This window comes from Rhodnius prolixus, unplaced genomic scaffold (genome assembly GCF_049639745.1).
Source record: "Rhodnius prolixus isolate KJV_2025 unplaced genomic scaffold, Rpr scaffold_1, whole genome shotgun sequence".
In the NCBI taxonomy this organism is placed as follows: domain Eukaryota; kingdom Metazoa; phylum Arthropoda; class Insecta; order Hemiptera; family Reduviidae; genus Rhodnius; species Rhodnius prolixus.
In genome coordinates, this window is record NW_027411581.1 from 7,804,864 (window position 1) to 7,947,121 (window position 142,258).

The 142,258-nt window shown below is 31.6% G+C and overlaps 9 protein-coding genes and 2 long non-coding RNA genes across 39 annotated transcripts in view; 8 read left to right on the forward strand and 3 right to left on the reverse strand.

Moving 5' to 3' along the window:
* Nucleotides 1-21,877: 21,877 nt before the first annotated feature.
* LOC141453687 (transmembrane protein 242) lies at nucleotides 21,878-23,687 on the reverse strand. 2 transcript variants are annotated; one of them, XM_074127190.1, is made up of 3 exons: nucleotides 23,450-23,687; nucleotides 23,144-23,319; nucleotides 21,878-23,021 (listed from the first exon to the last, which is right to left on the reverse strand). In XM_074127190.1, the coding sequence occupies exons 1-3, from the start codon at nucleotides 23,538-23,540 to the stop codon at nucleotides 22,866-22,868; spliced, it is 423 nt and encodes a 140-aa protein (XP_073983291.1). In that variant the 5' UTR covers nucleotides 23,541-23,687; the 3' UTR covers nucleotides 21,878-22,865. The 2 variants fall into 2 exon arrangements, with proteins under 2 accessions (XP_073983291.1, XP_073983279.1); XM_074127178.1 differs by having other exon boundaries at nucleotides 23,144-23,382.
* Nucleotides 23,688-23,856: 169 nt separating this feature from the next.
* Nucleotides 23,857-40,176, forward strand: app (Palmitoyltransferase app). 3 transcript variants are annotated; one of them, XM_074127158.1, is made up of 10 exons: nucleotides 23,857-24,361; nucleotides 24,488-24,648; nucleotides 26,183-26,341; nucleotides 26,458-26,595; nucleotides 26,703-26,857; nucleotides 26,946-27,063; nucleotides 27,763-27,890; nucleotides 30,339-30,507; nucleotides 35,705-36,018; nucleotides 36,126-40,176. In XM_074127158.1, the coding sequence occupies exons 1-9, from the start codon at nucleotides 24,132-24,134 to the stop codon at nucleotides 36,004-36,006; spliced, it is 1,560 nt and encodes a 519-aa protein (XP_073983259.1). In that variant the 5' UTR covers nucleotides 23,857-24,131; the 3' UTR covers nucleotides 36,007-36,018; nucleotides 36,126-40,176. The 3 variants fall into 3 exon arrangements, with proteins under 3 accessions (XP_073983259.1, XP_073983254.1, XP_073983267.1); XM_074127153.1 differs by having other exon boundaries at nucleotides 35,705-40,176; XM_074127166.1 differs by lacking the exons at nucleotides 35,705-36,018; nucleotides 36,126-40,176 and adding an exon at nucleotides 33,937-35,653.
* Nucleotides 40,177-41,804: 1,628 nt separating this feature from the next.
* LOC141453692 (uncharacterized) lies at nucleotides 41,805-51,130 on the forward strand. Of its 5 annotated transcripts, none has more exons than XM_074127228.1 (14): nucleotides 41,805-41,946; nucleotides 42,885-43,060; nucleotides 43,831-44,010; nucleotides 44,154-45,881; nucleotides 46,092-46,199; nucleotides 46,767-46,891; nucleotides 47,482-47,670; nucleotides 47,839-48,032; nucleotides 48,120-48,265; nucleotides 48,523-48,588; nucleotides 49,211-49,297; nucleotides 49,473-49,656; nucleotides 50,570-50,721; nucleotides 50,834-51,130. In XM_074127228.1, the coding sequence occupies exons 3-14, from the start codon at nucleotides 43,926-43,928 to the stop codon at nucleotides 50,899-50,901; spliced, it is 3,132 nt and encodes a 1,043-aa protein (XP_073983329.1). In that variant the 5' UTR covers nucleotides 41,805-41,946; nucleotides 42,885-43,060; nucleotides 43,831-43,925; the 3' UTR covers nucleotides 50,902-51,130. The 5 variants fall into 5 exon arrangements, with proteins under 5 accessions (XP_073983329.1, XP_073983320.1, XP_073983311.1 ...); XM_074127219.1 differs by having other exon boundaries at nucleotides 42,885-43,039; XM_074127237.1 differs by lacking the exons at nucleotides 41,805-41,946; nucleotides 42,885-43,060 and adding an exon at nucleotides 43,232-43,358.
* A 315-nt stretch (nucleotides 51,131-51,445) lies between these two features.
* Sms (spermine synthase) lies at nucleotides 51,446-63,403 on the reverse strand. 4 transcript variants are annotated; one of them, XM_074127289.1, is made up of 8 exons: nucleotides 63,267-63,403; nucleotides 62,627-62,904; nucleotides 57,443-57,554; nucleotides 54,206-54,328; nucleotides 53,195-53,349; nucleotides 52,184-52,273; nucleotides 51,898-52,089; nucleotides 51,446-51,669 (listed from the first exon to the last, which is right to left on the reverse strand). In XM_074127289.1, the coding sequence occupies exons 2-8, from the start codon at nucleotides 62,897-62,899 to the stop codon at nucleotides 51,511-51,513; spliced, it is 1,104 nt and encodes a 367-aa protein (XP_073983390.1). In that variant the 5' UTR covers nucleotides 62,900-62,904; nucleotides 63,267-63,403; the 3' UTR covers nucleotides 51,446-51,510. The 4 variants fall into 4 exon arrangements, with proteins under 4 accessions (XP_073983390.1, XP_073983381.1, XP_073983372.1 ...); XM_074127280.1 differs by lacking the exon at nucleotides 63,267-63,403 and adding an exon at nucleotides 62,979-63,225 and having other exon boundaries at nucleotides 62,627-62,901; XM_074127271.1 differs by lacking the exon at nucleotides 63,267-63,403 and adding an exon at nucleotides 62,979-63,225.
* Nucleotides 63,404-63,501: 98 nt separating this feature from the next.
* Nucleotides 63,502-74,576, forward strand: LOC141453710 (uncharacterized). 3 transcript variants are annotated; one of them, XM_074127259.1, is made up of 12 exons: nucleotides 63,502-63,637; nucleotides 64,980-65,035; nucleotides 65,118-65,185; nucleotides 65,657-65,750; nucleotides 66,480-67,147; nucleotides 68,345-68,461; nucleotides 68,623-68,754; nucleotides 68,900-69,037; nucleotides 69,743-69,867; nucleotides 70,628-70,687; nucleotides 71,679-71,765; nucleotides 73,387-74,576. In XM_074127259.1, the coding sequence occupies exons 1-12, from the start codon at nucleotides 63,536-63,538 to the stop codon at nucleotides 73,543-73,545; spliced, it is 1,806 nt and encodes a 601-aa protein (XP_073983360.1). In that variant the 5' UTR covers nucleotides 63,502-63,535; the 3' UTR covers nucleotides 73,546-74,576. The 3 variants fall into 3 exon arrangements, with proteins under 3 accessions (XP_073983360.1, XP_073983351.1, XP_073983358.1); XM_074127250.1 differs by lacking the exon at nucleotides 71,679-71,765 and adding an exon at nucleotides 71,991-72,401; XM_074127257.1 differs by lacking the exons at nucleotides 63,502-63,637; nucleotides 71,679-71,765 and adding exons at nucleotides 63,906-63,986; nucleotides 71,991-72,401.
* A 1,407-nt stretch (nucleotides 74,577-75,983) lies between these two features.
* On the forward strand, nucleotides 75,984-86,235 carry LOC141453743 (uncharacterized). 2 transcript variants are annotated; one of them, XM_074127305.1, is made up of 8 exons: nucleotides 75,984-76,132; nucleotides 77,174-77,320; nucleotides 77,948-78,067; nucleotides 78,355-78,716; nucleotides 84,181-84,341; nucleotides 84,445-84,602; nucleotides 85,444-85,615; nucleotides 85,690-86,235. In XM_074127305.1, the coding sequence occupies exons 4-8, from the start codon at nucleotides 78,693-78,695 to the stop codon at nucleotides 85,862-85,864; spliced, it is 690 nt and encodes a 229-aa protein (XP_073983406.1). In that variant the 5' UTR covers nucleotides 75,984-76,132; nucleotides 77,174-77,320; nucleotides 77,948-78,067; nucleotides 78,355-78,692; the 3' UTR covers nucleotides 85,865-86,235. The 2 variants fall into 2 exon arrangements, with proteins under 2 accessions (XP_073983406.1, XP_073983416.1); XM_074127315.1 differs by having other exon boundaries at nucleotides 78,628-78,716.
* A 3,802-nt stretch (nucleotides 86,236-90,037) lies between these two features.
* On the forward strand, nucleotides 90,038-119,785 carry LOC141453762 (sentrin-specific protease 6-like). 2 transcript variants are annotated; one of them, XM_074127352.1, is made up of 22 exons: nucleotides 90,038-90,193; nucleotides 100,769-100,860; nucleotides 105,391-105,494; nucleotides 106,560-106,633; nucleotides 107,033-107,143; nucleotides 107,235-107,367; nucleotides 107,488-107,582; nucleotides 107,969-108,023; nucleotides 108,902-109,057; nucleotides 110,667-110,742; nucleotides 111,247-111,417; nucleotides 111,879-112,040; nucleotides 112,132-112,305; nucleotides 113,341-113,492; nucleotides 114,070-114,143; nucleotides 115,089-115,205; nucleotides 115,295-115,525; nucleotides 116,112-116,215; nucleotides 116,298-116,470; nucleotides 116,955-117,055; nucleotides 117,266-117,488; nucleotides 117,725-119,785. In XM_074127352.1, the coding sequence occupies exons 3-22, from the start codon at nucleotides 105,486-105,488 to the stop codon at nucleotides 118,340-118,342; spliced, it is 3,009 nt and encodes a 1,002-aa protein (XP_073983453.1). In that variant the 5' UTR covers nucleotides 90,038-90,193; nucleotides 100,769-100,860; nucleotides 105,391-105,485; the 3' UTR covers nucleotides 118,343-119,785. The 2 variants fall into 2 exon arrangements, with proteins under 2 accessions (XP_073983453.1, XP_073983445.1); XM_074127344.1 differs by lacking the exon at nucleotides 90,038-90,193 and adding an exon at nucleotides 95,955-96,109.
* A 2,073-nt stretch (nucleotides 119,786-121,858) lies between these two features.
* On the forward strand, nucleotides 121,859-124,302 carry LOC141453774 (rab-like protein 3). 2 transcript variants are annotated; one of them, XM_074127362.1, is made up of 5 exons: nucleotides 121,859-122,129; nucleotides 122,204-122,413; nucleotides 123,331-123,476; nucleotides 123,856-123,996; nucleotides 124,080-124,302. In XM_074127362.1, the coding sequence occupies exons 1-5, from the start codon at nucleotides 122,084-122,086 to the stop codon at nucleotides 124,263-124,265; spliced, it is 729 nt and encodes a 242-aa protein (XP_073983463.1). In that variant the 5' UTR covers nucleotides 121,859-122,083; the 3' UTR covers nucleotides 124,266-124,302. The 2 variants fall into 2 exon arrangements, with proteins under 2 accessions (XP_073983463.1, XP_073983466.1); XM_074127365.1 differs by having other exon boundaries at nucleotides 121,860-122,129; nucleotides 123,886-123,996.
* Nucleotides 124,303-128,743: 4,441 nt separating this feature from the next.
* LOC141453786 (dual specificity protein phosphatase 14-like) lies at nucleotides 128,744-132,921 on the reverse strand. Of its 7 annotated transcripts, XM_074127389.1 has the most exons (5): nucleotides 132,555-132,914; nucleotides 131,542-131,700; nucleotides 131,382-131,473; nucleotides 131,082-131,310; nucleotides 128,744-130,073 (listed from the first exon to the last, which is right to left on the reverse strand). In XM_074127389.1, the coding sequence occupies exons 3-5, from the start codon at nucleotides 131,459-131,461 to the stop codon at nucleotides 129,753-129,755; spliced, it is 630 nt and encodes a 209-aa protein (XP_073983490.1). In that variant the 5' UTR covers nucleotides 131,462-131,473; nucleotides 131,542-131,700; nucleotides 132,555-132,914; the 3' UTR covers nucleotides 128,744-129,752. The 7 variants fall into 7 exon arrangements, with proteins under 7 accessions (XP_073983490.1, XP_073983499.1, XP_073983511.1 ...); XM_074127398.1 differs by lacking the exon at nucleotides 131,382-131,473 and having other exon boundaries at nucleotides 131,082-131,296; nucleotides 132,555-132,921; XM_074127410.1 differs by lacking the exon at nucleotides 131,382-131,473 and having other exon boundaries at nucleotides 131,082-131,296; nucleotides 131,542-131,732; nucleotides 132,555-132,921.
* Nucleotides 130,072-134,930, forward strand: LOC141453802 (uncharacterized). Of its 2 annotated transcripts, none has more exons than XR_012458188.1 (3): nucleotides 130,072-131,036; nucleotides 131,138-131,278; nucleotides 133,549-134,930. It is a non-coding gene; the product is annotated as an uncharacterized lncRNA (long non-coding RNA). The 2 variants fall into 2 exon arrangements; XR_012458189.1 differs by lacking the exon at nucleotides 133,549-134,930 and adding an exon at nucleotides 133,169-133,542.
* Nucleotides 134,931-139,687: 4,757 nt separating this feature from the next.
* Nucleotides 139,688-142,258, forward strand: part of LOC141453872 (uncharacterized) — a 7,098-nt gene continuing 4,527 nt past the window's right edge. For 2 of the 7 annotated variants that reach the window (XR_012458278.1, XR_012458283.1), the window contains exons 1-3: nucleotides 139,688-139,836; nucleotides 139,934-141,112; nucleotides 141,659-142,020. This is a non-coding gene — a long non-coding RNA (uncharacterized lncRNA). Of the gene's footprint in view, nucleotides 139,837-139,912; nucleotides 141,113-141,658 lie in introns of all 7 variants that reach the window. The other 5 variants (XR_012458277.1, XR_012458279.1, XR_012458273.1 and 2 more) reach the window with 5 other exon arrangements.

Here is a 142,258-nt window from a genome sequence, read left to right on the forward strand (position 1 = left end):
TTCTGGAGTTTGACTAATAATTTCAAACAAAAATGTAAAACTAGAATAGGTGATATAGAGCCTAAAATATGGAAAGAGTATTTTGAAAAATTATATAATCTGCCATTTCCTGTTGACTCATTCTCTTATGCAGCCCCTATGGTTAAGGATGAGTATTTAGATCAGCAGTTTACCTATGAGGAAGTAAGAGCAGCTGTGAACAAGTTGAAAGACAACAAGGCGCCAGGATTGGACAGAATACCAAGTGAATTTTATAAAAATGCCCCAGAAGTCTTTGTAAAAGGTCTGTCACAGATATTTAATTTTTGCTTAGAAGAAGGCAAAGTTCCAGAAAGTTTTGGAAAGTCAATCATATTTCCTCTTCATAAAAAAGGTGAGCTGAGTAATGTCGCAAATTACAGGGGTATTTCTTTTTTGGACTCCGTTTCAAAGATATACTCAAGTATGTTAGCAGTGAGGCTAAATAATTGGTTGGTTGAAAAAAACATACTAATGGAAGAGCAAGCTGGCTTTAGAAAGGGTCGCTCTGCGGTTGATAATTTATTCGTATTGTGCAATTTAATTGAATACAAGTGGAAACAAGGAAATAATAAAATTTATTGTTTCTTTGTAGATTACAAGGCAGCTTTTGACTCTGTGGATAGGAACGCCTTAGTTTACAAATTGCATCGTTGGGGTCTTTCTACTAAGTTCATAAATGCAATTAAAAGTCTTTATAAAAATACGGAGGCTATGGTATGGACGAAACGAGGAACAACGGCACCTTTTAAAACAGAGTCTGGAGTAAAGCAGGGTTGTATTCTAAGTCCATATTTGTTTAACCTCTTTGTAAATGACCTTGCAGAGGAACTCGGTGGTGGGGTGATTATAGGAAATAAAAAGGTAAATATGTTGGCCTATGCTGATGATATTGTTCTTATATCTGATAATTCGGTTGGTTTGCAGTACATGATAGGTGAGCTAGAGAGATATTGTAAAACGTGGAATCTGCATATAAATTTAAATAAATCCAAAATCATGGTTTTTAAAAAAAGTAATAGTGGTAAGATGTGTACGAAAAATGAGAAGTGGTTTATAAATAAGGAGCAAATAGAATGTGTGAAAAGTTATAAGTATTTAGGATTAGTATTGAGTAATAATTTAAAAATGAAGTGTGATATTAAAGAGAAAGTGAATAAGGCAAAAGTAGGAATTAATATGATGTGGAGAGATTTTTTTGGCAATTTGCATGTACCCTATCAGTCTAAATTTAGAGTGTTTGACTCTACAATTAAAAATGTAATAAGTTATGGGTGTCAAGTGTGGGGATATAAGCTTTATGAGGAAATTGAAAAGGTGGAACGATATTTTATTAAAAAAATCTTCAAATTACCCCCCAATGCGCCAAATTACTTTATCTATTTAGAGACGGGAAGAAATTTAATTCATATGTACACACTTAGAATACATTTTAGTTACATATTGAAAATTCTAAAATATGAAGAAAATAGATTGTGTAAAGTTGTAGCAAAAGAAATAATAAAGAAGAATTGGTCATGGTTTAAAGAGTGGCGTGAATTGGCAGCCAAAATAAATTATAGATTGGATTTGAAACTGGATTCTTTGAGTTCGTGGGATGGGGAGCTGTATAAGATGTTAGATGTGTACAAGGAGTGTTTCACTCGGGAATGTATGGAAAAGGCTGCACAGGGGACACATCATGGCCTTTATCATATACTGAATAAACAAATAGATTATTTTTCTCACTTAAAGTACACCCACAAAATTGGAATTGTAATGAAATGTAGAGGAGAACTTTTGAATTTGAACTATAAACCATTTGAATTAGACAAGGTACAGATGTGTTCAATGTGCAGTCTGAGAGAAATAGAAGATATTTATCATTTTTTAGCAGTATGCCCTATCCTGAGATCCTTTAGGAAAAAGTTTTTAAAAAAAGAAAATATGTCAAAAGAGGAATTGATAAACATTCTAAATGGGGAAAATTTAATAGGTTTATATAATTTTGTTATAAAAGCAGGGCAATACAGGAATTTTTTGATTTTAGAATTTAATTATTAATTTTAGGTTTTCTTTGTTTTTTGTTATTTTCATCTAGAAGAGACGTTTTTTAATTGTGGGTTAATTTATTTTTATTATTATGGAATTAAGATAAGTTTCTTGACAAACTAAAACTCCTGGCAGACGGTACGGAGTAACATGCTGTATTTTTTTCTTATTGTATGTAACATATAAATTGTAAATATATAAGAATATATATAAGAAAAAAAAAAAAAAAAAAAAAAAAAAAAAAAAAAAAAACGTGTTCATTAATTTTATTTTTATTTTTGTTTACTGAATTATCCCTTCCAGGGATGCACAGTTTTTGTAAACTTTATCATTCAGGGATACACAATAACTTCTGTTTACTTTATTTAAAAAAAAAAAAACTGTTCACGTTAGCTTAAAAAAGCCCCAGTAATAGGACTGCTTTTTGTACTGTTGAGTCAGCGAGTGTAGTCGATGAAACAGAAACATAGTTGAAGTCGAATTCTTTATACCAAACTCATCAATCAACTACTGACGGTGGATGAATGTCTAAAATCGGTTAGGGTGTGCAATACACATGCGCACTACGGCGAATAATATCAGCGATGGTTTTTGTACGTTTGTTGTGTTGCTGTTCATTAATAAAACATAATATTGTTTTTCTTCTTTTTTTACATTTAAAGAAATCGTATAATCTGACAGGGAGTTCTTCCCCTAAGCCCATATCCACTTCTTGGGGGCTTCATCCCTGATCCCCCTGCTGTTCTGGCTAGGCTTTGCCTCTATTCAAATATAACCAAATTTACTTTCAAACGAATTCGTTAGCCTCAGCTTACTATTCTTACAGAGTCATTTTATTTCTTCACTCAAATAAAGAACAGAAATAAACGTAAAATAAAACATGAAATTCCACTTTATTAAGGACTCCAGCAACGGAACAAACTTTCAAATAGATCTACCAGAAAGTTTTATCGTCCTAGAGCGGTTCTAAAGGTTAACCAAGACAAATTCTTGCATATTAAGGACATTTATAATAAAGTTAATTAAAACAAACGACACTGATTATTTCAAAGAGATTTATTTCGAGGTACCATTGGATAAGTTTTAGTTAACACCATTATGGTGAATATATACTTTATAAATTTTTAGAAGGCCATATGCGTTAACTTGGTTAGTTGTTTATAGAAATAGCACTGAAGTTGGGGGTAGAGGGCCGGCACTTTACAAATAAACAAGTGTCCAGGGTGCACACTGGTAACAGTCGGAGAAGATAGAAGAATGAATTATCAATGACTATGGGGGGGGTGATGCTGCAATAGTAGATCATCAAGTGTTGTGCAGTCTGGGAGTTTTATAATTGTTTCCTACCCCTTGGCCACATTGTATACAAAGAGAGGCTGGAAACATGTCTGATATTCTCAAGTGTACTTGAAAATCTTTCGCCATCTTAACAACTAATATGGTGCCCTTTATGTACTTAGTTACCCTCCGCCAGTTAACCAGAACTACATTTTGTTAAGCTACCAGATGAATTGATTATATTGTTCTGATCATTTTTTTCTTGCCTGCTGGGAATAGAAAGCCGGAAAACTTCAAAAATATAAAATATAATTATCTACTTAAGGTCTTGGATAAAGAGAAATACCGAACTTTGAAGAACGAGGAAGAGTAGAACCAAAAAAGGCAACAATCCTCACTCGACCTTCCCTAAACCGCAATGCTTTGAGACTTTCCTTGATTATAGTACTTGTAACTGCAGTACATTTCAGCAACAATTGACCATTTCAAAAAGAAAGTGTAAAAATTATATCCTGAAAATCTGAAACTGAAACATGCGATCGTCCAATTTTCTCCAGATTTGGGATTTCACACTTAATGTAATTAATCCCTAATGATGACCTGAATAGAGGTAACGAAGCTGTAAATTTCACTGAAGGACCACTCTCAACCAGAACTGCCTTAAAAAGGATTTATCTGGGAAGATGTTAAGTGTGCTTTCCAGATCAGGAGAGGAAGAAGTAGAATAATAAACACAGGAAGTGCAAAAACATCGTACATCAATAGAAAGTAGGTAAAAATGTCATTATCAGGGATCTAGGATAAGATCACAAAAGAAAAGAAGTAGGTTGGATGGAATGAGAGACGTGATTAAGAGTAGGGGTCCGTGGGCCGTACGAAGAGGGATCCAGGGCATTCTTCATGCCAGCAACAACTTCAGGCCTGCAGTTCCTGCCCTGGGTACTGCAGCAGTACGACCGGCTCCACTAACGACCGAACGACTTTGAGTAATGACTGTGTAATTGAGACATAAAAGGCGCCGTATTCCCATGAAATTCACCACATAGTCACCATGAAAATGTGGATTGGACACAGCATCAGCCTTCCAGGCTATAGTGACACACTGACAGTCCTGTTTGTTATACTCATTCACTCACACACAATGCCTCGTTTGAACACTATGAATGGGGCAATTTATTTATCCAATTGCTGGCCAATTTTTTATATGCTAATAAACAACCAAATGAATTTAAATTACTACAAACTGAGTTTTATAACTATTTTATTGCGGTAAAATTTAATATTTGAATGAAATAATTTAAGATAACTCTGTTATCTGTGATACGGTTCAGCAAAAATATACAACCTCATCTCTTAATAAACGAATTCCCATTTTAGGAAGTATGTCCGGTGCCCTTGGTACTTCTAATCCAGATTTGGAGCTTATGGTTATCCCTGACTTACCCTTGACCCTTTTTCACTTACCATGATTCTACGAATCTAGGTAATAAAGTTACAAGTAATAGAAGTCACAAGGAAGAACGAACAGGACAATCTGAGCACTGTGAGAGCGTTGTTCTTTAACCTCTAGATTCTTGGAAGGTACTTAATTCCTAACAATTAGCAGGACTCTACGTACCCGATAGATCTTTCCAGCAATCGTTTGATTGACATTTGAGTAAATTAGTATTGAAAAGTCAGTTCACGAAATACCAGTTTTCTGCATTTACACCCCTCTGTTCGGGGTAGGGTTTTATTAAAATCCAAAAAATCAATATGATCTTGAAGTTCAATAAAAGCGCAACTTTTTCTGAAATTATGTGATTCCTTGATTCATGAACATTGAAAAAATGCAGTTGAAAATTTTAACAAAAATCATCAAGAACGAAATTTTTAGACATTCAAGTAAAAATTTCATTGTTATCAAAAACGTTTTGAGGCTCTATACCAAGCAAATTTATAGAAAATTTAATGCTCTTTCGTTTGGAATAAGCAGATTTGTTGTAGGATAATGGATACAAAAGTTGCGGCCGTTTTTATGGTGGAAAATGCGAATATCGACGGAAAAGTTAAAAATGCAAATATCTTGGACTCTATTGAGAATCCGGCCAAAGTGAAGAGAATATTTTTTGTTGCATTTGAGCTGCTGAATCACCTCCCGAAGTTTCGACCACTCCACCGTGTACACCCTGTATACAGGTCGAAACTTCGGGAGGTGATTCTGGGCATCATTTGAAACAAAAAAAAAACTATAAACTATAGATCGATTTTGCTCAGTTTTATAGATATTTTTAATTCTGTTTTTTTAAGGTGTTACTACTTTTTAGCAAACAGTTGTCTATATTTTTCAAACTATTAAAGCTACAGCAATTTCAATAAGCTCATTAGAAAAAAGTTAAATTTCCTTTTAAATAAACTAATTTATATTTCAAAATAATAATATTAAGTTGTTCACTTTGTGGCCCAAACATAAGAAACAGCAAGTTTTTTTAAAAACTTTGACTTCATTTTTCTCAAAAATATTATATAAGTTTAAAACGTACATTACTCATGAAAAATACGATCTACGTATCTACACACAATCACCTTTCGAAAGGTATACAATACTTTGGGGTTCTTTTAAAAATTGATGCAGAAATCTGTGATTAATTGCAAATACAGTAGGCCCCAAAACAGCGTCATCATTAAGAAAGGAATTCACCTACCATAAGAATATAATTGATCAGAAACATCAAATCCAGTACCATTTTTTGCAAACGTGTAATTTAATAATTAATTAATTTAAGAACTATATTCAAAAATATAAAATTTACATTATAAATAATAAAATAAAATAAAAAGAAGAAAATGGTATCTGAGGTTAAATGAGGGTTAGGTACCAATTTCGAGACAGGATTTTTCGTTGAACGAGTTTAGAACTGTATGCTATTCTTTAGTTATTTAAAAAAATATGCTAAATAATGTGAATAAAACTCAGATTTTCTTGAACTGCTCATCAAACTTTTGGAACTAGGAGGTTGTGAAGAGCTAATGAATAAGTCGAAAACTTATTAGTCGCTCTACTAATCCCTAAGTTAAAAAAGGCTTGTATTTAAACAAACTCTACGACCAATGGACAGTCAGACCGAAGCTACCGCTGCAACCCAAACGCCTAATATACATCAGCATACTCAAACTGATCTATTACTTACGGTCTTGGAACTATGTAGTTCCAATTACTGTATAGTTCAGCTAATCTCTCAAATTCAGTAAAAATCCACTCTTCCTGATTAAAAATTACTTCGCCAGATTACGGATTAATCCTGTGACTCTTCTCCAGTGATATTTTTTTCCTAGATTCGAAAAATTTTGTCCAACATTTCGCACTTAGCTAATCCAATGCCCCACTCTGTCAACATAATCGATCGCCAATCTTACTGAAGTTAGTTAATATCAACTTGAACTTCCGGAAAATGTAATGTTACAAGAAAATTTTGGAAATGAAATGGTAATTATCATAGCAGGGGGGAAAATGGTTGGAGTTTTCCAAATTATATTTTTTTGTCTAATTAATCTCTTCAACAATTCAAAAGATTTATCCCGGGCAACATCAGATTAAGGGAATTACCAAACATGTGAGCAAGTATTCGTGAAATTAGAGCCTGTGGCATACAGCACAGTGCAAATTGACAAATCAGTTGTAATGACAGCCTGTAAAGAAAAGCCAGTGGAAGTCGTGTGTCCGATGACATGCACACCCCCGGACACGTGTCTGTAAACCTCACAGTGCCGCCGTCCGGCCCGGGGCAGGCCAGCCACTGATTATCGACTCGTTTCACACTATGAGCGTCTGCCACCGTGAAAATGTTATTTCCTGTAACCGTTCCAATGTCACCCTCCTTCCGTGGCCAACTCGGCTAGTATACTTCATTTATTTCTTTTTTCTTTTTTTATATGGAAACAATGATTTTTGACAAATGATTTTTATCGATCGATTTCCTGATCTTATTATTCATTTTTTTTATTTAATTACAAAAGGAAGTAACTAACCATTTCCTGTTTGATTTTTGTTTTAAATTCATTAATGTAGAAGGAAATTACTGTTTGGTATGTACCACATATGTACATATGTTATGTAGGTATTTTTACTTCCTGAGAGAGAAAATCTGCTACCAGGTACTGGAAATTCAATAGGTGTGCTGATTTGTTCCACTTTTTCAAGGGGCGCTATAGTATTTTGTAGTCTCCTGAAAGGGTTCAGGGGTTTTAGGGAGTACGCTTTGACTCCCTTTTATCCATCTAATACTTATGGATAGTAATAAATTTAATGGTCATGTCTGCTGACCAATACGTAATACTCATTCTCCTGATGATTTGGCTCATTTCCTAGTATCATACATCCGTTACCGGAATAAGTATCTTTCTGATTATACTATTGATAATGTTAGAGCCCAAGAGAATTTAAATATTCTTTTACAGATAACAGAAAATACTAAGTTAAAAAATATTTTGTATTATTTACCTAACATCTGCCTTAAGTTACAGAAAAGTTTGTTTACATTTATTATTATGATAAGAATCTATTGTTTCATTTTTACTTACTGTATGTATGTATGTTTGATATTTACGTTTATTTTTATTTTCATATCTTATTTAATTATTATTATCTTTATGATTGCAAATAAAGTTAACTTTATTTACTTTTCTGTTCTTTTCCCAGGTTTTATTTCTATTTCTAATTCTAAGATAATGAACTTCAATGTAAACACTTTACTTGTGAACTTTTAATTAAAAGTCTTCCATTTATTTTAATTTAATGTAAACACAGCTCCTTTGTATGGGATTAATTCTATAAATGCTATGTTTATTTACTTGCGGATAGTTCGCTACTTATTCCATGTTGCTACCTGTCTCAAAGAATCAAAGGTTTCATAGCGCAACCGCTCGATTGCAACCTTTCCTCCACCACCGAGTTCGCTTTGACTCCCTTTTATCCATCTAATACTTATGGATAGTAATAAATTTAATGGTCATGTCTGCTGACCAATACGTAATACTCATTCTCCTGATGATTTGGCTCATTTCCTAGTATCATACATCCGTTACCGGAATAAGTATCTTTCTGATACTATAATCTGCACCACCGAGCTGAGAAGCTTGTGTAGAGGTGCTTTCTGAACCTGCCGTGCCCCGTGAATAGGCCTGTAATCAGAGTAATCTGATTTCTACCCAAACCAAGAGATTCTTCGATCCTTAGTTTACATAGCAAGGGCATAATACTCTTGCCGTATTTGACCCCAAGAAACATCACCCAGTTCTTTTCACGCTCTCTCCATATCCAGTCTCTGAGAGCAGCAAGAACTGCATCCTTGGTGATACCCCAGGACAGGCTCCGGGCCAATGAAAGGAGTGTTAGCCCCGTTCCTGGCCAGTTGATCGGCTGTTTCATTCCCCATAATCCCGGCACCCATTCCAGCCGAATTTTGTTAAGCTGAGCCAGCTGTTCCAGGGCCTTTTTGCATTCCCAGACCAGGGGAAGAGGTGGTTCTGAAGGAAGTAAGGGCCCTCAGTGCAGCTTGGCTGTCCGAAAGTACGAAATCTTACTAGGAGAAAGAAAGAGAAAATACAAAGAAAAAGAATTATTGTTTTTCGATTATACAGATCGATTATTATAGTTTTAAACAATTCTGAAGAGAAACTCCAGCTAGTAAACCACAGATGTTTACTTTCGTCAGAACAATGTCCACTTGAAGAGGTCGTAGTTGTTTTTCAACTTCCATCCTTCTTCATTGTGGCTAACATAAAAAGTGATGAATGCGGAAACAAGTACTCTATTTCTAGAAACCTGCCTTCCTTTTCTATAAAACTGATTCAGAATAACAAGAAAGGAAGTCATAAACTCGTTCTTCATCCAGTTTTTTGTTTTGTTTTTGTTTTTTACTATTTTTATAATATAAGGTAAATAAATAAAAGACTTCAGTTTCTTTCAATAAGTTTATTGAACAAGAAACAAGCAGGAAATTTACGTCATGATTCAAAATTTTTAAAATCAATCAAAAATTAGTAAATCTAAAGATTACTTTTGGATGATTGTCGTTACATTGCCTCCATCAAAATAATATAGTAGTTATTGAGAAATAGATGGTAAAACTTTACAGGTTTTCAAATTCCTTCAAATTTCAAACCTTTATATCTCCTTTCGTATTGTTCCGAATTCAATGATCTCTTTACCAAATTGAAGAGAAAAGTTTGCCCTATAACTGGTACAAATCGCAATGTTCGTTCTAGTGGTAATAGTTATTGAGATATTGAAGGTTGGAGGTTGCGCAAATCGTTCAAATTTCAAACCTCTATATCTCTCTTCGTATTGTTCAGATTTTAATGAATTCTTTACCAAATTGTAGAGAAATATTTTATGCATGAAATTGGCCAGCGCAAGGGTTTATGACATTCTAAAAAAATATGATACTAGAAGTATGAATGAAATTTTGACAGTTTTAATTTTATGTTTTAGTGATAATAGTTAATAAGATACAGAAGGTTGAATTTTGGTGGTTTTCAAATTCGTTCAAAATACTATATCAGGATGTACTGAAGGTATAGCTTATTTCAAATGTTAAGAAAATCTGTCAAGCCGATGTGTAACTTTGCAGAACAGACAAAAAGGAAAATCTATCCAAAAAGTACAAAGATCTCCTTAACAAAAACTTATTAATAAATTCTAAACAATATTAATGAAAAGTTAATGCAGTAAAATTACTTTAATGGTATTAATAAAATGATGGGTAATTGATGATTTGTGTACCTTAATCAACCCTTGTACTTAACTTTTTAAACTGTAAGTTTTTGTTAAGGAGATCTTTTATCTAAAGCTTTATATAAGTTGCAATGTAAAACTGTAGGAAGACCAATAACTACTTTAAGCTTTCGTGAAAACTTCTCAGCACTTTCTTTATTTGACTTTCAAAAGAATTGTCTTTCAAATCAGGCAGTTTAAGGCCTTTTTGATTACAGCAACAAAGTAAAGATTATCACTATCAGTTAAGAATTCCAAAGAACTTTGTTCTTTTCATAAAGAAAAGAGAGTTAACTTTTCTATATTTTCTTGAATTATGGATGTTTTCTTAACGTAAATTCTAGACTTTGGATTGATCATGTAAAAGTGAATAAAACTATCTTCATATCCCAATTAGGGTAAAATAAAATTGCATAAAAAGAGGTTTAGGTGTTCCTTTGGTTTTGGCTGAGGTGCAGATTGGCAAACCCAAATTACTAATTCATTACCTGACCTTCATAAAAACTGGCCTTCTTGAATGGAATACTATTCTATTTACTACCTTGATTAGCGAACAGTCTAAACAGAGTAATGTGCAAAATAATGACAAGGGATAAGGCGGAAGTTGTTGACTGCAAAGACAAAGACGGATCCACAATAGAGATACTAGATACGGGATGACATAAACATTCCAAATAAAGGCAGTGCCACTCTGTTCAACTTTAAACGGCCCTTTATCTAGCCAGTAAACACTAAAACCGGTCTTAGTTGTTTAAACGGCGATTTATTATAGAAGTCTGACAGAGGTGCCGGCTATAGGGAGAACAAGGGCTATAGCACACTGTAATGCCCATCTGCCCTGTGCCGGTTCAAAACCCTATATTACCCTGCAGTTTCTCTGGGGTCTGACTATAACACTGCCCTAGTGTATTCTCCTTGCAGAATACTACAGCGCGTAGGCTGTCCCTTCTCGTCCCCTTTGCTGCTTCTTCTCTCCAATCACCGTTTAAAAATGTACCCTTAACTTGAAATATCGATTATTTTCGTCATAGATTGCGCCCCATTTCATAGTAAGTCAAGTTTCATTGTTTAACCAAATAAGAAAAAGTTTGCCAAAATTCAATAGTACAGGCATTATGATTCTGGATGAACAACTACATCAAATTCCAGTTATTTACAATTATAATTGTAACTTACAATCTGTCACGATTTCCTATTAATTGGAATTTTAATGAACATTTTAATGTTATCGATGGATTGGTTAAGCCTGTCATAAAACAGGAGCTGGTAAGTAAGCGGGTTTTTACCATCTTACGTGCACCGTCAAATTTGAAAGTATGTTTATAAATTATATTTTTCGCCTCATAACATACGAACATAAGTTGTTCCGGAAAATAAAAGCGATTTTTCATTACATGAACAAATATTTCAAAAGTAAGACTGATCCGTAAAATCGCTCTTTCGGTTTACTTATTTTCTTTAAATTTTTAATTCTAGCATTGCATTCAATTTTAATGGATATCCAACATACGACGAAACTGTTCCTAGCTCTAAAGTGGTACTTTAGAAAAGTCGTTCAAAAAAATCCTTGAGAAAAGGTTTTAAATAAAAGAATAGATAATTAGATAATAGAGTGAATAGTGTACGAAGATGAAGTTGCTGAAAATCTCAAAATACGAAAAAAAAATCACTTCAGTAAAGATGAACTTATTGATGAATTAACCAACCACATGTGAGGTGCTCAAACTAATGTTTTAGACAATCAAAATTCTGGTTACCGGAGCAGGTACCAAATTTATATTCTTTATTACGAGAAAATGATTAGTTTTGGCCAAGTTGTGTTGAAGTTCTCTAATCCTTGAAAGAAACTGCATGAGATGTAAGAGGTCTTGGTGAACTGCCGAGAAAAAAAAAAACAATATGTTTTTTGAAAGACGAAGAGAGGACACGTCACGCAATTTGTAAAAGAAATCCTTACTGGTGCTCTGCCATTTTTTTGCAGTCTGCAAGTTCGTACTTCGGGTGAAATCGTGTTTAAAACGTAAAAAGGTGAGGAGGTCATTATTCCTTTGTAACTTCTACAATACAATGTTTCATTTTATTTTTTACTTTTTCTTTTAAATTTGCAAAAGAAAATGGAAAAAAGATCAGCAGCGGAATGCACTGTGGACTCAGAACACGGAGGCTCGACTACGTGTTCAGCATACACTAAGCTAATCATGGCTAACAATTTACTCTCCAACAAGACGGGGCTTTTTTTTAAGAATGAGTTGATCGATGCCTTCTTGTGGTTTCACCAGGCTCCACAGTGAAAGTGATGACGCAGCTCCTCTGTTCGCTGAGGGGAACGTCTTAAGCGGCCACTATTGTAACCAGCACATGTTACTAATATGTTTAATTCGGAAAAAAGTGAACTGGCAAAGGCAAAATTACTTACCTGTTTCTATTTTAGAAAGTTGTGAACAATTTTTGTAATATGGTGCTAGCGTAGTCTTTTAGAAGATGACTTGATCGACCAACTAGGATATCGAAGCTGTTTCATAAAATCACGCTGATGCGGAGGTGAACTTTGAAGTTGCCGTAGATAAACTGGATGGCCTATTTACACAAGGTGTTAATGGTTGCTCGTGTAGTTGATTGGAGTGTTGGCTAAACGACAATAAACTGTGGGATGTTCACTTGATTATGCAATCCACTTCCACAACACTTAAAGGGCGAAACCTCTCGCTTAACTTTATTTCGGAGCACAACCACTGTTCTTCTTTTGCACATTATTGATGTCAGAATTAAAAGGCTACACAGAATAACATTGGCGTGGCCTTCTTCTTCTTCTTCTCTTCTTGACAGTCATGATTTCTAAAAAAAAAAAAGGAATCAATCAGATAAGTAGACTACGTTTAGGAGAGATAGAAGGGTCATTAATAAATATATGAGCACACCCAATACCATAGATGGGATAAAGGAAAAAAACCCCAAATGAAAATATTTTATGGATGGAACTATCTGTTGAAAAGAAATACCCATAATCCTACAAGAGTTTGAAGGGAAGCTTGGCAAGTAGTTAGGGGTGCCGAAGCCTATGCATATTTATGCTACTAATAGCCGCAAGCACAAGGGTGAGGGATGTAGTCACAATCTGGCGGTAGAAGAGGTCTAAATCCTGCCTCAGGCTTATTACGGATTAGAGGAGGTTCTACTATTGGCGTCATTCACTCAGTGTTTACACCAAGCCGTGCAAATAAAACATAAATTATTCATTGGATGTACGCTATTATTTATATTTAATTCAACATTCAAAGCTTGGCAAAGTTGCATTTTTTAAATTTTGTTTGCTTTTACTATTTTTTTTTTTTTTTGCAGAAGGTTGTCAATTTATTTACATGAATAATAATTAACATACACTTCATACAAGTAAATATACTGGTTTATTTGTTTCACTTTCAAAGGTCTACTACCTGCCTGCTGTAAGCGTGGCTGCCGTAAGTCAATTAAAGTTATTTAGAATAATTGAATAATGTTTCAATTTTGGAATAAATTTTTTAAAAAATAATGGGGTTGAACCATCTCGCCTTGAATCTCTCTAACTGAAGAACCCTACAGCTCGTCTAGACCTTTCATGGGGATGGTACAGTAATCCTCTTTGGGTGCAGTACCTATGGGAGCAGGACCTGCCCTCGGTCTCAATAAGAAAAATAAAAAAATTCTTACAAAAATGATGTACAATAATTAAATTGTCCTGAAACTTAGAATTTGTAAAAAAAAAAGGGTGATTGCAGCATTAAACAGAGACGAGGATGAAGGAAGTTGCTGGTACAGCTTCCCCAGAAACCTCTGAAAATAAATAATCTGTAAGATTACAATACTTCCACCTACAGAGTGATAAGCGAAAGTAAAAAATGAAGGGGGTCACATCCGTTGAAATATTCAATAGGTTTGTTTTCTGTCTTCGGTTTCTGCTCTGATATGCGATAGTAATAGGACTAATTATATGTACCCAGCATGTAAATATGTACACAAACTAGTCGGAAGCATCTGGTTTCAATGGTACCACAACACAACTTTCTCTCTCTCTCTCTCTAACTCGGTAAACAGTCGGCATGGTAAACATTCCAAAGTATGTCCAATTAATTTACATAGTCAGAAAGTGCGTATAGAGTGTCATTCATCCAATATACAAAACACAATGACAATAAGGCAGATACGCACATCATTGTCTGTAGAGTAAATCAATGTCCTGTTCATATAGTGTCGCATTGCATTAAATATAGCCAGAGCTTGTTATTATGATAGATATTACTCCATGAACAATATTAACTCAGTAGATTTTGCTATCACACACTCTCTTTCGTAAAACTTGTGTTTAGGAAAATTATTTGGCATAGATCAAAGTCATCAGCTCTTTTGGATAGTATGTTCGCTTATATCCAAAATCATTTTCTTCAACTTTTTCAACATTGTTATTGATTATTGATGTGATGGGACGTAAAGGATGCTTGTTATTTTCAATATCTTCACGACCCTCTTGGAATAGTTTGTGTTCTACTTGTTAGTTTGTTTAGTCATTAAAAAAAAACTCGCCAAAATGCGAGAGTGCATTTCATTCCATTCAATTTCATACATAAACATTTTTCATGAGCGAGGTAATCCAAAGTAATAACCATTAAGACTTTCCTCAACAGATCTTGCTAATTTTCTATTTAGAGTTTTCATTGGAAATAAGTCTTCGTCCCGAAAATCTTTTTTATAAAAATTATCTGAGAAAATACACTTGGAAGATGCCTGTAAAGATACAAAGTTCGAGATTGTCTTCAAGAGTTCAAAAAACCATATATTTGCGACACCTAAACCCATTTTTTATACCCAGCCATTATAAAAAAAATCATTGAGTCGGGGTTTCTCATTTCTAAGTTCTCCAACTTCTCTGTACTGCAGTAAAAAGGCATAATCATTTAAACAAGAAATAATAGGCCTTAACAACCCAACCTGGCACTAGAGCGGTTTCTTTTCATCTGTCCAGTTTATGTAATTGGAATAAAGAAGCAGGTAATTTATTCATTGTATTTCCATTGTGCTTCGACTAATTCTGGCGAAGGTATACCAAATAATAGAATTAGAACGAAATCACTGTTATACCCTTCTCCCAAGTTACATTACAAATTTTGGAATTCTTTGACTTTAAACTAGAACTCTTGAATGGCTAGAAGGATTGTCTCATTTCCAAGCAAGCGGTTGATAACGATTATAAACCTTGTCAAAGACATCAGCTATCAGTTCGAGACATCCAATTTGCAAGATGAACAAAGAGATTATCCAGACAATTGAACCTGGTTTTATCATTACTGAAAAAAAAAAAAAAAATAGAAAAGATTTAGGATATCAAGTTGACAAAAAGGGAAATGTTGGGGATTATATTCTACTGGTAAGCAAAACGCGGGGAGATTTCAGAAATGTAAAATGAATGAGGGGGAAACTTGCAGCTGTTCTGGTTGTTAAGTCTTCTATAACTGTGCACATGCACTGACAAACATACCGACAAAACACCCTGCATAAGTCTATTGTTTATTCCAAGACCATAACAATCGGACAACCACATCGTACCGTTTATGTTTGTATTATAACATAGTGTGTGTATTCTCAAATTCACTATATCCTAGTGTAACTTTAACGCCAGGATAAGGTAAACAGTAATAGAATAAAAAAATAAATAAATAGTTGTCCATTTGGTTTTACTGATTTTCTACGTTTTAAAGCTACTACTTTAAACAAGTGGACTTTTTTTTTAATTTTAAAATAAAGTTGATTTTTTTGCCAAGAATTTTGGTTCTACCTACAAATATCTGCAAGAGCCTTTATTTTTCTTGCCTAAAGAGAACCAGCGAACGGAGATAAAAACAAGGAAAAAAAAGTATTAATTCACTTAAAGTGCTCGGTAAGGGAGTCAGGTAATAAATTAAATTTTTAGGTCTATCACATTTACTATACTGTAAAAATAAATTGGCGTATATCAATCTAGTTTTTATCATTTATGTCTTAGAGGGTAAAGAAGAAGCCAAAAGAATCTCTTCTCTTTTAATTTTTCCAACTTAAAGCTTTTCAGATCCATACTCTGTCCTAATGAAAGTCAGTGAATGAAATCAAAACTATTTTATTGCTCTTTAGAAGTTGTTTCAAAATTAGAGACTTTTTTTGCCTTTATTTGATCACTCTCTGCTACACAATTAAATGTTAAAAGCAGAAAATATTTTTAACAGCTGTAAACTAAAAATATATTACTTTTATATTAAGTCGGATACCCTACTTGCTGGAATTATTTGCAAATTTCACAGATAACATAGAAATTGCTGTTGTCATAGGGATACTTCAATAGTTAATGCCTTAAATGATAAACGGCTTGGAATTGAACTCTGAGAAAAGCAATTTACAAGATCAGGTTAATGATTTTGTACGAGATTTTTAAAGTAATACAGTTAAAAATCTAGCAGAAAAAACTTATTTATTTCTACCAAGTTTTTTGTTTTACAATCTTTTACTAAAAGTACATTTTACTTTCTTTACTTTTCTGAAATTAGAATACAAAATCTTTAACATGTAATTGATTTTTATGAACGATTACTCTAAGAAATAGGGAGAGATTTTCACAATATTCAACTAATAAAAAGGAATGTTCGTGGTTAGCATCTTCCAGCTGGATTAGATAAGAAGGAAAGAAAAATTACAGAACTAAGAGTAAGGGTGGGTTAAGAAAGTTGCAGACTTGGCGCTCTTGTTGTCCTGTTCTTTTATTCTTGTGACTCTTTTCAAATTCATTTTTATTTGTAACTTTATTACATGGATTCACAGAACTTGTTCCTCGACAGTTTAAATAAAATTTAATTCAAATATTGCTCAGAGTTTCATTTTTAAATAGTGTGTTCAAAAAAAAAAAAGTGCACAGTACTGGACAAAACCAAAGCTGAACCAGCCGTTTATAAATAGAATAGATATTGAATATTTATTTAATTTGGTAATATTACTTGTGAAAATCTTCAAGTTTCAAAAGATGGAGAAAAGAATGAAGTCCATTGTGTGAAGCCGACTTTAAGAGAAGCCGCTTTGTTAAAACTGTCCGGTAGGACAGTTGTATAAGGGTAGAATATAAAAAGTATCTTAAGCTTACACAAGCAAATGCTATTTATGTTCACAAAACCGTAAAATATACATATCAAAGTACTTTAAATGTGAGTTCTTCGCTTACCAAAGATTTCTGATTTTTTTTAAAGCACTTAGTTTTCATTTATTTGCAATAATAGTAAGATTGTAATTGTTTGAACTTTCAATGTGCATAATGGAATTGATCATGTAGAAAGAAGAAGAAAAAAGTTGTAAACGCAGTAACCAAATAAAAATGAAGATAATAATAAAAAAAATTATAATGGCTATATCTCAGTTTATGAATTAGTTACCCTTCATTGGAGAAAGTGGTAAGAAGAAGCTGGATCTGTCAATTTATATTCAGGTCAGATACTTGTGGTAATTCAGTCCTGAAGTTTTGCTAGGGATCACCTTACTTATCCACAAAAAGCATAATTATTAGCAGACGAGCTGCTTTGCTGCAGTTAACCATCCTACAACTTTCTCTTATTTCATGTTTTAGATAGATCATTTTTCTTTCCAGTCGCTGAATAAGGGGTCCTTATTATTCTAAATTTAGTGAAAGAACTTTCAACCATTAGTGAGTGAAATTGGAAAGAGAAGTTTCAAATCACTGTTTTATGAATAATATTAATAATACTCTGAAAAATCTATTTTGAAAATTTGACACTATTAGATGATCTCATCAAACCTCTAGGGATTTGGGAGCCCTTTATCACAGTCCGTAATATAGTAGAAAAAAAGATAAGTAAATCTAATTCATTATTTTAAAAAAAGTAATAAAGTTCCAAGATGGAGCCCTTAATAGGGCAGATGATGGGTATGCAGTGGCATATATTTATATCAAGTGGTTAATGAGAGATAAGTTATAGTGTAAAAGGATGAGATGATGGCTACTAAGTGGTTAATTTTGTAACGTCCACGTGACCAAGTCACGTGTCAACACACCATGGTCACGTGTCCTTCTGAACACGTATTATCCCACTATTATAATTTTTTAACACATCGAAGTCCTTTTAAGACCCACTTGTAGTCCAAGCTATCTGGTACTTTAGTTAACTATATTAGCTTAACACACCTCAACCATTAAGCCTGTAGAAACGGCAGGACGCCAAACGCTTGCGCCTATTGTACTGTTCTAAATGCGCACGCGTTTTTTTTTTACACTTTTCATACGGAGGTGCCCCCTTTTTTTTAGCAATTTTTTTTCTGTTTCAAGAGGGGGTGGACATCTGTGTGATCTTCACTTTCAGTAGCCGCTCTGTTACAGAAGAGAAATAGATCAGAGTTCCATATTACTGGAAGGTTTATTCACTGGAAAATCATATTAAATACCATCTGCAGACCTATGGGCTATTATCATAATATTTTCTGCGTTTTAGAGACCATTTTTGGGGGGTTCCAATTTGGTATTTGGGCAACAAATTAAAACATTACCTTTCAAATAGTTTTTTCAAAACGCAGAAATTAAAAAATATTCTATTAAAAAATCCTTTCAATATGTACCAGGCTGAACTAACCATGCTTAAAATAGGTAGTTCTACACATCATTTATAACTAAAATTTCATGTAAAACGTTTTCTACAAAAACTCAATCAATCATCTTTTTTTTACACTTTAAATTTTTTTGTATCATAAAAATGACTTTTGTAGCAATATTAATCAAATAATCAAAAAAAATAAGATGTTCTATAAGATGGTATTTTGATAATCATCATTAAAATATGTGTCATTTTGAAGCTTAAACTTTAAAAAAAAATATATAATGAAAGAAGTGGATTGTGAAGTGAAGTGGAATATCTGGATTTAAAATTTCTTTACCCAGATATGGATATGATATTTCAATCTCTGAAGATAGTTGAAAATCCGATACCTGTAGAATCTTGCAACCATCTGACAACAATATTTATTATAAAAATTACAGTTTACCAAAAAAAAATAGTTTTTGTTTTTTTGTATTTTAGAAATACATTAGAGTGTTTAAGAAAAGTTTCAGAATTTTGTTTCCTATTTTTCTCTTAATATTGCAATTAGATCAGAATATACGTATGTAAGGTTTTATCTAAAGTGTAAGCGAGCTCCCCTACTGAGAGGTAAATACCTATAGCAACCAGCATGGCTTCCTAAATCTCATGAATTTTAATTTAATGCAGAGTTTTTTAAGTTATTGTGTGGTCGACACCTACATTAATGGTGAGTGAGAGGTGTTACCCTAAACCGGCATTAACAATAGTCTCGGCCGTAATCATGGCCAACACTTCTTTTCAATGATTATCCCTGCAGGACATCTAGGGCATCTGTTTGCCTTAATCTTCCAACATAAAAGAGTACACTGGATTTATAATGCCATGAAGCGCTGCTATATAAGAGCTCAAGGAAACCGATTAATTAAAGGCTTTCCTGGGCAAAACGGGTTAGCCTTTTTATTCAAGTGCTACTCTAATGTTAACAAAACATATTAACAATAATTACATGAATTGCAAAAATTTTGAGATTGAAGAAAATGGCATAACCGAAATTGCGAAGGGTTGCTTCAGTTTTTTTCGATTTCAGAATATGGTCTACTCTCGGGATCGGGTACCTTGTTACATTTGTGGGCTACGCATCATTGCATAAATCTCTTTAACTTAATACTTGAATACAACCCGGCTAAAAAATAAATAAGAAAAGAAAACTATATAAGTTGTTCAAAGTACATACAAACTTTTACTAAGTTTGCTACATAATCATTATTTCTTTCTAAACACTTTCATAATGTGAAACAAGCTTTATAAACCAGCAAGAAATTCCACCGCTTGGGATTTCAACCAATTATCTGGTGAGGCTTCAGTGTTCTGGAATCGTTGAGAACAGACATTCTCTGAAAACGAATCAGACTACAAAGAAAGTGGTCAAAAATGAAGCGATTCCCGACACCGCTTTCCTGATCGTGGCGCATTAATCCAAGAAGTTCCACAAACCGGAAAAGAAAGAAGATGCTCTTTCACTTCCCTTTCCTGGTGTATCTGACTGACTACATGAAATTATGTTGGTTTCCTTTTGCGTATAAAAAATTAAATTAATTGAAATTCATGTAAGTTTTATACATCATAAGTATTAATATAAGAAGAAGGCGCCACGGTACCCTATCGAGGATCGCAGAGCTTAGATGTATTGTGGTTAGGTTACTGAGTTCGATTGCCGGTGTAGGCCTAGGATTTTATTAATCGTTCATTAAAGAATTTACCAATAAAGACGTCACAGACTTTTTTTTTAAACTCTCTTTATATAATTTACAACTGCCTATTGGGAACAAGTACAACTGCCTATTGGGAACAGATTGCTTACAATACATAAATAAAAATGACTTGAAAGATTTGAATGAGGGCCATCCAATGATAACTATCATGAGTCGACTAACACAGGATGCCGTTGAAGAGAATTCGAAGGATGTTCTTTTCTATCATGCGAACAGGTAATCGCGAGGCCATCGACGCTTAAGTCTTCGGGGAGGATCCGTGGGAAGAGTAGACTGGGACAGGTTGTATTTGAGCGGATTGGTGTGTTGGGAAAGTTTCGGGTGAAATTTGGTGCGAACGGAATTTAGCTAGGTCAAGGACAAAGGGGATTTTTTGGTCACTGACCTATAAAGATGACAGAATTTATAGATTCCTCATGTTATAAGAATAGAAGTTACTTTGTTTTACAACTGTTCACTCTTTCATTGTGTATCATTTCGGTTACAACATAGTCTTCTACCTGTGCCTCACAAAGTTGTATAAAAGTATAAATACATACATTTTTCTGCAAAAATATTTTCCTGCCTAACTTTGTATTTTTGCGCTAAGTAATATTCTGTAATACTTTAAGTCGCCCCTTGAAGCTACCATGCTATCTAGCGGTAGCCGTTATAACTATTAATAGTGTAATGTAGAGGTTTCTGCTACCTACCGGCCATATCCGAAACTAGTTAGGAATTAAGGCAAAGTAAAGCATTTCGCCTGTCGAACAAATGTTCACATAAGCAAAAAAAAACCCTGAATTAGAGTGTAAAACTCTTCTTAAAAATCCAAGTGATTAACTGTGTATAAAGCGAATTTTCACGTACGATGAAAAATGAGTATACTTTAAATAGCCCAATCAAAAACTGTGCGCTCTTCATGTGCCTCGAAGGTGGAAAAAAATATGCTCTACATATGGTGGAACATAGAAGGATGCATTTTGAGTTGGCTTATCTGATGGGCGAGCATCTGAACTCTACACAGCACTAAGTAATAGTAATTACTAATTATCTAAAATATCCCAATTTATTTAACATAGAGTCTTTTTGCAGCATTATAAGACTAAATGATAAGAATGTCTAAAACAGTAATTAACCGGGGGTTAACCTTCCTCATCCTGCTTATTCCAGCTCGATGATTTATTTCTTCGATCCAGGGCTCATTTTTTTTTTTTTTTTTTGTAGAGTAAAAATTTTACTACGGAAGAGGAGGTGAATATTTTATTAATTGTATTGTATTCCTTGCCTCCAAAGAATCTATTAGGATGGGGCTTTTTCAATTCCATTAAAGTATAATTGCCAAAAACCGAATTTCGCTCCTGTTCAATAACACAAATTTAGAGAGGTTACAATCTAAAACTTACATTCCTAGACTTCTACCAGCATCAGTTATCACTCAGGAACAGTGGAACAAAGAAAACATTACATTCACTAACAAACTATTTTAATGTTTCAATTATTATATACAATTCTACTTCAAACATACAATTACTTTTAAATATAAATGCTAGCTATATACAATCCACCAATATCAAATATCAATTGATAATTGAACCATATAAATCGTATTGACCGAAATATATGTGTACATTTTGATGTTATTCCAAAGAATAATGGTACATATTTCACCTAAAATGAGCTGAATTTTTTCATGACATTATATATAAATAAGTATAAATAATAACTAGAAAGGTCCAACTCAGACTTTTGTTACAAAGACTAGTTGCAATCCATGAATTGGTTTCAGGCAGTTTGCCGAATAGACGGTATCAAACTAATTATCTGGGCATGATAAACACTCAATTCCATAAGAAAATCACAAAATTCAGCTCATTTTCTTGAAAAAGATCTCTGCTCTCACGCCTAACGGGATTCAAACAATATGTTGTTAAATTCTGATCAACAACATGGCCAAAATTTCTATAAAAAAGTATCTGAGAATACACACGTTACAAGGCAAAATCCTTCAAACTCTGTTTCTGATTCTCTTAAGACTGTTTTTTGTAATAAGTTGTAGATTAATTCTTAGATTCGATATTAATTAATCACTTTCTATAAATATGTAGAATGAATAGAGACTTAAATTTGTAGTCTCCAATGAATTACAAGAAAAGATTATAGCACCAAGTTTATAAAATTTCTGAGCGAGAGTTGTGGTCCTGATCGAAAAAAATAAAAAAAGCTAAATTCTATCTTAAATTATGTCATCACAATCCGATATTAATTCTTAAAAATTTCGCTAAGAATGGCGTATTACACACGTTTTCCACCAATCTTAAACTAACCATGTAATGTGTTTACTTAGTCATCGGTTGAACTCCTATAATAATGTTTAAAATACTAATTTTTAAACTGTAGAAGTATATGCGAACGGATTTTTTGCCACAAAAACTTCAAAATGGGAGTCATGTAAAATTAATTTTCTTTGGAATCAGTCTTTGCTTTTCCATAATCATTTGCAAGGTATGTTAAAAGATCTGTAAGTCCAGCAAATTCTGTGCGGCTCTGAGGAATTTCATTCTTAGGAATTTTCGGAAGAATTGATCCCATTCTAAATCTGAATTCCTCCATCTGAAACAATTCAATGTAAAAGATGTAGTGAAAAGATAAATCGACTAAAAAACACATAACTAAAATATAAAATACAGAATGTTTAATATAATTCCTGATGCGTAAAAAAAAGTTTTACTCACCGACTTCGCTCCAGAAAATTTCCATATACCATAGCAAACTAAAGAACATCCCGTCACCGCATAAAATGTTCCCCATTTAAGAGCCCTCATTGCCAATTCAACACCATTTTCTTGATATTCTCTTGAAAACGAAGACCCTATCTGAAACATTTTTGGATCCTTTCTTTTGGCAGAGGCTATGGACATTGCAAAGGCAATGCAAGCAGATACGGCAGTTACGGAGGTTAAAAAAAGACCAGCTGAAAGTGTAAGGTAATCATTATAAAACATTTTGCCCTTAAAGTGAACTATATAAATTTTACTGACCTTTCAATCTATAGTTAATATCTTTCACATTACTGCTTGGACTAAAGTTATCCGCTACATCCGATGGTGTTTTTTCAGAAGTCACATCCATTATCACTACAAATTCAGTTCAATACTGTTTTTGTGACTATGACATGAGCTTAAATGTTTCACTGGCAAAAATAAGCAATGCTGAAAAGTGCAGTTCAAACATTACCTCCAAGAAATCATATGTTCACTGACCTCCAAAGAGCTTGTAGAAATCTTATAAATAAAGAACATTCAACTTTTAGCTGAGTACCCTGCAAAATCACTAAATAATTTTACAAAAATCTTTCCACCTGCAAGGCGAAGGAATTTCAAAAAATATCATAGAACTTTTAAATTATTTTTTGAATGGGCGTTCCTCTTCTTGGCTTTTAGAAGGTCTTGCTTCACAATGGCTGCTAGTGCTGCAGACAGTGTGTGAGTGTAGTTTTTTTTTTTTGTTGTGACAGCAGTGTTAGTTCATGTACATCTTGAAATAGAAGTATTTATTAAATCTAAAATGCCTCACGTGATAGTTATCTTATGTAAATGTTCATAAGTGCGATAAAACCGTGAAATTCTTTAATAACATGAATTTTGTATAGAAATGTTAATATTCTAGGCAGGTTTCATAAAGGTTATGGTGGCATGAAAATGCCAATTGTCAATCTTCTACATGGTTTCAGCTGACACTGTTTACGTACCTGTAAGTGTAGATTTACCTCCTGAAGGAAATCTCTCACATGACAAAGACAAGATGACAAATGTAACAAGAAAATGGGAATTATTTCCTGGTAGAAATAAGTTTTGTTGTGATGGTCGTATTATGATGGCTCCACAGACTAGTGTTTTCTTTGTAACTGTGGGGCTAATTGTGGGTACTTGTAGCCTGTTCTTCGCGTTTGAGTAAGTATTTACCTTTTCCCTTTTGATTAATTGTGGTTAATGATTATAAAACTTGCACAAAAGTGTGATTAACACACAGTAAAAAAGTAAATATTTAAAATTATTTCTGAATCTATCTGTTTGTAGTTGCCCATTTCTCGCAATACGAATTACCCCTGCAATACCGATTGTCGGCGCTGTGTTATTTATTTTTGTTATGTCATCGTTATTAAGAACCAGTTTTAGTGATCCAGGAGTTATACCAAGAGCAACACCTGATGAAGCTGCTTATATTGAGAAGCAAATAGGTTAATATAACTTATATAATTTATATTTTAACATGTATACCTCTCAGAATAATTGAGGTAAGTTACCAAAGAATTGCCTAAAATTCGTTATTTATTCTTATTTAAATTTATAATTACAAACAAAAATTACGAATCTTTAAATAAAAAAATTGCTAAAATTCATTCAGTTTTATAGCAATTTTATTTGTATAGTATTGAAAGAATATTTTCTGAGTCATAGAAGGTTGTGTGGGTGTGCCACTGTATATTTAGACTAATTAACTTTTGCTGTTCGTTAAAATAACTGCGTTGTATATTAAATCTTTAGATAAGACGTTTGCCATTGTTTACTATTATCTTTGCGAATTATACTGTGGTATTTTTTTTTAAAAAAACTTGCGAAAACTAGTTTTAACATTATACATAATGCAATAAAGTGAACGTTTCTTCAGTGACAAGTTCCTTAAAAAAATTAACTAGATAAAAGTAAATTAATTTAAAATACATTTTGTTCACTAAGATATACATTCATTCTAACATGATAAATAATCTTTCATCTTTTTAAAAAATAGACCTCTTCGCGGTCTTTTACAAGTATTCCAGATAAGAAAGTATTTGCGGGGAAAAATAGACAACGATTAGTAATTTCATATACCAGTTGTTGCTAGGTTGTAATCGTCTGGTTACAAAGCATAATAAGAAGTGGATTCTAAAATGAGTTTATATAAAAATCTAGATCAGACATTAGCTGGTTGGAAAATTATTTGAAGTAAAAGTCAGCATTTTGAATTATAATTGGCATGAAGGACTCTTAAAATAGCCTTGAAATATTTACTGCCTTTCCCATGACTTATTGATAATCTACTTTCTTTAAGGACATTAGATCTCTCTCTTTCACACTCAATTACCACCAATTAGGTGAATAGTGAAACATGTTAAATACTTTGTTATCTTTTCTTTACAGATATTTAATATTTTCAAAGTAGAGTTTTGAGATCTTTGAAGCTATACTTTTTCAGTTTGCCTTGATGTTGTTTTGATAGTGGCATGCTTAAGTTAATGAGGCCAGGGTCCTGGATGGGCTCATAGTGCTAAGAAGTTAGTTTCCTAGTTTAAATGTCCCCTTAAGAGACTTGTCGACTAGCTACTATTTCGGAGAGAGTATCACAGTCCATTATAACTCAATTGATTATGGCCTACAGAAGTAATTGAAAAGCATTTTTATTAACCGTTAGAGTAGCCAAACTTTTGCTTTCCTATTTGAATTAATCTATTATTCGGATTAATGCAAATAAATTGTGAAAACTTCAAGCCTGTTTCTTTGCTTCTTCTGTTGTGCAGTTTCTTTAGTGCGTAGATAATAAAAACAAACGATACAGTAAACTGTGTAAGATAGGGCTACCTGAAGCTAACCTGATTGTTATACCATTTAACTTCTTCAAAATGTATTTCTACACTATTAAGTTACAAATTTATTGATAATTCTATATCAGGAATTTTCTTCATTATTGTTATTAATGCGTTTTTTCTTTTCTTTTTTTTTAAAAAAATACAGAAGTGCCAAACAGCACTAATTCAACAACCTACAGACCACCTCCTAGGACTAAAGAAATTACTGTACGAGGTCAGACTGTGAAATTAAAATATTGTTTTACATGTAAAATATTTCGACCTCCTAGAGCTTCACATTGTAGTTTATGTGATAATTGTGTTGGTAATTATAGTTTTTATATTGTTTATTTCTTTTAATTATTAATGTTGGATTATTTTTTTTTTTTAAGTTTTTAATATTACAAATTTTCAAGGACGTATTTATGTATTTTTTTTCAGAACGTTTTGATCATCACTGCCCATGGGTTGGTAATTGCGTTGGGAAACGTAACTATAGATATTTCTATATGTTTATAGTGTCATTAGCATTCCTTTGTGTTTTTATCTTAGCGGGCGCTGTGACCCATCTAATTTTACGTAAGTGTTTTTTATTAATTATTTTGAATAATTTCAGTAACGCGTATTAATCTTATGGAAATTTTCTCAAATGTTTCTGTTATACTTAGTTTTTTTTCATTTTTCAGTCACTAAAGATGATAGACTGTTCTTTGAGGCTGTGAAAGAGTCTCCAGCAAGTGTGATTGTAGCCCTTGTATGTTTTTTTAGCGTATGGAGTGTACTAGGTTTGGCTGGGTTTCATACATATTTAACTACATCAAATCAAACAACTAATGAAGATGTAAATTCTATAAATTTTTATTGATTTTGTTTGATTTATTATTATACTTGATTTTTTTTATCTTATTTGTAATTTTGTTTGATTTTAGATAAAAGGATCATTTTCCTCGAAAAGAGGACAAGCTAGTTATAATCCTTATAGTAGAGGAAATATCTGTTCAAATTGTTGCCATATACTTTGCGGTCCTTCCCCTCCAAGTTTAATAGGTAAGTTATTCTTCTATTTATTTATTTCTTTGCAGATAATATATTTGATACTTGAATTTTGTTGACTAAATAAGTAGCATAAATCAACCCAGAATATGGGACAGGTGCCAAACTGTAGAAATCCAAGCGCCAGTGAATAAGACGAGGTAGCTTTGTTATGCGCCCCTTGGCCACATTTCCAAGTAGCGAGATCAGTGGAATATGTTCGTTTCCTTAAATTAAAAGGCAATGTTTCTCTTATCCAGATTCCTTCTAAGCCTTCTTATTTACTTTTCATTTCGGAGAGGTTCTGAGACTATAATATTTTGCAATCTTGCCAGTGTCTCAGTACCGCATTGCTAGTCCGGTACTGAATTGATTTCAGTAAGATTTCATTTTCAATTTCGAAAAATTGGGTATCATATGACTTACTTGACTTGCTATAAAGGAAGGTTTTGGGCCATTGGGTATGCGCAAAGGCACCTTCTTTATGAAACTTTTAATTAAGTTTTGATTTGCAAATTTTCTTGAAAACTCTTTGGCAACAGATAACGTTTAGATCTTTTTTTTTTTTTAATTTCGCCTGATAAATTTATTGCACTTGGGCCCTTATAATGTTAATAAATTCCCCCATCTCCTCGACGAAACACATTCTATCTCTTGCTGTTTACTTTTCGTCTATTCGGTGAAGAATCCTGATATTATTTTTTTTTTTTTCAGATAGGAGAGGATTGGTGACGCTAGAATACGCAGCTGAAAGGCAACTTTGGGATGGTCGAGCCCACGAGAGTACAGTTATATCAAATAATAGGACTTACGGTGCACTTCCTCAGCCAAATCAAGTTCAGGTGTAATATTTAATTTCCAAATTAAGTAGTTTAAAGTCTTATATATTCTTAATCACCTTAAGTATCCTTAATTTATGATACCTGTGTGATTTTATAATGTGTTTCTTCATCATTAGTGCAATAATTGATTTGTTAACCCAAAAATGTTGATCTTTTATGTCTTCCAATTTTGTTTAGCAGTTTAAATCCAATTTCTTATTGTTTTGCTCAAGATCAATAAAGATAGACAGTTGGCGAAAACATTTTTTCGCATAACTTATTTAAAAACAGAGTAGCGAGGCCAAACCAACGTTTGATATTTCCCGTTTCGCATTGAGAAAGATTTGAGCATGAAGTGATGCTGATGGAAACCTTCAAGAGTTTCTATTCTAGTTGATGACATCTGAACTCAGCTATTGTGCTAGAATATCCCGCTTTGGCTATACTCGTAGAACATCATTCTACAGTTATTTGCAAAAGAATACTCTTTTCAGCAAGACATCAGAAGTCTTCCCACATTATCACAAACATTCACTGCATTCGAAGATTCGAACTTTGAGCTCCTTTCATAACCTGTTAACAGCCATCCCTTGGACCTTGATTATCACTTTTTCTGCTTCTTAGAAAAAAAAAAAAAAAAAAAAAAAAAAAAAAAAAAAAAAAAAAAAAAAAAAAAACGGAGTTATGAACAGGATGTCTGGAAGTAGTTCTTATGCCTCTAATATTAACTTCGGGAGACGGGAAGGCATCAAGTAGTTGATCTACAAAAGAGTTCATCTGTGGAAAGAGATGACCTACTTTTTGATGAATAAGCTTAATAGATTAGTAAACAAATCAATTTTTAATTTTAATCTGAATAACGCTTTTAGTGTAACACGCTATTATCAAATTGTTTGCACTGTTGAATGCTTGAATAAATCCTACAGTTCTTAAAATTAAAAAAGTAGATTATTTCTTTTTGCAATAAATTAAGTAATTGAAAATAATTTCTTACAGTCATTGATCAGTCGTTTAAGAAGTTGTTGACTGGCTGACATAAGAAAATCAGACATATTTTTTTCCCCCGTAAGAAGGCCATGTATTATTTCAAATTTTATTTCAGAAGTCCAAAATAAATAAATAATTAAAAAAAATATCTGGTTTGTTTTTAAGGCATAATAAATTTTTTTAAATATTTTATCAAAAAAGAAAAACAATAGAAACAGTTCAGAGGTGATAGAGGTGAAGTTAGAATTATCGATTTTTTTTTTATTTTATGAAGATATCCTACAATCTGAAAACCCAATTTCTTGTAAATTAAAAGGATGCAACCAAAAAGTGTTTTTTTTTTATTTTATTTTTTTGTGTTTAGACTATTTTTACTACATCATATTCATAGATAGAATAGTAAGACGTTCGTTAGAATCAGTCACAATTTTAGTTATCTTTCATTTCAAAAAAATTAGTATTGGATTGAGAATTTTTTTTTCAAGTTTAATTTATAAATCTCCCATATAAAATCAAGTTTCAGATATTAAGGATTAAAAAAAAAAGTTATAAAGTCAGAATTTTTGAAACTGACTAGCATTCTCTACCAGTTGAATTGCTTTAAATTAAGAATAATCGATAAAAGAAAAGAAAAAAAAAAATTTTATTTATATATTGTGATAAGATAGAAATAGCTTCATAATATTCAGTGCCCTTGACGTGATTCTTGAGAATAATTGGTAACTTCTAAAATAATTTGTTAAATAAACAGTGTGCTTTGAACTCTTTTTTATCACTTTTATAAGTATTAATTAATTTCTTTTAATACTTCCCTTGTATAAGAGATGTTGCTATTTCATGTAATGTACGTATCACTTTCCCAAAAAAAATGGTGATTATAGGTGCGTTGCTGTTTCTATACGAAATAATTATCTGGAAGTGCGAATTTTCCTTATGAAAAACATAAGAAAATTGTTTACATAAAATACTGGAAATCTTTGAATACTAATACTAATACCTGGACAACATTTATATGTATAAATGTCTAGCCAAAGTTCCGAGTTATTAGAATATTAGTTTGGATGTACGACTGAAAGGAATGGATTTTTTAAGTATTTTTAATTTTCTAGGATAATTTAGAGGGTTTCTTTTCAACTTTGACAGTTTTTTTTATTTTTATTTAACTGAGGTTAGTTGACTGGAAAATCACAGTTATATGTTATGTAAAATAGGCATTACAACAAACCTCACAATAATGTATCATATATTACATATCCGTATTTTTGTACAACTAAATTACAAATTAAAAATATTTTCATATTGTGTAACAGGAAGGCTGTGTACAAAAGTTCAGATATTTTCTATTAGAATTGCCAAAGTAGTTTGAAATTATATATTATGATTCAAAGAAATGTTATACAAAGCTGTAATTAAACAATCATCCATTTTTTACGAAGTTAAAAAAAGTGCGGGTAAAAAAACAATAACTTTACATTTTTACAGATAAACGGCATAAATGGAAAAGTTTGCGGAGGAAGTGGCGATGTAGAAGGCATGACAACCAGACATGGCAGTGCAGGAGATGGCGGATCTATCAGCCATACGTGTCAGTCTGCTTCAGCTGCGCCGGTCACACAAACAGTACTATGCCAGCCAACAGCTAATCCTCAAGGTATTTACTATCCTCCACAATATGTTGTAACACCATCACCACAACATCAACAATATCACCTAGATCCTCGACTATATTATTCCAGTCTTCCATTGCGCCGTACACGGCATAAACATTTTATACCCATAGATCATACGTTGCCGAGAGCTAAAGAACAAATGTATTTGATGCAAGAGCGTGTACATTTGCAGAATCGCCGTTTTAATCATCCCAACACCACCACTAGCGGACTCATGATGCATGAACGATATGCTCTTTCTGAATTTGGCGCTTACCATCATGGTGGAAGCCGTTATGTAGTTGGTTTGAGAAACAAATTGCAAAATGATGTTTTAGCAATTCAAAGCCCGTGTAGTGAGACAGAAGATAGTCTTGAATGATTAGTGTAGTCCGGGATATTTGGTGTTTATGTGTGTCTGAAGGTTCTAGTTATTAGCAAATAGATCGGTGTATTTTATATGAATACTGCTCAACGTTTCAACTGAATTCATTCTATTCTAGAAACCGTTAACAATGGGCTTAGCATTTACAGTACCTATAGATAACCTATTCTTTCCGTTTGTCAATAAAAATTCATCTGGGAAAACCGTCCTTCAGTTCTAGCATTTGTATCAGAAATTCAATAGAACCCAGCAGTCTTCTTCAGTTTTATTAATTCGTTTATTACTTTTTCAATAATTCATACAAAATGTCTCTTGTAAATTTGCTTTAATTTCTTATTCTCATGAAGTTTCTTGTCAGTTATATGTTTTAAGAACGAGAATGTTACACAACCACAAATTACGGGACACTTATGCATCCCGAAGAGTTTTATCTGGACACCTGATACCAACTCATAGTAACGTATAATCCCGTTAATATCAGTTGTTTATAAAAATCGTACTGTTAGGGTTCTAAATCGCCGACCACGCTAGAAAAATGCGATGGACTTAGCGCATCCCAGTCCTTCTCTACGGATCCCATTGCGTGCGTTGAGCAATATATTAAGAAAACTATGTGCTAATTACAGACCTCCAGGATGCTAAAAGGAACTAAATATCCCGTGCTTTCGTTATTGTTACATTTAGTTCTGTTACTTTCTTTTTATTTAATAGGCAGATTAAATATAATTTCAAATAACAAAAAAAAATTAAGTTTACCACCAGATTTGTTTTAATGATTCACTCTTGTTCTTTTTTCTTTCTTTTGAGCGATTTCTGGCAAAAAAAAAAAAAAATTAAGCAGAATTTGGTAAGTTAAGAAATAAATTTGATGTTTCTTACAATCAACTTTTTAATCATTCACCGATAAACTTAATAGTGTTTTATCAATAGCTTATCTAACTGAAATCTTTCAAAAATAAAATAAACTGAAGAAGACAAATAAAATTGCACCAATCAGAAAAAGTAAAATTACTGGTTAGATATATTCACTTTTTACGTCAACTGCAAAGTAAATGATTTGATTCGGGGAAACATTTCAACACTTATAGAAGATTATGTTTATGCAAAATAAAAATGGTAAGCAAAAAATTAAGCATGTGTCTAAAAATGTTTAAAAATTAGAGAATTGAACTTTTGCTATACTAAAAATTGCCAGAAGATTTCGGTACATAATTAACCGACTTGGTGTACTCCTTCCGAGAAATTATGGTCCATAACGTTTCTCTTAGATTACCGAGAACCCTGGTCCGAGGAAGGCCTTTTATCTTCGTTATTCTAGAAGTGGATATCACTTCGCTAAAGATCGTCGTCTCCAACAAGTGGTAGAAGTTTAGGCTTTCAGCTGCTTTGGGTGGGTGGTGATTGGTTAAACAATTTGAAAAAGGAAGTCAATTAGAATTGTTCTACCGTCGTGTAACAAAACATCGTTTGGTCCTCACTCCTACCGGCGAAGACTGCTCATAGTTACGACTCCAATGATGCTAATCCTACTGAATGATCATGCTAGTGATATTTTCCAAAAACATAATACTTCACCTCGTATTTTGAGAATTCAAGAATTGAAGTTTTGCTTTGACCATTTCATCTTCCTGATTTAAACCAATAAAACAAGTATAAGAGGTGCGATTAATTTCTCCTCAATCAGTTTACTTATAAAGAACAGCGACGTCACTCTTAACAAACCTGTGAAGAGCTTCAACAAGATGGCATCAACTACCATATTGGAAATCTGTTCAGAGAATTTATTATGAACCATAGTATTGTAACGTACATTAAACATATTTTTAATTTTGCTAATTTTATTTCCCCATTGAAGCCATATACTCTTAGATTGTTTGAGTAAAGTGTAAAAGTTCTAGCCTTGAGACTTTACTCCATCTGATTGGTGCAGCTTTCTTGGTAGCAGTTTATTTGAAAAAAAAAAAAAACATTATACATTATTTCTCTTCTTTATGTAATTACACGGGGCATGAAAGCTTTCAGAGTGGTATAATTTTACTTCATTTTACTATCTCAGTAATAAATTTTGTATCCATTTAATTTGTTTAAAAATTAAATTGCATGATTAGTGAGTTTGCATATTCAAACTTGGTCTCTTAGTGAAATTAGTTGAAGAAAAAATAAAAAGGTTATAGGTATTACAATAATCATAAGAAAAAGGATTGCTTGTTGCCTAGTTCTGTTGCTTAATTGAAAACCAGAATTATTTTATGGTAAATTGTGCTTTATTATTAATATTAACTAAGCCACCTGCTAAAATTACTGTTGGATAATATATAATTTTAAGGTACTCCTCCCTCAATTACTGAAAGTTGGTACTCCAACACTTGTCGGTTGGAGAGAAACTGTCACATATAATTTAGAAACTAAATAATTTATTATTATAAAAGAATTTGTGGAATTCTTTTTTGTCTCTCAAACCAAATCGCCTATAATTTCTCTAAAACGATGCCGAATTATTTTGATAAGGTATCCTGCTGAAACCTCTATCGTTTTAAAAATATTTAAGGATTAAATAAGTTGATAAAGATCGGAAATGGATTTTCCTAAAGGCTTATTTTTCATTTTTCCTTAATTTTCTCGAAAACATTAAATTTTCCTTTAACTTTGAATCCTTGTAAGTTGGTCTATAACATTAATAGACATGGAAGTTTTCGTATTGCTGGTCTTCCCTCTAAAAAAAAATTTTTTGTTGACTGAATTCCGTACTTTGAAAAAATCGCTTTGAATGAATCCCTTCAACAATTTGACCATTTTATCTGCATTTCAATTTAGCTTGTTAGTAAAAATTCAATCTTTGGAGAAAACCTTAAAATTAACGTGAGAGTAAGTCATTAAAAGTGTCCAGATTTTTTTTTCTATTTTATTTTGTTAATTTAAATAACGACTGTAGAGGCAAATAGATATTGATTTAAAAATTTATCCAAATTTTTATTATTTTCTTTGAACAAATAAATTTTGTAGGTTTTAAAATAATCAGCATTTTTTTAAACTATTCATTTTTTAGAATATATGCTGTAAGAAAGAATTATTGGGACACAGACTGATCATACTTGGATTTATTGCCTATCTTAGAATGTATTTGTGATACGGTAGTGCCTCACAAGAGGAGAGTTCCGAATTACATTCATCGTTCTTGGTCATTAATACAAAATTTCGAGACAAAAAAAAAAAAAAGACGGTAAAAGATAAACTGCTTGTGTTTAATTTTTACTTATTTTATTCAAAAGATTTGTTTTTATTTATTGAAATAAAAAGAACCTTTTCCACTTCTGAATGTAGCATGGACAGGATGTACATTGATGTAGAATTAAGTGGTAGCGAATTGCCAGAAAAGTCAGGTTGAATTCATATTTTTGAACAATCTTGCATGAAACTGTGCATATAAGTAAATTTTTGGTTGACTTGACCAAACCTATAAAGTTACCTAAGCATGTTTTTGCTGAGTATTTCTCATAAAACTTGAAGGTACCAGTTTTATTTATTATTATTACATTATTATTTTAAATTATCGTTTTAGGTAAATGATGTAAACAAAATAATTTTATGATTTTTATGAATCCAAAATATGCAATCGTATATCTACATAAAAAAGAAAGACTGAACTTAGTTAGAACACACTTCTTTTAAACTTTTATGAAGATTACCCAGTTTGATTGAGTGTTTCCCGTTAGGTTACCTTACTAGCTGTTAAATCGCTGACAGATACTATTCGGAGGGTTCGAAATAGAAATAAAAAGTAGTACAGTCCAAATTTCTGGCCATGGTTATGTTATTAAATTTTTCTCAAAATACCATGGACAAAAGTCGACTAAAATAAAAAGTTCTTTTTTTTTGTATCCATTTTTTTCGTGGTAATTGATTTTAAAGCTTCTGTCAAACATCTTTTATTAAAGTCAATTAACATTTGCTATAACAAAAAGATTTTTAAGTTTTTGTGAGAGATATTTTTTTAAATAGTAAGTATTGTTATGCTCCGATGTTTCAAACTTGACAGAATTTGATATATTGCTGCAAAGAAGATTTTTATTAATTTTTTTTGCTCAAATATTTGAAAAAAAAAATTTCAATAATGTAAAACGTGTTTAGAGATTATATTTTTGAAGTTAAGATATCTAGAAGAGTTAGTTCGTTTATTGAATCTTAAACAGTCTAAAAAAAAAAGACACTATCGTTGAATGTATCAATTAAAAACTCATTCTCAAATCAATATTGAGGCAGGATATTTCAGCAAACATTGCTCTTTCCTTCTTAATGACCTGGAGGGAGGAATACTCGCTAAAATTATGTTGTATTGGATTATTACTTACCACTTACCATCCTGAACTACCGATAAACCCTTTTTGCATTTTTTTAAATAATAATTTGGAAATGACTGTTTTTCCTAATTCATAAATAACCATTTAACTTTATTTTCTTTATTAAACTTAATGAATGTTTTTGGCTTCCTTTTTAAGCAGATGAAAATTAATTTTTCTGTTTTAAATTTATTTTCTTTTTAATTCATTGTGTGTTTGTTTATTAAATATTGTTTATAGGAATATTTAATTTTAAGTTATAATATACTGTATATTTAAGAAATCTAGCCTAATCTTGTTTGAATATGTATTTTCTTTTATATATTCCTTAATTTGAAGGATTTTATCAAAAATTAATTTCCTTTTAAAGAAAATTTACTAGTAAATTTAAAAATATTTTTCTAATAAAAATTTTGAGTATTATTTTAAATATATATTTTTTAAACCGTTTAAATTTGTTTTGTACTTTGTTTACAGATGTGACCTGCAATATAAGACCAATCGTAGAAGCTGAAGAAGTTGTATTAAAACCAAACGAATTGAAACCAGCAACAACAGGTGGCGGCGGTTGTGTGTCTTCACGTGATCTAAGAGATTTAGATCTGGAACTAGATGAAGTACCAAATTCTGTTGTCACATTAAGTGCAAGTAGGTTACGTCTTTTACAAGATACAACAATGATAGAATCAGCTTTAGATTTGGATTCATTAGAAGAGTCCACATCGTCTATGGATACTGGCAGTCAGGCTGGCTTATTGAAAGCTAAGGAGGTACATTGACATCAAATTATGGTACATATTTATTGTATATGTATAAATAATTTCTCATTTATGTACATGACTGTATATAAATATGTATAGAATGTAATAAATTCTTATACATTTGTTTAAAAAAAAAGGAGGGGAAGAAATAAATTATCTACTTAGTTGCGATGAAAATGAAACTCTTGCCTCGAAGTGGTAACTAAAGCTGAAGTGCTTATCAAACAAAAATATTTTTTGGAAGTCAGAAAAGAAAATAAAGAACTTCTCGGGCAAAATTTCTCTCAAGTGCAAAGAAAGAACTCTATACTTATTTGAGATATTCCGAAAACACCGGACAGTGAGCTTTAAAGAGCAAACACGAAGAGAACGTCTAAAGGCAGACAGCTGGCCTCCAAACTGGGATCTGTCGAGTGGGAGTCCAGTGCACTGTGCACTAACCATTTAGGTTATACATTCCCGTCACCCCATGCTTTAGAGAATTAATTAAACTGCTTTAGAGTTTATTGCCCCATTTCTCCCTCTAATTCCAGAACGTACACAAAACTAAACGAAATAGTTTTACCAAACCTCTTGGGAATAATAAATGTAAAGAAAAAGGAAGGTAAAGAGCGAGGTAAAAGTTATAAACAAGTACAACAAACTTGTTGAACCTGTATCTTAAACTTTTTCTGCAACCTAGTGTTCTATTGAATTTTCCGCCAATAGTTCCACTTGTAAAATTTTGATAAAAAGAAATCATCTAAAGTAAATTTTGCATCAAACATATGGAATAAAAAATATATGTTTGTAAGTATATACTTATATACTTCATGATATAACGCATTTAAATAGTTAATCAAACATAATCGAAAAACTCTGCTAAAATGATCATTGGATTATTTATAATCGTAAAAAACTAATAAATTTATAAAAATATGTAAACGAATCATTCCCTTTTCGAAATAATTCCATGTGAAAATGAAAATCTAGGAAAGGCCTTCTGTGTTACATTGTTAGGGCTAGGAAACAAAATAAATTATTTGTCTAATATATTAATTCTTAATATAGCTATACATAACGTAAGTTTGGGAATGATGAAGGCTGTGATATTTTTTGTTTAAATAATTTATTATCTCCAATTTTCAAAACTTTATAAAATATTGTTAAACATCGTTTGTATAATTAAAACGCTTTTGTAAAATATTACCTTTTTTTTGCAATTATTTATCTATTTGTACATAAATTATCATCCCTTTTGTACGTTGTTTAAATAATATTTTTCTTAAATTATTAAAAAACTTTTTTTAATGATATTAACTGTGACTAACGCTGTCTGAAAAATATAATCATAAATGCAAGTTTTTTTTGTTTTTGTTTTAAGATAGGTCACTCAAAATATTTGAAGGTTGGAAAAAAATGAGAAAATAATTGGTTTATACTTTCAAACTAATTTACTTTTTTGTAGCGAATTTTATTTGTTTTGAAGATTCGTGATTTCTGTTTTAATTTTCCAAATCGTAATTGCCTATACCCAGATATATTGTACTTTTCTCCCAGTAGTCACTTTGATTGTGATTATATTTGCTCAAAACTTCTGGCCTGCCTTTTCCCATCACAATTTCCAGTTGCTCAATATGTTCCGCAATTCCATAGCTTCTAACAGCGAAAGTACCTTACCACTCCTTCATGATTATCAAAGTGTTTTTCTCCAGTAGAAATTTTCCGGATTATTTTTCTTTGTTGAGATAGAGACTTCTTTGATTTATCTACAGTAAGTTCTTTAATTTGACTAGATCCGTTATTTAACACCTTTTAGGTTTTGTTCTACACTTTATGAGTGGCCCCATATTTACGCAGCTTCATAAAAGGCGCAAGTAAGCCTTTCTTCACGGCATCTTCTCAATAAACGTTCAAAATATTTTTCCCTCTATTAACCGAATATTTAATTCAAATTTAATTGGAAATAGATTTTGCTTGGTAAACATAGGTTGCCATTTATCAACCCTCGGTGAAAACGTTTCAGTTTTGAGGCCAATCAGTAATATGCGGGTTGAAATAAAAGTTAACATCCAAAAGTCGTCAACTGATTGAAATTAGAGTCATAACATGTGCTGCGGTGACATTAAAAAGGGTCTAATTTGGTACATTTTACATCGCATGTCCACTTCTGTCAATTTGATCAGAATTGGGAGTCTAAAGGGTGATCTCTAAAGTTGTTTTCGAGGTGTTCATCTCCTGTCTCACAATTACAGCAGCCTTTCACATTCTTACAATCGTGTAGTGTAGTTTCTTCTTTTTCCTAACAAAATCTACAGTCTAGTTGTCAAGCCATGCGTGCATCTCAGATTTCTGAATAGCGATCTTTAAATAAAATTAAAGTTAAAAGTTTAAAATTAAAAAAACGGACTTTATAAACGGTGAGAATAATATCAAAGAACAAATTAAAGAGATGAAGTAAGCTAAATGAACTGAAGCTTAGGGATCAAGAAATGAAAGGTTGAAATGCAGCATACCAACAACATCCAAGAAGATAGAACCGAAGCCATAGGAGAGAATCTGATGCCAAGATTGTGTTAAAAATGTAATTTAGTGGCAGAATATTCATTTTCCCAAAATCATGGTCTGTTGGAACAAAGTAAAATTAGGTGAGTAGCTAATAAATATATCCCATCCATGCTATGACGGTCGACAGGCTTTTTCTATGCTACAAAATGGTTCAAAGTCCATGGTTCTAAAAATCCCTCTTGTAGTGATGATCCGCTGCCTCATGAGACCTTTGCCCATGCTCAATTGCCGCTCTCTCAAACAAGGATTACTTTTTATCATTTCCTTTAGGATTAAATTGATTGCTCAGGACTTACTCACCATACAACCGCCTGACTGTCTTGATGACTCTTAAATTGGTATCCCTTTCTCATGCGCTATCAGCTGCACAAATGTAAATCGTTACTAATAATGCACCCAGATTTGAAATCTTGCATTATTTCTGTACACACCGGCAGTTATGACTCCTTTCTCTATCTTGAAACGTCCACTATGCCCTTACTCCGTTATTTAGTGAAGAGTTAGCTAGGGTAGTATGTTACAAAAACATAGAATCTTAGAACTTAGCAATTAGAAAAGGGACGGGACCTATACTCCTCGGCACCGTAGCCACAAGAGACTTATTGTGCCTTCCTCTTTTTGATATAAACATAAGTGGAAGTCGAATTCTTGAAAATAACTTATTAATCAGTTTCTGATAATGGATGAGACCTCTCAAAAACGTAAAAATAAAAAACATGCACGATCGATAAAATCATCTACATTATCATCTAGCACTGTGGACTCAATCAAATTTTTATTTGAAGAAAAAAAAAAGGCTTTCTAAGGCTACACAAAGCGTCGTTTTCGTGCACAACGCAACGTATTATGCCGAGCTCGAAAAATAATTACCTTGTACTCAAACCGCCATCAGAGTATCAAAGTAGCGTTGCAATGTTAGTACTTAGTTGGTCAAAGCGCTCTAGAACTGTAATAATTGCACTTATAAAAAAGTCGAATACGTATTCGCTAGTGTCTAGATGTGATCTTCAAATTCTGAATTTAGATTACTAGATCACATCAAAATTATATTAAGTTTAATTACTCAGTTGAAAGTAAAAAAATTAAACAATAACTGACAGTATTAAAATTAAGTGCGTAATATTTTTGAGTGACCTTCTTACAGATTTTATTAAGTCTCACATTAAACGGTGTATCTATTTGCTTTTTTTTCATCACATTAAGTTGTAAGAAAATTTAATATAACAGGTGTACAAGATTTAGTAGTTAGTGTTCTCAGTTGCATTCAGTAGTGATATATATAGAAAATAATTTTTAATTATTATTTATGTAAAAATAAATTAAATAAGTATTTTTATTAAGAAGGATTAATACCATTGAAAGTTTTTTGTGCCTAAAATAAAAAGGTGATTTTGCTCTATATTTATCCCAACTGTTAACCCGTTTATTTATTTATAAGTTATTTATGTAAATCAGATATCACGAAAATTATATTTACGATGAGCAATTATGAAAAAAAAAATAATAATCATAATACAGTTTGTGCAGTAAATTCCAGTTATCCGAATATAGATCATCTGACACTATTTATTTATTTTTGTAGCTTAATTAAAGCGATTCAAGTATATAAAACAACAGAAGAAATATAAAGCTTACAGCAAACATTGAGCGACGGGGTCTAAAACTAAACTGACGATTCTTTTTTTTTATATCTGTTAAATATTATTGCTCTTTTTGAACTATATTATGTGCCTCTGACAATATTTATTTTAGCGGATAATTGTACAATAAACGAATGTATTGATAATGTAGATTAATTGTTTAACTAAATACTGATTTACAAAAAAAGTAATTAAAAATTGTCTTATAAGTTATTTTTGCTAATTATGTATATTATATATATATATAGAAAATAAAAATGAAAATTTTAGAATAGTCACGTGTATAATTTTAAAATTTGTAATTTCATGTACAAATGGAAATATGTAATGTTACAATGAAAATTATTGAATAAAAGATAAATAATAATCATTAAATCTGAAAATCGTCTGCTTCAACTCTGATTGCCAATAATCGTTTTTTATTTATCATTTAAGACTCGTCATAATCTGACTTTTCTTAGTGCACTGCCGGTCTCCGGACAGTGAGCTGTAAGAAGAAAGCAAAATCAAAGAATTATAAAAAAAAAAAAAATAGCTAAATTCAAACCCAGCATCTCCGTTATAATTTCAATGTTTTCTTTTGTTAAGATTTATTTTGCGAGCTCTAAATTTATTGATTTAACCATATCCAATGCTGAGTTCAAGTATGCTGTGATATTGTATGTCTAAAGGCCGTTCCTATAAAACTGAATCTTACTTTAAATATGCTCAAGCTTCCTTTAGCTCTATGAACCATCTGAATATTGTGTAAGTTTGAGTGATTAGTTTGTTGAAGTATTGTTTGCGATGACCTTGTTTTCACACCCAAAATCTACCAAAAGTTCACATTTTAAAGGAGTAACGATATCTTTGTTCTATGTTGTTGATGGGATTCGCGCAGGAAACTTTTTCCGGTCAAGAACGAACTATAAAGAATTGCCTCTATAACTTTCATTTACAATAGGGAATAAAGCTTATACTTATCTTTCTGAGTAATGTATTTGAGAAATCTCAATTAAAAAAAAGTGCAAGAAGCTTGGATCTTGGATAATCCGTTCCAACACTTGCGCTAATTGCTTACAAATCATGTTCACAATAGATCAATCAGAGGTGCGTCTACATTGATTAGTTTTTCAGTTATTACCGATTTTCTAAACTTGGTGTGTTTACTGCGTGCATATAGATCTACATCTTATATCAAGTCCAGTCTCCATCCAATTAGCAAAACATTTAAAAAAAAAAACACGCAAGGTTCTTTTAACTATCACAGAATAAAAGTTTTTCAATCAATTTTTTTTTTTGTTGAAGAAGTTTGGAAGGTGCTTCCTTCTAATCATTTCAGTCGTTTCCTTTGTTCTAACCCACATTATATTGAAAAGAAACTACATAATTGAAATTTTTTAATGAAAATCTGTCACTTACAATTCTCTTAGAATTCTAGTGGTTGATTGTGAATGTACATAGTATGTATAAGTATGTGAATTAATAAACTAAATTGTGTAATCAATCTAGGAGAAAAAATATTCCTTTAAATTTTAACGTACACTCTTAATGCAATTTGATTACAAAAATTTATATTAACATTAGAAAAATATAATTTAAAACTTCATGGCAACACTGTTCAACCTTGCTTAGAAATCATGTCTATATTTCAAGAAGGTTATACACCTCGTTAACAGCCAGTTCGAAATGGACGTTACGTACTTTACACCGAATAAAAAACCTCATCAAATGGATCTCTTTGTTTATCATCTTCTAAAGAAGTATTTTGAGTAACTGTTTGTGAAAACAGGTAAATACTATTTGACTATTTATTCTCATTTCAGTTCTATTATATTACTTCTACAAAATTTGCTATAGCTGTAAACTATCTTTGTTTATTACATTAATTAACCACATTGATAACTTCATTTCACAGTTAATATAAAATATTTGTTGATTTTTTTTTTAAATTAAAGCTATCTTCAGTTTAGTTACTTATTGATAATGCAAGAATTTTGCTGAGTATTTTTATTAATTTATTTGAGACTTTCCACAATTTTTTTAAATATAATTATATGCTTAATGTTCTCTTCTCATTATAAAGTAATGTATAAAGAATCTTCAGATTCCCTAGAACTTCCAAAAAAATGTTTGAAACAAAAACTATAGAATAAGAGCTGAGCTACAAACTTGGAAATTTATCTCCCAAAGTCGCATTTCTGGTTAACATTTTCTTCAAAGTTGGTATTTCTTTAATCATAAACTCAGTTATTTTGTAGTTGTAGTTTTGTAGGTTCATACATTTCTAAAGGGGCACGTTATTTTGTGGTTAAATATTCCTGAGAACTCTGTCATAATTAATTTTCCAAGTAAATAGTACAAATGTTAGTTTTAAATTTATATCTTTCGTACATAAAGAAAACCTTTGAAGCCATTTTCAAGAAAATTGTGAATAACTAGTAAATGCTTCAGAGAAATCGTACTTCCAGTTGGGGATTATGGTTAAAACTTGGTGTTACAAGAGTATTAGAACACAAGTTCAGTAGAATCAAAACTTATAATACCAAGATGGGAACTTATTTTTTCGTAGTTTTTTTTCCAGTTGCTTACTTTGGATTTTCTTTGATTCAAAATCAAATAATTAGTACACACTTTTTAATCGTTTCATAATTTAAAATGTTTCTCTTTGTTTACAGGTTTTTTTATATGTTATAATGTTTCTTTTCACTCGTTTTCTTTATGTTTTAGGATTTGACAGTGAAGTATTTAAAGCAGATTGGCTTCTGTTAAGGAAAAACTTAAGACTAATAGAACAATAATTCATTCTGCAAAATATTATTCAATCTCAGAATAAAGTCAACATTTTGAATGAAAGAATCTGAAATAGGAAGAAAAAAATTATAGTAAACAATTTAATAATAATAGTAATATCAAAAACTTTTGTTTTGAGCAATTGATAAAAAAGAATGCTTTTTTTTTTTTAATCCTCATATAAACATGGCTCTGATAAATATTGCGGAAGAATCCGATGTAGAAATAATTCCATCTTCATGTCCCTTGTCAGAAAAAACAGAACAAGAACTTACATTTCCTTTACATCATCGTAGAAATTTAATTGACTTAAATGTCCAGTCTCCAAGTGTAAGTGTTGCAGAAAATTATTGTTATGTTAATTCTCTCCCAAGAAACAGAAGAAGATTGAAGAAAAAGCCGTTTGGTTTTGTAAGTGAATTATCACAGAAATTATCACCAAGTCAAGAACATGAATTTTGGTCGCCATCGAAATTAAATGGTGACATAAGTTCAAAATATAACAAGTTTTTTAATAAAGAAAAGATATCAAAAGCTAATACTAGCGATTCTTTCGTTTACAATATTAATAAAAGTTGCTCACCTAGCAATGTGACTAACTCTAGCTTACCTTGTCTTAGCTTATCCCCTTATAACGAGAAGCGCAGTTCAGAAGTTGTTAAACGTCAGATCTTTACTGTAACCAATGCAGCAAATTCGGTCAGTGGTGTAGAAAAAACCCCTGAAAACTTGCTGGATAATGCAAATAAACTTAATTCCATTCATTCCCCAAACCTCATACACTCTAATTCAAGCTTTCAAAATTCAAATGTAATTGAAGAATCTGAGCTTATTTTAAGTGCTGATTTTTTTGCTGGCAACCAATTAACTGTTCCAATTACAGAAGGATTACATCCTTTGAAAAGGAAAATATCGGAATCCCAAGAAGAAGGAGATAATAATAATAAAAAGGAAGCAGTGGTTAGTAACGAAGACGCTATGTCATCTACGAAAATTACTGAAGGAGAATTACCTGGAGTATACTGTAATGAAATTGGAGGATTAATTCAACGTCAGACTAATGGTAAGAATTAAAAGGAAACTATTTTTTTAATTTTTTTATGGTGGGATTTTGATGAATTCTGGTTAAAACAAAATGCCTTTGTTTTCATTGATTCATTTTTATTTAGTTAGAGTATTAATTGAAACAAATTTAAACTTTTTTAGGAACAATTGATGACTTTGCAAGCGGGGCCGTAGGAGATAGATCGTTAGGTGAAAGTCATTCCAGTCCAGAAAAAGTTTGTGGAAGTGAAAGTTCATCGAACAAAAAAGGGACAAAAAAAATGAAGGTTGGAATATCAACGGAGGGTCATTCTAATACTAAAAATGTCATAGGAAGCGATTCACCGAGAAAACTTCGGGATAAGAAATTGGCTGTTGAAACATCAAATGGTGGTCATGAGAGTCCAAAGAAAAAACAACGAACTAAGAAATTGGAGCAAGAAGCATTAACTGATGGGAATTCAGAAAATACTTTATATGTAAGCCCAACGAAAAACAAACGGACTAAGAAATTAGAGGTTTTAATAATAGACGATGATTTCACTCCAGAAAAAGTTAGTGGTTGTGATAGCTCCCTTAAAAAACTTCAGAGTGAGATATTGTTGAACGAAACATCAATAGACGGACACTCTACTCCAAAAAGGATCACTGGTCATGAAAGCCCCAAGAAAAAACGAGGAGTCCCTCTGGACAATGTGGTTTTAACTGACGGGCATTCCAACCCAGAATTGATTACTGGATATGAAAGTTCAACGGAAATACAACAAACAAGGAAATTAAAGGTTGGAATATCAACAGTCGGCCATTCCAGTTCTGAAAATGCCATAGAACGCGAGAGTTCACCTCCGACACTTCGGTATCAGAAATTCGTAGATGATACACTAAAAGATGGCCATTCCAGTCCAAAAAATATTACTAGTCATAAAAGCTCTACAATTAACGAAATAAGTGAGAAACTAGAGAATACAACATCAACAAAACTTCTATCCAGTCCAGAAAAAGTTACTGAATGTGACATTTCACCGAAAAAACTTCAGAAAAAAACTTGGTTGGATGAAACACTAAGTGATGGTGGCCGTTTAAGTCCAGCAAAAGTTTCCCGATATGATAGCTCATTGGAAAAATATCGAAATAAGAAATCGGTGGATGAGGCCCTAAGTAATTCCAGTCTAGAACAAGGTACTGGTAGTAGTGAAAGCCGAACGAAAGGACTTCAGACTAAGAAATTGAAAGATCGAAAATCAATAGACGATCATATCAGTAAAGTAAAAGTTACTGGATGTTTCAGCACACCTAAAAAGGTTGGTAATGAGAAATTGCTGGAGGAATTGTCAAGTGATGGAAGCAAGAATCTCAAGAACAGAATTTCCAAAAATCTTTTTAGTCCAGAAAAGGTTGATGAATTTGTCAGTCCAAGCAAAAAACAGCGGAAAAAGAGCGTATCAACTGAGGATCTTTTCAATCAGCAAATATCTACAGGAATTGATAATTGTTCCAAGGTAGAAAAATATAAAAATTCCAAACCACCTGAGAATGAGGGAAATACTGGTACAAAAGATGAAGGATCAAAAGACGATGAAGTGGGTGCTAAAATTAATAGTGAATGTGAACTTCCAGATTCTGATGCAAACAAAGTTAATACATGTAACGGTACAATCAGGAAAGAATACAAAAAGAGATTGAAGAATAAAAGATCAATTGATCGTCAGTTCAATAAAGAAATCATAAATGATTCTGAATGCAGTACAAATAAAAAACGCTGTAGCGATCTAGAAGACAGTGATTGCCATGACAAGCCTCCTGAAAGTGACAGAATAAAGAAGGAACGGCGGAGAAATAATAGCAAAACGTCGATGTCAACTTCAAGTGATGCCCTTTCTAAGAATATAGGTATTTTTTAATCTATCTTTTCTTTTGAGTTATTTCAATTGCAGATTATACAAGTAAATCAACAAGAAGTTCTGCAGGATGGTACCCTATTGAGTAACCTTTAATCCCTGCCTTTTCCCTAAATTGAGAGAATTCTTAGCCGTTTAATTATTAATTTAATTTATGCAAAATACTTATAAAGTTGCATTTTTATTTTTTTTTCTTTTTCAGAAAATGAGAGTAATGTGATTGAGGATCTTGTAAAAGTAAAGTGGAAGAAGATAAAAAAGGACGGACATTCTAGAAGTAATAGCCCGTCTACAGCTAAGAACGATGAGGGTAGGTTTTACTATCAATTCATTTTCATCTTTTAGACATCCGTGTCTCATTCTATCCCGCTGTTGCGATCGTATTACATTTAAGAAATGTCTTTTTCCGCAGAAGTGAACATAAAAAGTTTTAGGGAATTTCATATATAATAGGAATTCCCCCCAAAACGACAAATCACACGGAGCTTAACTCATTATTCGGTCCCATTAGGTTTTGGTCCTACTCAAATTTGATCTGAATGTAGAAAATCAAAGTGACGTCGCTAGTTATTTGTATAATATAGTATGGTACATTTGTTATTATTGTAAAGAGATAACTAGAAGTGTGATTTGTCACAAAATAATAATAAGATAATAAATAAATAAAAAGCTACTCTTTTCGTAATACTCAACTTTGATTAGAAAAAATTCTTAAAATGCCCTCATTTAAAGTAAAATAACCTTCTCTTGCTCTTTGTCATCTGCACGACACTGGTTAGAGTAACCAGTTGGATAAGTAATTGCTTTAATATCATTGTGGCATAATGCTATTTAAATGAAATAAATTTTGTTACTGATTCCTTTTTATCTATTTCAGAAAGCGAGACAAGTGTATTCAGATTTAATCTTCAGCTAGATGATATACCTCTGACAGACAAAGAAATTCGTGTGTTACATAAGAAATTGATAAAAACTTATGTGTTACCAGAAGAACTATGCGCAGTACGTATTGTTAATACAATTCTGATTATTGAGTTATTCCAAATGTTCTTATCACTGTAAGAAAATATTTTGTTTCGTTCATTTGCAACAATTGCTTCCCCGAACAAACCTGTAGTTCTAAGATATTCTATCTTCAAAATTTAGCAGGTTTCTCTGTAAAGTCTTCACGGAAAAAAAAAATCCTCTTTTTTGAAGCATTTAAAATTTTTCCCGTTTAAAGTGTGTCGAGGAGAACTAATAAACTGATTTTCTGAGGGTGCTACTATATCTGGAGAATTTTGTGGATAGGATAGAACGTGTCGTACAAGTTTTGGTTTAATGGTCAAAGAAATGTGAGGTCTTGCGATATCGCGTCGAAGAAGACAGTACTTTTTCTATTGAAAATTTATTGATGTATCTTCTTTAATGGAAGGAGAGTAACCAAAAATTGTTTCTTCTTTAAGGCTTCATTCTTTGAAGGGAAAGTGATAGTTTCATTTCATTTGTTTCTGAACTCTTATTTTCCGAAAGAATAAAGAAGAGCATTAATGTGCTCTTTCTCATTTATTTTTAAAAACAGAATATGTTTTAACTTATGTTTATTTCCACAGAAATTGCAGAAATTACAAATTAAAATTGCATGGAAACTATCTCCATTCCACGAAGATTATACTTTCCTTCATAACGGCGAGTTCAGTTATGCAGATAAATGTAGTTTATCTAACACGAATCTAATGGAAGGCCCTTTTGAGATTGAAGAAAATGAAGCCATCGTGAATCAGTGGAAAACATTTTGCAAGGTAACTTTTTTTTACCGTAAGTTGTTGTTTATTATATTCTTTTCGGAAGGGGTTTTACAGAATACGATCTTATTTATAAAAAAAAATCTCTGATATATCCTTCCAACTTCTTTCTCTTAATACAATTCATTCTCAAGGTTCAAAAAGAAATTTTTTGTTTTTTGTCAGTTGTATGGTTTTAATTCTTCGAAAGATTTCCGTGGTTTCCTCCCAAGAAGCTATGATCTAAAACGACCTAGTCCATTGCCAAAGAGACAGAAATTAAAATTTGTGCAATTCCTTGCTAAGGATTTGCCAGACAGATTACTCCACACCGTGTACGCTCGCTTCATAGCAATGTTTAAACATTACTGCAAAGGAAGGTAAGTTATAATTTATTTTAAAATGTAACCGTTTTTAAGTTCATTGTACATCAACTGTTTATTTTAATACTAAAAATTTATGTTTAGATTTAAAAGTGAAGAAGATGAGCTGTTACTTATTTTTATGAAGTACTCAAACAATAGAAGAATCTATTCGATATTGTCTTCAATTTTGCATAGATCTAGATTTACTATATATAGAAGGATGAAGAGACTTTCAGAGTTTTATGGAGGTTAGATATTTCAAAATTGATCTTCAGAAATTTATTTGGTATAAAAAAACTTTTTCTTTTGACGAATGTGGGCATTTTTATTACATATAAAAATTATTTACCTATTTCAGTTTATAGTTATGATATTAACAGAATATTTACTGTTTTTGTTATTTGGGAGAAATCAGTTTTGTAAACTTTATTAATAGTAAGGGAACTTAAAGTCTATTTAGAATATATTTCAAAAATTCTTCCGTAAAAATTGTACTTTTTTTCAGAAGACTTGGATGGTATAAGTTTGGGAGAAAAATCTTCAAACACTAAAGATGATAAAAGCAATTGTGGTAAGATTTATTAATTAAAATTAGTTTTAAATATTATATGATTTTAAAAGTAAATTAATACATCTATGTAGTAATTGAGCCCGAATTAGTTTTTTATTTCAGCTGAATTTAGTTCACGTTTTACAGTTTCAGAGTTTAAACCGTGCCCAATGAACTGCTGCATCAAATATTTTAAAAAACAAAAATTAATAGAATAAAAAAACAAGTGAACTGAAATTATACTCATTGCCGGTCCCCTTGTTGTACTCAGCAAAACTATCAAATTCTACTCAGGCAATAAAAAAAAAAGAAATCGTTTCTGTGTACACTTTTTAATCATGCTGTGTCTTAACTTCAAGTGTTAATAATAATAGTAATATGGTGTCGATCTTTCCATTCTTTACACCTCGACCGTTTTCTTCTCATCAATGCAATTAACTTCTAAATTTTTTAAGAGTAAAGAAAAGTAAAATTTTAACATACGATGCCTGGACCTCTTATCTTCTAGAGTCTTTTCATTTTATGTTAGCTAAGCTCGCCATGTTTTAACTAAAAATTAATATTAGCTTTATTCAAACGATTTTCGTATCAAAGGCCTTTCTTTTTGGCGTTACGGTTTTAACTAATTTCTTTTAATTTGCAGGAGAAAATGAATCAAGAGGCTCGAAATGTTCTTCAAGGACTCATGAAGTTACTGAAACATTGAGAAAAACCATTTCTCATCTCGCTGGTAAATAAATTTTAATTCTTTTTGGGGGGTAATCTGTGCAATTTAATTTTTAATTTTTGTACGTTTTGTTAATGTGTTATAATTATTATTATTGTATAAGGTATTCTCTTTTTTTATTGATATTACAATGGATTTTATGTTATAAAAATTTAACTTTTTGTCTTTATATGATTAGGTTCTGAGGATGTACAGAAATGGGATTCGTTCTCTGCAAATAATTCTTGCTGGTACCGCGTTGGAAAGAAATGTAAAATAACACCGGTAGAAGCAAAACTGCAGTATTTATGCAGTTTAAGAGTTAAATCACTTCTTCATACAATTCCAAGAACTTCTTCCTTGCCGATGCGAATTATTCAAAAGTATGTTCTTTAACTCTATGAAATGAAAAAAAACAAACATTTTTTTCTTGTAGAAATGAACAATTTAGTAAATTGGCTTTTTGTTTACTTACTAACTTAACTTTTTTTTTTATTTATGGCGCCTGGAACGTTTTCAGTGCACTGCTGGCCTCTGGATAGTGTTCTCTCGTTGCAGACAACACTATCCAACACCGGGGACAGTAAGCTGTAAGAAGCTCCTAGAAAGATATTTAAGGGTCAGCAGCTGGATTCGAACCCGGGATTTCCACGTGGGAATGCAATACGCTAACCGCGTAGCCAATCCCTTCTTAAAAAGTGCATCACTGGATTTTTTTGTCTTTCCTTATTTTTTTTTTTTAGTTTTCATTTACTGAGATAAAGGTCAACAATGCTTTTGGTTGAAATTTTTTATGATAATTTTAAGAAGACCTCGAGAGCCCTGGGCAACGCTTCTACATAACAATGTGTTATTACCCCAATAGGGTGAATTGGATTAGCCTCTTCTTTAGGGATTTTGGCCACCTTGTGGAAACCCCAGCCTCACAACCCAAGCTTTGAGCGCGGCAGCGACTGTCATAATACCCAGAGCCTTCTTGTAGCCTTACCGTATTTTAGACTGCCTTCACACGCTGCATACAAACCATCTCTCTTCAGACAAAGAGCTTAGAAAGGCTTTTGGGCAGTGAAAATCTAAAAGTAGCGCGGAATCTCTAATCCACCTCGGTACTAACTGAGCTAATTCCTTCTCTGTTACTATTTTCTTCTGTTTAAAACCAGAACAATTTTTCTTTTTCTCTTGATAAGAAAAAAGAAGGGATTGCTATCATGCCACATACATTTGAAACAATCAAAATACTCATTAGTAATATATTTGTTATTATTTATTTTCATATGAGGATTAATGGATTTTCAGACTGAAGGAACATCACTGGAAAAAATGGAAGGACATAAGTTGGAATTTAATATCAGATGAACTTTCTCATCTTGGTTCAGTTTTTCTTTACCTTACTTTTAGAAGATATGTTAAAAAAAACGTTCCCTCAGAGTTTTGGGGAAAATATTCAGGTATTAAGCGTTCGAACTTATATTCGTATTCATTTTAGATATTAGATATTATTAGCTGCAGTTACATTTTCAATTATAATTTCTTATTCTTATATTGTCGCAATTGTTTCAGATTGCTTGGATTACATTGAACAAAATAATCTGGATGTAGATAGTAAAGATTTGTCAGAACACAGATAAGTGATTTTGTTGATTTTAAAACATTCTGAATAGATGTGTGTTCTTATGTAAAAAATGTATATTTAGTTTTATACATTAGTTCTAAAAAGGAATTATTTTTAATTTGAAGTGTAAATATTTTGATACCTTGTTATCCTTGTTGGAAAAATATTAATGTTATGTACAAAATCTATGAATATATTTTATAAAAACAGTGCAGGTAAACAGTGCCTGGTATTGCTAAACCATAGCATCTTTTGGCTCATTTTGTTTTTAACTTTCAATTCTTTCAGCCCAGCTGTATAAAATACAAAATAATTCTCAAAATTCAATTTTATCCAGGAAATGCCCACAGCCTTGTGGCCTAAATGCTTGAAGCTACGTATTTTCATTAATACAATGTTATTCGATTTAAAATTTTATGTAGAGGTGTCTGCAGAAAAGAGTGACCTCCTCTAGAATTATTAATTTTCTCTTCCCCTTCTACCTTGCGGCGTCAAGTAGTTACGATTCTATGTACTGTTTAACAAGTAAATTCAAGGGACTGAAAGCATCCAAACAGCAATCAAGAACTGAAAATAATTTATTAAAATGAAATAAAATGTCAATTTTAAGAGTGAATACTAGATTTTAAACATCTTTTTCCTTTTTCCAAATTTGATAGAATAACCAATCTTCCAAAAACGATGGTATAAAAGCGGTAGCTTTGGTATAGTCCACTTCACAACCTAATGAAGATAACTGATCCTCGAACATTTTCAATGCGCCTGGGCATGCGGCTCCACAACACTGAAACAAAGATAACCTATAATCAGGTGATAATTCTAATGTTGAAAGAGCGCTTTTAAAATACGTAAAAAAAAAGATATCAGATGATTCTGCCGGGGCCACATCCCCCTTTAAAATGTATTAAAAAATCTGCATAAGAAAATTTGTGAGATAAACCTAGTGATTGTAGATTACAAAGCAGACAAAACAGTACATAGAATTATTTTAATCATTCCATCTCATACTAACATGCGTCATATATTTTCCTTTAGGTTTTAAAATTTTCATAGACGTTTTTAGAATAAGTCTAATAAAATCCCAAATTTCATTCTGTGGTGTAGGCGTTACCGGAACATCTGTTAAATCACCGAACACATAATCAAATTGTCTATTTTCCTTTATCATGGCCTCCAAAGAAGTCATACAATCGCCCAATATGATCTAGTTTAAGAAGAAATAATAATAAATTCATATCATTAAATTTATATTTAATTATTACATAAATAAAACGTAAAAAAAATCTATATGCTATTACCTCATAATTAGGTCCTTTCATAGAGTCTAAGACATCTCCACAGCATTCTCTCATATGCATTCTACAAGCTCTTATCACAACTTCATCCAACTAAAAAGTGTCATGATTGTAGCGAAAAGAAAAAACAAAACAAAAATTTATTATCTCATTACTAAATTTTTACTTTTTACATTGTGGTGCCTAAAATAATAAAAGTAAATTTTCTTCGTACCAGGGCCCTCCAAATAGATATTTCAGGTGAAAATCTGACATGACCACAATATTTCTTTATCAGCAATAAGCGACAATAATGACAATGAATATAAGCAATTCTAAAACATTACTTATTGAAATTATTATCTTAAAGACTTGAGATAAATCTAATTCATCTTAAAGAAGTAAAGTTACAAGAGAACAGTTTTTTTAGCAAAGGTGAGCTAAATGCTGATGTTCTTAGGATAGACCTCTAGCTTGTCTTGAAGGTATCGACACACAATAGATTAAAAAATTTTGGCCACTGAAGGTAACAGTACTCATATGAAAACAAAAAAATTATAAGTTAGGCTTTGCAGCATTACAAACGGTGAAAGGGTAATCCTGTGAAATTAACAATTTTTATTTTCACTGGAAATACAAGATTTGAAGTCTCTTGAAACTATTCAGCGCATGATTCTCTGTTTGAAATTGAAAAGGAAAAACTGAGCACAGGTTAGTTGGGTCAGCATTAATGATGAACTCACGGGATTCTTACTGGTTTTTGTACATTCTAGCTTCAGATTTTCATCTATTACCAGAAGTAGATGCGAAAGGATTAGACACAGAAATTGACTTCTTAAGAAGCTTCACAGGTGGATATTAAATTTCTAAAAAAGATGGATGAAAATTCGAAAACGAGCGAATTAAAAGAAAACACACATTCGAAACCACTAAGCCACGCAAATGTTTCACATCTGATTCCTCTCCATACATTACACACCCAAGAAACATTAATTTTTACGCTCATAAATTAATCTCATTCATAAGAATTCTTACTTCAAACATTAAAACATTTTTTGGATTTTCTTTGAGCAGCTCATACAGCAACGCTCCATCTCCTCCACCCAAAATCACAATTTCTTTGCCAGCGTAGTCTTCTTTCCCTCTTTGCATTAACGTTTCTGTGTATATTAAATCACGATCAGATAAATCTGTAATAAGAGATAAATCCGTAATCATTATTATATTATAATTTAAGGTGACTATAAATTAGGAAAAAAAAAATCCGCAGCAAGTCCTGCTGCTTTTAATCACGTGAGAAAGAAAGAAAAAGCAATAATTACTTTTTAAGTTAAATTAAGTTATTGAATTCAAATTAGTGTGACAATAAGCCATAGAAATACGTAAAACCAATAGAATTGAATGAGAGAAAATTTTACGGAAAGATAAAGTATGTTCTGTACAGATATAATCTAATTTCGGTATGTAATCTTCCACTATTACTTATATGCTGTAAAAAGTTACGGATTTGTGGAAGTGATAATGCAATGACTGGTAAACAGAGAGCATCACCTAGCTTATAGGATGGTTGTCTTTCACGTATTACAACGGTAAAGCCCTAAGACGACATTTATTCCAATAAAGTAAAATGCTACACAAAGACTTCAAAATAAAAGTAATAACATCATTAAAAACTTGTTTCAAGTTATTTATGAGTTCTCTAGCTAAGTGAAAAAGGATTTCTGACAATCTATTTTTTGTTGTACTGGTTATTTTCTTTAGCATCACAGAAAGAAGAGTTATCGAGATCTACACCTAATAAACTAGATTTCAAGACTAAAATTCTCACAATTAGCATATTTTAAAATTTTTAAATCCGTATAAGTTTAGGAACTATTTCATCGAGGTTGCAGAACATATTTCATATTTAATAATTCATATTCAAAAAATTATTCTTATCCCCAGCATATTCAGCGAATGAAAATCACCACATTCTAAGATTGAATTTTCTTAAAGATCAAATCGTACATAAAAATAATAATACTTATTATTTCAGATCAGACTTACTCTGTAGCCCATCCAAAATTAGCATATTCCCCAATGTCCTAGAATGAACAATCTGCACTTTTTGATAAGGTGACTTCTCTTCAAATACCAACGCATCAATATCATATTCCAAAATACGTTCATCTGAATTAAACAAAATGAACCATTAGAAAATAAAAAATAAGATACTTTGTTGGAAAAAATCATTCTGACTAGAAAATAAATAAATAAACAAAGAAATATGGCCAGTTACGAGTAATATTTCATTGTAACATGCTCATGTGTTTCTTAACATTCATTTGTGGCAAAATAAAAAAAGGTAATAAATTTTTTTATTCTAATCAAACAATAAAAACTATTAACTATTTATAACATTTCTTAAAAAGTAAAATTTTTCTAGAATACCATCCCATAGAAACACAAATTCAGAAAGAATGAGGAAAGAATATATTTTAATTTCAGCTAGCTAGTTTCGGTTACTAAGTTTACTCAGAAATCTTGCTTAACAAAATTGATACAAAATTAATGTGACAACTGCTTTGGTCTACTAAAATATTAGTTCAGCAGTTAGTAGTATTAAAAATGTTTCAATAAAAAGGAAGTGACACATTCATTGCAATTGCACTATAATTATCTTGATTTTCAAATAAATTGAAATAGCAATTAAAAAAGAAACATATAAAAAAAAATTAGGATCGTATAAATATAATTAGTATGCAAACACAAAGAACAATTACATTTATAGGAACGAAATTACTATCTTTATCAAGCTAACTGCCCTTCATTACAGACATTATAATTAAATTTTTTGATTATCAATCATTACTAAGGTACTACCACTGTTCATCTAAGAAGCACTCAGCTTTTCTTTCTAATTTGAAACTATCAGTAGTGAATTGTCTTTAATACATCGTAAAGTGAGATGACTTTTCTTAGAATAATCTTCATCTAGTGTCTCTGTATTTTAATTCAGTCATCAGTTAACTGTCAAGTTGTAAAATGTCGTTATTTTGTTTTATGGAGTTTCTAAGGTTCTATTGGATGATTTGACGTAAAAGCTTCTAATAAAATGTATTAAATGTACTTCCACAATTTATTTTTAACTTCCCGTTCATAAATTTTCTCTGCCGCTCAGTCCTAAGTGTTCATCACAAAAAGAAGAAAGCTGAAGCGATCAACTTTATAGATATCTTCAATCCACTACACATCCTGACCCAACCATTAAGAACTCTACCATCTACATGGAAATGGGGCAGCTATATCATAACCAATTTCATTACTTTTGTTACTGCATTAGAATCAGTTGTCTAGTTGAAGTTTATTACATCAGGATTAAAGTAAATATAAAAAAAGCAAAGTAAAGTAATCGCCTATTTTTTCAGACGGGGCTTAACGTCCAACTACCATTTACTAGGTGTCGTGGACGGAGGCGAGTAGCAAACGAACTTCACTGTTCCTCATTTAACCATTAAATAAAATCCAAGGCCGAGATCGGGAATCGAACCCAGTACCACAATGCATATTAGCTTTGCAGGTCTCGCCTCTTAACCCGCTCGGCTACCGTAGCGCCTAAAGTAAATATAATATTATCTGTATGCCTGGAAAAATTGTATTCGGCTGGAATAATTCACCCTTCTAAAATTTACCTATTCTTCCTTGGGGAAATCAGCGGGCTTGAAAGAATAGAAATTGAATCAGCGTGCATTACGATTTACAGTTGAGGTCCCCCTTTCGACTTGTTCACTAATTGATTAGTAACAGGTATCCTATCACAACGGTTTCTTGCAACGTGATCAAATGAACTAAGCAAATATATAAAGCAACCTATGAAGCAAACACGACCCCAACTGAAAGTATTTACTGTAGCATTATTAGAAATTTGAGGAATACCTTCCCTATTATTATTTAATGCACGAATGTGAGTATTTAAAAATCAACCAGAAAATTTTCAACTATGCAATATTAAAATAATAGCCTTAATGTTGAAAATATAAAAAACAAAAACATTATTTAAAAAATTTGGTTACCAGTTATAATATAAATTGCTTGAATATTCGGAAAATGAAATTTGTGCAAAATCGATAAAACTTGGTTTCGTGAATGTGACTAATTTGGGTGTTCTAAGATTTACTGTTGGAAGTAGAAGATGACAAAACGGATTAGTTAGAAATGGCTTCAGAAGTTAAAACAAAGTAAAGTTAAATCAGAAGTAAAGTTAAACAACAGATTCTCTAAAAGACAGCAGTGATGAAAAAAAATGAAGTTTAAACATTAAGTTAGCTAATGCTTAGCTAAATATCTGGGAATAATTTTTCTCAGTTCTATTAACTGAGAAGACCCTTAGATGGCACTCTAATTAGTACAAAAAAAAATAATTAAATAAAAGAAGACACAGTTATAAAGTAAATATGGATGTTTTTATTTATGTTTAATTCTGCTTTTACCAAAAAAAATGGGACAAAAATAGATTACTTTCATAATATATTTACAACAATATTAATAAAAATTCTAAGCTCACATACCAGAAGTAGGATAATAACGATTAATACCTCCTCTTCTTAAAGGAGGAAACTTGTTGGATTTGGTGCTTCCAAGCACTGATGCTAATTCAGTTTCCAGCAGTGTGATTCGCTGTTTTAACCAAGTAAAAAAAAAACAAAACAAAAATAGAAGAAAATAAAAAAAAACAAAAGTAAAAAATAATAATGATAATAATAAGCATTCCAGAAATATCTAAAAAAAACTCACGAGACTACTAATGGAATCAAAAATAAAATGTTCCGAGTATTCAAGCTCATGCAATTTGCAAAAATAAAATTTAAAAAACTTAATTAAAACAAAAATAAATGTATTTGTTGATGCTTTAAATGTTTGCACTTATGTATTTTTAAACATAAGAGCAATTTAAGAAACACCAAGTTCCAACTTTTAATTTTTGCATTATTATTTTTCATTCAAAACACTTCTTTTTTTTTTTTTGGCAAGCCATATTTGGGGAAGACATAATGTAACTATACTTCAATTCATACAGCGGTTTCTAAAAAAACAAAAACGAAATAATGAATAAAAAGCATAAATTAAGTTCAAAAAAATAACAAAAAAAAAACCATAGTTTCTTAACAACATGCTATGTACTTATAAACAGATACAGCAACGAAAAGTTTTATTTTATTTTGTTTATTTTTTTGGTTAAATAGGGATTTAATCAACATAAATAATTTAAAATTACAAAAAAAAAATGCAAAGAACAGACTTTACCTGATGAATTCAGATAGAAGTCTATAGCTGACCCTCTCTTTAGAGTAGGAAATAACTTGCTACGAACCGAGTTCAGTACAAAGGTGAGTTGAGATTCCATTGACTGCATTTGCTAAGATATATATATGTATATCAATCACCACTTCTGATATAAATATCTATTTTAAAATATATTACAGATAAAAACTTTATAAAAACATGTAACAGTCAACAATTATTTCTACTGGAATTCAAAGAATTGATTTTATGATAGAAATGCTCAAGAAGTAATGAGGTTTGATTTATGCAAATGGTACCATACTATTTTCAGCGGTTCTTTATGTTTAAAGCACACTAAAGTGATGAAAATACCCAATTAGGTTCTCTAGAAATATTCTATGGAAGAGGGTGTTCGGCAATTAGGGATAATCACCATCACCTTCTCCAAATTTCCTTCAATTTCTGAGTATAACTCCTTTAATTTTTAGGCTCTCTATCCAAGGCTACTTACTCCGAAGGAATGCTTGGTGCTTTGAAGGCTCAGAGCTCAACTATGTCATCCATCCTTCAGTATGTACTTCTAGTAGCTGGACAAATCAACCATCTCTGCAGCTCCTTTGTTTATTTGCGTGAGTGTAAGAAAATTGTGCATTGTTGGTGATGTTAGCTGGGATACCCGCTGATATGTCAAGAGCCAATACGCTCACTTCCAGGTGCTGTGCTAATAAGTAATGAAAATTAAGATGAACTGGCCTAGGAAAGTTCCAACAAACCTACCTAGGGTTCGGATACTTTTGGCTGTATGCATTAAGGCTATCACAATATCAGTATCCAAGAATTGGGTTCGCAGAGAATTTTGGAGGGGTGAAAATTCCGTTGAACGTGTTCGTCGTGAAAAGACTGCAAATGCGTTTGACTGAGCAGACAAGAGTTTAAAGTGTTGTTGACTGTCGTAGTCTTAGAAGAATCATTAGCCAGCTGGGTCTGATCTATATTGGTTTTGCTTGACCGAGAAAGAAAAAGTCGATCCACATAATGTACATTTGTGAGGGAGTGGAATAGCGAAGCTCCTATAACTGAGCCTAAAAGCGCGATGAACTAATTGTTGCCTGTAGAACCAGCTTTGGAGCACTGAACTTGCACTCTTGCCCTGAGCCATTGATTTATATTAGTTAAACAAGAGGATAGCACAATTGATAACAGGTCGTGGGTGCCTGTGGGCCAACTTTCCACTTCCCTATCCGAAATTCTGTTGTATTTTAGTACTATCATCAAAAGTCCAAAAGTTCAAACTTTTAAATCAATCCGCTTAGCAAAAACCATAGAGATTTAGAAGAGAGGGATGACATGAATCTACAGTAATTAATAACTTATCTTGATATTTAAATGTCCAAGAATATTTTCTAAATGCTGATCTTTAATGGAACTAAAAGTACTAAAATTTATTTAAATATAAAATTCATAGTTGTCCAGACATCTCAGACAAACATAGGACAGTTCGCTCAAAGGGAACATTAAATGTCTGAAGACGTAATAATATAATAAAAATCCAGAAATAAAAGAATATGGCTTGCCAAAGACTTAAATTTCTAAAATCTTAAAAAATATATATATTGTGTTTATATTATTAAATAATAATAATAATAATAATAATTTCACATAAAATTACTAACGTTCAAAATGTTTAAAATAGGGAACTAATGAAATCTCCATTTTAAAAGTGAAATCGCTTGTGGGATCGATGTGCAGTCATTGCATGCATTAACCAACCGCTGCTAGAGATAAGACATTTGTCTTTTTTTTAACTCAACGAGGTATCTGCAATTTTTCTCTGTTTACAGCTAAAAATAATAATTTTTCATAATTCTTTCAAAAAATCTGGAAGAAAAAGAAACTCAATTATTTATTCAACACTTTCATAAGGAATGTGCTAAGAAAACAATTTATATATAACATTTATGACAAAAATCCTTCCTTTTCAAATATTAATTTAGAAATATTTACACATTTTTTATTTTTAATTAGCACGATAAATTCTCAGGAATTTAAGAAGCACATCTTTATCTACACTGGATGTGTGAGATATCAAAAATATTAAAAATAATTTCTAAGTCTGAAAGCATTCAAAATTTAAAAACCAGGCCAGCCAATAATACATAAATAAGGAAACACTTTTTGAACTTATCTTCGGCTAGTAATATTGTAATTAAGATTGTTGTTTGTTTTTAAGATAAATTACTTGTTATAATAAAAATAATCCCTAAAACCTGAAAGGGAAACAAAAAATTTCTGCACAAAAGAAATAAACAAATGAAAAACCAAAATACTTAAAATGTTAAAACCTTTTTGGTTACTTTTGCAATGAAGTAATCAAAAGTTTTGAAACGAAAATCTCATGCATTAAGGGTTGAATTTTGTCCTCATTAGGCTGAAGGTACAGCAATTTGTTATTAAATGTGGTGATATTTGTATTGATACAATATTACAGAAATGTATCATGAATGTATCAATTTGTCAACGACTATAGAAAAATGTTTCTTTTCAAATTATTGAGGTTCGATTAAATAAAAAAACTTTATTATTATTTATTTACAATCTGTACACATCTACAACATGTAAATGTGTTCTATATCGAGATAGGCACAGATTGTTTGCTGAATCTTGGTGGTTGATAAAAGGTCGCGGGGCCAAACGTCGTTTCAGACGTCTTGGAGAACTATCGGGATGGGTTGTTGTAGGTAAGGCTTGTGCTGTGGGATTAGGATGTATGGTTAGATTATTATGGAAACAAAGGAAGAGAGATTGTATTAGGTCACTGGCAATAAGAATATTGAGGTCTGTATAGAGGGTTAAATTGGATAAATATGGAGCGTTTGAAGCCGAAGGTCTTTAGATTGAAAGGATTGGATTCTTTGGATGTTAGATGGATTCGCATAGCCCCACAGCTCAGCTCCAGTCCTTAACCCATCTGAGATAGTGTCTTGTGTAGTCAGGTAAGGAAACTAAGAATTTATATCTGACCCACCCTCAATATTTGGAAAGAGATAAAATACGATTCTCAAAGAAAATTTAATAACACAGTTCACTTTTATTTCATCGTTAAATAAATAACTATCACTCTAAAGAATTATACTGTAAGGCACCCAGACAGAGATCAATAAATTGCTGCATGCATCGATTCCACAAGCGAATAAATAAAGCCTCAATTTTATTGTGCCGCATGTAATCTGAGATAATTTATAGAATTCAGATTTATTAACCTCAAATTTATTTTTGGATGAGATAAAAATTATCTGATAAAGATGCTTAAAAATATACTCAGGAAAAAAATTCCAATTTCGCACACACTAACTCCAAAAAAAGAACTTCCAAAAACAAGTTGAAATTTATGCTAATAACAAATATATTTATACAAACACCTTGAAATATTCTTTATAAAGAGCATGCACACAAATGAACCTTGATAGATTTTTTAACAAATATGGCAATTACTGAAAAATGTTTTATATTGCAAACTATAATTTATCAAGCAAAAAATCTGAAAATTCTGATAACAGTTATTGAATTAGATAGATTGGCATATAGAACCAGAAAATAAATCACACTGGATGCAAAAGCATTTTATTTAGTTTACCAATAATTTTTCTAGCTTTTCCATGCACACCCGTGATTTTCATCATAAAATAAAAAATGAAATGTATACTTAACCCAAGATTGCCCACTTTTTTAACATTTTTTAAAATGATTAATAATAAGAAAGCTAGGAGGCATTAATACATCAATTTTTAGGTTGGATAGTTACATCAATCAAGATCTGATACAGTACTGACGGCATTTAACGGCCAAAGTCCAGTTTGGTCATTCCCTTCTCCTGTCTAGGTTTCTCTAGGATTACAATGGTTTAGTAGCCCTCTACAACCTCTCCTCTCGCATGTATAATTGCTTTTTTCGCCGAGGTGTAGTCAATTAAAAGAAGGGAAGGCTCGGTTCTATATGGAAAGTTCTAGCCAGAGGTAAGCCAAGTACAAGGTGATCTCTCTCCTTATACTCGTATTCAGCACTTTTGAAGAAGATCCTAACATCAGCACCAGACTTTAAGATTAATTTGGCATGTTTCTCTAACTTCCGCAATTTATCAACAGCCGGTTTATTTTCCTGAGCTGCCGAAACATTCTAATTGGAAGGTAAAAACAAATATTTGTTACGATGAAAGAAATTATTTATTTCGACAATCCGAAGGAACAATGGATTAAATTAGGCCAACTATCTGTAAACTCCCATTAAATAAATGAATTGTGAAGAAAGCCTGTTTGAGGTGAAACTACTGTTTACTGTTTTGACGTCTGTACGATAACGTTTGTACTACTGATATGTAAACACTCAGTTTTAGCAGGATAAGTCTACGGAAGTCAACACATTCAAATCAGTAGTCCTCAACAGCAGATATTAATAAATTATGGGCTTCTAAGGAGAAGGAAGGCCTCCAGCTAACAACCAAGTCCTTGCACCCTACGATTATTCGACCTTTCACTCCGACACTATTCGTAAGTTGGTACAAAAAATTTCAATGTCAAAAATGAAATGTTTTTGCTTCCGCTTAAAGCTTTGAAACCCAGTCGTTTTTTTAGTTTTAGAAAATGAAAGCTAGCATTTTGATCAAAATGTGTAATTATCGAGTTATCCAGATACCACATTTATGTATTATAATATTAGAATAATAGGTAGGTGCAGAAGGTACTATTGAAATCTAATATTATTAATGACATAAGGATCAAATTAGTTAAAGCACGCTTTTAAAAATAATCTTAGGAGAAATGAATGATACTATCCCTTTCATACAACCTCTATTTATCTTTTTTTTTTTTCCATCAATATAAATTAAGCTTCTGGATGATTAAACCGGACTAGATAAGAACATGAAATTTCAGAAAAAAATATAATGACGGTGGTGCAGAGGGTAAAAGAAGTTTATCAACCGGCACTCTCTCTTCAAGGAGATTCTGGCTTATAAAACTTCATAATATTCTTTGCAAGAAAGAAATAACACTTGCTTGTAAACGAAGGCGCAAATTTACTGTAATGCCAATAAATTCTTCACAAAATAATTAGCCCTAATAACTTCTTATAGATTTCAAATTCTTTAGATCAAATCATTTGTAATAATGACTACTATTTTAACTGGCCAATCAACGTTAAAATTCATACCTTGAAACTAAGTATTTCCTCTTCTGAATCTTGTTTATAGTATTCAATATTTATGGTGATTAAACCCTGAGGAAAAGATCTCACAGAAAGAAAGCTTCCTCGTATAGCAGTAAAAAACAATAGAAATCCACCATCTTCCATTTCCCGTTTATGTACTTTAGTTAAATGCGGGAAAAAATTTTCAAGAACGTTTGTCATAAGATCCTCTTGTTGACTGTACGGTAACTGTGATGGTTTCACAGTAAAATCTAAAAGAATTGTGTTTACAGCCATTTCTTCTGGAAAAGAAAACATATCAGTTTAACGGAATGATGGAAATTCAATTTAATGTAACAACTAATTAAATACCTACAGGGTTCAATGTAATAGTTTTTTAATCAAGTAACTGGCCAATCTATTTTTAAAACCACCAGCACTATAAATATAGTTGGTCTTCGCCCGTAATAATCACAAGTAATTCTGATACATAAATCCAATAGTAACCAGGGCTGAAGCTTTAATTTGTTAATTGACATTAACTAGTTACTTCAATATTTCCCGTCCACCAATAAATCAAATAGCGGCATCAATAGTGCAATTTAGGTGGTTAGGTAGTAAAAGTGCGCAGTGTTGCCAAGAAAATAAAACATTAATAACTTACTATTGGGCAATATTCCTTAAAAATGATTTAATTTTTTGATTTTTTTAATCAGCTTGCTTTTGCTTTTAGTTTAAAATTTCTATCGAATGTGGTAAATTTGGTTGTAGTTGTGACCGGCTTATTGGATTGTTCGGTAGTTGGCACGTTGATTGTGATGCTCCTTAGTAAAAGGTGGCTTTAGTTCAGTCTCGGTCTTTCGTTCTTGGTTCCAGTGACTAAAGGACGCCGTAGGGAAGTGTAAAGCATTTTGTAAACTAAACCAAATAATTATGGATACTTCTGATGATTCTGCATTGCTGTCCCTAGTATACGATTTCTTATTGAAGAAGGATGCAACTATAGCTCAAGTATTTCAAAAGAAAACAAAGGCTGTAAGTAGCGTTTTTCCTTAGGTTAAGTGAAGAATGCTTCACCTACCACACGTGGTGCTGAAGTATATTTGAAACTATGGTTACAGAATTGTTTTCACCATTGAGCAAATTCTTTTCATTCAATATATATTGCGTTTTATTACATATCATCGTGTTTTTACAAATTCTTGCTGATCATATTGTTCTCCAATTTTAATCATGTAATTACAAAAAGGAATTTTATTTAATCTTTGATGAGTTGCATAGATAGCTGCTTACAATAAATTTGCGATACATAGCGTAGATGCTGATTAGATTTGATATTTATTTGATTTTTTTTATTTTACAAAAATGTGGGAAAAAGTATCCGGTACGTACGTTGATGAATTACTGAGTGTTAAAAAAAGTAGTGTTTTAGTTTATTTTTGTTTACTCACAATAAATTTTAAACTTACTATGTAATTCTTGCCCACAAATTCTTATTAGTGCGTAAGGAACTACATTTTTATCCATTGTAAGAAACTCTTTATCCATTAATTAGCGATTCTATTTTTGTATAAAAGATATTTTTTCGTTTATTCAAATTAGCTACAGTTTCCTCACATCAATCTTATGGTCTTAAGAAAAACTAAAAGTTTCAATTAGGGAAACCGACTACATAACCTTAAAATTATAAATTAAAACAGTAATCATCAGAGTGTATGGTAGTTTGTTACTGCTGATCAGAAACTAATAAATTCAAAAATCTTAATTTTGTTATTTCATAAACTTCACTTAGGTATAACATATTATTTAAATTTCACTCAAGTTTAATACGGAACTTGCGTCGAAAGCAGTTTCTAGTTCGTTCGATCGAACCATTTATTTTACTTCATTTCCTTAATAACAGATCAGAATTTTCTAAACAGAAGTTTGTGCACTAAATAGGATATAATTATACTGTAATATAATGCGGTATATAAAGGTTGGTGAGGATACACTCAGAAAACGTCAGAATTTGAATTCTTAGTATTTAAGTTTTTCGTTATTTATCGCTTAAATTCTGATATTTTCGAAGTTTAAGGCATTAACAAGTGTAAACAAGCTGTATAATAAAGCAGTTGATACTGGCTTGTTATATTTTGTTCTGACTGGTTTCTCGTTAAATGATCACGTTTCTGCTGAGAAATTTTACTTTATAAAACTTATGAAAGACGTTACCTCACCTTCACGATTCTAAGCTGGTTCATTCTCTGAAGTTAGATTAGAAATTGAAGACGTTATTGAAAAAACGCAGCAGCTATAGTGGCATAAAATCATTAATGTTATTAAACTAAGTGGTTCCATTTGTTTAGTGATGTTTAAAATGTTTTTCATTTTTCAGATACCACTACCTAAAGGGAATCCATCAATATTTGAAGTATATAAACATTTTCAAAGGTAAATACACAAAATACTATTTAATTACATTAATCATTTTTAATAAATATTTAATAGTTATTTGTGATTCGTAATATTTCAGCACTTCTCCAAAGAAAGTCACCGTAAAGCCAAGCCATAAAAAAGATGACTCCTCTGATTCAAGTTCAGGTTAGAAAATGCATAAAATTACTTGTAAACAAGTGAATCAATTGATTTAATGAAGGGTAAATGAAAATAAAAGTTAAATAAAAGTAGCTGGAGCCCTTTCGATAAACATTCAAAATCTTGAAATCTATTTTCTTCAGAATTGAAATTGAAGCAAAATTTTAACCTTACATTAATTAAACCAAATGGTATATTGCAACCAAAAATTGTTAAACAGTGTCACTTTTCAGAAATTTGAAGTTAATTGCATCAGTTATAGGGCTCCGGCGAAACCTTATTTTCTGAAGCGACATTGGTATCCAAACAAAATTTCATGTTTGGTTTGTATACAATATTTAATTTTCGATGTGTTCACATACATGTACAGACATGATTTGGTTATATTTTTGTCGAAGTATCACCTCTCAAAACAAGTATTTTAATTTTTCCCTTAAAAATGACAAAAATGTTTTTATTTTTATTTTTTATTTGTAGAATCTGAAGATGATCTACCTTCAAACATTAGCAAACCACTTTTAAATGGAAAAGTACAAACGAAACCACCACCTCTGACAAAAACACAGTCAAGGTAAACATTTAGCTAAAATTTTTCATCTCATTTGTTTATATTTTCACATGTATTTAAAATGCTATTGAATATCATTTAAGAGGGGAAGGGATTAGCTATGAGGTTAGCATACTGGACTCCCACGCGGAGGTCCCGGGTTCGAATCCAGCAGCTGACCCTTAGATTTTCTCTTCCTAGGAGCTTCTTACAGTGTTGTCTGTAAAGAGAGAACACTGTCCGGAGGCCGGCAGTGCACTGGAAAAAGCTCCGGGCGCTAATAACCTCAGCTGTTGATGCGCAAAAAAAAAAAAAAATCATTTAAGCGAAGTTACTTTTGACGTATCTCCTTGGCACTGATAAGTGGGAAGTGAACCCCATCAACAATTTTTGCAATAAAGTCTACCCTTGTTCATTGCTACAGACTCTTACTTGAACCTTCAGTTCAAAAGGTAGCGGGTCTTTATTGTAATCTTCATACTTTTGTGTAACAGGAGTACATCATGCACAATTTGATGTACTCAATTATGGTTAATGTTTAAACTTGCTGCTATTTCATTTATGTTAATCGGCAGTTTAAACTAGTGTGCCATCAAAAGGCCGTTCTCCATTTAGTCTGTTCCAACTTGAAGGATTATGGCGCGATAATGTTTTTGTTTATAAATTTAATGAATTTATTTGATTCAATTTTACTTTGTGAATTTCCTGGTTCATAATAATTTAAGAGTCTTTTTGTAATTGTTTTTATTGTAGTAGTTCATCAGAAGACTCCTCAGAGGATGAGCCCCAAGTCACTCTTGCTTCAAATAAAAAAGTACTTCCCAAATCTTCCCCGGAGCAGCAAACTAATACAAGTAAAAAACAAAAGCACAAACCTATACCATCTGTATCGCAAGGGAAACAGACTCCTCAAAAAAGTAAACCTACTCCACCAGTACAAGGCAAGCCATTAGTTAAAACACAAGTTGAAGAAGATTCTAGTTCTGATGATTCGACGGAGGAAGAACCAGTGGATACTAAGAAATTACCTCCTAAAAAGCCAAGCTTAGTTACTCTTAAGGAAATTACTTCAAAGAAAAAAACAAGCAGTAGTAGTTCCGACGATGATTCGTCCGATGAAGAGAAATCAGCAGTTCAGAAAAAGCCAATTCCTTCACCCCAGAAGGCGCCACCAAAACAACAAGCGCCATCACAGAAGCAGCAAACTAAAACACCAGTAAAATCTGCTGCTAAGAAAGACGAGAGCAGTAGTGATGACAGTTCTTCTGAAGATGAAGCTCCGCCTCCTAAAAAACTACAAACTCTTCAATCAAAAGTTACGATCAATCAAAAAACAGCTACTCCGCAAAAACCAGTGGCTAAAAAAAAGGATTCATCTTCCAGTGAAGAAGATAGCTCAAGCGAAGAAGAAACCCCCAAAGGTAAGATAATACTTATTTTATGAAGTAATAGTGTAAGAAATTTATAGCCAACTTGTAAACTAAATTATTGTATGTTCTCTTATTCTTTGTAAAAGAAAGAATTTCAAAAGTTTCTCGTTTGAATTTTTCCGGAAATATATGTATTATGGTCACTTTCCCTCGGAAATTTGACTTTTAGAAGTCCCTAAGGAAAACAAGCACGTAATGGGCGACTCTCTGAACAGCACGTTAGAACTTTTAAAGCACGGTTCTCTCACCCACTAATATTAATAATAATAATAATAATGCTGTATTTGAGCTATTCGTTTGTTACAGGGAGTTGAGGTCAGTTACACAATACGAGATTCTTAGAAGTAATAAAATAAACTATAATTCCTTTAATGCAAACGTGTTCGAATACGTACATGTTGATGCTCCTGAGACACAATATTTTATATATTTACGCTCACTCAATCAGTCCTCAGTTATAAGTACTACCTGTGTTAAATATATATGTGTATATTTTCTTTAATCACTTGGGAATATCGTATATTCCACGTTAAACATTGATAGAAAATTAAATTTTAAGAAAATCTGTTAGGCTGTGTGCTACTTTTCCGTTAATTAGTAATTTCTTTACGTTCTCTTCTTCGCAGTAAGAGAAAGTACTACAATCGTATCAATTTTTCGAAATTAAATTTTCATGGGAATTATGTATTTTGAGGCCCGGTGATGAAGCAAAAATATTTTGGAACGCAATATCTATTGGAGTTTTTGTCTCTTTAAAGATAATATCTTGAAAATATCCCAGAAAGATCAAACGTAGTGTTCTTTTTTGATACTGTTGTTACTTCTGATATTGGTTTATTTCGCCGGAAGGTGCGATGATACAGTTTTTCGCTATTTTCTCGAAAAAATTTCAAATATTTTTCTTAAGGTTCTTAAATAAGAAAAATTCTCGCTGTAAAATTACAGTAAAGTCTTATCACTTATTTGATTTTTGGGAGGGGCTTCTAAGTAAAGTACCATGTTTAGAATATTCTCTAAACTCTTTCCCATTAAGTTACTGCTCTACAGCTGTTTGTTTGTATGAGTATATATACCGCGCGAAACGCTTAGCCAACCAACTAATCCTTTGTCAATTATAATAGTAACAGTTGCAAAAACTGAGAGTCGTAAATTATATTTACCCGAAATTATTATTGTTATTTTTGGTAGCGACATTGACGAAGAATGCGGCCACAAAATCAGCTGTGAAAACGCCGGTTAAAGCGCCAGTCACAACTACTGCAAAATCCAGTTCTTCTGAAGATTCTTCAGATGAAGAAGAAAAAAGTAAGAAACTTGAATAGTCACTATGAATTAAATTAGTTAAATTTACGCTTGATGTACTTGGTTCTAGTTCATGTTTTGCGGCTATGGTAAGCCACCTCTGAATGAAAAGGGCCTTAAACACTTTTTGGCTTTAAGCGTACTTAATGCATCTTTTTACATAGGTGCTCCTCCTGCTAATGTTAAGAAAAGCGCTGTTAAATTACCACCGAAGATAACTAAAAAACCCGTGCCTGTTACAACATCAGTTGCTCAGGATTCGAGCAGTGAAGACAGCAGTGAAGATAGTGACGAAGGTAAGCAGTAAATTGAAAATTTAATTGTAGTTTTAGAATACTATTTTAAATACTATTTTGTCATTTCTTTTAGAACGCAAACATAATAAAAAAATATTTTTACTCCGATATTGCTTCATATTATTATGATTTCTACGGATTTTAGCTCCTGCAAAGACAGTTCCTGCTAAAACTCAACAAATAGCAGCACAGAAAAAGAAACAAGAATCTTCAAGTTCTGAGGATTCAAGTGATGAAGAACAGGCACCAGTAAAAACTACAGCGAATGTAAAAGCAGCTAATGGTATGATGACTTGTGTTAATATTTTTAATTTAATCATTATGATATAAATATTTTCTTTCATGAATATTATTGCGATTAAAATTTAATTTTAAAACTCAACGTTTAGAAATTTAAGAAAAAATTTATTAGCAAACAATTAATAGCAACCTGAAGGAAAAATGTACTAGAAAAGAAAATTATACCAAATCCTACCGGTTAAAAATGCTTCAATCCAAATTTATAGTAAGTTGCGACACGTCACTCTTTCAAGGTGGAGCATTTGCTAATCTAGATGATTGAAGCCTTGTTGCTAATTAACCAATAAAATTCAAATATAATTTAAAAAACCGTCTTTTTTAAGTCTTAGACAATCTTGGATAAATCAAGTTTTAAGCGCAGCTGCAAAACCTTTTGTATCTTTTCTCTGCATTCAATTTTTGCGCTTTTCTCCGTTGTCACAGATAATTTCTTTATTTTCGATAAACCCTGTTTATCACTACCGCCACCAAGAATGCTAAAAAAACGGATTATGTAAACCGATTCAAGTAGTAGTACATAAACTTATCCTGTTAGATTGTCAAAACACTCCTTTTATTATGAAGATGAATGGACCTTGATGAATTGAATTATTTTCAGAATGTTCTGTGATTGTTAATAGGATTAGGCACTCAGACAGATCGTAATCGATAAGTAACTTGCGTTTTATTTATATTGTTCAATTTACAGTAAAGGCAGTCACTAAGAAACAGAGCAGTTCAGATGATTCTACTTCAGTAGAAGAAGAAAGTACGGCTGCACAAAAATTTGCGCAGAAAAGAAAACATTCTGATGCAGAATTTGAACCTCCGAATGTAAGATTAAATTTTTTTATTTATTTATTATTTTTAATAATTAATTTTTTGGAGGTAATTTTTTTCATTTTGTTGTTTCCACTGCAATATCTGTCTTATTGCCCATATATTACTATAGCAGGCTCAGGGACTAAATCATTCAAAAGAACGTACTTTTTTCGATATTAGTTTTTCGAAAACTGCGCTAATAATTTTCTTAAAAATTTTTATTATTTGAAGTATTCTTCCAAGAATAATTATTTTAGGCAGTTTTTCCATTCAGAGAAAATGGAGTGGTCAAGATTCTTTCTAAATACCATTTAGTGTATTATACGTTCCTACAGTTATTTAGTTTTATATTTAGGATTAAAAATGTTGCAAAATTCGGACTTTGAAGACCATCTGAAGTGTGAATCTCTTGAAAGATATCTTTAGTTTGACTTCTTTACATGAATTCTGAATTTAAAAGTTCTGAAACGTACCTCTTTAATAAAAAGTACCGTTTATAGCAGTATTGCCAAATAAAATGTAATTTGTTAAAGTTAAAGAAGGTGTATTAGTTAGAACTTGAGAAATTTAGTATAGAGAAGATTAATGAAATATCACTCTCTATTATTATTATTATTTATTTATTTATGTATTTATTTATTTTTTAATTAGTTGAATATGGTCCCAACTTTTTTTCCTGTTTTTTTTTCAGTCAAATTTTTTGTAGATCTAAAGTGTTATAACCTTCTCTTGACTTGTAATTTATCTAAAACGTCATTATTATTTTTTTTAGAAAAAGAGCTCAGAAAAGTATTCAAATTTTTCAAAAGGAGGATACTTACAACAAAATAATGTAAGTTCTTAATGAATTTTATTTTTATTTTTAAGTTTTATACTACAATAGTTTGTTTCAGTTTCAAGGAACCCAAAAATTGTAGCATCTAATCGAATTCTTACACTTATAAATTCTCTCGTTTCTCTTAAATCAAATTGTTATTTATTTATTTATTTTCTTTTTATGATTCTATTCCCTTGCAGAAGATATAGCAGAGATGTGGTGTATGGCTTGCAATTAATTTGTCATTGTACTTATGACATTTGTTGCCGTCACCTTAAAGGGATGAGCATTCCTTAAGGTTGTGGCGTTAAGGGTGGTCCAGCGATCTATTGAATTATTAAACGAACTCCTCCTTCTTTATGGAGGTTTTTATTTGGAGATTGGCCTCCTAGCTTCGAGGTTTTGGAATCGTCTCCTCCTTCTTGGATGGGGCGTTAGAAAATGTGTATCCCATCATTTCTTTGTGCAGGTTTTCTCTGCTCAATTTCATCAGTGTGGCAATTGATAAAAATGCAGCCAGCTTATATTGGGAAATAACTACAAAACTGCGTACTGTTATCCTAATACAAGTAGCGTGCATACACTTACAGAATAAGTGTCACTTTCAGAGTGTACAATGAAAGTACAATAGTCCAATTAATGACATCATATTTTAAAATGCTGACATCTTAAATATTAAGATTAATGTTCATGCCAAAAGAGGGTGGATATTTGATTTTGATATTTGGACTAGTTGATACTATCGATCTTTCCCAGAATGAGAGGTTCTTTTATTAATCACTTCATCCTCCTCAGAACTGGCCACACTCCTACACCAATTTTAGTTTCAGTAGCAAAGTAGTTTTGAACAAGTTTTTCCATCTATTCTTAATTTATTTATAAGTATTTTATAAGGCATTGCTTCATATTCAGATTAAAGAACATTTGCAGCCATATTTGCAAGTAACAAGTTTTCCTTCAGTTTTCTTTGTAATTTTTTCTTTCTTTCTTTAATTTGCGAATGTAGAGTAATAACCAAGACCGGTTTAGAAGAGTTAGAGAAGAAGAAATTGATTTGGATCCACGGCTTTCAAACAACTCCTTTGAAGCCAAGGTGAGAGTACAGCACATTATGTACAGTACAGGCACTTCGGCAGCATGGTGCTTCCTTCTCTACGGATTTTGATTAGTTATTTTAATTTTCGGTTCTATTTTACAAAGAGAGAGACTAACTTGCAATATTGTGGCTGTAAAAGTTCTTAGAATAATTTTTTTAGAAATTTAAGTTCCATGCTTCCGTTTTGCCTGATTATTAATACAAAAATAATTTTATTCACAGGATGATACCCAAAATGGGCGAAAATCGTTTGGTAAGAATAATAATGGAGGTGGTGGGGACTTTGGTGGTTTTAAGAAAGATGGTAAATTTGGGGGTAAGTGGGGCGATGGAGGCGGAGGCGGTCGTGGTGGTGATAGGGGGGGCAGAAAGAGTTTTGGGTTTAGAGGTGGTCGAGGAGGAGGCGGTGGTGGACGTTTTGGTGATGAAGATGGAAAAGGCAAACACTTTGGAGATTCTGGATACAGGGGCGGTCGTGGAGGTCGTGGTTTTGGCAGGGGTGGTGGATTTAAGGACCGAGGAGGCTACCAAAGGAAAAGTTGGGGTGGTGAAAACAGTTTCAAAGGAGGTAACAACAGTTTCGGTGATGGTCCAAAACAAAATAAGAAGACGACGTTTGACGATTAATTTCAGGTAGCTGTAACTATTTAATTATATTTAAAAATTCTCGAAAATTGCTACAGAACAGTTTTCTGTTTTGCTTTAATCATTCATACGTTGGGGTCTAATCTTGTTGGTTTGTGAAAAGGAGAAGAATTTTATTGAGGCGCATTTAATAGAGGTGCTGGAGAGGACGTTGGTGTTGTGGTTACAAGCGGAGATTCCCCTGTTCAAAATCCTGCTTGTAGCTACTTTATATTTGTTAAAAAAGATGTTAATAATTTGGAAGTAGGCCCCGCCTTAAAAAATTGACGATTTATTTACATTAATAGAATAAAAAGAACGGTGCTAAATTTATAACATCGGATGTAACATTGTATTGATAGTATTGCAATAGGTAGCTCAGTGTTACACAGATGCGATATTTTTTATTACTAATGTAGAAAATATATATCCTAAATAAAAATTGTTTTGAAAATATTACCGTAACAAAAAAAATAATATATAAAATCCATATAAAATAAAACAGGATCACAGAAATATAGTGTGATATTTGATTAAAGTATTAAAGTAATTGTGAATAGTAGTACTTCATTTCCTGGTTGCCTCAGCTGTAGGTCACTAATTCAAATAGTACCTTATAATTTCGTATTCCCAGTCATACGGGTTGGACATTCCTTGATCTATACTAGGCGTCGCTATAGGGTTTCATTTGAAGTTGAACATATCATACTTTTAGCCACTTAAGGATGATATTAGTGTGTCAATGGGGAAGCGAAGATACTCTTATTCTATTAGATCGTTTTTTTAATATTGTAAGTGTGCAACTGTTTTTCAATATACAATATTTGTATACAATAATTTTTGCAGATACTTTTCCAGTTTAAAACAAAAGATTTTTTTTAATATTCAGTCAGCAGAATACATAATCGTATATCTCTACGCTTTTAAAGTTTATAATTTCCTAACTTCACTTTATTTATTTTAATTTTTGTTTATTTTTTATATTTTTGTTCAGAGAGGTGCCAGAGGAAGTTGGGGCGAACGAGCTAACAGTGCGCTCAAAAATAAAAAAGGAAAAGCGTTCAAACATGAAAAAACAAAGAAGAAAAGAGGATCGTATCGAGGAGGTCAAATATCTACGACTGTCAACTCGATTAGATTTGATGATGATTAACTACACAGATAGGTTTTATTATTATATATATAAATATATATATTAGTTGATTTTTTTTTTCTTTTCAAAAATTGTGGATTTACTCGTATTATTCGATTGATTGCTAGTTGTTACTGGGGGGTCCTTGTATATTTTTTGTATTGATTTCTTTTTATGATAGATTTCTGTTAAAAGAGTTCTTTATTATTAATTTTTTAAGATGAATTTTGTAATAATTCAACTATTTCTATTATTTTTATAATAAATTAATAATTTTTATTCAGTTTATATAATGTACATTAACATATAAAGCGTAACTATACAGAACAATATTTTAAAAGTTTAACAATACTATGCAAACATTTTTTATTTTAGGCAAATAATAAATCCTCGTCCTAATATTGTTTCAAATTTGCTTGAATGTATGTATTTCACTGTATGTGTCACTGTCATTAAAACGAATAGAAAAAAATATATGTTTAGAAAATTATGTTGTCATTTTTGTGAAAGAAAGAAAATTTTTTAGAAGTGATAAATAATTCGAATAATGTTTAGTTAAAGCTCTTATGTTTTATGATTATTGGTTATACTATTCAGTTATACTATTCTATTTCAGTTATACTATTCAAATGTTCACATTCTTAATTTTTGTTTAAAAATATTATTTATTAGTAGAGCTCGACGGTTTTGAGTAGCTTGAAAGCTACACCGTACTGGCGCAAAAAAAAAATGGTTAGAACAATAAAAAATGCAACGTTTCTGCATTCTTAATAAAAATAAAACAATTAACTTACTTTTTATTATAATACAAATAATATGAAAATAAGTAATAAAATTCTCCTTCATTCTATATTCTTATTGTAAATAGATTCTTTTAGTTGTAAATATCTGCAGATGATAGATGATGAAAGCAGTGGAAGATTGGTTGTTTTAAAGTAAATTAGAATAAAAGTATATTATGTGATTTGAAATAGTCATTTTTAAAAAAAATAAAAAAAAAAAAATAAGAATTTGCAGACTGTTAACAATAAAACAAAAAAAATCATCTTGAACATTTTTTATTCTCAATTAGATTTAAGTTAATGATAAATATTATGTAAGTTTCATACTTAATTTGATCCTAATACATTCGCTAGCAATTGGCGCTCCCTGTACTCCAAGTAATAACCACTTAGATAAGTGTTATTGTAAAGGAGTCACTTTGTAATATTTCTACTTCGACCTAGAAAATGGTATTTTTTTTTAAATAGCTGCAATGCAATTTATTTTAAAAAAAACTCAGGTATCTCGTTCACAACGCTAACCCGCAGCCTGATCATGTAGGACAGTAGTTGTGTTAAGCTAAAGTGTTTAGAGGTATAATAATATTTTTAAATGCTGTACATTCGAATTCAAACTTGAAAATGTTCGAATTCACAGACAGATTATATAAATACTTTACTGCTGCTGGTTTTATTTCTAGTTATTCTAGAGCCTCGCTGGAATACCAAATTTCAGAAGTACTATATTACAGAAAAAGTTGTTCGAAAAGGATTCAAAGCTTCTATTGAACGTAAGGTGCTAACAGCTTTTAGTAAGTCACTCTTAATTGAAACATTTTCAAAGAAAAATTAAGTAAAGAAGCGTTCTGTGGACGTCCTATACCACGGAACTGCAGTACTCTGTTGTTGTCTGTGCCCTAATTAAAATCCACTTCTATAACTTATCCTCAAGCAGCCTATTTCATCCATTTTTGAATTTCCTGCAACATTAATGTTATATAAAGAAGTTTTTTTATTTACCATGAACCGCAGAGTGGAAAAGGAGATGCAGATTGTAGGTTGAAAGTTAGATCAGGGATAAACTTAAAATACAAATCGTCTATTGCGGAGAACGTATGATGGATTCTTATTTTTTAATTAACCAAACAGGGAGATATTTTTCAGACGAAGTTGATTACGTACGTCCTAATTGAATAGTGTAGAGTTTAGGTGTAAATCGCAAGAACAGAAAGGAACCAGCAAAAATTCCATCGAAAGATTTGTTAGAATTTCTTGTTTCAGGGATGGGCAAAGCTCTTGGTGGTCTGATCAAATTCAGATAGAATCGTAAGCGTTTGCCGAATTCTAGAGTTAGATCACAAAGTCGGTGTAGTGAAGATTTGGTCGGGATCGTGATGAGTAAAATGCTTCTGAGCACCAAACTGACTTTTTGCAGGATGCGGCTCATAATTCAATTAAATTTGGATTTTCCTAACTTATCTTGAAGTTTTCTGGTGCAGGGCTTCGTTTTTAAAGCTGTTTTCAGATACGCTACGTATTTGTAATAGAAAACGATCTGCGCCAAAGTTTTTTTGATAAACTCTTACTTAATTTTTTCCCGAGAATTGAGACATTCCTTTCTATTTTTCTAATTTTAAAGTAGGGTCGCAAGAATTTCTAAATTATAAATTTTTTTAATTACTAAAATCACAGTTCCTGTTCATCAGCTGATTCAAAGTATAGGGGTGGGGGTACAACTTGCCATATTTATGTGGTATAAGTATTTTTGTATAAAACAATTGGTTAATTAAAAAGAACGGTTGTGCATTCAAAAAGATTTAGACTTTGTTTCATCCTAGTATTTAGAGGTAATGGTTTGATTGTGAAACTTAATTAATTTATTGAAGTTTTTTGTTTAGTACAGAGAATAAATAGTCCCTATCGTGGGCTTGAGCTTATACCAAAAAAGGCCCAATTTCCAGCCAGCCAGGTTTCGTCACTCCATATCCTTATTTTGATGAACCCTAGATTCGAAACAAGATACAGTTAAACGTTAAAGGTCACATTCAAAAATCTAAGGAATAAATCCATCTGCGAACGAATGCATAAATCGGCAACGAGAAATGAAAATGATATCCCCATGTATTCACACACACCCAAAGAGCAAATAGGATCTTCCGCGAGATCCACGCTTAAAGGAAGAAGTCTCTTGTTACCATGGCAGTGTTAGTTACGTCGTATTGTGTTTTTGTCTTCCAGATAGATTTTAAATGACTTTTTCCACGTAAAGACTTCTTAACAAAGGAACGAATTTCTACGAGTTACCAGAAAGTTGTTGAAGGCTAATAGTTTGCCTTAAGGCTGCAAATTTTGTTAATTTATCGGTTAAACAGAAGTTAAGAGAAAGTTCGAAGAAGTTGATTTTAAAAGTCGTACTACCTGTTGACAGATTTGACCGAAATTTCCGCGACATTTCCAGTAGGATGCCTAAATTTGATAACATGTTCTCTACTCTCTCTCACACACACGCACAAATCATTCATACACATTTCGTTCAACACTATTCATTAAAAAAAAATTATAGATTTAGAAGTCAATGAGCTTTAGACTATATGACAATAAACTTAAAAAACAATTAAAAGTAAAGTAATCGCCTATTTTTCCAGGCGGGCTTTACGTCAAACTACCGAATTAGGTGTCGTGGACAGAGGTGTCTAGCCAACATACTTTTCTATAAATTTCTCATCTTAACCAATAAATAAAATCCAGGCCGAGACCGGGAATCGAACCCAGTAACACAAATACAATACATATTTGCTTTTAAAAAAACAATTATACACATGGACAACAAATTGACTCTTAACGGCCCTGAGAGCTATTTAAAATTTAATGTTTTTTTTTTTATCTAGAACGTTTTCATCTTGAGCTACCTTTTGTCCAAAAGTGTTTTATTAAAAATGGTCCTGTACATGTTCGAATAAAAACGAAAAGTCGTTCGAAGCGCAAACACATTACGTTTGGGTATGGACTGAGGATTCACCATAAGTCATTTCGCTGTAAGTATTATTGAGAATATTTTTCACTTTTGTTTAGATTTTTAAAACAAATGGTTTCTTAGATTTCCTTTAAACTTTGCATTATTCTTGTAAAGGATACCAAGTAGCTGTAAGAGCCTTTATTTGAAACACTTTGTTAAATTTTAAAAAAATCACTAGATTTGAAGAGTGAATCTCTTTTAGCGGTTTCTCTTTAACGTTCGTATTTGTCTTCTTATCAAATACAGCTATCGCGTTTTCTTTTTTTATTTCATGAAAATGTTAAGTGCGGCATCTGCCAATCTGTGATGATTCTTACATCTTTTAAGTTGGAAAAATTCAGCCGTATACTGCTTCCCGCTTCTAATGAACTGCTATCTTCGAGAAAGCAGCAAATTTCCCAGAAGTTACTGAAATTTCCACATCTTATACCAGCGACATTCTTCTCAATAAACAAATGATTAATTTTGCTAAATCAAAATGGATCCAAACAATCTGTTTTAATCAGATATTTAATTTGGATTAGTTGGTATTCCCAGACATGTCTATTAAATTGAAATTGCTTTCCTATTGATACGCTTTCATATCTGTATTTCCTCATACTTTGTTTTATTTTAGTATAATATATGGATTATTCTATCATTACAGCGCAAATTTAGGAGCTAGCTCGTCCGGTCATAACAGTGAAGTTATATTGAAGCTTATGAAAATTCAATAAAAAGTTCGAAGTTTGAAGAAAGCCTTGAGCTTGCATTTAAGGGAAGTCGTGTAAGTGTTAACTTTAAATTATGCAAAACTTTAAAGATTTTTGTAAAGAATGCTGAAAAAAAAGCATGGTTTAATTTATAATAGCTTCTCTGTTATTAAAATCGACAGAGAATAATTAACAAAAATGGCACGGATACCGTTGTTAACATTTTAGAATTGGATAAAATTTGTTTGACTACTCAGCCTGTGACAGTGATTATTTTTTTATAGAAAATATAACGGAGAAATACTTATCTCCAACCATTTAAAGATCCTACCAGTTTTTTTCTGTCTCTTTCTCTTTAAAGAACAATAGTGCTGTATTGTGGAAAGAATGTGAACCGAAGCAAACAAGGCAGACACACTCACTACGAAGAGGGAGTGAGAACGAAGTACAGGTAAAATATAGAGTGAGGAATCACGCCGTCGTAGTACATTATTACTTGTGTCAGAGTCACTGGTAGGAGTCTTCTGCAGCTGGCGAAGAAAGAGGTTCATTGACTGCTGGAGCCTCTATCATTTAAAATAACACGCCGGTGTTTTTTTAAATCGCAAAAAAATAAAATAAAACATTTCTTTAGTGAATCATGTGTGATACTATCAAGAATAACTACTTTTGGCTGTATTACTAACAATTTTTTTAAAAATGATGACACGATTGGTCATTCAGGTAATTTTATTTAATATTTTGTCATTAATATCAATTTCATTAATTTAATTTTGTTGTGCTTATTATTTTTTAACTAACATAGTTTACACAAAACACTACATAATTTGTAATCAAAAATTCACATAAAAAAATATTCAACAAATTATTATTGCTCTAAGTTTAACAAGAAATGCACCCAGAGTTGCTTAGATTTACAAAAAGTTTTAGTTTTTTGAGTTTTAATTTAAAAAGTAAAGCAAACAAATCTGTGTACTATTCATTCTAGAAAAAAAAAAATCTAAATTAAAATTAATTTTCCAGTCGAAATTTTAGAAAGAAAAAAAAAGTAATAACCAACAACTAACATAATTTCCACTCACGCTCCTCAAATTTTAAAGTTTTTTTTTAAAAATTAAAAAAGAATACATGTACTTTATAAATGTAAGACATCTAAAACTCTGTTGGTAACTTGGCTGAGATATAACGGATCTTCTGACTACCTTGTCCAGTCTTTATAGCATTACCGTAAAGTGAGCTAGCGGCTAAAACTAGTACTTGGCCACAAAAGAAGCACACCTCTCCATATAAAAAAAATAACTGATTCTCTTGACCAAGAAATATATATATATGTATATATAAACTTCCTTTTCTTTTATATATATTTGTAACGGTCTTCTTTTTTCTCTATTTTTTTTCCATAAATGTAACTTTACACAATTAGCTACATCTTATATTGCTTGTACATGTGCATAAAAGTTTATTGTAGAGTTGAACGACCTTAACGAACAACGGGACATAAAAATATATTGTTTCACCAAATATTTGGATTCTAATGCTCATAAATATTTATTTACTTTCTCTTTGCCTTAGCAAGAAAAATTATAGCGAGCGTCTCAAAAGTTTTAAGATTATATATTTAAGTTTGAATACATATTTTGTGGTCCTATGAGTACGAATAATAATTTTTTAGAGTATGGTTTGCATAAAGTCTATGTGTTAGCCAGCAATTGAATTGAATTTCTCTTAAACCAAATTTGAAGGAAGCCTAGATTATTTGATTATTCTCGCTTCCGGTATTAAGGTTTTGGCCGAACTCTGTCAAACGGACTGTATTAAGCGATTTTCTTGATATTTGACTAAAACTTTAACATATCTCTGACGTGCCATTTTAATGAAATGTACGGTGTCACCTGTGTGTTAACTAAGATCCCAAGTTGGAAGATGTGTAACTGATGAAGGTTCTTTCAGTAAGAGAGTTATTCATTTATTGGAAAGATGATAATCCGTTGGCCAGAGTTCAGAAGTGTATGTATGAAGGGTGAGCCATTATTTCGATCTTCAACTCACTTCATTTTCGGACTGCGATTTGTAAAACATGGGTCAGCGTTGTCATGCAATAATTTAACACCTTAACAACCAATGCCGGCTGTTGTAATTTCCAGTACAATTTGTCTATTTCTTGGAAATACCTCTCTGCATAGATGGTGCCATCGGTTTTTTAAAAATATATAGTTAATGACAACCGCCGACTACCTTACCGTTACTTATCTTCTTTTTTTTAGACTTTTGAGAATGTTTGGAGTGTTGGATTCTGTCCAACCAATATCCAGAATGTTTCCTGTTGTACAGAAATCTATTTTTAAACAGAAATTACCATTCGATACAGAATTAGTCGCTTTGGTTGCGACAATGCAGAAGAACAAAGCAAAAGTGTACATTTTTCTCGATCATTAACAACATGAGGCGCCCCATATTTCGTGATTTTGCTCTTTTCCAATGCGCTTTAAACCATTTACAACAGAAGTGTGGCTAATGTCCGTTGATCCACGATCTCAGTAGTTTCAGATTGGTCAAATTTCACGATAGAAATTAAGGTATATATTTTGATTGCCGCAGATAGTTAAAATCTCTAAACCGAAATAACTAACGTTGCACAGTGCTTCCACTATTTACTGCACTGTTTATTGGTGACCCGGACACCATTAATATTTCGAGGAAGCGCATTGCTCTAGTTTAAACTCTTAAAAAAAACACATTTTCTAAAATTGCTTCCTCAACATATCGCAATGGATCTGAAAATATTAAAAATATTTATGGATAATGGAATAATGATGGGTAAAGTATAGAAAATTTGCTATAAAGTAGTCTACCAACATTTCTCAGGCATGGTTATTGTTATTATTATTTGGCTACATTTCACTGGAATAAAGGGATCTGATGAGTATCCCACTTTATGTAAGATGAGACAGGAGAGACTGATCATCCTACGGAATTCTAAGTAATGAACTAAACAAATTAAAAGGAAGTGAGGGATTCAGTTGAGGTATATTTTATACTCCGGACACTGGTATCTAACCTGGTTACAATGAAGCCATGTGAAGAGCAGAAAAGCGGATCAGAAGGAAAACCACTTCTTGATGCTTTCCCGCAACCTGAAGCTGTTGGAAGTTTAAAGAATCTACCTCTCTAGGATCTTGGAAGAGAGGAGAGGGTAGTCTCAGTTTACCACTCCCTGATACAAATGCACAACTCTCTTTTTCCAGATTCTACAGATGATTTCCTAAATTAAGAAATTGAAAAAAAGAAAGAAAATTATTCAGGGATTGGACCATTTTTAACGAACAATATGCGCAATGGGATTCAAGAGTTAGGTTAATCAATTTCTAATGCCAGAACAATAACATTTCCAATGTCCCTCAGAAGAAATACATCGTATCTTACTATTTGGTAACTAGAAAAAAAAAACTTCGTGAGGGAAACAATTTTTCGCAGCTGAGAATTCGATTCGTATTCAAGGTTTTTGAAATGCAATCAACTATGTATTAAGTTAAGTTCTCTTGCATTTCAATTCATACTCATTTTGTGATTGATAGATTGAATGTGAAAAGAATACTCAAACAAATCATAGCTTAAACTTGGCTTTCCATTTTGGTGCTTACCATTGCCACTTCATTTATTTCAATATGAATCCAAAACCTACATTTCCTGTAAAATCTCAGTTTTAAAAATTGTATAAGATTGCAAAACTTCTTGTACTTGAAGAAAGTAAAAGAATAGATGTTGTCGTGTTTTTATATTATTTGTGGGCGCAGCAAAAACATAAAAACAAAAAAATACCAACACAAATTCGGTTGTTTACATTACAGTTAACTAAACTAGTAAAGTTACTGACACAATTCTCACGGAAATTACCATTGTAATTTTGTACATAAGTATCTTTTACAACTAAGAAAGTGTTGTATTGATTTTTCTTTTTTTTTGTGGCACTGTTTATCAAGTTATTAAATTCATAAAAAATAATCTAGCACCGGTTCCAATGGTGAACCTGAAATTTAACGGTCTCCATTCTAGACCTTTACTAATATCATTTAATAATGTCAAAACATTTTCAAACTTTCTACTGCCTTTCAGCTACCGAATTCTGTACTCACCTCGATTGTTTAAATTAAAATAAATTTCGAGCAATAAAGAATTGCCGAAACCAAGAGGAGTAAAGCTACAGGGTTGAAACTTTCACAGTTAAATAAACTAAGTAGTAAATCTTTTCAAAAGGGGGAAAATGACAATCATTAAAGAAAAAGTTGAATGATGCGTTACTGGTTAGCAATGCATTCTCTGACACGACAATTAAATTGGGAATACAATCTGCCAAGTAAAAAGGTCTATATTTTCTTTTTGTTGAATAATGTGATAAATTCGTGCAACATAAGATCATCATGATTGTCTCGTTGAAAGATGGCTCCAGCATGATGATCTTGAATACAATTTAACACTCAACTTCCCTAATTCCATATAAGTGCTATGATTTTATGTTTCACTGAAATAACATTTTTTAGATAAGTTTACCACCTCTGACCCAGAAGTTTTCTTAACAGATACATTTTGGAAACATGTTCTAACTAAATGTTGTACATCTATGTACATGAGCGCAAAGAGTAAACCATGTTTACAGAAAATCATTGGAGTAATTTTCGAGAACAAAAAAGTAAAGATTTTCCACTATTTACACATTTTATACAAACCTCTTTTATTGGCTTTGGTATCCTTAAAACGGTATATCCTGTTGAAAGTCTACAACAAAAATGTTTACGATCGTAATACTTTTTTACTTACTTAGAGGAAGAGCAAGTAATAAAATTCATGACAACAATCGTGAACTATAACTTTGTTTAAACTACTGTTTAAGCACACAAAGTATTATAAGTGAAATGCTTGTCTTAAGAAAGAGAGGTATTCATTTTTTTTATACAGAAAATGAAATAGTTTAATGAAGTAACTGGGACAAAGAAGCGGTAATGTCAACGCGCAGAGCACATCCGGTATGTGACCTATATTCATTCCACGAAAGTGTTTTCTTCCAAATGATAAAAAGAAGACTACTTAATAAGTGATTTGTAAATGAATTTTTGCAGATTTTATCCTTTCAATTTTAATGCTTAAGCTAATTTGATGCGTTCCAGCAGAGATATTAAGAAAATTATTTTTTTAGGATAATAATGGACTTTATATTAGATGCCAATCACTTAAAAAAAAAAATTGTTATCGTCTGGAATGTCGAGATCCCTTATGTAGACCATTTCCTTTTATATTGTTATTTTTATTTTACTTCCAGGCTTTTATTGTTATGGTAAATTTGATAGAAAGTGCAAGCCAAGTATTGTCCACTTTTATGACAATTTCATTACATATTTTATACATGCATTTTGTTCTTAAACCCTTGTACTTTTACCTTAAGTTTTTATGAAGGACGAGAGCTTTTGCTACTTCGTACCTTTTGATTTTTGTTTTGTCATTGGTACAGACGTGCAATGTTTTCAAGATCTATTGAGGGTTCTGGATTAATTAAAAAATAAAATTAAACTCTTTCTCCTGCACATTAGTTGTGAATTCAAATTTTGTAATGTAGACATTTTTAAATTAAGATTGAATTTTGGTCGAAATCCGTCAACCGAAAATATGGTTGTTAAAGAGCAGTCCGTTTTTATTATTTCCTCAAAAAAATCAACACTTAAATTTCAGAAATTTTCCCTGCCAAACTGATTTTTGTAGGTTCTCAGGGGATTGCAACTTTAAGCACCCTCCTTAGTGCACCAGCTCAGCTAAAATTATAGAGAAGTTAACAATGAGCCAGGATGTCGTACTCATCTAGAAGAATTATTTGAGTTATTAGTTTTAAATAAATTTCATTATAACACAAAACATCTTTATCATAACCGTAATTAGAACTCAAGTCTCTAGGTTGGACAAACATAAAAGGATTTTTTAAATCTTTTATATTACACAATTTTTAAAGCGTGTAGGATACAGTAGAAAATAATATATCATCAATCAACACTATAACACATATAACAAAATACGTATTACTCATAGAGTATATTAGAAAATGCTATTGTACTACAAAACATCTTTATTTTTTGGATTTAACTTTCAATCGAAGAAGTCTATTAATTAACTATGACTATTAATCTTGAACCTTCTGTTTCAGCTATTAAGTAGTTTATTTTTTATTGGAGTAAATGGATCATTTGAAATAGAAAATTCACAAAGAAAATGTGGATCAAACAGCGCTCAACTGAAATACCTGTGGGGTGATGCTTTGACAGATTCTCCGAACTGTCTTGGACCTAATAACCTTCAATATCCTTCGTAATATTTTTATTTATTTATTTTCCAGTTATTTTCTAAGACTAAGTTAAAATACTATAATTACTTTCACAAAATCATTAGTAAAAGTATTAGAGTGTTGCAGGGCTCAGATTGCAAGAAATTTCCGTAAAGGGAATATTATGTGGGGATCAGCAAGAACTGCTAGAACTTCTAGTGTACTTGATCCTAGTATAACACAAAAAGCGCTGCTGAAAGCCCATGAATTAACAAATTTTGCCGACATAGCGTCTTCTAGATCAGGTAAGCATATTTATCAATTTATAGGTTCCAGTTGCCTTACAGTAAATCTTACAGCTCAGTCAGGTACTGATAAATCTCTAGGCACCAATGACAGTGAAATTGTTTTTCTTGAAAATGTACTTTATTTACTGGACAACAGTTCTAAGCTTCATGGTTGCTTTTATAGCAACCAATTTCCAAACATCTCGATTTTCTTCCTCTATTCTTGTATACTTGTTTCCACATAAAAAGAAAGGTTAGAGCAGAAGAGGTGGATTAGAGGGTGCTAAATCTAAGATGGTGAAGCAAAACTTTAAATCTTCAATATTTTCGATTAATCCAAGAGGTTTATTTTTCAGCCAATAGAGTAATAGAGTATGGATATAACCACATGGTTGTCGGGAATCAGATCTAAGACATTCCCACAATATTTGCATCACAAATAATTTTTTACTCTTCTTTTTTTGTTCTTGTTTTTTGCTAAATATACCACTTTTAGTTTTCTTTTCAGGTTTGTTTATTTTAGTTGGCCTAGAAAGAAATTCATAAATGGGTTCGCGGTGGAAACTTGTGAGACATGAATTCAAAGTTAGCTGGAGCGTAGTTCCTAGTACAGGACTTATATAATATCCAGTCAAAGACACCCTAGTTCCCCGTGTTAGAAGTTGAGCGTAGACCATAAAAACCCTATCTAATAAATTATCTGCTAACTAAACTCAAAAGCCTGAAAGCGAAACAATTTGGATTTTCTTCTAGGTTTAGAGCTAGCCAATGTCCTAGCTTACTTTTTAATTTTGGTAAATTTCGTTTATTTTTAAGCAAGAACTCTAAATTTGTATAGTTTATAAACATTTGCTTACAGGTCGAGAATATCTCTCAAAAGATGTCTGTAGCGGAAATACTTCAAGACTTTGCAAAACAAGATACAATACTACTGCACCAATGTATGGTGTATCACTTACATCCGGGCAACCGGTCACGATTGTCCAAAAATTTCCAGATCTACTCCAGCAAGTAGTTTATGAAGTTTGCGAGTAAGTAACGAATTTTCATATTGTAACAAATCACATGTTTGAAATTTCTATTTAATTTTTATTCTTCTTCTCAGAACTAAAGAATGTGAAGTTGTACGAGGAGAGTGTACACAAACCTACGTACCCTACTTATTTCTAGTTATTCCACTTGGCCCTGTTACACTTACTGGGCAAGATTATGTTTTGGTGGAAAGCGGTTGTGTTTGTAAACCTAATTTTTCAAATAGACAATATTTGGAAGCGCCATAAAAGAAACAAGTTAGTTATAAAATACATGTTTTGAGTAAGCCTAGTGAGATGAAGTTATTTATTTATGAATGATTAAAAAAAGAGAGAGAAAAACATTTTTAGTGGACGGAACTTATTTTGTAAATTTTTAGAGTCGAGTGTATAAAGACTATTTGTACTTAAATTCATAGTTTTGTAATTTAAGCGTCAAAATATTTATTTATATTAAGAAAAAAAAGTACAATAAAGTTGTTTTTGGTTAAACTAATAATGGTTCACTGGAATGTAATTTTTAAAGAGAAAAACTTCCCACCGTTGCTAGAGCAATGGTTGTAAGTTTAACTGCATTGTCATTAAATTTAACAATACATTTAATACTTTTGTGGTTTGATTGTTTTGCCTTTTTATTTTGAAAACAGATCTTTCATAAACTTCACAGAATGTTTGGTATGATAATGCTTGGTATAGCTTGAAAATTTGGCAGATCCTCTTTCGGAATAATAGAAAGTGAAAATACGAGCTACTTTAGCTAATAACTCAAAAGAGATGAAGGAGTGACTCTTTTCTCTTAGATTTAAAAAGAAAGTAATAGATCGCATTAAGTTTTTGCAAAAAGAATCCCGTAATTATATCATGAATTTGAGAAAAACTTAGAGTCTACTAACACAGAATATTTCAAAAATTAAAAAGTGTAAAAAGCAATATTCAAAATCAGTATTGACAATTTGATCACTTGGGAGGCAAGGTTTTGTTGGAAAGAAAACATTACCAGGAACTACTACTTTACTGAAAAATAACTTTTTTTTTCGCTCAAATCATTTCCAAAAACTTTTTATTTATATTTAGCCATCTACAAGGCAATAATTTATAACTCGAACTTTATTTTTTGATAAATAACTTTAAAAGAATGCATTCTAGAGAATCTAAGGCGTTGAATTTTCTGTGATTTGAGCAGTCTCAGGGCAGTTCCTTAAGAAATAAATTTAAAACTTACAGTTTACTTATATTAACCTAATCAGTAAATGAGTTTTTTGCTCGATTTACAATATTCTATTACATAGACACAAAATAAAACTCAATTTTAAATAAAGTTTGTACACTATATACATCTGTACACACACGACTAGTTAGTATATTAAAATTTGTTATTAAACAGGTAAATTGTTAAAATTTTCTTTTCAAATTAAGGCGTCTTCTGCATGTCCGGCCAGAATTACAGCTTTCGGCAATTTGAAGCGACTAATGTAACATTAGTTGCAGTTAGACTATAAAACCAAGCACTTCCCGACCCTAACACTACCTCTTTGCTTCCGTTAGTAATTAATGCTTTATTTATCAATCTTCCAGCAGCTCTTTATATTTCTTGCTGGCAGAGTTTACTACAATACTGCCTCAGATTGGTATAGTAACGCTCAGCATAAATATTGCAAAACATCTGGCTTGCTTTCAACACTTCTGTAGGTGACTTCTATGTAGAGGGCACGGTGTAGTCAGACTCAGCACATCCACTAACAACGGCACAATGAACAACTTATCCGCTAACAAACCTGTAAGAAACAAAGTGGCTGGTTATTACGGTGTTTCAAACAGATTTCTATATTTGACTAATGAGGAAAATAATGCTTCGATTATTACACTAGTATGCATCCAGTCAACCTTCTGAAGAAATTCATACTCAACATATTGTCGTAATAAGGAGTAATATCCATAGCAAGAAATTGGTGGTATAACAAATTAAATACTCTTAAAAGTAGACCTGAGTTGGCAAAACACTGACTCATCTATAAAATATTTGATGAACAAATTAAAGTATGAAGATTATACAAGAAGCAACAGTGAACATATGGCCAAGTTCTCATTAGTTTTATACAGATTTTAGCCTCTTATTTTTCACTCATTAAGCTACTATCATATAAAAACCATAGAGATTTATATGTACCTTCTTTTGAAACCATGATTAGTATCTTAGTAAACAAAAAATAACAAATAAGTTTTACACATCACTCTAGGATGTATAGTACGATTATGATTACCAAGCAACAAACAGACGTTATTGTCAGCTACACATAGATAACGTTGTTCAGGATTTTTTAAAGGTACGTCCACAAGAACTAGCAGCATTTCTCTCTTATCTTAGCAATTAAAGCTCAAGAGTTATTGAGAATCCTTCCAAGCATTAACGAGAATCACAAAATTCTTAGTGCTTTGTTAGTCAAAGTCAGCGTACTGGTACTGCTCCAAAATTGTTTTCTTCCTCTGAGTATTTTTGATTCAAGAACGTCTTAGAAGTTTCACCAAAAGAATATTGCGGTTGTCTTTTATAAATGTAAATAAAGTTCAAAAGTATAATTATCACACATGTGATCTTGAGTAAATCTGGCCAAACCTCTCTTAAGTGCACCATTCTCTTCTTTAACTTAACAAACATTATTCTGATAAACAATCTTATTTCAATTAGCTGTAGTGTTTATATTTATAAACATTAGTTACCTTCCCTTTAAGTTTGTATTTGATTGTGCAGTGGGAATCTACAAGGGCTCATTCCGTTGAGCGCTATTCAGTGTTGGTACTAAAATTTTTAACCCCCCTCCTTGAGAGTTTTTCTAGGCTTTCTGCCGACTTCATTTAATTATTCCAGAAATGTGCTTTTCTTTGACTCGATATCTTTATCTATTATCTAGCTTCCACATTAAGTAATGATAATGAACTTGAACTATACTTGCCTCTTGTATCGAAGCAAAATACGTGTAATTGAACTTACATTGTATTGATCGTAAAACTTTAGAGTTAGTCTAAAAATGTTCTCCTTAAAATTAATTATTATTTTTTTTTTAGCAGTTTAGTATATTTTTTGTCTTTATCCTGTACCTAAGAATATCAGTGTATGTTGACACTGCTTATCTGTAATTACCTGCGATAACTATGGACTTTTTTTGTATTTAACATCTAAGGTAATTAGTTATTAGATTCTAGCAGGGCGGCCTTAAAGGCCTACGCCACCGCTGGATATAGACCACAATAGTGTGGTTCTATTGGTTATGGCATCTAAGGTTATTGGTGCCCAGAGCTTTTTTCAATGCACTGCCGGTCTCCGGAAAGTGTTTTCTCGCTTCAGATTACACTATCCAGAATCGTACAATCAGCCCTAAGAAGCTCATAGAAAGAAAAATAATATAAAAACTAGCAGTTGGATTCAAAATCCGCGTTGGAATCTGGTATTCACTAATCCCCTCTTCGATTTTATTAATCTTTTTATTTCTATAGATTTTTTTTTCAATGATCTTCGTATTCGATAATTACTTTATAAGGCTGTTTTATAAGGAGAAAATTTAAATTTTAAAGTAAGAAAGATATTCTGTTAAAAGCAGAACGTATGTTGAAGTCGACTCTCCGAATTACCACAGGATTATTTTTAGTTTGTGGATGCTAATGGAACACAATTTATAAATGCGTAAATCTTCAATTTTATTTTGTATCTTTATCATATCTGTGAGGGCCTTTAAAAAGAGTATTGGAAATATTAAAAGAAAAACATAAATAAGTATAATTTTGTTTAATATATTGATAATTTTTTATAAGCTATTAGTGTTTCTGCTTCTGCTGTTTCTACTTCAGATACCCAGTACCCTGATACGTTGCATTTTTTTTTATCTAAGAAGTAGATATGCAAAAGGGAATTATAAAGTTCTGAACATTAAATTTAAACGAAGAGTACAAAAGTTTTATATCTTTATACCTAACGTTTTTTTGCACCATTAGCGCTCAATCTTATTTCACTATTGCAACAAATTATTCACACGATGTCAGATTTCTTATTGAATAAACAAATGGGTCACAAATTGAAATAATTAAATGGAACTAAATTGCCCATTACCGAACTTAAAATTGAGAATAGGCTGGTAGTAGATTATTGAAAGAAATAGGAGGAAAACATTGAAATATTTTATATCATTTCTGCAAACGTATACACATAAAATTATTAGTTTACTTGAAGAATGATAGTTATGTAAAAAGGTTGCTACGATTTTTTTTTTTTGTTGTAGGTTTGACTAATTTCGAACAGTCAAAAAAAAACTCAATGCTTGTAGGAAAATTAAAAAATGTTTAATATGATACATGTTATAGTAACATATTAAACATATATGTTTTTCGAAAATATTGATATATTATACAATGTGGTAAACACTTGTCGTTACTAGAAAGCTAAAGTAATAGGTTGGCCACCATACAAACATGGACGAAAGTACATTTAGGTGCTAGTGAATTTCCATGTTTTACGCCGTGACTGAACAGTTACATTTATTAGTGTTGCAATGTGTTTTTAATCTTCTGCAATGCTTTAAGCAACATGTGAGTAGTTTTCTGTAATTTATTTGCTCCTATTTGTAAAATTTGCCCTTAAATGATGTTAAGGCAAGAATTCCCCTCTATTCCTGTAAACTTTTCCGATAAGCCATCTTTCAAAGGGTACATGAATGTAAATAAAGTTAATTTGTTCCACATTCTTTAGGTTTAATACTGTTTATTAAGTTATTCGCATGATTTTCTTTTTGTGATGCTCCTTTTTCATTATAGTGATCTTTAGTTTCAGATATTCTTTTATCTTGTAGATTAATGTGTTCTGTTTGGAATTAGTTCTTTCATTAGAATTAAATAAAAAATAGTTATATTTGTAACTGTTTTGGATGTCTACAAATGTGATAATTGACGCCTTGTCTACATGTCAGTAACAGGTTTATATGAAGTGTTATTTCCTCTTATGTGATTTAAATAGCTGTAATATTAAATGTAACTTATGTATATAATTAAAAAAAGTAATTTACATTTTTAAGTTGAGATAATTAAAGTACGTTAATGATACTTTACATCGGTTTAGGTTCTTTTGTGTAGGTTTTCTTTTGCCAACCTCAGCATTAGCTACATTTCTGAAATCTGTTCAATTTTAAAAAGAAAAAGTTTGTTAGAGCCAACCAACTTCATGGAGCAGCTCTCCCTGTGTACTGAGTTAAAAAAACAGATTAAAAATAAGTTTCAAGTTACGACAAATATCTATAAAATTTGAAAAAGTGAACAGATTTTTTGTAATAAATAGTACCGGGAAAAGTAAGAGTTGAACACCTTTGAAATTTAATGAAGTTAGAAAGCATTGTAGATAGAACATTTTATGCAATCAATCTAATTCTCATTCATTTCTAGCTCTTTATATTAGATTAGTATTAACGGAATAAGTTCAATTTATGGTGCATTTAACGTCTAAATACAGAAGTTGAAAGAAATGCATTGAATTGAATAGGTATGAAGGCCTTGAAAATGAATGCTAAAGAAGTCTCTTCGTTCTAATTTATAAAAACCTGTATAAACTCCAGCTATCTAGAACTTCTTCATATATTCAAAAAAGAAAAAAAATTAAGTAAACTCTGCTATAAAAAAAAAAAAGGCACTTACATATTAGGTGTGAAAAGTAGCGCAATATTATCTAAATGGATGATCTGTGTTTTCATTATTTTAAAGAATACGTTACATTCTTTCATCCTTTGATTTAAGTTGAATAAGATGCGTTATTTTTGTTTTCATGAATGTTCCTTTGTTTTGATTGTAGCAACTCAAAGATACGATATTGAATACCATTATGATGAAATTAAATTTCGTTTTAAATTCTGAATATTCTTTTATCATACAATCGTTTTAAGTTTCCTTGATGTAGAATACGTTCTTCTCTAGGAATATGTACTTTCAGAATGTTATTAAGATTGGCATATCATTTCTAAAAAAATATATATTCTGAGAGATCTGACAAATAAAGGGGCTAAAGCTTCATTCTTCTCAGCGAGGCAACAACAAAAGTCGGATTTTCAAATTATGTTAATACTAGAGATTTATTTAAATACTCTAAAAACTTTCCTTGTAGATTTTATTCGCATTGATATATTTATTATTTGTAAATGAATTGGAAAGTAGATTTTTTATTAATTTTCTAAAGTCTATCAGCATTTTAAATTAGAATCTAACGTTATACTGTAACTTGCATGTGTACATTAAGCGATTTTTATTGGTTCTGAGTGTTTTACATAAAATGATGAACATGTAACACAAAGATTGTAGATAGATGTTATTTTCTTTGAAGGGAAAAAATTATTACTTAGACGAGGGTGTTTAAAACGAAAAGTTAATATTTCCAATGAGGGCAAAGTAATCCGGCCGGCAATGAACACTTTTTTTTATTTGTTTTTATTCCTAAATTACATTAATTTCATTGTTAGTCAAGTTCTTTTAGTTGTGTACACTTTTTGCAGACAATCTTCCAATGAATAGATTACATCCTTCAAATGCCATTCTGTAAATTATTGTGTAAAGTACCCATCAACGGGTATCGCCTCTTTAAAACGTTTCCTGTCTCAAATTTTGTTAAATTTGGTAATTGGAGGAAGCAGAAGGTGCAAAATCTGGTGATTAGAAGGGATGTTCCAACAATACTGTTTTCCCTCTGCAAATCACTTTTGTGGGCAGGTGATTTGATCAGATCGTATTATGTGTATATATTTTGTTTCTTTGCCCTCACTCTTAAATGTTTTCATTTGTTGCTGCAGGAGAATATTCGACAGTTATTACTTAACTTTTTGAAATGTTATCTATAAAAAAAAAGTCCCTCGGCAGACTTATCCAACAAATGAAATAGTCTTTTATTTTGTGAGAGGGGCAAAATCACCGACTTCCAATTATTCCTTTGCCTGTAGTTTCGCTTCTGGCTTAGAGATAGTCTCGTCTCACGCACAGAAATCAATCGGCGTACAAAATCAGTCGATTATTTTTTTAAAACGGTCTAACTATAGCTAAGCAATTCGTTTGCTCTTCTTTTTCTTCTGATAATTCTGATAAGTCAATAGTATCAACTCTCTCATAAAATTTTAAAACGCCCATTGTCAAGTAGCCTTTTGTACTCCCTTCTCTATTTTTCATAAATGGTCTTACTTTTACGTGTATATCTTTTGTCTTTGGACCATTTAACTTCAGCTCCCATTTTCTTCTGTTGGAAATAAAGGAGTAGATACCAAAAAAAGCATTTCTTTTGTGACGTACCAAACGAACTATTTTATGACAGCTCAGTATGCCAGTCTATCCATTTTAAAGAAATGCACCTAATTTTTTTTTTTTTTTAATGAAAAAACCGCATACATGTTAGTCTTTATATAATATATATATGCCTTTTTTTCTTGTTTTTTCTCTCGTGCCAAGCGAATCAGCCAGGTACGAGTACATATATGTATGTCTTTATACAACCGAATTTGAGTTTATGTTGTTACAACTTATGTGGTAATATTTACCTAAAAAAGTGGAACTTGGATGTTATTTTGAATAATTTTAAGAGAGTGAGTTTAGGAGAGAATTTTTTTTTTAGGAGAATCATATCGTTTCTGACGTGACTATTTAGGAGAGTAATCTTTTAGGTCGCAGTGGATCTGACTTGTAAGTAACTCGAATCTTTTAGCTTACACCATGACTGTTTGCGCCCTATCTATTATTCTTTTGTTTGTTTTTTGACTATAATCTACCTATCTTAGAACAATTAAAAACTGGCAAAATGAGATGTTCGAATGAATATGTTATTGGAACCACAATGCTGGACAATATCAAAGATTTCATCCATAGAATTTTTTTTTTTTTATAGTCTGACAGGTTTCAGATTTCCATCCTTCGGCAAAACATGGGTGTAGCAGAGAATCTTAACTTATTTCTTAGTATGGAGAAATTGCAATCGTTTGCGAATTAAAGTTAATACTTTTAGTATTACATACTATAGTCAAAATTCCAACTCAACTTTTAGCTTTAGCCAATTTCCTCCTGTATTTATTTGGATTCCAAATACATGTAAAGGTTCCCATTTCTTTTTTTTTTCTGTCGCTGTTGTATGTACGTACTAACCACCACACCTCAAAATATCAACGTTAAGGGAGAGGCAGCATTACGAGAGATTTGCGAAATAGGGTAGAATGCTATGAAAACTCGTATCTAATAGTTTTTAAAGTTATGATTTTTATTTTGTATATGATGTTATTTATAAGTAATATTGTAATTCAATAAAACAGCTCCCAAATTAGAATATTCCTTTCAATATATTTTTTTTAAAGTATAGAAATTGTAGAAGATTCCTGATTTTTGTATTAACATTTTAACTTCTTACTGCTATACTTTCGAAAAAATATTTAGTTTAGCAGGGCAACAAAACAGAGAGAGAAATCATCAGTTTTTTTTGATAACCCATCTTCGTACAAAAAGGGTCCTTCCTTTAAACTGTGCACCATACTGCTCTGTTTTGTTATAGGACATTTCCTGCCACTCGAGACGTCTTTTTTTAAAAAAATATTCTAAGACATTTTCCTTCCAAATTATCATTGACCTTTCTCTGGATCGAAGACGATCTGCAATTTAGGTTTTTGAAGTAAGTGGTTGAGCCATCCTAATTTATTTTCTTTAAGGGCACCTTCAAAAAGTTGGAAGACCTGCTTTATTGATTAATTTTGTTCTTCTCCCTTATTCTGTTTCTTAAATATCTTATACTCCGTCCGTGAAAAAAATATCAGTACTAAAAAAAAAATTGTCAAATATACATATGTGTAGGATTGAAAAAAAAATTGGTAAAAATGGATAACTATTTTTCAAAGATGTTTACGGTCAAGCTCCAGAATAGAAATTGTGGAAGAATAGATTGTATTGTTGAAAAAAAAAATAATTGATTTCTTATAATTTTAGAAGCTCTGATTTAAAAAAAATGAAATTAGGAATAAATATATTTTAAGGGTGACAGGCCACATTATTTGCATGTTTTTTCTGGCATGCTGCATGATTTTTATTTTAAAAAAAAATTATAAAAGTGGCGTGAATGTGATAAAAAAATGAATATCTACTCATTTATCTTGAGCATGGGCACGAAATATGAGCATATTCTTAAATTGGTAATAAAACTTCAGCGCCTGAGTATATACTCAGCATTTGAAAATTTAGTGATAAACTCATATTTAATCTCACTTACTTAAAAAAAAAAGAGAAGAATTATGAAAGTACCAAAAAAATAAAAAATATATGAATAATTATGAAAGTACCAAAACAAAAAAAAATTATTCATAGTACTTCGTTATAGAAGAGAACTTTGTGAGATATTCACAAAGGAAAAAACACGGTAAAAGAATAAAAAATTGTAATCAAGTAAAGACCAATAAAAAAATAACAGAAACTACAATTATGTAGACAAAGTTATTTTTACTACTACAAAAAGTTAGTTTGAAATATTGAATTTTTTAATTCACTCATCTAAAGTTTTCTTTACCATTTTACTCCCTTTTATTTAACATGGGCTTTTGTAAGTCTAACGATAAACTTCTTTTTTTTTGTTTGTTTATTTTTACCAATAGGATGTAAACCATAAATTGGTAAAGAATAAGCTAAGTTTGCGATGACTACGCCTATTATCTCAGTAATCTTGCTTATAATTTTTAATATTTTTGTCCTCGGTGATTTTGTACACATTTCTTTAGTACAGTTGTTTACAAGATAAGTTCATAAAACTAAGCTCAAACTCCGCTTCATCCAACGAACTGACATATCCAATTGTTTGCTTCACCAAACTTATTTCTTTTGGAATTTCAATCAATGGATTGCTAGTACCAAACTCTTCCAATCTGGTGTGTCACATTGATCACTGGTTGTCTCTTTTTCTCTTCCAAAATTAGCTTATCTTAAGCTGCTTACTGCATTAGATAATCGTTAATTCGTTAAAATAATTGGCATCTACAGAACGTACTTGACATTCACTAATATTTGTTCTTATTTAAAGGTTTTGGATTATATTGAATTTTTAGAAAAATAATTAATTAGAGAATAAAGATATTTTTATTAACTTAAAAAGGATTGAACTCTTTTCATAAACATCGATTTACATCTACTTAATGTTTTCTGTTATTTTTCTGTTACAATTTTTGAAATTGATTGCTCATGTTACTTATTATTTTTTAAATTAACAAATAACTTGTCCTTTACAGTTGATAATGTCTTTAATACAATCAACGTCTCTTTGATTATGGACAGATTTTTTCAAGTAATAATAGATGGTCAGGAAATGCTATTAAATGGACAACAACTACAATCAATTTATAGAAATTTGAATTTACCAATAACTGAGATACCGACCCAAATCATAAATTGTGATAATACAATAAACTTTACTACAGACAAGAAGAATTTAGATATTGAAACTACGCCACAAAAAGAAATGTAAGTACTGACCCCAAAATTGTTTGTACAGTCTATAAATATATTTGCACATAGTAAATAACGATATTTTTGAAAAATCAGTTTGAAAAAAAACATTTCTCGTAACGATGAAAGTCCATATTTTTCTTCTGAAATCATGCAGATTACGAAGACTGTTCTGAATCACCAGTCTTAACCGAGGAAAAGAATTCTGGTAGCCGAAGTTTCCTGAAACAAGAGAATTTGTTTGCTTATAAAAGTGATTTATGTTTGATTTTGATTCAAATTTTAGCTTGTTTGAAACAGCCCCGCCTTCAAAATTGATGTTGAATTCAAAAGCTATATGAATTATTTAGAAGTAAATTTTCATAAGTATTTGTGTAAATATTTTGATGTTTAGCATCTTGTAGTTTTTGGACATGTGTTCTGTGAAAACATTGAGACAACTAATTGGTCATTCACATTTAAATCCAATGATTTAAGAAATAACGAAGGGTGGGGATATTCCATATGGTAAAAAGAGAGGTAAAGGATTATGATTGAACTTATCGATGTTTTCAATAAGCAATAATGAGTTTTTAAACAACGTTGAAGTTAAAATATAAGAATGATTCTTTTATTTTGTAAATATTCAGAAGAAAATATTGAATTTATCTTTTGCCTTAAACTCTGGCTTCAGTATTTTATAAACAATCGCTCGCTGTCTCAGAAAATATTTATACATAGTTTTGATTCTGACAATCAAGTTAGCTATGAAGGACTTAATCTCAAACATTGACCATCATAGCGTGCTCTCTTCTTATCGGAGAACCAGGATTATATGTGTATATAAATGTTCGCCAAGCTCTTCAACTCCTTCTTATAGTGAATACCAATAAAAAAAAATCACCGCTGTAATATTTTTAACTCGAATAGATTGATTTTTGCATGATGATGTTAACAACTTGATTTTTGGTGGCACATATTTACACTACTTAAAGCTCGTTAATAAGGGACACTTCATGACTTTAGATGAATAAATGAATAATAATAGTAAAAAAGTTCGATCATACTGAGAGTTAGATGTAGTAGTACAGCGGGATATAAATATTGGATAAAAAGTGATTAGGATTTTCAAACGATTTTTTTATTATTTTTTGGCAACGAAATGTTATCTTCCTGTATTTTGGGATTCGAAGTGTTGGGAAGGCATTGTCTGCTATACCATATGTATCGTATATACGTATAACCTACCTCACTTATCAATTGAAATGTGTGTTGTAGCTTTACAAATGGAAATCTGTAACCAGTCAGATCTGAAAAGAAATGAGTGAAAGAAATGCGTGCTTCAAAATCGAACGATATATTACTTTAGTTAGACCAATTTATTGGTTCTAAAGATATACACTAGCCACTATTTGAAGATTTAGGAATTCCTGACGCTAAATAGGATAGTTAATCAGATAATTTGAATGTATATAAATTAATCATAATATATAATTGGATTCAAGAATTTAAGGAATTGACGAATGCTTATCATTTTTGTGGTTCAAAGGAGTATTGCGTTATTCCACAAGCTAGATTTCTTTTTCGGAAATCTCCGTCCTTCTCTGTACTGCAAAAAATCTGTAAAATCTTGTTCACCATCTTAAAGCTAGCTAATCACTACAGATTTGCATGATCCAGTGCTATGAAGAACTCCAATCTAACGCCTTAAGTTGATTGCCATGGCTTATATTATTAATTCAAAGATTCCTGTACACAATAAGACAGAGCTGAGAAATCTCTACTGTATGTTGGACTCAGTAACCTTTTGTTGGAAGACTAAGGAATATAGGGTTTATTTAACAAGACCATTTAAACATTGAAATACATATTTTTCTAAGAATCTGATCTCATCTAAATGTTAACATGTTTTCTCTTATCGTTATAACGGATTTTATTACAGTATAAGTTGGAGGGTATTGATGGTAGGTTGGGCCTCAAGGATTACTTGGCGTTCAATTGTGGCTATAACATTGTTTCCTGCACTGAAACAATTGATTATTCTAGTTTAGTGTTAATTTGATGAATAGAAACTTAAAATTTAAAAATAACTTTCACATTTCTTCTTTTTTTTACCAATTCTTACTCAAGTAAGAAAAGGTATTTCAATCGAGTAGATTTTCGATTTTGAGATTTCCCTGGCAACATTGGTTTCTGCACACATTGTGTGCGTGGTCACTGATGAGCATAATAGCTTAAAAACGTTATTTAAGTGGTCAATAGCTTTTAGCTTTTTAGGAGTGAGAGTTTTCGCATCAAACTTTTGTTGTAAATAAAATTCAATAATTTTTATGGCTAATAATACGAAATGAGACTGCTTCGTAATCATATACATAGTTGGGAGCAAATTCGTGTCTATATGGAACACACCGTCGACTTGACTCAGGAGGCTTATGAGATAAGCCTTTGTCTTTGTAAATTAATTGATATTAACCGACCGTCTCTTTTGAAGCAACTACGAGAAATACATGGAGCGTTAGCGTCGCGTGTATATTGTGACGACAATGCAAAGGTGGTTTGTTAAAAAGTAGTATGTGAATGAATATACATATGTACGAGGGTCGTTAAAATAAAAACTACTTAATTTTTTGGGGTAAACCTTTTTTATTTTTCAACATAGTCTCCTTTTAGGCTTATACACTTCGTCCAACGCTGCTCTAGTTTGTTGATCCCTTCCGAATAATAGGATTTGTCCAAGTCTGAAAAATAGCCATTCGTTTCTGCAATCACCTCCTCGTTTGAATAAAATCTTTTTCCCGCCAGCCATTTCTTCATATTGGGGAACAAATAGTAGTCCGAGGGAGCCAAGTCTGGAGAATAGGGGGGATGTGAAACGAGTTGGAACCCTATTTCCATTAATTTTGCGATCACAACTGCTGAGGTGTGAGCTGGTGCGTTGTCGTGATGGAAAAGGACTTTTTTGTGGGCCAATCGTGGGCGTTTTTCTTGCAACTCGGTTTTCAAACGGTCCAATAACGATGAATAATATGCACCTGTAATAGTTTTACCCTTTTCCAGATAGTCGATGAGGATTATTCCTTGCGAATCCCAAAAGACAGTCGCCATAATCTTTCCGGCCGAAGGAACGGTCTTCGCCTTTTTTGGCGCAGATTCCCCCTTGGTAACCCATTGTTTAGATGTTCTTTGGTCTCAGGAGTGTAGTGATGTATCCATGTTTCATCCACAGTGACGAAACGACGCTTAAAGTCCTGCGGATTCTTCTGGAACAGCTGCAAACCGTCCTTGCAACACTTCACACGATTTCGTTTTTGGTCAACCGTGAGCAATCGCGGCACCCATCTTGCGGATAGCTTTGTCATGTCCAAATGTTGATGCAAAATATTATGTACCCGTTCATTCGAGATGCCCACAGCACTAGCAATCTCACGTACCTTCACTCCTCTTCTGTTATCCATCACCATATCATGGATTTTATCAATGATTTCTGGAGTAGTAACCTCAACAGGGCGTCCAGAACGTTCAGCGTCACTTGTGCCCATATGGCCACTCCGAAAATTTTGAAACCACTTATAAACTGTTCTAATCGAAGGTGCAGAGTCACCATAATGTTTAACAAGCTTCTCTTTAGTCTCCTGAGGCGTTTTGCTTTTCATAAAGTAGTGTTTAATCAACACACGAAATTCTTTTTCGTCCATTTTTTGAAAATCACTCGACTTCCTCGATTCAAACGAATGCCAAACACAAAGAAATAGACCGATCTGGCTGAAACTTGGTATGTGTTCTTCCAAGAGATGCTACTAACTAAACATAACCTCGATACGCGCCAGTGGTGCCATCTCTCTGACTTTGCACGGACTTTTCAAACGACCCTCGTATGTTGTTTCTTCTCGACGGATGCTTGGAGCCGTTTCTGGTGCACTTCTTGGAAATGGTAGCAAATTTTCTTGTTATTTCTGCATTTATTACAGAGAAGAAGTAACATTAATAATATGGAAATGAATTTTTAATTCTGAAATATGATTTAAAATTAGAAAAAAGCCCATTTTGGGCCATTGATAGGTACTTTACTAAATTTAAAATTGGACGCGGTTGGGTTTATCTTGTGCAAAGAGTGATAGGCTTTCTTGAATTTGAAATAATAATAATTAATGAGTAACTTGAATTAGTATTCTATACAATTAGAAATAATTAGTGTAGCTTACATTTTGATATGAACAACTCGTCCGATTATCAAACACTTATGATAACATATTTTAAAATAAATTCTGGATCCTTGGCTGAGACTCCTGAAGAGCCTATCTAGAAGAAGAGAGAATCTTTGAACCATTTTTTTCCCTAGTTTATAAGTATAGGTCATTACTTGGCAAAATTGTTCTTTCTAATAGAAGATTAATCTTTCCATTTCGCCATCGTACAGTTTTTCTAGAAATTCGTCTTTAAATCAACTAGCAGAGGAGATATGTATTCTTGATGATAGGATTTCTGTCTTGTCTTCTCTAACGTCATAGAGTATGTTTTGTTTGAATTATTGTTTGTTGCATCGCTTTACCTACTTGGTTGAATCAATTCAGGGCCATTCTGTGCGGTCCATAATAGAAAATATTGACTTAAATAGTTAGCGGATTGGCATTTGTTTGGAATTAATTTTTGTTCTTTTGTTAAATTACTAAATATTAAAAGAAATTTATTTTTTAGATGCCCACCTCAAACTAGACAGGTGTGCGAGCAGCAACTGGCTATCGTTGCCAACAACTTGGTGTCAATTCCAGTTGCACATATTTCACAAGGTAAGTAAGAAACCAATTTATTGCTTTCGAAGTTTTTTTTTTAGAATAAATTTTTGTGATAAATTATAAGGAATAAAAAAACTGCTATTGCAAATTAGCACGACTGAAGTGCTCTCTCCTGCACAAATGTGCCACTTCGTAATCAATTATGCAGTGTCCTCCTCTTTTTACTAAAATGCTAGTTTGTTATACGTAGTGTGAATGTGTATGACGTTGATTTCCAGAAGCTTGGCCATTCAATGTTTTAATAGTATTCACAATTCAAAAAGTATTTCTTTAAAGCTATATGTTTTTACTTTCCTCTTTTATTGTTAAAAATTACTACATAGATTTTCTGTACTTTTTTTTTTTGTTTTTGTTAATTGCTTATACATTTTATTCGTTCATTAAGTTTAATCAAAACTTTTTTACTGAAAATTCATTTTGGTGGTTCGAAAGCAGAAGAAATGAGAAGGTACTATCTGGAAAAATGTCAAAAAAAAAATCAGATTTTCCATTAATCCTTGGACACACCTACAGCTCACTCTCCTGATGGTAGAGTTGTAACGATAGAACCCATCCGGAGACTACATTTTACTTAAATAGACTCTGAGCTTGATGACCGTAGATGTTGCTGCTTCTTTTTTCAAAAGGATTTTTTTTTAACCCTGCTTTCTGGCATATTTTTAAAGTTAACGCCTTGAGATTGTCTAAAGACATCAAATTCGGTTTCCTAAACACTAAAACTCTCTCATATCTTCTCCTGCACTACTCATTTTCATAGAAGGGTATTGATTTACTCCAGAATTTTATAAATTATTAATTTAAAAAAATTTTTTTTTGATAAATGCTAAATTTAAAGAAAATAAGTTGGCCAGAAGAGTGCCTTTTCTTTAAAAGTTATAGTTTGGAAACGGGGAGAGGTTAGTCTTTCTACTTTTCGGAGAATTTTAAAATTTTGGAGAAGTTTTGTAATTTAAAGCTTTGAGCATTGCTGTAAGAGAGAAAATGGTGTGAGTAATTATCAACCATTTATTATTAGTATTTTTTTTTTTTTTTTGCGCATTAACAGCTGAGGTTATTAGCGCCCGGAGCTTTTTCCAGTGCAATGCCGGCCTCCGGACAGTGTTCTCTCGTTACAGACAACACTGTCCATCACCGGACAGTGAGCTGTAAGAAGCTCCTAGGAAGAGAAAATCTAAGGGTCAGCTGCTGGATTCGAACCCGGGACCTCCGCGTGGGAGTCCAGAATGCTAACCTCATAGCTAATCCCTTCCCTTATTATTATTATTATTATTATTATTATTATTTGAAGTTAGTACTTAATGGAAAAGAACATATCGCACCCTACAATAAATTAAACTGCATGCGCTCCTGTTAAGACTTCTGAAATGTAGGGTGATCCCAATTTCATTTTATATTTTGTTTCGTCAGTTTAACTTATTTTGTATATATTTAGTAATTTATATAAAATATTGCATTGTTTATTATTAATCTGATATCTTTTTTTCGTATTTATTATACAGTGGTTTTGGTAATAATCTTGAGATAAATATTATTTATTTTCGGAATTATAGTGGAATTTTTATATTTGAAAAAAGTGTAAGTTGATTTTTGTAGGCAGAAATAATGAATTATATAATGACTTGCTGTAATTTAAAGATGGGAATAAATTATTTTCAAACAGACAAAAATAGAACTGATTAATTTGAAGCAGGTTTTTTTTAAAAGTATTTTTTATTTATTGCTATGTATTCTTTGGAATTTTTGCCACAGATTGTTCAGTTAATGTCTCTTAGATCAAATTCACAATAGATAGCTGAATGTTGAATTTTAATTAGAATGCTCCGTTCTGATGTACTCTGAGAAAATAAAAAAAAGAGAATATTAATACTTTAGGCCTACTCGATTTTACTTCGTCTGGTTAATATTTTTCTTAGGTTTTATTTCATCGTTTTGCTGTTCCAAAGCTATTTTGCATATCTTCAAATGCTTCAGCCATTTTCTTTCTCTCCTTTTGCGAAAGATTTTGTGAAACATGATGGTAGAACTGCTGCAAATATGGCTGAGAGTGCTGTGATAGTGTTCTGAGATGTACCTCTGTAGCAATTCTTTTTCAGAATGCACTTTATGTGCTTTTAATTTTTAATATAAAATATTAATATAAACTATTATTTTCTATCTAACAGCGTTAACGTTAAGTTAGCTCCCCGGTAGGTTGAATTGAACATGACATCTTCAGTCTTTGTCCATCACTCTTCTCAACTGGTAAATCTTCTGTGAATAGTTGTTTTTCATTTGTTGCTTTCAGTTATTAAGCACAAACTAATTTTAGATTTGAATTAATCTTAATAACGTTTCTGCAGACATCTCAATCTTCCAAGGATAATTCTCCGTACAAACTGTTTGTTGGAGGTCCCGAGTCCCACCTCTTACTCATTCATATCCTCGCATGCCTCACTTTTCTGTTCGTGTTTTAATATCCATATTTCGCACTTGACTTTCTCTCATGATTGCAAGGAAGAAGCCAGACACATGTGTTCCTTGTGATGTGCAGATTGATGTTCATAAGTGACGAAAATGTTTATGCGTGAAAATAAATCGAGTCCACACCTATATTACGAGTTCGTATGATCTTGCCTTCACTTCAGAAGCTGTTAAAACGTAAATACTGTCCAGAAGCTAGAAGAAAACTATGTTCTTTGGATTTTACTGTCTAATTATTACTATTTGGAACCTTTTACTCTCTCTTATCTTTAAAGTTCACAGTTTTTCAATTGGGAGATGGATATTGCCTAAATGTAACATCAACGATCAACGTTCAGCTATTTATAAAATTAATAAAAAACTTAAAAAACACCTGGGTTAAAAGTAAGAGTTTAATTATATTTATTTATTCATTTTTTTAACTGCTGCTTTAAAAAAGAATCTTAGGGCTTTGAATTTTGTAGCTATTTATTTTATTTTTTATCTTTGATGTTTAATTATCTCAAGAAATCCTACAATTTTTAAAATAATGTAAATGAAATTTGGATCACCGCTTGCTATTTTGATCTTGTGATTCTTAGTGTGTTAACAAAATTAACTTGCAGATCATTTTGATATGCACTATATAAATGTTAAATTATTTTTTTTCAATTCTATTCTTATTTTAAAGATTTTAACCATTTATTTTATTTTTTGAAAGGTTAATGGAATCCTGTTGTCTTTTTTCTTTTTTGTTTTACACATTGCTGCACTATAGATTTTAATTTGCACACAAATATAACAGAAAAATGTTTTTTAAAATTCAATATTTTATAAAGGGTAATTTCAGTTGCGTAACTTTTATTCGTTTTATCATCAATCATCAATATATCATCAATTGGTGATTTGATGCTTGTTATATATTTCCATTTTGGAAATCAAAACCAAATCCTCTTTACTTTACTTTCAATTTTTAAAGTAATTCTATAAGTAAAGTTACATTTTAACTCTACTTTGTCTTTGTTGGCCCAACGATTCTTCCATCTTTTAAATTAATTAGTTTCAACTTACATCTAACATTTAAGAGGAAATAAAGAGTTGATGTATAGCATTTTTTACAAAATCCTTTAATCTTTTTTAAATTTAACGAGAGTCATTCAATAAGTTACAAGAGATGGTAATTGTATTTATCGAAACATATTCTGATTAAAAGTATGCCACCTTTTCAATATCACAAGTTGGCTTCAATTTCCATTTTAAACCGAGTGCTTGAAGTAAGTAAGCAGTAAGTTTGGGACAGCCGGAGAGAAGATAACTCTCCGTAACGGACGATGGAATGATTACAATCCAAAAGCGGTCATGTCGATTTTCCTGAATTCAAGGAGGGTTGGAAAATGAAAAATTAAAGAAGGGAAAACGATTTCTCTTCTTCGATTGGCTGCTTTTGGTCATCGATCGGTTTCGGATATATGCATATCAACTTTTGCATGTCTACATAAACAGGAATATCACAGAACTGTATATTATTACACAGTAAAATTCAGCACTAACCCTGAAACCTTTCGCTGACCGAAAAAATGGCGTAAGGCAGATAAAGCGCTCTATTTCCCATCATCTGGATTCACCAAACTTGTTTGAAATGAAAGTGACAGTTCATACTGCATCCAATATGAGTAAAAACAGTTGCAAGATCTGTACCATAACAGTAATGGATCATCAGAAACATTTAGGGTTTTCAGAAACTTAAAAACAACTTTGCATTAGTGATGATGAATTTTCTCGCTCTGTTTCAGCTGTGCTGGGCCTTTTGTATGAAATTATGCCGGTAGATGTGCAAATTGTGAGGTTTCTTTAGTAAAACAACTTTTTAAAACTACACCAATAAACTTTTCTCTATCGAATGGCCCACCTATTGCAATTATAGTTTACGAAACCCAGTGAAGTGACTCAGTAATCACGAAAACGTTATCGATTTCTCAATCCCTCCGAATAATAATAAAAATATGCCAGCGGCTAATTTTTATATTTTTGTTTATTTATTTTATTATTTTAATTATTTATTTATATGCTTATTATTTTCTGCAGGTGGTACACTTTTAGTTGACACAAGTATCCAGAATCAAATTCAATTAAACACAAATCAGAATAGTATTTTACTAGAGGGTGGTCAGCAACTCACCATGAATGAGGTGAAAATTCCGTTCCTAATATTTCATTCAATATTGTTTGTTTGAAATGCCCGTATAATAATTCCACTAAACTAAAATAGAATCAAAAGAAACCACTGAGTAAAATATTTAATTTAATGTAAAAAAAGATATCATTATTAATGAACAATGAATGTTTTGATACTTTTTTGGAATATTACTTCAAAATTATTAATTGTAAAAATACATTATTTGTTTCAGACATTAACTATATTCAAAAGGTTTTCTATTTCTATCTTATTATGCATCTCATAATTAAAAATTTAATAAAGCCAGATAATCTTAAAACAATCTTAAATGCCTCCTGAAATCCTCTTCCAAAATTAGGAAGTGAGAAACATTCGCTGCAATTCATTGTTAATTCAATTTCCTTCTCTTAATATCCAGATTTCATGATATGTCTCGCCTTTAGTAATAAAATATATAAAAGCATGATACTTATTAAAAGCGAACCTTATTGCATGTACAGTTTCTCCGCTATTTGTGGATATAATATGGGCAGTTAATTGATATTAAAATCTCCGGTAAAGTCGGTTGAAGAAAGGATCTATTTGATATTCTGTGGAAACATTAGTCTTTAGTATTCTAGAGAATATAATATCTAGAATGTTGGACAAACTTAAAATAATTTCATTGATTTTCAGGAATCACTGCTGTTGTTAATTGGATATTAAGTATTTTTTCTTTTTCTGTTCAGCGCGCCAGTTCTCTATCTAAATTTTTCATTTAGGTGATAGAAACATTTTTCCAATAACAATTGATTAACAATTCCATTCCAGAATCCAACCTCTTTGGATTATGGCTAAAAGACATTTGTCACCTCCTACTCAATTCCCTTATCTGGCTTCTTGTTTGATAATTTTTAAAGGCCCTCTTTTGAAAAGAGTCGATGAGAACGTGAATAATTATAGAAAAGAATTGCAGCTAGTGTAACCTAGAACTATTTATCAAGAACACGCAAACTCTTTAATTTTACACTGTCATCAATTTCTTTTTCGTCATCATAACTGATATTTTCTATAAATCAAAATGCCTTATGATTTTCAGAATGAACAAGCTGTAAATATACCTGTTACTGATACTCCTAGTGAAGATACTGAAAATACACGATCACTTAATTTGTAAGTTTTTATTATTTTAGATTTGGAAAAGATTTTATAAAAAGTTTAATTTGTTTTCATTAAAGACTTTCTTAGGAATTAAAACACAGAAACTTTTAACTAATAAATAATATGAAAGATGAATAAATAATACATACATGGTTAGATCCGCCGCATTGGTGGAAATTTCAATGTCTGTTGCAACGTACAATTAGAGAGAGAGGATAGGTTTAGTGCTGTACCAACTATAAACATAGCAGTACTACAAGCCCACTTCATGTCTATGCTATTATCTTATTTCATCCCTAGAATTAAAAAAAGAGTATATTATTTATTTTTTAGATTAAAATTTAATTTACTGTTAGGAACACCAATATCATTTGTTTTTTGTTTGTTTGGTTAAGATATTTTTTTTCCAAGGGTTAATGAAACCATTGTAAAAGAAAATGGAGATGTACCACCTACAACAACCCAAGTAGCTGTTGGTGAACAAACACCTGACGTAATCACAGTACCTCCAGATACATCTGAGTAAGATTTTGTTAGCAAACAAAAAAGTATATTATGTGTATAACTTATTTGCATAATTTAGGTTTAATTGCTTCTATTTTTTTTTTTTTAGGGCTTTAAGAAATTGTCTCTTCGATAATTGTGAACAAGCTGAATTAGTTGTAGAAACACCTGATGGCCAAGAAAGAAGATTTATCTGTAGCCAGCCTCTAGACACAGTTGACATCCGTAAAATATTATATCATGTTAGTATCAACAGATGGCAAGAAAATGATCGCACTATTTGCCTACCTTTTTTTAATTTTTGGGGTACTGATTATTGTTTTTTAAGATATATTAGATTTCTGTTTGTTTTGTTTTTTTAGGTGTGTCGTTCGGTTGGAATAAACGAAACTATGGAAGCTGTAATACCTGAATTTTTGGATAATCCTTCTTCAGATGATCCTAAGTCCGATGAACTGTAAGTATGATTAAAACGTTTTTGTATGAATTTTGTAGATTCTCTAGTGTTTTAGTAATCTAAGGTTTTACTTCAATAGAGTACAGAGTTCAATTAAAAAGGTTTCTTTTGAGAAATTGCAAACGTAAAGTAATAATCCTTTTAGATACTTTATATTTATATTAAATGACAGAGATCATCTGAATATAATAATGTATTATTATTTATAAGTATATTTATTTATTTAAACAAAAACAAATTATATATTATAGATTAGTCGAAAAAAATACCTTCGCTTACGTTGAGACAAATAAAATAAAAACTTTTACAACTCCATTATATTTTATATTTTTTTCCGCCAATTTACACTTAAACTATACATTTACTAAATGATCATTTATTTTCAGAGATAGTCAGGAACTTGTAGTACAAACAAATGGAATGTCATCTTCGGATAAAGAGGTGAGTGAACATCTCTTACTCTGTCTCTAATTTAATTTTGTATTAATAATGCCGCCGGATGACTTATTGTCTCTGGCTATGGGTAAGGGGAACCTTTAGGCTCCTCTCTTGGGTAAGGAAACCTGTTTTAGGGCGCCAGTTAGCCGACGTTTTTCGAGAACGGTAGTCCCAGCCAGCTCCAAACAAATGCTCTTAAGGGTGCTCCAGATGAGAAAATAATTCTTGACCAAATAAGAAGTGTTTTTTAATTAAATGCGCAAAGTGAATATTGTTACTCAGACTAAGTACGGTAGGCGATATTAATATGATATGCAGCTGCACTGGACAGGCTGAGAGTCAGAATACATGATAAACTTATCATGCAGTATTGCAGTCCAACGGTCAGTTAGATCTCTAGTTTGAAGTTGTAATACAAAGCCTGTGCCATGTTGCGGAAATTCCGGTTACAATATTAATAACCAAATAAGAGAATCATAGCGACTCTATTTAAACAAATTCTTATACTTGTATAAAATACATGAACTCAAGGAAGGGACTAGCTGAGCGGCTAGCGTACTAGATTTCCGCGCTTAAATCCAAGGTTCGGATACGGCTACTAATCCTCAGAGTAACTCTTCCTAGGATCTCCTTAAACTTCACTGTTCAGTGATGGACAGTGTTGTCTTATCGAGCCGCTAATGCGCTAAAAATAGCTGAATCGAGCGCCAGTGACCTCAGATATTGACTTGCCTTAAATTAAATTAAAAAAAAAAACCGTTAGTCTTTAATAATTACTTAATATCAAATAAATATATGTTAAGAAAACACCATAGTGCTTTCACACAAACTCGATCATTTTATCATTGCGCCTTTACTATTAATTCCTAATTTTTTTCTAGGATTGTCATACCTACATACTTACCAAACGCTCCGTCTGCCCGGTGTGCGGATGTGTATCTCAAGATAGCAGGTGCCATAAGTGTCGAAGAAAATTGTCAACAACTGTACATATTATTTCTGCTGGAAAATCCGCTGGAACGGAATTAATTTTGAAAGTAATTCTCTTTTTCTACAAATTTACATTTTTTTTTTCAAAAGAAAAAGCTATTCTTTTATTTTTTGTTAGTCTTCTTTTGAAACGTGTTCATGTCTCTTTTACAATACTTCATTCTTTATTCTACGTCCCCTATCTACTTCTTTTTTTTAGCTGGCAATCCTCGTACTTATTAGCTTCATTAGCGTTCTTTTAAACTAAAAGATAAGGAATTGTTAAGTTTACTTTTTAATTCTTTTAACAATCAGTTAAATTACGCTCGATTCATACTATACGCTTCTATAATCTACTCAATTTGTTTTCATTTTTGTTTGGTAAAATTATTGGATAGGTATGGCCATCTGCATTATTTGCAGTATACACAAAGATATCATTAATATTCAAACAAACTATAGTTTAAGTTTGCCGAATTAATGTGTAAAAAAGATTAAGAAGATATAATATTCCATTATGAAACCTTAGAGACAAGAAAACACATGTTTCGGAAGTGGATTGAAGTGAATTGGCAGTCGTTCTTCTTTAGAGGCATCTTAAACTTAACCACAAACTCACTTTGTCATTTTGTTTATGGGCAGAGATCTATTTTCACATTGCTTACGAACTCTCCAACCGATTCTGTAGATCTTCACAAGTTTAGTTACCTTGTCCACACTCTTCTGGAAGGAGATAAGAAAAAAACCTACCAGGTATACCTCTCCTTTGTGGAGTTTAGTGAAATGAGGAAGCAGACAGGTTAACAAAAGAATATTCCTCATGCTTTAACCAGATATTTTTCTCTAGCAAGGAGAATGATCCTACAGAAGATTAAGGAATGCCAAAAACTAAGTCAAATCAGAGCAATAGAAAGAAAACAATAAAAAACCGAGGAAATGCTACGAAATTCTACGCGAGCTGTTGTAGTGGCTTGTTGGCTCTTAAAAACTGGTCATGATTTTGTACAGTAAAACATTCAATGAATTGGAAAAGCTGGTAAACGCTCTCTGTTATTTGGGTCGTACTAAAGAAAAGAATGGAGTAAATATCTAGACATATTTCTGCCATTTGTAAGAGTTTGAAACTGACAATCTCCAGTAAAAGAGAGCTAATTTCTTTAGCGGTGACTGATACCGATTCGCTTGGAACTCTGATGATTAGGCTAGGAGAAAGTAATAGAGAGGTTTACAGAGTAACAGAAGGTAGTAACTTGTATCAAATATTTCCTGTCAATTAATTTATGAGGTTATATATTTTAAAGGTGCCAACTGGTCAATTACTCTTAGCAAAAGTTATTTACAAATAATTTTTTGAATTAAAACTTTTGAAAATAAAAAACAGATAAATTCTGTTGAAAATGGTAGATTCTCGCTTGGCAAATATGTTCTCATTTAATCTTTCTAAAAAAAATTTTTGGTGATACATTATATTAGCAAGCAAAGTGCTATTATTCAATATGCAGCAGATAAATAACTCTGATAAATAACTTGCTGTGATGTTTGATTATTACAGAACTACGTGGAAAATAGGTCGCTTAATATCTAATTAAGAAAACCTTTTATTTGTTTTCCCCTACACTTAGATTTAATTTTTATTATATATTATAATTTATTTATTACATGTTTGGTTTTCTACAGAAAAAAAGTGATTTAAAAGAGGGCGATTCTAAGAAAAGAAAATGTCAGAGAAAACATAAAAAGTTTGAAGAACCAGGTAATTATTTTAAATTAATTAGTAATTTTTTGATATATTATTCACAATTTCTTCATCATTGTGAAGGACCTTTAATTGCGAAATTCAGTCCTAATTATGATCAGTCTGAGGAGAACCCTTGACTTTCTAAATGTGATTTATTAGCAATCTCCAATGATTTTTTGGAACTGAGACCTGCGATTCTTGGAAATATGGAGTTATTAAGTCCAAATTTGTTCAAAAAACGTTCTGAAATCTTTACTCATGATTAAAGCTTTTTGCAAGATTTCTGTCCATAAAAATGCCCAGTGTTTTATTCTCAAGGTGTTTTCTTTTTACAAATTTATTTTGAAATTTCGTTACCACGAAAATTATTTTTGGTGCAGCTGAATTAATCAGTACCTTTCTTTTTATCAGGCTTGTAAAAACAATAGTTGGTTATGGTACATTTTTTTACGAGATTTCTTAATAATGACAGCATTAAAATATTTTCAAATTCATTTAATCTAATTTTATTTTTTCCAGTGTGTTTAACTATATCTTCTGATGAAGAAGAAAGTGATAGTAGTAAGAAACAGTGCTCTCAGAATGGAATAGGTTCTGAAGAAAACGTAGTAACTGAAGTTAGGAAGAAAGAACCTAATATTACAGAAGAAACAGAATCTCCAGAAGAAGCGATGACACGAGGAGTTGCAGGTTGGGTTCCGTTCCATTTTATTAAATTACCCTTTAAAAATTAAAATGTTTTTAGGGCATTCCCAGAGTAAGGGCAGCATTAAGAGCATCCCTCGGTACTGACATTTTACTGAATTTTATGGTATTACTAGCTGCGTAAAATTAGGGTGAATAAAAAATATTGAAATTTTGAGTTTGAAGTAAATTGCTTGAACAGAAGTGTGAATCTTCTAATGCTTTCTTGTAGTATTCATAGACCTCCAACTCAGACCAACTTGTAAAAAAAATTGATTGCTCTGAGACGTCAAGCTTCCCTCCACATGTCTTTTTATTGTAATGAATTTAATTTAAAACAAACCATTTTATGTTTGAAGAAAACCTTAAGAAACGTAAGAGACAATCGCAGCACGATTATAGCCAATTTTTGTATTTTATAGTAAATTATTCTTATTTTATGCTAAACTTTGATTTATCATTATTAGGAGGAGGAATGGATTTCAGCGAGCTCCTAGATTGTCCTGATCTTGAGAAGGCATTATTACAATGCAGGACTGTACGAATAGGCTCTTATAAAGTTGTACCTGAAGAAAAGGTTGTAATATCGGAATATGGAATTAAAATGAAAGTGCCTTCGCCCAAAGGAGGTAAATCCTTAAATCCTTATTTTTTTTGCATTATTTATTATTTTTTATATTTCAACTTCTTTTGAAACTTTTATTTATTATTCTTTTCCAGAATCTGTTACAATTAAAATTCTGCGAAATGAGATCGTTAAAGTTTTAGTGCATTTTGGAAAATCAATGCCTGTATTATTTTATTATACAACAAATAGAGCCGGAATTAAAGTTCGCAATACCCTCAAAATGCCCCATAAAATGGATTCCATATACTTCGATCCCACGAGTAAAGGTAAATTCTGTTTTCTCTATATTAGTTTTAAGTACATCATTATAAACAGCTTTTTGACTTCTTTTATTAGATTTGGATAGCTGTTGTGATTTTGATAGTTCAGTGGGAATAATTTCTTTACTTTTATGAATTGATTAAATTGTAAGCTTCAGTTCAATTGATGAAAATAAAATTGAGAATGATACGTCGGATTTATGCAAATGAAATTAAATGTTTTAGTAGATTAGTGATTACTAAATGTTGGGGAACTGTCGAAGAATATGGTCCTTCATAACCTAGTAATGCCAACTTTGACTCAGCCACTTTTTCTTTTGATGGTATGTTTGCTGCTGATTTTTTCCCGAAGACAAACTACCGATAATATAGAAGCGAACAGCTTATAAAATCTATCTCTGACCAGAAAGACATGCTTACCTACAGTAAACAGGCTACGGCGACTGTATATTAAGGGCGAACAACTAGCCCTAGCCTTACAGATGGGGAGTGCGAGGGGGAATGATTTATACAGAGTACCTCAGTCTAGCCCACAAAAACAGTTTTTCTGAACACAGAAATCCAGATCTTCGAAACGGAGACGTTCTTACTTCATTGCAGTTGACTTTTATATGTGTAATGAATTAATTGTTATATTTGTATATATTAGTTACTAATTAATACGATATATATCTCCTTCCTAAAACCGACCAGTTTTTTTAAAAAACAAAAAGCGCCCTAATGTTCCCCTCATCTGAACATATAACATGAAAAAGAGGTACTATTTTTTCCACTTAGAGGTGCCTCAAAAGACGCCTTTAGAATACTTGAAGGGATTGTTACGCTTTAGTTGCCATCATCTCCTGGATTCGCACACCGAGGTTTCCAGTAGTAGACTTGGACTTGGTTTTAATATCCGCTCGAAATAGTAGGCTTTACTTACTATTGCCTTTTTCTAAGATCTTTTTACGCAATAATGAAGAAAAAGTAAAAGAAAAAAGGGTTTTCTTTTTGACATGGTGTTAAATATATAAAGAAATTAATAAAAAAATTATTTTGCAGTGGAAATGCATAAGAGAATCATCCTATTTCCTGATAAGCTGACAGAAGAAACTAGATTGTTTATTAAAAGTGTTTACGACACTCAGTGTTTATTAGAAGATTTAAATTCACAAGAAGCAGATGAAATTTTACTTAGAGTTGCTCCCAAGGATGTTAGTATTCAATTGGTAAAAACTAAATTAAATGAGGTAGTTTTAAATATTTTTGAATTATTTAATAACAAAAATTTAGCTGAGAATCAAAATCCGATCATATGTACTTTGGCATCTTTTTTTTTCAAAAACTTTACATCTTATTTTTCCTACATCACATATTTTGATTTCAATCACTTTTAGTTACTTCGTTCGTCAAAAAATATCCCACTAATTGTGATTAATGTTACAATTTTGTTTTTAATGCAATTTCTTTGGTTCCAAAAAAGCAATTTGTTAGCGTCTGTTTCAACATTTGTTCAAAAATTATTTCTGAAACAAATAGTAAAATTAAACGAAAATTAAAGAAGTTTGAAATTCATTCTTTCATTCCATCTGATATTTTTTTTGTTTCTAAACAACTATTTTTTAAATTAACAAATTTAAAAAAAAAAAAAATTGTAAAAGACACTCCTAGATTTGTGTAGTGAATGTTATTATTCACATTATATTACATATAATGGCGGCAATCATTTCGAGTCCAATTTTAATTTTTTGTTGTAAATGGTTCATTTTTTCATGTTTTAATTGTTTTCAGATTCCGCAGCAGCCCAAAAAAGATAATCTACAAAATACTTCTTCCGCAGCAATGACTGCTTCAAATATCCAAACGTAAGCAGCACCTTTCATGTTAAGTGTTAGCAATTAAGTTTAATAAATACTTTTCTTTATTTATCTGTAAATAATGGTAACAATATTCTACCATTCCAGCTATTCCAGCTGGAAGTTTTTATAAACATCTCCGTTGCAAAAGAACCTGTAGACATGTTTATTAATGCTTTTTTATACTTACTTTGCAAGAAATAAGTATATAATCATGCTAATTTTCTATTTTAGTCTGCATAGCGCAGTATTTCTTGAAAATGTTTATATGTATATTGACATTTTTAAAAAACACTGCACCTTTTTAAGGCTTTCGACGTTGTACTGCTATAGGAGAGGCGTTAGTCCCCTCATATGTGATGCCTCCTCTAAAATTATCGCTCATATTATTAATTCCAATCTGGTAAAATTTGGCAGATATCAGAGAATGCGACAATAAGGTTTTGATAAAAATGGTTCTAGCGTAAGTGCCCATTGCTTGAATGGATTTTCCAGTTTTCGAAGTTTTCTGGGATTTAAAAAAAAAAAAAAAAAAAAAAAAATGGATTCTTGTTGCTTTCTATAATGTAATTTGAAATATTTTCCCGATAAAGTATATCGTATAGGCTCCATATAAATTTTAATTTAAGGTCTTATGCTCTAATGAACGTTCTAGAGAACTATATTTAATATATAATTTTACCAAATAGGCCTACCATTTTCATTTAAACTTATTCCAAGGCACCTTCTATTTTTCTTTTCTTGTTTTGTGGGGGAAATTCTCAGAAATGTGCAGATGCATAAAAAAAGTCTACATCAGAACAATGACTGGTTTTATCATTTAAACATAATTAAGGGATAGGAATAGCTTTGCTTACATTTTGAATTTAAAAAAAAAAAAAAAAATTATTTATTATAAGATCGAGTGAGTTGGTTTCAGCTTGTTTCAATAATTTGTATTTCTGTTTATTTCAGGATTATGGTATATCCTCCACCTCCTTTAAAAGGTGGGATTTCAATAAATACAGAGGATTACGCGTGTCTTGGTGAAGATCAGTTTTTGAACGATGTTATAATAGACTTCTATCTCAAGTAAGTTGATACTAAAAAATACAAAAATGAAAGAAATAAGATCTTATTCTTTATTTCTCTTAAATTAATTCTTTTTTTTTCTTTTTTAGATTCATTGTTCAAACATCGCTTTCAGAATTCGACCAAAAACGTACACACGTATTTTCATCATTTTTCTATAAAAGACTTACAACAAAGTGTACGCCTCATGGAGGAGGCAATAAATATCAAGATGATCCAAAGCTAAACGCCGCCGAGAAGCGGCATGCTAGGGTCAAAGGCTGGACAAAATCTGTCGATCTGTTTTCTAAAGATTTCATTATCATCCCAATAAATGAGAAGTAAAAAGTTTTGAATTAATTTTGTATTTAAAAAAGCCAAATATCAATTCACTCACTCATGACAAAAATTTTCGAAACCATAGGACTAACAATCTTGCAATTTAATTCTTAGGTTCCTCTTGAAACTTGTGGTGCACTCTAAAAACCTTAAAAACTTCTTTCTTCTTTTTTTTTTTAAATTTCTATGTTTAAATGAAACGTGAAAGTAAGACAAACTGAAAGAAATACCCTGTTCACTTCAATAGCAAGTCCCTGGCTCTGGATACTATTACAAAATTGATGTTGGATCATTAGGTGCTTATCCGCGAAAATCACGATAAACATAGACGGGCCTGTATGAGTACGAAGAGCTTGTTTAAATTGGAAGCCAAAGTACCCCATTTGGGTCGAGATGGTTTGTACATTATGTAACATTAGTGATGAACCAAAAACCCTTTAAGCCCCTCTTCAACAAACTCTCCGTTCTGTTAGAGGTTATTTTATGCTGTTAACATGCAGCGAAAACGAATACACTTCGTACCAGACCTTTTGCAGCTTTATTTTATCTAGTGAAATCTTAGTTTTTAATACTTATATTATATTTCAGCTCGCACTGGTTTCTTGGTATTATTTGTTTTCCCGGATTGACATCTGCTGTCCGGATGTCAGATAACTCACCTATTGCAAATCCAGCAAGAAGAAAACCTAAAGGTAAGTTTTTATAAATTTTCCACGATTCACAATTATTGTTGCTGTTTCTAGTCTTACAGTTTTTTTCTTTACTATATTACAGCAGGAAATATGACAGTTTTAAGTGGGGGTCAAGCGCCTGCAACCATTGGAGCCACCACAATTACCATGGTTCATCCAGTAGCTGAGCCTACTATTACATTGGAAGCAGATGATGAAGATCGTGATGAAGCCGAGGGTGACGATGATGATTTGGAACCTAATACTAGTGATGAGGTTTGAAAATATTTTGGTTTTTGTTACAAATTTCTTCAGAAATATTGAAACTTTTCTATCGTAAGCCATGCATCCAATTATTGCAAGTAGAGTTTTATTTTTGTATAAGCAATACATGCAATGCTTTTCAAAATGATACAGACTTTTGGTACATGATGATCAAAAAAATGTTTCTAAAATCTAATTATTGTAGAGGAAAACAGCACCACTGCTAGTTTTCAAATGCCTGTTCCAAGTGAAAATGTCCCCTCTATAGAGCTTATTTAAAACATTTTGGTCAAGGGACCGTGTACGCCTCGATTTTACCTTACTTTTAAAGTAAGTAACTGCGAAAAAGTTCCCTTCTTACCCAAAAGAGCAATATACTGTTTTTTTACAAGTTTCAAACCATAAATTTTGTTGTTCATATCATTTCATTGCTTTAACAAAGACTCTTCATTTAAAATGTCTACATGAGTGAACATTAATGGCCATTTGTTTGAAGGAATCAAATAAAGATTCATCTGAAGAACTCCTTGATGAAGCTACACACAAAATTCCTAAAGCTACGAAGCCACCGTCAGATTTAGGAGAGCCCATTAAACAGTAAGTTCTTTTTTTTTCATATTAAGCTTTCTGGGTTATTGACTCTTATGGAATCTAATCAACTACTCACATTTTTATTTTCGTATTTCTCTAAATATAATATAAATTAAAATTAATAAGGTTTCATAATTTTTTCATGTTTTTTCGCAGCATTAATTAAAATTAAATATGTACGCCATACCTAGAAATTAAATATGTGCTTTGTTTCAGGCCTTGCATACTGATATTTGATTCTCTAGCCGGGGCAAGCAGATCGCGGGTGTGTGCTACCCTTCGAGAATATTTAGAAGTTGAATACAAAGTTAGGCATAAAGGTCGCAAACGAGATTTTTCCAAAGATACCATACGCGGGGCCGTACCAAAGGTGCCGCAACAAACTAATTATACTGACTGTGGGCTTTATGTTCTTCAGTATGTCGAAACGTTTTTCCAGGTGAGATTATTAGTATTTAATAACCTGTTATTTAAATTTTATTTCACTTATGAACTTGAGATGCAAATATTTCTAAATTAAAACTAAAACAAGTTAGCCAAATAGTCAAAAGTTACATCATTTTATAGGGCACTATTTCTTCCAAAAAGGATTCTTTGATTATTTTGGCCAAGTATATTTGGGACCTTTAATTTTTGGAGATAGTTGAGTTTTTATTGATTTTCTTTTCTGTACAGAAACCAATAACCAACTATAGGATGCCAATAAAAATGTTGAAGGATTGGTTTACACCAGAAGTGGTCAGCAGAAAAAGATACGAAATTCAACAGTTGTTACATCGATTAATGGAAGAACAAAATGTTGATATTTCACGATTAAATCTACCCAATCTTGGCCTGCATCCGGACGGTACATCGTCACATCTACCGTTTTCTGATGGAGAGGATGAAGAGCTTGACGAAGAAGAAGCAGAAATGGAAGGTGAATTGGATGAAACATTAGAAGAGGAAATGAACATGGACGAAGAAATGGACATGGACATGGGAGAAGGTGGGCCACCATCAGAAGAGGATGATAATGTAGGTGGATTACCGCCAGGAGGGCGCAATAGCAGCATAAGTGAACGAAGTAATGAATATTTTGTTGATAAAACTAGTAATTTCCCATTTAGGCATATTGATACATCAACGTTGCCATGTAAAATTGAACAAATTGGTATGACAGATGTTGTCCAAATTAAAAGGAAATCATCTACATTGTTGAAAGACTTGAGAAGTCCACGTGTAGTTTCTAATACAGCGACAACAATTACTAGGCAACCACTTACCGATAGTAAAAGAATGAGGTGCGATTAAGGAAAAACAAGAAGAGGAATAGGCCAAGAAGATAAAAAAGTAAAAAAAGAAATAAACTGAGATAATATTTCTTTAGACCGCCAGCGTAATGAAAACAAAGTTGAGTGATTTCTTGTATTGTTTTGTTTGGTTTTCCATATCAACTTTTCACAATCATTTTGTGTTGCCGGTGGGAAGAAAAAAAGAAGGTAATTTGAGTGTTCTGTTTGTAAATATCTAAACAAAGAATGAAATGAAACGAAGCGGAATTGAAAAAAGAAAATAAAAGAACAATGTTTTCTTCTTCTTCTTTTTTTTGATTTTTGTTTTTTGTTTTTTTGTTTTTTAAGTAATTATGTGTTCAATACTTCCAATTAATTTTTTTATAATTATTAATTTTTATTTAAAGAAAAAACAAAAGACTTGTAAAATACCTAATACATTGCTTATATTGCTTATTGGGAATAGATTTTTTTTTTTTAAATTTAGCACATCCAAAATTTAGGCATTAATTTTGTAGTTATAGTAAAAGATATTTGTACATACAAATTATAGTCCAACATAACTATTTTTCTGGTTATTAGAAATTATTAAATTAAAAAAAAAAAAGATGACAAAAATAAATAAATGAATGTATTATTGCGAGTAGAATTTGTGGGTGGTTATCATTTGTGTACATTTTGAACTTTATTTTATTTATATATAAAATACACATGTATAGTAAAGGTTTATACTTCATTTTCTTTCACTAAGTACTGTGGATTCATGATGATTTTTGAAAAGTTTTTGGGTCGTAATTTTAGATGGGGGAGAACGGTAACACATGAATTAAAAACACGAAAGAGGTTTTTTTTTCCTTGCATAATTGCGTGTTTTCAATATTTCCACCCTCTATGCCGGTAAAGAGTAATAATGGTACGTTTTTGGTGGGAAATTATTTCGTACCAGTTCAGAAAATTCGAGTGAAAAAATTCTTATTCTAGAGTTTATAAAATTGTTCTCAAGTGACGATGTATCAAGGACCATATTCCCACTTCTTCCTTGACTGTCCCACCCGGGATTACTTCTCGCTTTCTTCTTCTTCTTTATCCAAAATCATTCCAGTTATTTAATACAAGTACTCATTCTTTACAGATTTTTCTTCTACCTCCAAACCTCCCTCTGCCGTCTATTAAGTAATCTTGGTTTTAATCTAATTCTCAATTGTGCCTTTAATTGCCTCATCATAAATTAGAGGTCATTTTTTTCTTTTGCAGATAACATTTGGCCATTGGTAAAGATTAGTCTTTAAACGACTGTCAGATATCCAAGCGCCTTATTTTCCATACTTTCTAATCCCGTCTTGTAACATAAGTGCTCTCCGCTACAGTAGATGTTAAAAAATGTTCAGTGAATATTTTGTATATTATCTTCCGATACCACACCTGTAATTTTTTAAATAACATTAAATGTATTTGAAATTTTGTTTTATTTTTGCTCATTTCCAATTTTCCTCCGGCTCTTGTGGTCAATTCAGAACTAAGGGAGACTTTTTCCTAACTCTAAAGAACATTATGCAACATGGCGCATTTATGAATGTTCTCACTTTTTAGAAGAAGAAAGAGAGTAAAAATGGAATAAAATCTTTTAAATAAAATAAAGCTTCTTTGACAAAAACAAAATTATTTATATATATGAAATACATCTTTCTTTTTTCTGGTACTTTTTTTTTAAACTATATGTAAAGAAAAATAATTTTTATATATACGAACCACTTTTAATGAGAGAGCATAATTAGAAGTTCCTTAACTTATGTAATATAGATAAAAAAGTTTTGTAATAATAATTTATACACAAGTATATATAAAAAATACATTATGTATTTCTCATATTGGTAGATTAAGACTTTTTTATTTTTTTTTTTATTTTAATATGTTAGATTTTTATTTTTTATTTTTTTAAGGACCTGCTTATTGCATCTTACTGCATGCACTGATATTCCTACGTTATTTATAGCTTTCTCTTCAAAAAACAAAGCAAAAAAGAAGTTAATTGTAATTTATTTTAATTTGGTAATTTTTTTAAAGTTATGGCGGAGTAATTTGTTTATAAATGTTTTTTTCTCTCTCTCTCTCTTCAAATTAATGTAAGAGCAAAGTATTATATTCACAATTATTTTGTTGTTAATTTGAATATATATATATTAAAAAAAATAAATAATGTGTAAATATTTATCATATAGTAATAGTAATAAATTTAAATGTTGTGAAATAAAAGAAAAACGTTTAGTTATGGATAAACTTAATTATTCACTTGTGATATTTCTATCTTCACTACTCCTTTTGACCAAGATTACTTCTTCCTAATTGAATGAGAAGTTTAACCACTTGAAGGGAGACAGAGTTGCCTAGTTTCATGTAATGCAATTTGCAATACGAACGCGGTCGAGTCCTTCTGAAGTATGGAGCTGCCACAGTACACGAGCTGTATGAGGTTGCTGAGGCATGTTTCTTGATAACGTTCTTCAGTAAAGTTTTTTTATCCTGTCTTCAACCTCTTTACATAAATTATTGCACTTTCACGATATTTTGATATAGTTTTTGTCAAATTAATTTTACATAATGCTTTTAGAATTACACCCATAGCTAAGCGTTCTTGTAGGCAAGAGAATCGCAGCGATATCTTCTGCGCTGTTAATTTTAGATAGTAGTTCGCTGTCTTATTTATTTTTTTGTGTGTCTTGACACAGGTGCAAGATTTTTTTTTGTATCGGAGACTATGAATCTTTGAAGGAATAAAACTTCCAAATATCCTTTTGCGTCTCCGTGTTCGCGAATTTCATTGAGTTGTTACCAAGAAATTATTGAAGTTCCAATCATTTCATTAACCACAAAAATGAACCATTTTTCAGTTGACTCGAAGTTCTATTGATTCGAAGAGAATAGTACGAATTATCACCAGGAACTACTTTTTCAACGTAAATGGCGCCTTCGAAGTTTAACCACTCTCTCATCTTTTTTTTTTTTTTCTTTAAATCTCTGTGATTAGTGGGGCAGGTTTAGCTGAATTGTTATTTTGTTTTATTTATTAATTAATTTTTGGTATGAAACCACTTTTCATCGGAAATAATATGGCGTTTATGGGAAGGCTCCGAACAGCTGTTCATACAAAGTTTATCAGCTGTTTTCGCTGTCGTAGTTTCGGCTGATCAAACATCTGGGGTTTTCAAGCATCCCCAGAACTTTAAAACGATCATGGGACTTCGTTTATTGTTCACTCTGCACTTGCTAATGTATCTTTTATTGTTAAAAACATCAACAGAAAAACTACTAAACTAGTAAAGAAAATTGTTAACTTTAATGACACTTACAGTCGAATTTTCTCTAAATTGGAAACATTTACGAAAAAAAGGAAAAGGTGAAAAAATTAAAGCTCTTCCTTTGATGTCTCTCGACACAAATCTCAGTATCGGAGAAAACTATCAGGCTTTTTTTTAGATACTCTATTCATCGCACTCTACCGATCGATGTATGAATTCCTCTTCAATGTATCGAATGACAGTTTCAATTATCTGAGCGATAAGAATCCTGTGCCGGGGTAGGTTTCGTTTGCGTGGAGAGATTGTTATTGATGTACAAGTATTTTTTTACACGTTTACTAATGAAAAAGTAGCAATGCATATGTTAACATGTAGGGTTTAAATCAACTTTAGACCAGAATGCCGGTTTATCTTATATGTACAATCAGTAGTAATCATTGAGATGAAAAGATTTAAATGTGTCCATGGCCGCAATTGAAAAAGTTAAAATACTGGTACTTGGAGATTCAGGTAAATTATTCATTCGTAACTTTAAGAAACAAAAATAATAATAATATAATATGATTGTTATAATTAATAAATAGGTGTTGGGAAATCATCTTTAACACATCTGATTGCGCACAGTGAACCAATCAGCAATCCTTCATGGACAATTGGGTGTTCCGTAGATGTTAAGCTACATGAATACAGGGAAGGGACCCAGTACCAAAAAACCTACTTCATAGAATTATGGGACATTGGAGGAAGTAGCAATCATAGAAACACTAGAAGTGTATTTTATAATTCCGTTCACGGTATGTAAAATTTATTGCAGTTTTGTGTGATGATTAGATTTACTTTACCAATGACAGTCTAGAAATGTGAGGAAAATAGCTAATAACGAAAGGTGATATATTTTAATGTTACATAATGCTAAATCTAACCTCAATTGCTATAAAATTTATTTCATTTAACATCAGAGTTTAGAGTATAAGATGAACATAAAACAACTGTTCTCTTATTTTTAAATGCTAGTGCCTTAATGCCATTAACATTTTCGAACTACCTCGAATCAATATTATATTGGAGAAAGTACCAAACATTATTTTCTACTGCGAAAATAAATTCTACCCTAATTATGAAGTTAATGCCAATATTAAGACTATAGATAAAGGTTGTTGAAATTTAACTATATCATTACATTCAAAGTTTAAAGCGCAAATTCTAGCTTCTCAATGTTCAGTATTCTATGAAATTTTGTCCATATGAAAAACTCATTTACCATTATAATTTATAGAACTACCAACAACGAAGAAACAACTTTACAGGTGCTTTAGGATGATGAAGTTTATATGAGGTCATTTTAAATTTAAGTGAGGTAGCAATAACTCGCTTTTTAACGTTTGCTACTCAGTGACATTTTGCTCAGTAAAATGTACTTCTGAATCCATCAATGAGAAAAGTATCAACTTTATAGGAGCAATTGTAGAGGAGTTATTGCATTTAGAAGTTTATGTGACTCATTTTAAGAATTTATGATGCTTCAAAATCTTCAGAATCTGAAATATTTACACACTACCTCAAAAAGAAAAAATATATGAAGCTAAAACTAAACATTTTGTTTGCGTACAGTTACAAAATAAATACTAATAATGAAATTTAAATAATTGTAACTTAAATCATGAAATAAACTTTCATGAAAAAAATACCAATTAATGACTCTATTTTCCAGGATTGATTCTGGTACATGATTTGACTAATAGGAAGTCTCAGCAGAATTTAAGATATTGGCTACATGAGGTCATTAACACTGAAGGAGGAAAAAACAAACAAATATATGACGAATTTGATAGCGAGCAGTTTGCTGGTTCAACTTTGGTAAATTTTGTAATATTTATCTGATTATAATTGCTCCACCAATCATGAGAAGCAATTTTTTTGGTTTTTCTTCAGTGACAAGTTATTTAAAATAGAAGCTTTTAAAAGCTTGTGCTTTTTTTAAATCTTAAAATTTAGAAGGTTGTTTAACAACCTTACCCGTAGAGCTTCTCGAAATATAGGCCATCATTTTCTCTAACTTGAACCCATTAGCCAATAATTCCACTTCTTCCAAAACCTGTAGCTCTCGGTTATTGACAAAAATGCCAAATCCGTTATTTCCTTCTTCTTCCTTTCCAAGTAAAAGTTGGAACAAAAGATATAAAAAAAATGTATTATAATTTTTTGTCATAATTTTTATGCAAACTGTATTGTTTAGAAAATGTATTATATAAATTGTAACCTGCAGTTTCCAATGCTTGTGATTGGAACAAAATTAGATATGACTGGAGAGAATCGCCTTCATGAAAAACCTGTCCTGGATGTAGCTCAAGAATGGGGTGCTGATAAAATTTATTTGGTATGTTCTTTATTTATTTATTTATTTATTATTTTTAGAAAAGGGTTGTTCTAAGTGTTAACTTCTTCTTTTGACCTATAAAGAATTCCAGGGACTCAAGATCATTAGCTCCGGGCAGTAGTTCATCTGTTAAATTAAGTCGTTTTTTCGATAAGGTTATCGAGATGCGCTATAATACTAAAGAACTCCTGAATCCATATGGTTCTGATAAACGCCGCACATTTCCAGCAGCGTCAAGTATGAGTCCTAAATTGTATCATAACGATTAAATTGTTTATAAAGTAAGAATATATTTTTTTATTTAATTTTTATGTTGTTTAAAATTTTATTTTTTCCTAAAGTCAACGTATTTGAATTGTCGCTCAGAACGCCTTTTGTATATCTAACTTTAAGAATATTTTTCTTATGAATTAAATTAAATAGTTAAATACTAAATTGCGTTTTTTATTAAAAACTATTTTTTAAAGTTAGCTTGTTACTTGTTAAATATGGTCAGTCTTATTCCTGTAGACTATTCTTAATTATCTTATCGTGCTAGGAAGATGGAGTGTTGAGATCTTTTCCACATTTTTTGAAGTATTTTGTTATCGAAAACTCAAAATTTTTTGAGGTCGACTGAATAACTTTACTTAAGCCGATCTCTCATATTAGCCTTTGTATTTCCTCTTCCTATCTGCTGACTGATCTGCTTTCCTTTTCTTTCGGAAAACTTTATTTGACCCTTCAGTCATTTTTTAGAGGTACTCCTCTATAAAGACATTTTTGTCATTTTAACATTTTTTAGCACGGTAAAATAAAAGGTTAACAGCAAATGGTTCTAGAAAGCATTAGGCATCACACCTGTACTTGTAAATCTGCCGAATAAAAAAGCAGAAGGATATGATTTCTTAGTCGGGCGTTGTACCGGTTTGGCGTCTTATGATTTCGCGAAACTTACGCGTTTGCGGACCTATGGCAACGATAAGTGCACACTTTTTGACGATGATTTTTTTCTTATGAATATCGCAGATGACAACAGCGTATGGTCGAGAACGAATAGAGAGAGAAAAAAAAATTACTGGTCATTTGCCGAAATAAAAACAAGAAAGGTAAAAAATTGTTTTTGCTTACTGTTTCTTACATTAATGATTTCTGATTTCTCTCTTAATGCAATTCTCTCTTACTAAATTAAGAAAAGTTTGAAAGTATGCTGGGATATTCAATTATGTAGAAACCTCCAGTTCCAAATGAAAATTGGGCTGGTTTACCTTTTACGGGCAAGAATATGAATGCCTTGATTGTATCCTAGACCTGACAATATTGAACACGTCTCAATCCATTTTATTTTGGAATGTAGATCATATGTATCGGTTATCGGCAAACGCCCAAGTGTGTCAGTAAATAAAGGTCAACAATGTGGTCGGATTTGGTTGATTTTATCCCATTATAATATATTGGTATAATTGCTACAGATAGATTCTTTGAGGTTCATAGTTATCGGTTTAAACTTGATCATTATTGTTTTGTAACAATTTGTTCCTTTGAAATTAATCAGCGTTTTAACTAGACATTTTAAGATTTCAAACCGTTGATTAAAATGAAAACACATTATAAATAAAGAAGTAGCCATTTTTAATGTTTTAATACCGAAGTATTTTATTTAAGACGTAAATATATTTTTTGTCATTCACCTCTTGTCCTTAAATAAATATAGAATAATTTTTTTTTACGTGCTGGCACCTGGTGAAGGTTGGCTCAAGTCTTCTTAAAACAAGGATGAGATTATTAAAATATAACCTTACATCAAATTGGGTGCATGCTATAATTACATAAAAGTGCGACCTCATAAGGCCAAGGACCCTCATTTTAATGTTTTTCTTTTAAATATTTTAGTTTCAGATATCTGAGTTTTTCAGCTTTTGTTTTTAATTTTGTTCGTGGCCTAATGAGTATATTTAAACTTAGTATTCTAACGACATTCATACAAATATCTATAGCTTTATGGCATTCCTTCAACTAACATTTGGTATGAAATGCGGGATATTGTAAGGGAAGGTTTGAAGTAAAGTTTTCTAGAAAATTTAATTAAAACTGTCCGGTAGGACAGTTGTATAAGGGTTGATCGTCAAAAACTGCACGAAAAAGCGTAACGTTGAAAAACACCCAACTTTGATTTTTTTTTTCTCTTTTTGTATAAAAGATAAAATTCCCAAATTTTCTTTAAAATATAGGGCAAACCCTCCTTTATAACTGTAATTTTTTGCATCAACCCAGATCTAATAGATTTCGAGAAAAAAGTTGTTGAAAATGAGCAAAAACGGCTTTTTCAAAAATTGGTCTTGTTCTTGTTGTTGTTGTTGTTCTTCTTGTTGTTACCTTTTTTGTAAACAACGTACAGCCTAAACGCGCGTACCGATTTTCATGAATGAGGTGTCAATCGATTCGGAATTTTATGTAGATGTGCCTTTTGGGGGTCTCGACGCTGTACATCGAATGGGAGAGGAGTTAGCCCCCTTTATGTAAGGCCCCCTCAAAAATTATTATTACTAATTACTCTGTAAATCTTGGCCCGATTATGATAAAATATGGTAGGATGATTAAGTTAGGGCTCCCCTACGTAACATTAAAGCGGCGATCAGCTCTTTCACTTGTTAAGAGGAAGTATAGCAATCGTTTCAAATTATCTGACACGTGAACCGATTTTCATGAATGAAGTGTCATTCGAATCGAAATTTTGTATAGATTTGCACTTTAAAAGTCTCGACGCTATGCCTCATGAGGAGGGGAGTTTGCCTCACCAAAGTAAGGCCCTTTCTAAAACTATTAATACTAATATTTCTATAACGCTTTGTCTGATTTTGATAAAATTTAGCAAGAAGAAGTGGTTAAAGCTCCTCTACGTGGCTGTTAAGTGCCATCATGCTCTTACACCTACTAAGAGAAAGTATTGCAATCGTTAAAATTATCAATGAGTGAACCGATTTACACCAATGAATTGTCGTTCGATTCAAAATCTTTGCCTTTTAGGGAGCAATACTGTAATTGCAGTTTATTTTTCTTACTCCTCTTAAAAGAAAGTACTGAAATCGCAGTTTAATTTTGTTACTTAAGTACAAATACCTTCCTATTTTATTCAAAACGTTTTCTCAAAAAAAATTTGTTATTGAGGATGGTTTGGGCACCGCAACTATAATTATTCTTTAAAAAGATCTCACCAGTGGTAGTTACGGTTCCGACTTGACACCTTATCAGGTTATAATGATAGAATTGCTTATTCTGATTTTAAAAAAATCTGTAAAGCAGATATGTAACTTTGCAAAATAGACAAAAAGAAAAATCTATCCAAAGGGTACAAAAATCTCCTTAACAAAAACTTACAGTTTAAAAAGTTAAGTATAAGGGTTGATTAAACGCCAAAAGGTACACAAATCAGCAAGTACCCAACATTTCATTAATACTTCATTGATATTATTTAAGTAATTTTACCGCATTAATTTTTATTCATATTTTTTAAAATTTATTAGATGTCACAGACCCTTATGCTGGCCAGTTCATTCATTATATTTTTTTGTTATAATTTTGATAAAATGTATAATATATCTTCGTTATTAAATAGGTACTTTATTTTAACTCTATTCCAAATTATTCTTCTGATTTATCTTTAATATGCCCTTTATTTTGAGTAGTCACATATACATGCATGTTAAAGTAGAAAAAGACTAAGAGTCGGCTACTGTTTAAATTTGAATCAATATTTTTGGATTTAAAAGAATATTTCAGTCTTGAATTCGTCTTACCGAAATATTCGTGAGTACAAATCACACACAGTTAATAACAAGTAGATTATTCTACAATAATTATTCATTTCTCAATTGTAATTTAATTTAGTCCCCCTAATTTTACTTATAGTAAAATACTGGAATAATTAGCTGTCCTAAAAATAAGCATATCTTATTTTTTTTATATTACACATATACAACATTGTGGGAAGAACACCTAGATTGAGAATGTAATTGAAGAAAACTATATTATTTATGATAAAGCCAGATTAATTTATTATCTATCATTATAAACATTTGACTACTTCATAAAATGACAATTACTTTAATCGAAGAATGAACTTAAACCGACGACTTTTATTTAAAAATACAAATAAACAAAATAATTAATATATGTTGGTGTGAGCATTTTTTTAAAAGAAGTATTTGAATTTTTTAGCCTCATATTTTTTTTCATTTTTTATAACGTTTTAGTTTGATTGTTATATATAAAATAGATATTATAGTTAATCTACAGTGCTACTTGAACAAATATTTTGTAGATGTAAATGGCCAGCATAAGGGTCTGTGACATCTAATAAATTTTAAAAAAATGAATAAAAATTAATGCGGTAAAATTACTTAAATAATATCAATGAAGTATTAATGAAATGTTGGGTACTTGCTGATTTGTGTACCTTTTGGCGTTTAATCAACCCTTATACTTAACTTTTTAAACTGTAAGTTTTTGTTAAGGAGTTAGGTATGTGAATTGTAGTAAGAGAAAGACTTAAAGATTCATACTTATCCAGGGGCTTAACGCCCAGCTTCCAAACAAAGCATCGTGAAAGTAGAGGAAGCAAATAGCTTTCTAGTAATATTTTTCTTTTATAAATTTTCGTAGTTGCACGTGGAACTCGAAACTTGAGCCTTTCCAATAACAAGTTCGAGGAAATCTAATTAAATAATAAATTAATAAGTACTAGGTGATTATGAAAGTTATAAATTAATTTGTACTAGGATTTTTATTTACAGTTATACAAAAACCAACATTCTAATGAAAAAATATAGTAGAAATAATTACTAATTCTTAATTAAAACTTTTAATACTTTTTAATTTTAAATTCTAAGAAAGTTACTTTTAAAAATTGAGCACACCTATGTATACAATATGTTTTACATATGAATCTTTTAAAGAAAAAATTAATTAGTAATATTTATTAGTAAAAAATACAATAAGTTTAATAAAAAAAAGAATTTGTGTACGGAAATAGGTAACTGGAATGTCACAAAATAAATAAGTAGGTTGAAATTTGACTTTTAAAGATTTCTGAAACGCCTATGATGCGAATATTGCAGGAAGATTTGGAATTATAACCTTATAGATGTTGGAATGTAGACAATATGTCACAAATTTCGAAATCTCATTTAAAAAAAAATGTTTAAAAACTCAATCTTTATTTTATATTGAAATTTTGAACTTGAACGATAGAATTTTCTCTCTAGAATACGTTAGACTCGGTTACTCAGTTACCCAGAAATAGCAAGCCGTAGTTATTCCTCTCCTGCTCCAAAAGTACCAAGAGTTATCTTCCGGAACAGTGGTTGTCATAGGTTGTCTTCGTCATAGGATCTAAGATCGTCCAATTCAGGAGCGATATACCCATTTCGACCGCCTATCAGGTTCTACCACGCAATTGCAAACTGAGGAAGTTTCTCAAATCTAACTATAAAAATTATCTCTGCTACTTGGTGACACCAAGACACTCACCGGAATAATGATGAAATTTGGGAAAACAGAGAGTGGCTACTTTCTGCTGTCATCCTGTTTAATATTTATTCTGTAGTTCTATGAATGATTAGGTATCTTTCTTTTTCATTTATATTTGGCATAAAATTAACCTTTTTATAAAGACAAGAGTGTTTTCACCTCACTTTAAAGAATTTCTCAATTTTTTTTTTAATAGAATTCGTAATTCTTCAGCCTTATTTCTTTTTTTCCCCTGACTAATATTTAATTTACTTAGTGCCATGCGTCCTGCTAATATATCTTGCCGTATTGTAATAATCCTGTTCATAGACGTCAGGTATCAGTCCTTTTGCACCAGAATTGTAAACCATTTCTACAGTTGTTGTACCTGTTAGTTGTTTTTCATAATTTATCAGTTGACTAAAAAAGCCATTATTAGGACGGATACAGGGTCGTCTTGAATGTACATGGTGGTATGCTTCAGACAATGTCATTTTTTTATGTTTAATTAAATATCCAATGCAAAGTGATACAGATCTGCTAACCCCAGCCAAACAGTGTACTAGCGTTTTTCCACCTTCTTTTTCTACCTGCAGCAAATGAGGTAAGGTAATTAATGTTGTAATGACAAATGTTATTTCACGATTAGCAATTAAATGCATTTCAGTGAAATTAACAAATTTTATGCAGTTGAATGCTTTATAATGACAAAAGATACGAGCATAATTTTGAGGACATAAATGTAATAAGAATGCACGGTTAGAAAAAGCAATTCACAGTTAGTACACATTAGAAGAAACCACTAAAAAAACTGTTAAAAATAAAAGCACAGCTTCGAGATAAAAATTTTAGAATGGTGTCAAGCAAATTTAAAAGAGTAGATTATAAACCAGGCAAAAGTAAAATTTGTTGACGAAAAAGGAAACGTGCAAAACTAAAATAGAGCCCTAACATTTTTAAGAGCTGCAGTATTATTTTAAGTGGAACTTAAGCACCTTTCAAAGTTTAAGCCTTGTAGTTCCACAGGTTTTACAAAACCAAGAGCCCTCATGTAATTCGACTGAAGTACGGAAAGTTTTAATGAAAAAGAGTTTGACAGTCTATTTAAATATTTTTGCTGCCATGAAAGTGGAAAATTCATAGCAATGAATGGGTTGATTATAAAAGTATAATCTTTATTCGGAAATGTCCCCTAGATTAGTAGAGTTTCCGGAAGAAAGAGAATTTTGTGATGCCCAAGTCTACCAAACATTGATTTTCCCTGAAAACTGAAGTTTTTGCCACAGCTGAGTTTATCAAAATCGATTAAGTAAAGTGCTATGGCTGGTTAATCGATTTGATCCGAAAACATTCTGTTGGGTCATTAGGTAGCAACTGGCAATATCAAATTTAAACCATCTGTGATTGCCTGCTTTTTTTTTTATTTTGGAGACTACGAACAGAAATACTATCACATATCAATTTGTAAAAAGCATTATTTTAATCTTAAGATATATATTTCAGTGTGAAGTAAACATTTGAAAATCAGCACGAAATTATAAAGCACATGCTTGGTGAGATTATTTTCATAAAATCAATTATTACTATTTTTACCATACTTTATGTATAATGTCTGCCACAATATCGAAATGCGAACTCAAATCACTTTCAACAGAATCCATAACATTGACCGTATGATGAAGTTTAACAGACGATGGTACTGGTATTACTGGAAGTTCTGGAGAAGCTGATATTATACATGTAATGCCCAGTTTTGAGAGACTATTGTTGCTTAACATTGGTGCACCGCATAACAGTAAGTAGGGATTTATTTCTGAAATTGAAAACCTAAAAAGGAATATTAATAAGTACAACTGAAACTTCCTAAAAATATATAGAAAGGAATAAACAAATCTTACATGCTTGAACTTCCATTCAAATTTGTAGTGCATTTATTTTCTTGTATAGTGTTTGAATTGTTTAATTTAGCGGTTCCCATTATTCAAAAATACTAGTTGTGAATTATAGATTAATTAACCAGTTTTGAAGTGTCGTAATTAAAAAATAAATAAAACTGACTGTTAATTATTGAGGTTGATGAATTCCACATAAATGTACACAAAACTGATTACGAGCTGCCGACTATTGACTTCACCACTTTCTACTTCGGACGCTGGGTAAACACTGACACGCTGTGGATCTTCATGCCAAGAATGTGCTCACATTCCACTGTGGTTTCTTTAGAGACACCGAAACATACGCACACGCACCTACACATTAGTAATGCTCCCCTCCAATTCCACTATCTATTCCATACTTTTTTTTTATTTAAAAAAAAAAATACAATATTTAAATTATTAAAAGTCAAGTAATCGCCTTATTTTCAGGCTGGGCTTGACGTCCAACTACCAATTCGGTCAACATTTATATTATCAATAAAATCAGTTTCAATAAATTTTATATGGTACTTTATTTTAGTTGAGAAATTCAGTTTCAATAATAAAAATCTTAATTACTAACCACATTATTGGTGCAAAATTTTACTGCACTATTCTTAAAACTGTTAGGAATTATTGGAAAGAGATACACTCTATGACAACGAACAGTCCAACGACCTGGCTTTACAGGGAATACTAAATTAACAATTATTCCTTTTTTACCTTTGCACTACACTTCAATCCCTTCTACAAGGAATCATACACGGTGAATTCAGACTAAGCTGAAGATAAATTTTTGTCCAGACTTCTATGAAAGCAATGCTCTATTCAAAGTGTCAACAGGGTCGTGATCTCTTGAATTACTTATTCGAAATTGGTTTATACAAAAGCCTCCTCATTCATTTTGCCTATATTAGAAAAATGGAGGTAGAGGTGTGAGAAATTGTTCAGATAATCTTATCTGCTGGAACTAATGGTCGTCCGACTTAGTTTTTTCTGGTCGCCTTTAAGGTCGACATTGACGGGTGAAGTTAGAAGTATTGTTAAAGTGTATAAAATTGCTTATCGCGGATTTGGAGGGCTAAGAGTTGGTCACAACTTCAATCTAACTGCCGACAATCAGGTTAAAATCAAGTACTGGATTAGAAAACAAACCTGAAAAATGAAGGCACATTTTGAGGGAAAACGCAATGATCTGGTCTACAGATTTTTGTGGAAGAAGTTCTGGCTACCTTGTGTACTTCTCGAAGGTTTCCTCAGACTGTGCAGCTGGCGAAATGGCATAATTAGGTTACTAACTAAAAAAATCAATAGAAAAGCTGTATTTAATAGATTTATAACTAAGAACTTGGCCACTCTTACAATTAAACAAACCCTGGCTTTCAGAGGTGAAAAAACGTATCTAAAAAATAACTCGTGAGTCTTCAGTGTAATACGACGTAATAATGAGGATTAAATTAGGTCCTAAATAAAATACATAAAATGAAACGACCGCATGTGTAAATTAGACGAATAGGTGTTTCAGTAAACACGGGTTTCTTAAAAATAACCTTTGATAACTTATAATTATAAAAGACTTAGCATTTGTTAAAAGCCGACTTTTGTTAAACTTTATCATTTATTTATAAACAAATATTTCTTAAAGTTAGATAATCTCTCTTTTCTACCATAACTACATAACAAGTTTCTATGTACTATTTCAAATATCCATGCTTGTACCTTTTGTACTTATATTATTTTAGACTGAGGATGAAATCTTGACGTTTCAGATGTAGTCAGAAGGATGAATCAATCAATTATGAGATTGTGAAGTGGTTTCCTATGATCATACTTTAGTAATTTAATACTTTAAAATAAATTAGTATGAGATTAGGTTGAGATATAGACGGTATAATCTAAATTAGTGTCAAGTTAAATAATGAGTTTTTTAATGTGGCTAACAAATTAATTTAATTTGTTGAGTGGACAAGATTTTTGATTGTTTATACAGATTATTTGAAAACATTATTTCATTCAGTCTCTAGATCTCTCTCACACAGTAATATTGTTTGTGTTTAATTTATAATCCTAAATTATTCAGCGCATAATTATTCTTCCATATTTTGTTTATATTTTTTATTTTCTCTTATTTTTGAATGGAATTAAATAGAGCGCCCCTGAGATATCAATATGAATGAAATGTACGATGAGAGACCAAACAAGAATCTCTCTCTCTCCCGCCCTTCTTCACGACGCGTTCTATTGAAGGGAGATTATAGAATAGTTGGTTTTGTGCCAAGAATGTGCGCTGCTCACTTGGCAGAAAGGAATCTTAAGAATTTATTCTTTACCTTTTGCCAAAAAGTAAAAAAAAAGAATTACGTAAAGGAAAAAAAATTAATGTTCTTTTTTTATGTATCTATCCATTATTGCAAAAAAAAGGCTTTGTACGGATGTAGAGAACTTAAATAGTTATTATTATAAATATTATAAAAATCAAATATATACTGTGTAATATATTTTTAAAAATCATCATAATGAAAACTCCTAATTTGTAAACATAATTTTATTGTCGAGTACGGCCAGCAAGAGGTTAATAGTAACCAGATAGTGAAAAAACATTCCCTGTTCGTTTTCTTTAAGGTGACATTTGATCAGCTGAGAAGGAATGGTGAATTCCAACCAGTCAACGAGGCTTGGTTTTTCTACAAAGCTGATTCTCGTAGACGAATATGTTCTCTGGGAACCATTGATTGTTAGCAATCAGTGAAAGATGTGAAGAGAGTTAAGTTGATAGTCGTGTTAAACAGAGGGCTAATCTCACCGACCCTTTACAATATCTTAGAGATGAGTGTCAGGAAACTGCCTGTATTAAGGATCAGGATAAACCGAAATATTAAAACCTGTTCGGGGCGTCCAAATGGTAGATGGATTAAGAAGTAGGTTAAGTTCGGTCATGTGCGCAGATTAGAAGAGACACAAGTCTTAGGGTTAGCACTGTACGGTATCCTGATGAAAGAGATCCCCTTAGAAGATGAGGATGTGATGGAAGGTGTGGGAGAAGGGTGAAGAACGAAGGTGGACAATTAGGTCGGCTTGGCAGGCGAAGGAAAATATTTGCAGTAGGCAAAGATAGAGAAGAGTGCTACACGAGGTCTGGTCCAAGGGCACCTCCATCAGGGTGTAGGTAATTTCTTTTTTTAAATTTCAGATATTTAATTTAATATTAAGATATTAATTGAAAGTATTGAACATCTAGTTGAAGAAAATAGGTTAATCGGAAGTGCGAAGATGCAAAAGAGATTTCTATGAAATCTACATTTTAATTAAGTGACACTTTTCGTTCGGGTAATTTGAAAGTTCTGTTTTAAGTTTTGTTTGCCAGTTGCTATACCAGTTCAAGGAAGTTAATATTGAAGTAAAATGTAGTTTTATAGCCTAAACATAAATCTTAGCCTTTAACTTTTATCACTTTCTTCTGTTTTCACGTTTAAAGAAAATTAGTAAATTTTAATAACAGTAATAAAGCGATATGAGTGAATGTCAAAACCAGATTTTTTTTGAATTCAGTTATTTAATTACCTTAAATTAACAAAACATATTTGAATCATTAATAATAACTTTGTTTTACAAACTGTGAAACAGTAATAAATCCGAAGTTAATATTAGTGAACATTTTGCAACAATTTATTAGCGAAATGATTTACTACTTCATGATGAAAATATATATTTTTTACTGGCACCGTTTCATTTAGAAGATAATTTGTCATACTCTTTATTTAAACATAATTTTTTTTTTATTGCTGTTTTAACTCGAACAGTTTTAAGGTTAAAACTTTTTCACAAGTCGCTCGTACACGTTACTATTACCTGCTTCATGTTTGAGAGCTAAACTCTCTGATCTGGACTAGATTAGTAACGGAAATGAGTTGCCTGCGCTATGGGTAGTTAATTTCAAAGCTGCTCGTGAGGACACCAAATCTGTGCTCTCCAGTTAAAAAAAACTGTCTACCCTAACGAAGTAATAAATAAGAGAATTACATCATTTTTAGATAAAGTGGTACAACGGTTAATTTCATTGTTAGTCCAGATGTAAATGTCACGCCACTATATTGTAGATCACCTTCCACTTATCATATATTATTAAATACAATACTATAAACTCCAAGTTTAAAATAAATTATTCAATAGGAACTTTAGTAAAATAAAAATTGGAAAAGAAATTTTTATAAAGTTTCATATCACATATAAAATCAAAGAATTTCAATCATAATTTCGGAAACCAAATATAATGGTAAAATATAACGAATTTTGAAAACATTTTATGGCAATTTTTGTGGACGCTTCAATAAAAATGCTTTCCATAATCAATGTTGAATGAACGTTCTAAATTATTCGATGTAACATAATGGAATTTCTTTTTATATATGTATGAGATATTAATAACGTTTGAAAACTATTTCAAAGCATGAAAAAAAGTTTGGTTTGTAATGTATCTATTTTTAGATGAACCAATTTCTAGAGTTTTTTTTTGTTTGTTTGTCGATTGCACTATAGGGGCACAATTTTCCAAATCTTATAAAATAGCAGCTTAATGTAAGTATAATTAATGACAATTTCGTGACATTGAAATCAAGAATATTTATTAAAATGAAAAGATAACATTAAACATTAAAGATATCAATAAACACTTAGAGTAGAGAAATTTTCCAGTTGGTAATCACCAACAAAATTACTCTATTGACTCTATTTATAGAGACTATTTATTTCTTATAAAATTAAGTATTTATTTGACTAATTATTATTAGGAAGGTAACTGTACTAGAGGATTGTATGTGTTCTGAGGTTAAGGTACGATACGAACGATTTCGGTAACAAATATATATATATTTTTTTAAATAGAATGGAGACAAGACATTGATGATTATAGAACGAAGAACTTTAGACTTCAATGAATGGATTCATTAAAGATTTAAGCGTTCAGTTGTGCTCTACAACTCATAGCTGCTGGTTCAGACTGGTAAAATGTTTTTAGCCATTTCTGTTAAAGAGTAAGGGCCTATTGGTCTCCGATAGCTATGGATAAGAATGCGGTGTAGTCAGCTTAGGTAAATAAGAAAATTCTTAGGATGTTAGAATGTCCTAAGTGAAAACAGGATGGAATGCTACCTTTCGCTACTCAAACATTAGCTTGGCTGGAAGGAGAAATGGTAGGACCTGCTTGGTCATGTAAGTCAGGAGAATAAGGTAAGGATAGGAAGTTGGAAGGCTGTCCGTACGCTTCCGGAGCAGTTCAGAGTGCTATTCCCGATCGAAGTGCTTCATTCATACCGACAAAAAACATTATTTCTTTTCAAGGAAGGTTGAAATGATATTTTTAATGCTTAATTATGTGGTGAGGATAATACAAGGATTGGAAAGATTCATTTAAGAAGGAATTTTTCAATGCTATTTCCAGTACTGGCGACAAACAAATGGAACTGTTGGCGTCGGGTGATAGAAAGGTTTATTAGGTTAAGGGATCGAAAGAATTATGGAAAAATTAAGTCGAATAAAACAAGTGATTCGAGAGCGTAATGGGAGAAACTAGAGCTTTTATGCACGGTTCGGAAAGGATAATTGATTTGATAAGACGAAAATGAGAGTAAGAGTTCTAATGAGAGAGTGAAGAGAAATCTAAGGCCAAACTGATCATCTGAACGACACCATGAATGGTTGGTTGGGGATTTTGGATCCATCCGTAAACAAAAAGTACATTTTGGTAAGTACATACATATATAAGGATTGGCTAATTAAAATTTAGTAAAATTAGTCACTTCTAATCAAATTTGTCTGATAGAACTATAAAATTGGTCGCATTAAAAAAGGTTCCTATAGCTCTTCACACCAGATTTTTTATCGTGTTTGGCATAGTTAATAGTAAATACTCTCAAGCTGGTTTTGGAAAAGTAAAATTTAAAAAAGAGCTCCGTTTTTTTGTTAAAACTGGAATGCGATTTAGACCGTGAACACATTTAAATATATTTAGATATTATTATTGTAAAGCATCATTCCGTTCTATATTTACATTGTAAAATAACAAGTAAAAATGAATTGACGCCAGCCATTGCAACACAGATGTGTACCTGTACCTTGTTTACTGTTTTCCTAACTCCCTATAGTCACTTTTAACTTGAAGGTATGCCAAGTACGAAGGTTCAGATCCTTCAACTGTCCTAGGGTATAACAATGACAATGACGATAAACATAATTTTGTTTTCAACGGAATCAAGCTTTCTATGTGCATTTATTAAATGCGATGAACCAATGTTGTAAAACAGTTTGCAAAATACAGTATTTAGCTATTTAAATCGTTTAAAACACCTAACTAAATATAATTCTATTAAGCATTTTATTTTGAAATAAATTTCTCTTTCAAGTTAAAACTGGGTATTTTTCTTATCTCAAATCAGTTTCATGTACCACAAAAAAAAAGGAAGAAAAAAGTGACATAGATTCTTCAAACTTTCATTGTTGTTGTTGTCAAAGCTTTCTTCATTGACTTCATTGAAGAGAATCAAAAGCTACCAGAATTGTGCACTATCAGACATCTCTTCAATTAGACAAAAAACAATTGTCTGTACCAAAAAGACAGACTTCATTTAGTTTCACAGAAAAGATTAATGAATTGCAAAAAATTTCAAAAACTTGAAAACAGGTGTTTCAGATTTATTTGTCAGATATTGTGCACTGTCATTAGCGAATGTGTTTAATACAAATGTTGAGTTGAACGCTCTTTCAAGAAAATACAAAAATGCATTTCCTCCATGAAATTATTCTTTTATAACTTCACATTGAAAAATTAGTAAAAATCTATACAAGCTAAAAAAAATGCTGACGTTTTCTGCTTATTTTCCGCCTCGGGAGCAAATAAAATTTATCTAAAAATAAATAAAATTTTAGTATCGTTACTAAGTAATTTCTTAAATAACATAAAGGTAAATAAAAGTAAAAACTTACTAAATATGCTATTTAAAAAAAATCATTTTATTCATACAAAGGCTATAATAGTTACTGCAAGTTACATTGTGATAATACAAATAGTTGTTTCTTTATCGAACGGAAATTGTACATATTTAGGTAAAAATTTTCGCTCATAGCTTTTTGAGTGTTAATCGCTTGATGTTCCAACCATAGTCCCATCTGTCTTGATAACCTCATGCCTTCAAGACCTTCAAATCTTGGTGGAATCGCTCACCCTCATCACTGACTGCACCAAGATTTTCCGGGAAGCTAGCTAGATGGCTAGGTAAAAAATGCAATTAGATGCTCATGTCGCAATCTAGTAGTTTGAAGCTCTCCAAGAGTTGCTGGACAATTTCGGCGTAATTCTGTGCTCGTGTATCTGGGCGTATAACTGATGGTAAACTAGGATGCTCTATTTTACATTTGTTGTTATATCCTGAAGTTTTCACTGTACAAAAGTAACAACACTTGAATGATCACAGGGCTTTCGCCAAATCATAGGTAAACCAAATGAAAGTTTATGTGTTTCCTTGGTCCACATCTGTAAACTCTCATCACACTGCTTTCACACTTTGTGAGGGGCTCATGATTTATCTTTTCTACCAATTTTCACTTTAAAATAGGCTTGCCTGGCAAATGTACTGATGTTAGTCCTTTAACTGGCAATGGTAAAACTGCCACATATATAACGAAACGAATCTGGGATGTTTAGGCACTTATGACGTGAAATAGCAGAGGTTTGTGTCAATGTGTTTGTTTGAAGCCAATAGGAGAGCACTAGTGCTTCCTATGTTACATGTTCGATTCCGCGGAAAGTGGGTCCCATTCTCATAAGGAGTACAGAAAAAACGTGCAAAACTCAAACTCAACAGAAATTGTGTTATTGATAACATTTAAAAGCAACATTGGTTCTTATCCCTTAAAATAAAAGTTTATGCTGAGCATCCCTAATATAAAATAAATTGTCTAGAAAATTCCAGTAATTCTTAAGAAATAAATTTTTTTACAAAATATCACCAATTTACAATAATTTAATAATTAGTTTTTGATTAGTAACATAGGAATTTAATAATTTTACAATATTTTCCTGTATAAATGAACATCATGTAATTGAATCTCTTCTACTTACATAAAGCGCCTCCCCACCAGATAAAACACAATTCTAACATATTTTTTTTAAATGCTCTAGCCTTAAATTTATAATAGATTTTATTTCACTGTTTAATACAAAATCTTTTGCATTTTATTGTCATTTTAAATGCCATACATACACACCATGTGCTATACATCGTACCTCCATATGGGGTGAAACCACAAGTAACCTCCCTCATTTAGAGACTTTTTAGTCCATTGTAGGTCCATTTTTGTTGATGGGTACAACGGTTATATGAACGGAGGGGAAGTGTGTTAAACTTATCGTTGAGTTACCTGAGTGCGCTTTATTTAACACTAGGTTATTATCTTTTATTTATTAATTATCTGTTATAACATTAATTTAACTTTATAGTGTACATTAATGTATACTTTAGCATGCTTTTATAAATTTCCAGGGCTTTCATTCGTGGGCTTTTCTAACCCTTTGCCGGCTTGCAGCCACTGTTCCCACTTTACATCCAGCAGTTTGGTGGTAAATAATAGATGGTTTTCATCCATTCTGTTCTGGATAATAGAGATTTCAAGGAAGTCTTGGCCTGTAAAAATGTTCTTCAGGTAATCTTTTTCAATGTTTAGTGTGCCCAAAGCATCATGAACTGAACGTTTTTTTTAATGATGGTTAAGCTTTCTCTTTGAATCGTGATTAGTAGTTTCCACTTTCGTACAAGAAAGATTGAAGTATAAGTTAATATACTACGTTAATCGGCATGTGAATGCAGTAGCATTTTTAATCAAATGAAACTATTAGTCAATTTAAATCCTTCAGGCGCCGCAGTAGCCGAGAGGTTAGAGGCAAGACCTGTAAAGCTAATACGTATTGTGGTACTGGGTTCGATTCCTAGTCTTAGGCCTTGGATTTTATTTAATGGTTAATGAAAGAAGTTTAGAGTAAAGTATGTTTGCTAATAAAGCCCGCCTGAAAAATAGGCAATTACTTTCTTTTAAAATCAGAAATTGAAGTCCTTATATTTAAATTAAAGAAACTGGGCAACCTTATTAGAAATTATGTACATTCTGTTCTTACTTTAAAATTAGGAATGGAAAAAAATCATTAAGGACATTCCAATGCTATCTAGCGGCAATAGCTTGAACTAAGAAGATGTAATTACCTAGAAACTAGTTCCAGTGATCACCGCTAGGTAGCATGAACATGTACTTTGACACTTAAAATAAACAAATTAACCTCCTAACAAAACAACTGTCCGGTAAGGCAGTAGGGTAAAAAGGTTATTGGGTTTACACCTAATATACTCTTTATCATGTACCGTCAGGAAGAATTTGCTTTATTAAATGTTCTTGATAAACATTTTATGTCGACAGTATTTTAAAAAGAAGTTTGCCTTTAAAAAAATCTCCGTGTTTAAATCTCTCCATGATTTTCTCTGTTTACCTCATAATTTGATGTTTCTTTATTTATGATTGATAGTTTTGAGTTGATGCTGCAGTAACTAAGTAAGTGAAAACTTTTCATAGCTTAGAAAACTGATTGTATTATCTATTTGCATAAGCGATGACTTCCTCGGAAATTAAGAAACTTCTTTTTGGATCATTACTGCGTTAAGGACTTCTTGCAGGTAAGCAATATTTTTTGTGTATACTTTTATTTTTATTACGTGTTGAACCGTGTCTCTAAACATATTCGAATATTCTGGAATATACTATGCCACTTAGAAACAATACTAAGTGACATCAGTTTCCATATTGACTGTTCATTACTTTTATAATATGGATAAATCCGCTATTATAACCCATTTCATTGTTTTGAAGAATCCTTCTATACTTCCAGCAAGTACGACCTTATTTAAGAGGTAATTCGCATGCATTCTATTTTGATAATAAACTAAACTAGATTCTCCAACTGTGAAACTGTTCTTCAATTATTTTTATCTATTATTTACTACGTTCAGAGTAATACTACATAAACTATAACTTTTTTCATTTAAATTTTTATTTTTGTAGCTGAAAAAAGTTTTAATTTTCTGAAAGGTTTTAATTTGATTGAAATTCTGTTATATTCTCCAATCGTTCAGATGGTCCCATACAATGGACTGTTTTAGAGGCTATCCCTCAACTTCATCTTATGTTTCAATATTAAAATTGCATTTTCACTTGTCAAACAGGTGAAAAAATAGTTCCAGAAGTAGCCACCACAGACAACAGTGCTGTAACCTTCCTCTATATATACGCCAGCAAAACAAATTCTCGTCTGTACGACTGTCGCTCCTAACACTCATCACCTCTCTTCCAAAGAATCATGATGTTGGGTAATGGTTAGGGAGATGTCGCTTCGACGGTCGGAGAGCAACTATTCTCTAGGTTAGCAAGGTTAACTGGAGTCACAGTAAAATAAGTAGTAACCAACGTCGGGTCAAAGAGTACGCAGTTATTCTTAACTTCCAAAGACACTATCTAAGAGAGAATAATGAAGCTAATATTCTACAAAAATAAGGAAACTTTAAATGCAAAATTAGTTGAAAAACAAGTAAGTTCTTAATCTTACATAAAATTGCATGTGCATGGCGGGAACACCTCCAAGTTCACTGGTTTTATCTACTCAATATTTCTGTGCAATATAAAGTATAAATAATGAATCCCTTTCCCTGCTTTTTACTCTTCATTTTGCTCCCCTTCCTCTGCAGTCTTTAAATTTAATTATTTCTTATTTCACAGAAAAATTAAAATGTTTAAAACAATTTTCTCCCCATAGGTAATTGATAAAT

Coding starts and splice junctions, on each gene's coding strand:
- LOC141453687 (XM_074127178.1), bottom strand. CDS start 23,540: ATGGATGTGACTTCTGAAAAAACACCATCGGATGTAGCGGATAACTTT. Junction 23,383..23,449: donor TATTAACTATAGATTGAAAG/GTCAGTAAAATT, acceptor TTACACTTTCAG/CTGGTCTTTTTTTAACCTCC. Junction 23,022..23,143: donor AATTTTCTGGAGCGAAGTCG/GTGAGTAAAACT, acceptor GAATTGTTTCAG/ATGGAGGAATTCAGATTTAG.
- LOC141453692 (XM_074127204.1), top strand. CDS start 43,134: ATGGCTCTGATAAATATTGCGGAAGAATCCGATGTAGAAATAATTCCA. Junction 47,671..47,838: donor AGTGGAAAACATTTTGCAAG/GTAACTTTTTTT, acceptor GTTTTTTGTCAG/TTGTATGGTTTTAATTCTTC. Junction 49,657..50,569: donor CCGATGCGAATTATTCAAAA/GTATGTTCTTTA, acceptor ATGGATTTTCAG/ACTGAAGGAACATCACTGGA.
- LOC141453710 (XM_074127250.1), top strand. CDS start 63,536: ATGGATACTTCTGATGATTCTGCATTGCTGTCCCTAGTATACGATTTC. Junction 67,148..68,344: donor CGAAGAAGAAACCCCCAAAG/GTAAGATAATAC, acceptor TATTTTTGGTAG/CGACATTGACGAAGAATGCG. Junction 68,462..68,622: donor TTCAGATGAAGAAGAAAAAA/GTAAGAAACTTG, acceptor CTTTTTACATAG/GTGCTCCTCCTGCTAATGTT.
- LOC141453774 (XM_074127362.1), top strand. CDS start 122,084: ATGGCCGCAATTGAAAAAGTTAAAATACTGGTACTTGGAGATTCAG. Junction 122,130..122,203: donor ACTGGTACTTGGAGATTCAG/GTAAATTATTCA, acceptor ATTAATAAATAG/GTGTTGGGAAATCATCTTTA. Junction 123,997..124,079: donor GTGCTGATAAAATTTATTTG/GTATGTTCTTTA, acceptor TGACCTATAAAG/AATTCCAGGGACTCAAGATC.
- Sms (XM_074127289.1), bottom strand. CDS start 62,899: ATGGCTGTAAACACAATTCTTTTAGATTTTACTGTGAAACCATCACAG. Junction 53,350..54,205: donor AATTTTGGATGGGCTACAGA/GTAAGTCTGATC, acceptor CTCTTATTACAG/ATTTATCTGATCGTGATTTA. Junction 52,090..52,183: donor TGAAAGGACCTAATTATGAG/GTAATAGCATAT, acceptor TTCTTAAACTAG/ATCATATTGGGCGATTGTAT.
- LOC141453743 (XM_074127305.1), top strand. CDS start 78,693: ATGATGACACGATTGGTCATTCAG. Junction 84,342..84,444: donor AATAACCTTCAATATCCTTC/GTAATATTTTTA, acceptor AGAGTGTTGCAG/GGCTCAGATTGCAAGAAATT. Junction 85,616..85,689: donor GTAGTTTATGAAGTTTGCGA/GTAAGTAACGAA, acceptor TCTTCTTCTCAG/AACTAAAGAATGTGAAGTTG.
- app (XM_074127153.1), top strand. CDS start 24,132: ATGGTTTCAGCTGACACTGTTTACGTACCTGTAAGTGTAGATTTACCT. Junction 24,649..26,182: donor TTATATTGAGAAGCAAATAG/GTTAATATAACT, acceptor AAAAAAATACAG/AAGTGCCAAACAGCACTAAT. Junction 27,064..27,762: donor TTCCCCTCCAAGTTTAATAG/GTAAGTTATTCT, acceptor TTTTTTTTTCAG/ATAGGAGAGGATTGGTGACG.
- LOC141453786 (XM_074127389.1), bottom strand. CDS start 131,461: ATGGGAACCGCTAAATTAAACAATTCAAACACTATACAAGAAAATAAA. Junction 131,311..131,381: donor TTGAATGGAAGTTCAAGCAT/GTAAGATTTGTT, acceptor ATTCCTTTTTAG/GTTTTCAATTTCAGAAATAA. Junction 130,074..131,081: donor TGGCAGACATTATACATAAA/GTATGGTAAAAA, acceptor CATTTGCTGCAG/GTAGAAAAAGAAGGTGGAAA.
- LOC141453762 (XM_074127344.1), top strand. CDS start 95,955: ATGCTATTAAATGGACAACAACTACAATCAATTTATAGAAATTTGAAT. Junction 107,583..107,968: donor GATCCTAAGTCCGATGAACT/GTAAGTATGATT, acceptor ATTTATTTTCAG/AGATAGTCAGGAACTTGTAG. Junction 117,056..117,265: donor TTAGGAGAGCCCATTAAACA/GTAAGTTCTTTT, acceptor GCTTTGTTTCAG/GCCTTGCATACTGATATTTG.